The following is a 144,179-nucleotide window of genomic DNA, read 5'->3' on the forward strand; positions in this document are numbered from 1 at the left end:
GAGAGTAACCATTGATAAATACTATATCCATAAGTTGTTAGTTCAATGTTTCGACTATATCCCGATAATCATCTTCAATCAGTAATATTGAGTTACCACAGAAATTATTGATTTAACCTAAGTGTCTTTAGTTCTACTATTTACAAGACGTTATACAGACTGATGATCCTATCTTATCCGATTGTTTTTCTTAATTGTTTACAGTTGTGTCAAGCACTGATGGATAATAATATATTCGAACCGGTGAAATGTGATGATTCAAAGAAACCAATTTTTGATGACAGCAGCAGTAAATATTACAGGTAATTAGAAATTACCATTGAACAGATTACATTATCACTTACCTCTATACAGGTACCAATCAACGAACCGTCCAACCTCAGACAATCTGCAGCTCTGAACCACTCAGATATTCAGTATTGTATTGTAAAGCGTGGATGATCAGTTTTTGAGATGATGCTTGTAAAATGTTTTATCTGTGTTTGTAGTTCATTTTCAATAATAATAATAATAATAATAATAATAATAATCACGAATTTGTATAGCGCCTCTTTCCATGTACCTGTGTACAAAGTTCAGCTGCGCTGTCAAACCTGATTATTATTACCCAGCTTCTGTTACCATTCCATAGCAGTCTTACTCTCCCTGGGGAGATACAACACCGATCAGCAAATCACGATCAGGCGTCGTCAGCCGGTAGCAAGTGTGAATTAATGCCTTGCCTAAGGACACAACAGCATAGCCGGGGTTCGAACACTGGACATCTCGATTGAGAAGCCAACGTCTTAACCTTTTAGGCCACGCCACTACACATAATTATATGGTTTCTGAAATGTTCCTGGTAAAGTTCTCAACTCATGTGAAAATTAATAATTTTCAGGTTTATTGATATGATGGACAATGATGATGGTGATGATGATGATGATGTTGATTGTGAAGATGATGATGATGATGAGGAGGAAGCGAATGATTGTAGATCTAGAGGATTCTGTGAATATAATGAACCCGATCATTGTTTATCATCACAGTTCAATGACAGTAATGTGATACTGGATCAATTCAGGTACTGATTCTGTAACCTTCAAACTGTCAAACGCTCGTCTCTATTATTGTTTAGTCTCAATTTCTATTTGTAATTCGATTAACTACTAAGCATTAAGCGGTTATTTGGATAAGTACGGTAGTAGTTTACTTAATTTACTAAGTGTAAAATATATTTGGATAAGTCGTCAACATGTCATAATGATCGTCCTCCCAAGTGCAATGACTTGCGCGAAATTTAATGTAATTCCGAAAGAGTAACCAGATACTTAAATAGTAGAAAAAACAACTATCAAAATCTTCATGACGATAAGATGATTTTATTTCAATCGATTTTGACTGATCTTTTCAAGAAATGAAGATATATCTAAACCCTTAAACCAAACGGTTTGCAGTAATTCAAAATTCAAGTGTGTTTGATTTAATTTCAGATTGAATACGGAAGGAGAACCGGACGTTTTATACAGCGAGTCTATATTCACTAATCCGCTTGTTATTCCGAAAAATAAAACTCAAAGAGAAATCGTTCAAGAGATATTAGCGTTATCTGGATCGAAGTTATATAAATCACGTACGTCTGAATTACGACGCGGTAACATTTCACCGAGGAATCTCTTCCGTCGCAAATCGGTACCAAATGTGAACGACGTGAACAGCTGTTTAACGAGTAGAGATTTGTTCGGCCGAGGTAAAATAAAAGTTTGTCTGTGTGTACGTGTGTTTGAATTCCAAATAAAGATAGAATTTGAACGTTGAAAATTCACAAAATCTTTGAGGAAACTAAGACCCAAATCTCTAGATCATTATCAATATAATACGCATGTGTAAGTTGACTGGTTCAAGAGGGGTGTCAGGGAAAACATGCAAATGAGAATCCCCCACTATCCCTACTCTACCTTACATTTGATATTGGGGGTCGATACCAGTTCCCCTGCCTTGGGGCAGTTTAAAAACATGCGTAATATTGATGAACATCTAAAGATTTGGATAGATAGCTCGGGGACAGTTCTGGTGACTTCAGAGTAAAACATTGAAAATTAACTGTGGTAATCTCATATCATCATCTTCATGCTATTATCGTCTCTTCTTCGTAAATATCAAAAACCCGAAGAATTAAGACCTAGAATTCCCTCTATCTCCTCTTAATTTGAGAAATTACAATTAATCGTGAATTGATCTTTATTTCCAGTTGCTCAAGAGATTCTACGTGAAGTTGCTTTATCTCGATTGTTGACTCTCGTTGATTTACCGGTTTTAGACGGTCTTCTAGGAACTAGTAACAAACTGAAATCTCAGAATATGGCTGGAATCAGTAATCAGGGTTTGAACATTTCCAGAACGTCGATGTTGAGTCATTGGTACGTATAACAATACCGAGGAGCTCATCATTTTATTATTGAATACCGTGTTATAAGTAATCCAACACTAAGAATGAAAAATAAAGTCCGAAACTTTTCCTGGGCGTTGAATATTTGACATTTCGATTACGGTATATCCTGATAATCATCTTCAGGAATATGAAGATGACTTTTCATATTTGGATAAAGTCGAAACGTAGAGTAAAATTCGTTTTCTTTATTAGTATGGGATTTCACAGCATGAACTCGGAGTGTTTCCTCTCGTCACTGGTTTACAGTATTATTGTATTTGATTTCAGCGATGAAGATGCTTGGATCAGCTCGGCTATGGACTGTTTGGAATACATTCCGAAATCTCTGAAGATCATGGATTCGTATCTCTCTGAAACGTGTATGAAATTCAAGAAACTCGAATTGTTTCATGGAATCGCCGAATATTATTGGAATTCGTCGAATCCACTTTTACCCGATGGTTTTACCGATTTATTAGTGGCCGTTTTGAATTTATTGATGCAGCGGAAATATGAAACGGCGATTCAAGCGTTACAGATGATGATGGCTTTATTAACTATCAGTATTCGTGAAGAATTGAAATGTTTATTTTCGTTCATGCGAGCTGTGATGAAAGACTGTGTAACTATAGAATCAGGGGTGAGTTTTCATCTGTCCAGCCTGTCTACTCTTCATCTCTCTCTCCCTCTCCCTCCCCTCCCTCCCTCCCCCTCCCCATCCCTCTCCTCTCTCTCTCTCCCTCGCTCTCCTCCTCTCTCCCTCTCTCTCGCTCTCTCTCCCTCGCTCTCCTCTCTCTCTCTCGCTCTCTCTCCCTCGCTCTCCTCCTCTCTCCCTCTCTCTCGCTCTCTCTCCCTCGCTCTCCTCTCTCCCTTCCTATCTCTTCTCCACTTTCTCTGTCCTCGCTTTCTCTCCACGTCCCTCTGCTTCATATTCCTTCTTTCTCCCTGGTTGCCCACTCTCTCCCTTCACTCTCTCCTCTCTTCCTCTCCTCAATGATTTTCCCTACCGCTCAATCCCTCCCTCTCCTTATCTTGACTTATAGTTTTCTTTGAGTTTTCGAATTGAAATCAAATATCTTAATCTAAAACCTGTCGATATTTTACAGCTTTCGAACCGGATGAAACTGGAACGCACATTCACTAACGCAGTCATAAAGAATAAACTATTAGCTCACCACCAGGCGGCAGTAGTAGTTATGTTTATGGTGGATAAGCATCCCGATATCTTTGACATCCCGAAATCAATACGCGATACAGCGCTGGTCAGATTACATAACCTAAAAACGGGAAATCTACAGCCAATCATGGGTATGATTTTAACAATTATATTATCGAGTTTTATTAAATTATTTTATTCTATCAGATTCTGATTAATTGATTTACTGACATATTTTTCACTAATGAAGATAATGAATAATCATTTTTCCAACAGTTTTGCGATTTATTAAATTCCCATCTTCTGAGAAACAGTAATGAAGCCTATTCTGCAAATTATTTCAAAAAAATACAATTCAATACTATTTCTGTGAAGATTAGATTTTGATAAATCTCAAACTGTCAGATAAAAATGAACTTCGAAATATCATCATTGAGATTAATCATTAGATTCTAATTGTTTATATTTGAAATTTCATAACATTTCCATTTTCACTCATTACTGAAATGTGATATCAACATTTCTTGCAGAACAAGATGAAGCGATCATGAGTAAGTTGTAGGTTATAACTGCCACTAACTAATGATAGATAATAGAACACTAACTCAAGCTATCATATAATACATGTTCAGGTTTCGCTGTGTATGTCCCAAATATTCATGACCCTGTTCCTCAGTTCAGGATCCAGTTCCTCAGTTCAGGATCCAGTTCCTCAGTTCAGGGTAGGGTTCCTCAGTTCAGGATTCAGTTCCTCAGTTCAGGATCCAGTTCCTTAGTTCAGGACCGGGTTCCTCAGTTCAGGGCCGGGTTCCTTAGTTCAGGATCCAGTTCCTCAGTTCAGGGCCGGGTTCCTCAGTTCAGGATCCAGTTCCTCAGTTCAGGGCCGGGTTCCTCAGTTCAGGATCCAGTTCCTCAGTTCAGGACCGGGTTCCTCAGTTCAGGGCCGGGTTCCTCAGTTTAGGATCCAGTTCCTGTGTGTAAAAGCTTTGTCTTATTGTGGACTCAAGATTTGAGTGGGATTTGTCAAAAACTGTAGAAGATTTGATAGGTGACATTCTAAATTTATAGTGAAGCAAGCCTTGAAGGGTCTTGTGTAGATATTATTTTGTGTTTGAAAGTGTAATTGTTTAATCATGTATTTTGTAGAGCATACATACTGTGACCGAGTGACGTCAGAAGAGTTTCACCGACAGACGGCTCAACAAACCGAACACGCGTTGAAAGATTTACTGAATTCGATTCTCGACGATACGAATATATCGTTAAAAGAGAAGAAACATAAATTCAAACAATTCCAGAAACATCATCCGACGATTGTACAGAAATATTTCTCTGATTACGTCGATGGAAGCTGAATTCTGTCTCGTGCTTTTCTAACTTTCTGCATCTCAGTTTTACACCTGTTTTTATCTAGTCATTTAATGTATATAGCAATAAAGTGTTCTGATATATTTTTAAATGTTTGTAGTAATGATTTGGTTTTATTTTTGGCTCATCACTGCCAACTTCATCCTCGCTTGCCAGGGGTCTGGTATCACTCCCCAAACTTGCTTCCACCAGCTTTAGCGTAGTGGGTTCGAATCCCTTATAGCGTGATGATGTGCCAACCTTGTCTCTGAGGATTTAATAAAGTCTTGACTGCTAAAAAGACATAGGAAGTTGCACATCATTAAGTGACTAGACTGGTTTAGTTTTTCACGACGGTGATGATCATTGATCTTTAAAAGATCCATTTATTTGAAAGCTTGCTACCAACGATTAAGTTGCATTAAGCCTATGATACGAATCTCTCGAATTTTTCTTTAATAATCGTCGGAGTGGTCGTCATTTATTTTTCTTAATAAATTTGTCATAATTTGTGTTACGCGTATTTCCTCAATGACCGCTCCGGTCACTCGGGCCCGCCGCGCGTGTCAGCCGGCCCACCGGTCAGTAGCGGGAATGCTCCGGATAGTTGACCACTCTGGACTAATTACCCGGCTCATGTGACGCGTGTCACGCCGCGGCCTGCCCGGTCAGTGAAGTTCGTGTCACGGTTCGTCGACCATTCGAACCTAATTACCCGATCTATGCCACGCGCAGTGCCGTCGTCCCGAAATTTTCACAAAGGCAATTTCGTTCCAATGTATTATGATAAATAAAACCCGCAAATTGTATTAAATCAAATGAAATTCCGTTAAACAATAGTTAATTTGGGATTCGAGTTTAATTTGTCTATAATTGTTTTGATTACGGATCGCTAGATGGCGGTGGTGAAGCGAAGCGGCGGCTAACTCGGGTCTCCTCGATGTTTCGAGCAGTACTGAATTTTCAGTCTCAGTTCATTGCAGGAATACTAGACTACTAAAATACGACAGCTTTGTAATGGCCTATTTTCACGTTCTACTCAACGAAACGATCGCTTTGAACACGCTTACTTCGTGAAAATGTAAAAAATGAGGATCGTAAGAGATCCGTATACAAGAAATGTTCTATTCATCGATTAAGAGCCTAAGAAGAAGGAAACTTGTCGAAGAAGCGGTGTCACCGCAGTTTGAGGAAGATGTCGACTGACGGTCCGTGCTTATTTTGTGACTGCCTCCTCAGAATTTGGATTTATTAAGTCAGCAGTTACAGTATGCAGTTCACTATTTGGATATTCAGGCTGGTTTGTTTCTCTATGCTGCCAATGATTGAAGGTAAGAAATCGGTAAGCCCAGGACGGCAGCCTGATCAGTTTAAGTTTGACATTTGACATACCTTATCTCATATCAATGTGTATCTTAGATAGAATACAAACATGTCTTTTTATATCATCTACATTTTCAAATAAATACCAACAAAGGCTGGTAGGCCGTATAATTTTTGATTAAGAAGTTAATTCTATTTTCGTTTGATAAATTAATTAAAATTGTGAATGAATATTTTGATAGCGAACCTTATGAATTTCTAAATCATTTCAAAGTTTAGAAATATTTATGAAAAAGAAACAGGTGTCCTGCCTAGACTAGTTGGGGTCGATGTATATGCACTATTGAAACTTTGTTATTATGGATTGATTTGATAATATTTAGACAACAATTCATTGTAGAATTAGAAGCTTCTCGGTTATTGTCCTATTATGTAATCATTTTAACTGCTCAAGTTGTAGAATCCACAGGTATCAAAACCTAATCCGTGTTTACCTTAAATTGAGTTTATTGAAATTATGCAATGGATATTTCAATTAGGAAATGGTTTTAACTGTCAAATTGGTCTCCATTGATTGAAAACTCTCTCCGTGGTAATTCGCTAATCGCATTTAATTGGCTCAGTTTGAAATTGAACATCCAGTGAAATATGAATGGTTTTAACGTTACAGTAACAGTTTTTAGGGGTATCCATGATTTTTTTTTGCATCTAACACAAAATCGATTTTAAAACTGTTATTTTAGAGAACAGGCCTACTATTTCTTACTTGTATCCAGGGTCAGTAACCTAGTTGTTTAATTTCATCCCTAAATATGCATTGATTTGGTTTTTACTAATGAAATAATATTTCAAGACCTACTTAGAATGTCATATTTATTTGAATATAACTGGCCTACAGTTTGATCGATAGTATAAGGATTGCCTTTTATGTATTGTTTAGAAATATATCAGGAAACGCTATTATCTATTTCAGTCATATACAATAGAATGGTCTGCGCTTACAGACATCAGGCCAGACAAAATAAATCCTATTCTCATGTAGTTTTAATCTAATCAAAATGTAGCTCTACTGGCGTATCAATTTGGTTTTATATTCATCTAATTTCTTTGGAAAAATAAATTAGGCCTTCTCTCAAAAGTTGGTTTTTTATGTACCAGAATGGAAAATAACTTTTTCTCAAATTTGTACTTAAATATACAGTAATCCTGTGTCAGCCCTGTGTCGGCCCTGTGTCGGTTGTGTTATAATGACAGGTATTCTAAGTGACTTTCACGGCTTAAATCCGTCACATTGTTCCGATTCTAGGAATATCAGTACAATAACCTGAACTTGTTAACGATACCTGATTTACGTCAAATTTTTATCAATTATTTAATTGTTTTGGTAAAATCGCGAATTCTTTCAGACAGATTTGTTGAAATACTCGTACAATAGCCCATCTAGAAATGGCCAAAACCCACACCACAAATTAAAAGATTCTAAATTTATTCATTTATCGTATCGGTAATAACTTCTCAACGCTTTGAATAATTTTAACAGTTAAAAATGATCCATTAGTAAATGAAAGCATGATTTGAGTAGTGCTCAGCGGTGTGAGGAGAATGAAAGTTTTCACAGGAGATAGATGAAGAAAGAAAAATTCATTATAACGCACTTAGTAATCTCTGTGAGGATGAGAAATAACAGAAAACTTGAGAGCAAAACGAAAGAATGAGCGTTGAAGTAGTACGGACAGCAGTCAGCTGTAGTTTCATTCATACCTCTCCGAAACAAACACTATTACTACTCGAAAGTGAATTAGGCTAGAAAATTTGTTTTATGTGGGATGGACTGACATTCTGGACTGGAAAAAGTTTTTTTTATAAAAAGTCTAAGAAGAAATGGCTGTAGTCAGTCAGCCACGCACGTGAACGCGTAGTAAATGGAAGTTGGAGGATTGTCTCGAGATAAAATAACGTTTATCACATTGTAGGTGGTAACATTCATCATTGCAGTACAACAGCTAGACGAGGAAGGGTTGGGCGGGGATGACAGGGTGTCAAGGTGTTTGGTACAGGGTCAGACAGGGATGGTAGGGTGCCGGGATGTTTGGTACAGGGTTGGGCGGGGATGACAGGGTGTCAGGGTGTTTGGTACAGGGTTGGGCGGGGATGACAGGGTGTCAGGGTGTTTGGTACAGGGTCAGACAGGGATGGTAGAGTGCCGGGATGTTTGGTACAGGGTTGGGCGGGGATGACAGGGTGTCAGGGTGTTTGGTACAGGGTTGGGCGGGGATGACAGGGTGTCAGGGTGTTTGGTACAGGGTCAGACAGGGATGGTAGGGTGCCAGGATTTTTGGTACAGGGTTGGGCGGGGATGACAGGGTGTTTGGTACAGGGTTGGGCAGGTACGACAGGGTGTCAGGGTGTTTGGTACAGGGTTAGGCGGGGATGACAGGGTGCCAGGGTGTTTGGTACAGGGTCAGGCAGGGATGACAGGGTGTCAGGGTGTTTGGTACAGGGTTGGGCGGGTACGACAGGTGTTTGGTACAGGGTAGGGTGGAGACACAGGGTGTTTGGTACAGGGTCAGGCAGGGATGGTAGGGTGCAGGGATGTCTGGTACATGGGAAATTGGGCCTGGGTCAAAAACGCTTAGGCCTATGTGATCGCGGCTATTATGAATACAGGACACACAGTAATAAAATAGCTATTAGTAACTCGTGTTGAAATCAGACATCGCTGAATCATTCTATTCTCATTTATCAAACATCACTGTTTGATTACTATCCTTATCACACTACCGACAAGTCAAACCTCAACACCACCGACAAGTCAAACCGACTTTAAACAACAATTTCTCATATTTTTATCCCATGAAATTACAATTGAGACTTGCGTGGTGCACTCGGTCTACAGCTCAATTCACATCTAGTCTCGAGGGTTCGCAACTCGAGAAGTTGAGGTTGCTAAATCTCAGTCCAGTTCATTTATGAATTATAAGCAATCAGTGAAATTACGACTGGTTTTGCGAATGGAGGGAATCTCTGGAGAGAGGACGAGAGAGGGGGGTCTAGGTAATTGATCGGATATTGACAGTTGTTAATAGATTATTGGTAATAGTTTATTGAAGCGTGACAATAGATACAGCTCTACTGTAATACGCCGTAATACACCTCACGCAATGTCTACATCAAATCAGTATTTTGATAGTTAATCAATTAAAACTGTTTCCTTCAAATCTCTCAGGCTCGAAATCAGTCAATGAGTAATCGAAGATATTCATCGAATTCATTAGAAATATCACGTTATAAATCGGGATCCAGTTCCCTCTTTAACAGTTTAAAATTCACTCTACGGTTGACTAGAAAATGAACTAATTCTATAAAAGTTAAACTTTAAAACAACAACAGTTGAATCGAGTTCTGAGGTTTGATGATACAAAAACCATAATCTGATAATGTTATTGACCACGCGCTTCTTTATCAAATCCTGATTCATGAAAAATGAACGAATTCTTACATTTTCAACTAGAAAATTCTTCAGAACTCGGGGAATTTTTTGTAATGGCAGAAAGTGGCCACCCTGCTGTAGTGTTCTTTCTTTTTGAGTCCCAATTTCTATTTCCAATTCAATTTATTAAGCGTACATGTGATCAGTGAGATTAGTTGTCGATATAACGATTCTACCTGTGACGTCTCTAAATGAGTTTCTCTGTAATTAGAAAATTGCCTCTGATCATAATAACGATATCAATGGTTTACATCATTGATCGGTGTCTGACGAATAAAGTAGTTAATTTTCCAATTACGTTGTCGTCTTTTTGATGGCTTTAATTAGGAAAAGATTCAATAATTTCCTGTTGAAATGTGAGCGTAATTTTTCTAGATGTACTCGATGACTATCACAGCTCTTCTTCGAGACTCTCTCACTCCTCTCTCCTCTCTCTCCACGCTGCCGGCTACTCTTCAATCAGATGTGTGAAAACTACATTCGCTATGAAATATAATTAAGTTCGTTTTATGATGTTTTATCTTTTGAAGCGATCGGTCGCCTGTGGTGTGGATATTTCATTGATCCTCGGGGCTCACTGACTGTAATCACATCTCGCGCTGTGGGTGGCTTTTTTTTACCTGCCAAGTTTGTTACGAGAATGGCACCATTTTCTTTCAGATGTTTTGTTGCTCCCTTTGAAAAAAAATCAATTTTAGGAATTTATTTGGGTCAATGAGAAAATTGCGTTTCAATGATCTCTAAACAGTGAGTCGTTTTTTGATATTGATGCGTAGTTTTTCGTGATCTAGTAAAGGTTCATTAGAGTCGCGTATAAACTGGTTTGAAGGTCTTTCAGTGCTTTAAAACTAAGCTCCACTCTTAAAAATCAGTATCGTAAGAAAGTTTGTAGTTCTCGACCGCGCCTCATCTTTTCAATACAATATTTCTTCAATATTCAGGTTGTGAAGTGATTTCCATTTGGTTCCTGCAGCTGGAAACTGAATGGATATATAAGATTCCCTTCATCACATCTCGCTTGTTGTACTTCAGTGCTCATTTTGGGGTGTTCCTTTTTCAGTGCATATAACCACTTTGACATGTGTATTTCGGCTCGTGCGCTGGTTGCACAGCTTAGATTGAAGACTTAGTCTCGATGTTCATCTCGCTTCTATAGTCGATCTAACAACTTTAGGACTTTTGAAAGAGATGGTTAATGCAACTCGGGCCAGGTTCATTCGTTTCTTTGTAAACATTTCAAGATTTAGTCTTAGAAATTTCATCGAAAGCTCGGACATTAGAGAAGTGACTAGAGAGCATGTACTGATTTATGAGTATATAAAGCTTACCTGGTTATTCCTAGAAACTACCGAGATGCACTATTTTTTGCTGTCAGAGCGAAAGATTGTTTCTGACATTCACAACGCTTAGCGTTTACTATATGTGTACTCACTAGCACCACTATAATATACTCAGTATCATTATCTTCACTCGGTTTCTTTTCATCTTACGTATTTTTCTCTTTACAAACACAAGCATCATTATCTTTCAGAGCTGTTCACATTCTCTATGCGTATGCACTATTTCAGGGCAAACGATACGAAATCTTTACACCTCGAAAACTCGAGAAAATTATTCATCGATTTCGACGCGACGACATGAAATTAGTTTTGAAATGTTTTCACTGAAATGTCTGAAAAGTTATGAGGAATTTAATCAGTAGCAGCAGGGATGTTTGTAAAGGGGTGTAATACATGATTCTAAACGGTGTTATCTCACATATAGACCCACAACAACTTTACCAGTTTGTTACAATTTATAGCCGATGCTCATGTTGCCTTCCAGCATCATTTATCTCCGCTTCCCTAATGGTTTTTACCTGGCCCCGGAGATGTATAACAGTCCGTCATTATATAGTTATAGCCCGGAAAATGAGACATTTGTTTTGTATGTCAGCTCTATTAGTTACAGATCAAATACATGACTTTGTCTCAATAAACGAGTGTTTATTGTCATCCTGTTAGGTGATAAAACATGTCTGATAGCTCACTGCATCCAGCTCCAGCTGCTCCAGCTGCTGCTGCTGCTGCTGCTGCTGCTGCTGCTGCTGCTGCTGACCTTGTGACCAATCTTCCCCTATTTGAATCATGCAGTTGACCTGATCGGTTTCCATATAAAAACCGGTCTCTTCTGATTTACCAATATTAAAAGCACAGTTTTCTCCGAAACAAGTCAATCTTCTCTGCTCACATTTCACGGGTAATTTAACAATAGCTACCTGATCATTACTCATTGCTGGCTATTACTCTCCTCCTCTCAGTGCGAGGTCAACACACATCAAGGTTCATAGATTTTTTATTAGTTTTGTTAAGGCGTTTCCATTAGATATCACTATTTTTAGTCGGAGCTCTGAAGTTGTTGGTCTTATTTTGAAGTGTTCTAATAATGGAAAAATCTGCCGTGACACTTTACCAACATCCTCTTCAGATTTACCTCCGAGCTACTTCCATCATTAGACATTCTCTTAGAATATTCAGCTTTTTTCAGACATCTATTGGTTCTCGAGGATCTTTTTTAAATAGGTTTTGTCGTCTACGAACATCTGCTTGTCATCCCAAATATTGTCATCGCTCGGTCACTCTATTCATGAAGATTGCAATGTTTCAATTGATTTTATCGATTTTACCTCGAGAAGCAACAGAAATTGAGTAGACTTTAATTATACTTTGATTTCAGTCAACTTTTTCTACGACTATTTGATATGTTGTTATTTATAAGATATGAAGGTTCCCTTATTACTATTATTATACTTAGTTGAATGCATCACATGTATTCTAATAAGATAAATGTATTTTATGATTTCTATAAGTTTAAACAGTATTTGATAATTCATGATTCTAACTATATCATATCGGTTTGACTTTCACTGATTGTGATAGGTCGGAAGCTGGTCACCTGATATGAACAAACATGCCAAACCTTGTATTATAGGTAGAACTGGAGTCAAATTCAACTCATACAACTGTGCTAGAGTTAGTTAGACATGACATGTATAATTGTTATAAATTGAAAACAAGTTTTTTTTCTCCTTACAACCACTTGTTTTGATATCCTTGTACTGTTGAGAAAACGCAGCAGTATCTAGACCACCAGAAACAACCGCTGAAAACTATTCTACCCCCTGACTGCGATGACGACTCAACTCTGTTTTTGTATTGTCAATATCATTATTAGCTCCTATTCCGGAGTCAGTCAAATCAAATCAATCAATCAATCAATCAATCAGTATTAACTCGGTCAAAAACAATCTGATTTTAACTTGTCAAGCTGAACGTAGATTTGCGGAGCTGGCTCCCGAATAATTGATAGTTAAACGTTAAGTTGTAGATTGAAAAAGTGCACGGCCGTGAAACATAGATTTTGTGCGTGAATTGTAAACCAGGTGATCGTATTGTAATTAGCCTCATCAAGCCTGTGCTATTTGCTGCACTCGCATTCTGTGCATTTTGGGTGAAAGATTGGCACGCAAAGTACTGAGTATAACACCGAGGTGTTATCACTATAAATATGTTACATCTTATTTATTCATAACAATTAGCGCCGCTAAAGAATTTCTGATATACCTCAAGAGAAACTCCTGCTAGTGTGTTTAGTCAATAAGATACCCCCCCTCCCTCCCCACCAGCCGGGACAAGCATTATACCATCAACCAATAGTTCAACTACGTAAGTTGAATATTACGTATTTTGGGATATCAAATTCATTCAATTTTTTTCTATGTTTATAATGAATATGACTGTATGTACGTTAGCGAGTGCTGCTGCTGATTGTCCCCGATTATCAGTATTTTGTTTTGACCCTAGGCCTTACCATACATGACTGAGAAATAATGATTTCATTTATTTGATGCATAAAGACTGGGGGTCTTACTTCATTTATTTTTGAACATTTTCAATTTGCCCATGTAGGGATTAGTAGCGCTTGAAAACTCGAGTTTTTTGGCGACGTAGAAAGAATCAGTGCATTTCATCATTGTAATAATGCACCTTGTTTTCGCATAGAACTTCATAATAAACAAGCATTGAAGACGCTTTAAGAGACATTTATACAGAATGCTCCTCGTCTGATTATTACTTCATTGTTTGCTTTTCTTATTGTACACTGACAAATGGCCTATATAAATAAAATTTATTTTTACTCTCCCGGATTTTTCGAGCCGACTTTGTCGTTTTTTTCTTCCGTTTCATTGAGTGTGAAAGGGAGTGATTTTATGAGCGAGTCTCGTAGAACCGAATTCAATTCTATTCAAACTCGAAAAATAGAAAAGATTTAAACGTTATTTGGCTGGAATTCTTTACATTTATTCAATTAATATACAAATTATGATTTGAATGGATGAATGAAGATTAACTCCCAGGATCGTATTAGAAAAAACTAAAACATTGTATGAAATATATGAGCCATGAGTGTTCTGTGTATATGGTATGTTCGGGCCGCAGAAGACTAATAGACTAATGTCTGCTCGATTTATACAATTCTACATAGTCTCTTCTGGGATGTGAGCTCCTCCATTTTCAAAGTCCGGTGGTATTCCAGTTTGCCTTTAAGTTTCTAATCAAGCAAACACATGAAAAAATTGAATTAAACATCCATTTTTAATAGTGAAATCAGATATTTTCTTGTATGCTGTCGGGATAGTTCCGTTTCAATTTTTACTACAAAAAAAACCAGGACTCTAAAATACTGCCTAAATAGAGTTTTATATATCTGAATAATCTGCATTCCACATTCTACTACTGACAATTACTCTATAGGCCTACGTAATTAATCTATTGATAAAATGATAATAATTTGTTCATCTTGCACAATCACGGTGTAATGCAGTAAAGTTATTTATCATGTCAGAACACGTCGATTCTTGTGTGGGTTTTGACTCGATTGTGTCTGTGGATGTTTTTGATAATTCAGTTTCATCTGATAGGATGATATCGTCGACTGGTTGCGCAATCAATTGACTCATGTCTATCGGGTCATTCATTCTGTTGCGCCACTGCGTGTAATTACAAACTAGTAGCTGAAAAAACGAAGTCGTGTGATGAGACGTTTTGCTGACACTGGAGACTAAATGGTTGCAGACTTATTGATCACAGTTGCTCATTCAGATAATGTGTTCGCTACTTGTTCTATACCTCAATGATGTTGACTAGACTTGTGTTCAATATGTCGTATTCTCATGGCATTCGTGACTTATTCGTATGACACAGTTTTTCATTAATGATCGAAGCAACAGTTTATTTATTTCGATACTAGCAGCTCTATTCATTAACTATTCATTAACTATTGAACCGCTGGCGAAATGTAGCGGCTTCTCAAATTTTTTGCCCAGTTTTTATCAATGGTTCCCTAAAGACGTTCTGTTTTGTACATAATATTATGAATTCAAACCGTTCGGGAATTCGATGAATATGGTTACTTCCACTTCTATGAAAACTCATTTTTTTAATGAAAAGTTTCCGATGCTGTAAAGACGTGTGTTTCATGTTCGTGTGTTTCATGTTCGTGTGTTTCATGTTCGAATGCACCACACGTTATTTCTGAGAGGATTTCGATGTAGTTTCTACAGGTGTTTGTCGACATTTTATTATTCATTAAGAGTTTGATATAACAACCAGTTTCAAATCACCTGCCGGAACCAGATCCTGTGTTTCTAAACAGGGCGCTAGACAAGATGGATCCAGTTCCATGTTAACTCAGAAACTTAGGATCCAGTTCCACAGTGTTGTGAGTGAAAGTTAACTCAGAAACTTAGGATCCAGTTCCACAGTGTTGTGAGTGAAAGTTAACTCAGAAACTTAGGATCCAGTTCCACAGTGTTGTGAGTGAAAGTTAACTCAGAAACTTAGGATCCAGTTCCACAGTGTTGTGAGTGAAAGTTAACTCAGAAACTTAGGATCCAGTTCCACAGTGTTGTGAGTGAAAGTTAACTCAGAAACTTAGGATCCAGTTCCACAGTTATGAGACCAAGATCAGTGCAGGGGATTAAAAGCCTGTATCAAGTAGATTTTCAATAGGTCACTAAGGTCAGAAAAAGGGGGTTCGAACCCACTAAACCCTCTCTTGATCTGTCATTGTTATACTGCAATTACAGGACGATCATTTGACTATTTGAGGACCCAGAATTCTTGAAAATATTAAGTCATGATCAGTACATTTGATGAGGTTTTTAAGTTTTGCTGATTTGTGAATTGAGTGAATCCGCCTTCTATATCACAGTGACTGAGGGCTAAAAGTAAAAGGTTGTGCGTTGATTGATGAGGTGATATTTGTGAGGATTCTAGTGAAGTATTATGAATGTTACGGTGTATCACAAGGTGATTGTCTGTTTCCTGCCTGTTAATGACACAGTCGTGTGTTATAATTAGCGTTGAGTGAGAGACACATCCATTAACACCTCATTAACGACTCTTAAACTGAAATACACGATTCCCGACCAAACACATTTCAAACTCATTTCCTATAAATAACTGTTAAACCCTGTTATTACATGTTTTATAGATTGACGGTAGACAAATATTTTATCATTAGACTCGGCGTTGATGTCGAGACCAATTTGATGAAATAACACCTTATAACTTACACGTTAAAAATACCCAATCTGATCAAAAATTAAAAAACACATCATTTCTGACTCTTTCTAGAGGCCATCTGTACGAAACATATCTTTTAAATTTTGATTGATAGATAAATTTTCTTTTCGTTTATTTGATTTTAATCTAGATGAGCTACTTTTCATGACCGAATGTAAGGACTATTCTATCTGTATGAATTGCTGAACTACATTTTGTAATGTTTTCGACCCATTCCGTAGACAGCTCCTTGTAAAACTGCGTTCGATATTCTGAGAAAGTAGATTTGCATATAATCTGTGTTGATGAGAAAGGTAACTATGGAATTAAGGCGCGAAGCTTTGTTTTATGTTGTCATTAATGACTGCATGTAGGCGTAGGTCTGTCTACTGCTGATAAATCACTGGTCAATGAATGCTGATTCTACTCAGAGCTTCTATCATAAGTGCATTTTCTCAAATGGAGCGCAATAAGCTGAATTTCATCGCTTCGTCCTTCGGTGTATCAAACCAAACCAAAACTACTCGGCCATCTAATTGTGAATAATAGGGCTGCCTGGATTCTGCGCCCCTTCGGTCCCGACCCTGCACCCCTTCAGCCTGGTCCTGCGCCCATTTCGATCTGCAACTCGCACCTCTTGGCCTGCGACCGATATCCTTCGAGACATTCAATACTTGATCAGCATTCTTCCAATTAATGATTGTTCACACTTCGCACTAAAAATGATGGATGTCTGACTGATTGAGCGCTTCTAGGATGAAGATTGATACTTGCTTGAGTTCAGTGGTTTTAAATGATTTTTTTTATCCGAGGGCTAAAGACGATAGGAGTCTCGAGCCTAATCATCAGACATAATGACTTCACTTTATTCGCGTGTATAAGCAGTAGATAGTGTTTCTAAGATCGCCGAAGTATTTGATATTCATCTCGTATAAAATGATAGGAATCTTTAGTAGTCGAATACCAGACCAACAAACGGGACAACAACACAAGACATCCTGCATATACTGCCTATTAACACTGTCCTTATTAGGATACAGCTAATAAAACATGATCAATTAGAGTCAGAGTTTATCGACTGTTTCTGTGATAATGAGCAGCAATACACGACACACACAAACTGAACACAACATCTTCTCTACTTCTATACGCAATTTATCACTTTATATTCAGGGGAAGATTTAGGGGTTGGTTTTAGGGGTCTGGGCCTCTACTCTCATTAACGTGGCTCTTTGTGAATACAGAAATTGTTTTAAGCTGCACATTTGACACGGATCTTCTTGGAAATTGCATTTTTGCGTATGTGTATTGTAAGAATTTGCAATGCGGAAGAGGAAGCCTATCGCGGAATGTCCATCTTTTTTTTATGCGGACCCACACTTTCTTATTATCTGTCCGAGGAAATGAACTAATTCCTGATAGGATTATAGTGTGTATAGTTAGTTATATATTGTAGTAAAGTATGAAATGATGTCAAGGGTTTCAATCTTCAGGTATTCCCTATCTATTACACTAGATTAGATATACCCGCTTACTACAATACACGTATTTGTTCAAAGACTTCATAAAACTACCATTATTACATATGACCTGAAGATCTTACGAAATCGACGTGAAATTTTCTGAATTTTTCTCGTCTTACACGGCGTATCATTTTCATATAAATGCGTGGTGTTAGTTTTATTGCCCGAGAATGATTTTGAAGTTGTGTTCGGTATCTGAGAATGTAAGCGGGGAATGTAAGCTTAGATAACGGTCATTATCCGTACAGATAAGTGTTGAATGATTCGTATAAACTCTGTATACATTTATGACCACTTTCTACGTGTAGTTTTATCACCTTTATCCACGAAGAGAAAAATAACTCGTACATTTATTGATGCCTTATAAAAATTACATAAATATCGCTTGATATTTTCATCAATGAATAACATGATTTTAACGACGTAATATTTGCGTATCAATAAAGTTATTCCGTATTTGAATTTGAATATACCAACGATTGAATGAATTGAATTGACTGTGATCAGTCTAGCTGCATCCTCCCCCGGCAGGGATTCGAACCTGATGGCATCGAGATTGCCACGGCACGAAACCCTGCCATAATCGACCGTGTGCGCAGATACATGCGCAGTTCAGATGATGTGATTTTTAGCCAATCAGAAATCCCGTTTTATTTTAGCCAGGGTTTTCCCATTTATAGTTCTTCCTTGAAATTTGCCTCAACGATTATACAACGAGCAATCTGATTGGTGCTGCCAGTTTTCGTTCGGAAAGCTGCGCATGTACCTGCGCACCCGGTCTACTGATGCAGGGGTTCGTGCGGTGGCTGAGTGTAGCGATGCCATCAGGTTCGAGTCCCTGCAGAGGGAGGATGAACTAGCCGAATTGATGAGATAGTATTCCTACCCATCATCCACTCTCTCACACATTACTACTCCTTCAATTGCATTCTTGTTACAGTTTTTACGGCATTATAAAAAATACTGCATTAAAATTCAGTCCTTCACCTTGAACTTGGAAGAAACTTTTTAAAGAAGATTGAAAAGGTTTCCGTGAGCTAATATTACTATAGTCATCTTCAGTCATGGCTTAGACTTAAGACCAGTCTAAGACCAACTTAGTTCTATAGCCAATCTAACAACTAAAGATCAGTCTTAAGATTTAAGACCACTTTTGGACTTAAGTCACGACTGTGCAACTGGCCCCATGAACTGAAAATGACTGTTAGGATATTAATCGAAATGACTAGAAAATAAATAATTAATCAAAGGAAACATTTTTGTGGATCCACTTTTCTTTTCTGAGCGTCAGGATTTTCTATTTTCCGTGATCTTATGAAAGTGATTTCAATGTACAATCAGTTCATTAATGATAATACGTGAACATCTTGTAACAGGAACTGATCATAGAACTAACTCTACAGAAGTTCAATCGTAGGAAACATGTTTGAAAGTTGTTAGGTACATCAGGATTAATGGCTTATTAGCTCTAGTAACAAATGTTTACAACTAAATGTTCCCTATACAGATCTTATAGTAACGGCTACATCAGTCCTCGTATTACTAACTACAAAACCGACTCAGATCAATCTTTTCTGGCATCAGTTTTTTTTCTATAATTGATGTATATATTATTCAATTGAGGATGTATGATGATTTGAATGATTCCCTCGAGATTTGAATATAGTTGTGTCTGTCACTGTCTGCGGAATTCAATACCATACATATTACGTATCTGTAGATGTAATTGTAGTTATTTCATTCTAACATAACAACCAAAGAATTATGTCATTCCAAAGCAAGGCCAAGTAGCCAGTTCCTGTATGATTACTTGTGTTATAGTTATGATAAGAATCATATATTTCCACGTGGGCTGAAATTGCACTGAAAAACCTTCGGCCAACTCAATGCCAAGGTCGCGACATCATGAGATCCATGAATTAAGGTGTTTATTAACATGTCATTGTCGTTTAAGTCAAATCAATCTTGAGATACTAGATACAGTAAACTCTGCGCTTACCACGGAGCGGATTGCCTCTGATAATCACGGGCCTCGGACTCGGCTGATTGCCTTGGATTATCAAAATTTTTCGTATAAAGATTCATGTAAAGGCTGAATCCCATCGTTGCTCGAACTGCCCCGGTATTTGAGTAACTCTGAGAGTATTCATCGGTCCTGCGAGATCTGAGCAAAGCAAGAGTCTACTATATTTCAATTCAATATCTATATCGAAGACTTAAAATTAAAAGTTTCCTGAAACCACGACGTTTCTGAACAACCATCATTGTTTTTTCATTGTGTATCAAAAAATTTCAATTCATATTTGGGCTTTTGATTTATATAGAATAGAAATAGAATTCGAAGGGAGATTTGTTTGTTAGAAGCGTTTAAGAAATAGAATGAAAAACTGAATTATACAAACTTACAGGAGAAGTTGAAGAGTTAGTTATAGTAAGAAGCACCTGTGTTTGAGTATTGAATCTATGACATATCCCAGGTGAACAGTTTTACTGATAATCCAGATTCTTTAGGGTTATTCTATCAGGTTTTTTCTATCCACTGCTCGTGTGTTTTATTCTTAGCCGTTTCAATACTGTAAATAGCCAGGAAATATTGTCTTGATAGAAACCACTGACGAGAGTCGAGTTTTACTGAATGAAACCACTTATATTTTACGATCAGATGACTCGTCGGTCAGTGCCCGGTCAGTGCCCGGTCAAACTGTCATCATTTTTCTTTAATAATCTCTCAATCAATGATCCATGAATATTGATTTGTTATTGATGGTCATGTTATTGGATTAATATGATCAATTACATTCAATATTCTCTTCTAAGGGGTTTCTAAAAGGTGGAAACGCGTCATTTCACCGACCCTGCTCAATACAAATATCATAAAATACAATAATCATTATTTGCATAGAACATCATAAACATGTAACAATACAATTAGTTGTATAATACTCAGCCTATCCCGGGACAGTTCAAACACTTCAGATAACACTGTTAGTTCAGGCCCATACCTGACTACGGTCTTTAGAGGGAGTCCGAAAAAGTCATGACGTCTTTAAATTTTTAATTTAATTTCTTGATGAATAAATTTCGTTTATAATCTTTAATTTTAATCTTATAATCTCCGGTGATTCTAGTATGAGGCAGGATTCCTACGTTATTTCAATAGTTTCTGATGTGTTATTTCTATGTAATTGTGATATTTTCTCAGACTGATTGTCGTCACCACTCAGCGTGTCTGATCATCTGATTGTCTGTTTCGGTCGATATCTTACACTAAACCACGTTTAATCACGTCTATAATCCCTGCTATGTTATTGATTGCCATCCCTCGCCTGACTCGTCCCCTCAACCAATTCATCAATTGTTACTTTTTACTTAAAAGCATTTTGCTTCTCGGATTACATTTTTTTCTAGCCACAAACATGCAACTAAATGCTTCCATACAACAGACTTGCGGTTAATGGTTTTATAATAAAATGTTTCAACATCTTTTAGACGCTTAAGGCGCGTGTAAATCTGCCTTGCGTCTTATTGCAACCCGATTCTCTGCGACCACCATCATGATGCCGTGAGTCGCACGTGTTCTATTTTCTGCAACGAGATGAAATCGTCTCGCCAAGTCGCCGCGACTGATTTACCCTGCTCTTGCGACCAACAAGTCGCACACTCACAGATAATCGCATCTTATTCGACCTACACGGCCATTTGCGACCAGTTGCAAATGGCTGTGTCACGTTGCAAACAGTCACAAGTCGACCGACGTTTGCCGTCAGATCTTGCATTGAATCTTGCATATGAATTGCTGAAATCAAAATGAAACGATCAAATCAATTTTTGTGTTACAGCCCTCAGTAAGTAAACAGAATTTATGTATTGTGAAGTGAACTAGAAAATGAAAGGTGAAATCGAATGGGTTTTCGTCTGAAGTTTTTGCTTTGATCGACTGCTGTGTGAGGTCCATTTCTTACTTTCGGTAAAAACGATTAATTAAATCAACACGACTTTATTTCATCCGGATATTCCAGGAGAATTTTTTTCATGAAAATTTACAATTTTTTTGTTGCTGTGAACGAATGTATTATAATTATATCAGGGATGATGCGTTACTGCGTAAAACTATAGTAATGTAATTTGTGTGTAGAATGTTTGCTGATAAGAAAATCCCAGAGGAATAATTCTAACTATTAACACTTCATTATTATACACTGAAATACTAGTAACATAACAACATAGAATCATAGAGACAACAAACCAACAGCAGAACAAACGAACCATCCTCTCAGGTAGAACCGTACTCTCAGGTAGAACCCTCCTCTCACTGCACCTTCACCACCGGTAGAACCCTCCTCTCACTGCACCTGCACCACCGGTAGAACCATCCTCTCACTGCAGCTGCACCACCGGTAGAACCATCTCACTGCACCTGCACTGCTGGTAGAACTGTCCTCTCACCACACCTGCACCACCGGTAGAACCATCCCTGCACCTGCACCACCGGTAGAACCGTCCTCTCACCGCAGCTGCACCACCGGTAGAACCGTCCTCTCACCGTACCTGCACCACCGGTAGAACCGTCCTCTCACCGCACCTGCACCACTGGTAGAACCGTCCTCTCACCGCACCTGCACCACCAGTAGAACTGTCCTCTCACTGTTCCTGCACCACCGGTAGAACTGTCGTCTCAGGTAGAACCGTCCTTTCACCGCACCTGCACCATTGTGTGATCTTAAATAAATAAATATCCATGATTGAGACAATCATTTCATGCAAAAGACTGACATTGATATTGTTCTATAGTGAAACTCAGTGTAAGTCACGTTGTAGTGGCGACGAGATCATTGTGTTTATAACTTATACTTATAGTAAATTGAATTGCAAATACAAATTCAGTGACGGCAACTTTACCAAGTTTGAATGTATTACAGACTCAGTGTATGTGTGATAGCAATATTCTGACTGTTATCAGTTTGAGTTGTATAGGTTAAAAAATATCAAAGACACTGCCGATGACTTCTGTGCGGTTATTATCAATTATTCATTTGATTACATTAGTTTGTACTTAGTCAACCCTGGTTCGATACATATTGACATCATTCACTTGTAGCAGCATCTAATCTTAATATGTGGACACCTGCAGTCAGGACTCGGTGCCACCTCAGGCCTGTAACTTGGACCCCCTTCTGGCGTACATATCACCATTTTGCCAATTTGTGATCGTCCACACTTCACATGTGTTCAGTACTTTACCTGAGATATTCTTAATTCCTGAAAAACAAACTATAAACACCAGACATTAGACACTTTATCTGCACACTTTCAAAAACTGATCGTCCACACTACGTGGTTTAGATATCACTCTATCTGTGTTGTATTAATCAGATGATTTTCTCTTCTCAAACACTTACTAATAACGTTGTTTTTCAGTAAAAGTCAAGGATATGTTTTTAACTCCCACTTCACGTGTGGTTCATTATTATTTTCATTTGATCATTGCTGTAGTATTAGTAACTGGGGCTGTGTTAATGTTTGTTTTAGCTGTTTTATCTGAGATCTAAAAACGAATGCTTATTATATCCATGAATTCATGTGGAGGGAACGTAATGATTAAACTGAAGGCTATTGAAGGTTTGAGGTGGCTTTAAGTTGGGTTTAAGTCTTGTGGTGCGATCGGTTGCCACTGGCTGTAACTAGACATATGAAGGTCAATTTGAAAGTCAACAATGGTATGTGACAAGTCTATCATTCACAAGAGCAGCCAGTCGCATCACGGTCGGTTGCATCATGGTCAGTTATATCACGGTCGCGGTTGTATCACATCCCACGAGGTAGAACATTTGCAGCTTATTCCAACAGGTGTCGCTGTCAGTCATAAGGGTGCGTTATGTTAGAGGTCACTAGTGTATATAGAGAATGGCATCAGTCGTAATGCTGACCTACTTACCGGTTTTATCATTGTATTTTGATATGATTTACCTGCGAGATTTTCAATGATAAGAATGAAATACTGTTAAAGGAATCCACACTGTGTGGCCACGGTGAATCGTTATAGGAATCCACACTGTGTGGCCACGGTGAATCGTTAAAGGAATCCACACTGTGTGGGCACACATATTGTAAACACATTCATTCAGTTGTAAGAATGATAACACCCTTCGAAACCTGATTTTCTTCTAGATATTCCATTTATGAATGAGGAATGAGGAGCCCTTGCTGCACCAGATTTTTAGCCTCCATTATGAGAAATTAGGTGAATAGTGTCTCTTAATGTACTGAGATTGATGTTAGCTTCCTTTTTATTCGCCACTCGTTGGATTTTGAGAAAATACTGGAGAGATTTAAATTGAATTTGAGAAGAAATCCGGCATAGATGTCCTAATGCATACTAGCGCTACCTGGTGGATCCTCGCTTGCTACAGTCGACTGCCAAGTCATCAGCAGATATATATTTTTGTCGTCTAGTATCTGGTTGTATAGTTACTAACATTTTTTGAACCACCCCGTAGTAATGAGTTTTTGGACCACGTCGTACTAATGGGTCCACTGAAACCAATAGAACTAAAAGCTAATGGTCACATGATCTAGAAAATGATAGCCCGTTTTAGCTTATGATAAGATTAATGTATATTTTTTGTATTCAAACATATGAGTTTGTAGAGATACTGCTGTAGTTCCTACAAGGAATTGCTTGTTAATTCAAAACATATTTTTATAAGCAGGAATGTGGAATATAAAAAAAACATAAAATGTTTTTGCAATCGTAATTGTGCCATGTATGCGCGGTTTGTGTCTTATATTGATGAACTACTTTCTATGATGATTTTACCTTCAGCTCTATCTCTGTGATCTGTTGCAATATTGTCGTGTTCTCATACGAACCATCGTCACAATTCAATAACTTCTGATTGGTTTTTATGTTCTGTTATATTCACCAGAAATGACTGTGTCTGTTTAAGGCTGTATTAAACGTTAGATCTAAATATTGAATTATTTTATGTATTAACGTCGTTTGATTCATATCTCTAGTCTGTTGTGATTGCTCTATATATTTCTTATAACTGAACTTGAACTTGTTTTGAAAAAGAAATAAAAATATTCGTTCTACAAAGAGCGAATAATTCGACCTCGACGAATGTTTTCACCATTTTTCTACGACTTGCACTTTTATGAAGTCGATTTTGATAAGAGATATCGATCGGTAAGGGGAATTTATTCGCAGGGAACAATGAAATTATTTTTGTTCTTTTATCAAGTTATTTGAACTCTATACAAAAAACACATGTGCAAATCTTGTAATGAAATATTTATATTTGATGCTAAAAACATCCAATTTTGAACGCTGGGAGTTCGTTGAACGCAAACAAGTATTAGATTTATTTCACCATCGTGTGTGGTTTTTGTATCGTTATTCAGAAGCTCGAAGCTGCATTTTGTCCAGAAGAAATCCTATCTAAAATTCTACAAGTTTGTAATGAAAACACGTTTTATAGATATTTCTGGGTTCGTCATACTGGAAAGGTTAAAGACATCAGTAATTACTAATTGCAGGCTTAGAAAAGTTATGAAATTTAAAGTTTAGTGCGCGAAGCTATGGAATTTATGAAATGTGGTGTGGATGGTTTTTTCTTGTGGTTTTTATTGCGGTAGTACAAAGTGGCTGCTACCTTTTTACTGTATTATAATTTTTCGCTCATGATGTTTTGTTTGTTTATTATTTCATTCATCGTTGAAAAAAAGCATGGAAACATCTTTTACCGTTCCTCGTTTAGTAACTATGGAAATTGAAATATTTGACCATAAAAAGATATGGAAAATCAAAGGCTGCTGCAAAGAGTACTGACAGACGGTGAAACTTCTACAGAGAGGGGAGAGGGAGGGAGAGAGGAGAGAGGGAGTGAGAGAGAGAAGAGAGGGAGGGAGAGAGGAGAGAGGGAGGGAGGGAGAGAGAAGAGAGGGAAGAGAGAGGAAAGGGAGAGGAGAGAGGGAGGGAGGGAGAGAGAAGAGAGGGAAGAGGGAGAGAAGAGAGGGAAGAGGGAGGGAGAGAGGAGAGAGGGAGGGAGAGAGATGAGAGGGAAGAGGGAGGGAGGGAGGGAGGGGGAGGGAGGGAGGGAGAGGGGGAGGGAGGGAGAGGGGGAGGGAGGGAGAGGGAGAGAAACAGTATGTTTGATGGATGTTGTGGAAGTTCTGAGACAAAACTAACACAATCATTGACATCACGTCTAGAGCTGGTTAGAGAAATGTGATTGGAATATTAAATGGCTCGGTGAGGCTGATTGTTTTACCTGGTTGTCGACTTACTGTCTGCAAACTTGCACACTGATTGAACCCTCGGGAAAACTACTGGTCAGTTGCAGATGACAGGATTAACTAATGTTGTAGTTCATTTACCTGAGTTTCACTGGCAGTACTGCGGTATCTCTAGGGTGTAGTTTCTCACACCCTCATCTCTATTCATCAGTCTCGTGTCTTTTTAAGGTTTGATCACTTTGACCGATGATGAAGGAAGGTGGTTCCACGGGTCTGGACACCGATCTTCTCGTTGAGGTTGAGGACACAGATTCAACACTGATTCTCTCAGATATTGCATTAATTCGTATATAAGGGAAGGGAAGCCGGCTGTGGATGGGGACCTCACCTGTTAGGGAAGGGAAGCCCACTGTGGATGGGGACCTCACCTGTAAGGGAAGGGAAGCCCACTGTGGATGGGGACCTCACCTGTTAGGGAAGGGAAGCCCACTGTGGATGGGGACCTCACCTGTAAGGGAAGGGAAGCCCACTGTGGATGGGGACCTCACCTGTTAGGGAAGGGAAGCCCACTGTGGATGGGGACCTCACCTGTAAGGGAAGGGAAGCCCGCTGTGGATGGAGTGTGATGAAGTAATTTATGTCTCAGCAATGTGTAATTATGAACGGAAATCATATGAAGATGATTTATATCCAATGTTTCGAATCTAAAACTTGATAAAATCGTTTTATTCATCGTTGATAAATTTACAAGATCGTAAATAATGAAAAAGAGAAGTAAAGAAGAAGTGATAGAATATATCTATAAAGTGACTGATGTGTCGAATGACAGGCAATTGTCAGCAGCATTTTTCAATACATCATCGTAATTGAAATTGAAGAATAACTGTTAAACTTTGTTATAAAGTGTAGGTTGGTAAAGGCTAAGTATAGTTTTGCTGACGTTAGTGATACAGGTTGTTAGGTACTGTATAGTCAGTAGGGTATATTACCACTCCTATAGTTAAAACTGACCGACGGCGACGGCCTTTTAGTGAGTTTACTAACAAACGAGCCGTGCCGGTACGAGTCAGCGGTCAGCTGCTGTAAACAGGTCTTCAGCCCGCGTTGACCTTTCTTTAGCATATTCACCTGCTTACGGAGTAACCACTTGGTCAAACTTTCGTCAGCAGCGCCGCGGTCTCTGAGATGTTACTGCGTATTCACATCTGTCTAGATACATCTTAACATCTTAATTAACTCAAACTCTGATTCATACAGTAGATGGATTTCACTACGTAATCTTTTCATCTTCAGCAAATTTGGCAATACGAGGCCGGGGGAGGGCCGAGGGGGATGGCGGAGGGTTCTTACAGAACCTGCATCCCTCACTGAGGATACCAGGCGGAACTTTTGGGTAAAATTCAGTGAAAATCGGTAAATTCTGCATCCTGAGTGTATGATCTGAATTTTAGCTCACTTCACTCTCGATGATGACAATATGATACAGTATTAAAAGTGAAATTAACTTCTTTTTTCAGAACTGAACGACTTGTGTTTTATTTGTAAAAAAACATATCAATGATTGAAGAAAAATCAAAATGTAAAAGTTTTTCCACTAAACCTGAGATGAATGTTGTTTTATGCTTTCGGATATAATGAAGTTGGTTGTTGTATATTGCGAGAAGTAGAGATTGAAGAGATGCTGTTAAACCATTCTCCTCTTCATCCAGCTGTCCCTAAAACTAGCAGCGCTCTCACAACTGTACATGAAACGGCTTGCCGATACTAGCTCTCAGACCACCTTCAATGTAAACTGGCTATATTCACCATTCTCCAAAGTTACCTAAATTAACGGAGCTTTTACGTCAAAAACGGACCTGGATAGTGATATAATAACTGAAACAGTTGTTACTCATTCATTACTGCTGGTTACCTAGCAGTAACTAGCTGATTCATTTATACCGATACAGTTTCAAACTGATCACTTTAAATGAAATAAACTCTGTTTTTAAAATGTTTATACATCACTTTCATCAGGAAAACTAACAGTAATTGTTGAAAATATTCAGTCATAGGCTTATTCAATGCAGGTCTGATAGAACCAGACATGGCACCAATAGCGCCCTATATGACTGAACCACACCCATTGATTGACCTATCACGGACCAGCTTCCAACACACCCTCTGACTGACCAATCATAGACTAGCTTCTACCACACCCTCTGACTGACCTATCATAGACTAGCTTCTACCACACCCTCTGAATGACCAATCCAAGAACAGCTACAAACCAACAATTCAGATGAAAGACTGGTCAGTCAGTGCCCAGATATGCACACACTGTGTGGCTGGTCGTGAGTGTGACAAGCCCCAAAACTGACCAGACTATCACAGACTGACCCAACTACATTTGGATCAAAATCATTCAGATGTTCTAAAAATCGTTATCTTGTTTGCTACAGCCCTAAATTATAGATTCACTGATATTTGTACCAATTAATTGAATCAAAACCCAACAACTGAAAATCACGAAACAAAGAATGAAATATCGATTGTATTCAAATTCAATGTTTTATTTCTCTTTCAGTATTGTGTCTGCCTCGAATTGAAAGAAAGTATGTAATTGATTTACTGGCGAGTTTAAAAATAAATCACACGGTAATGGAGTCAGTGAGAGGATATTCAGATTCACCAGCTTATCAATTTAAAGGTAAATTAAATAACCAATGAATACTACTTGAAACGCACTATAATTCGCGAATAAAATAATTAAAGCGAAATCCCACAATCTGAAGAATAAAAGATTCTAAGAAATTTGTTTAAAAGTTTAAAAGTTTTTATCTTTCGAAACATTATTCTTCAATTGTAGGATTTTATTCGAAAGTTTTTTTCAAAAATTTTCTTCGATATTTATCGAAAGTTTTCATTTAACGACGATCGTGGTTTGGATGAGATTTGACCGCCGCAGTCCTGAGTCTTTGTTTCCTTTTCGTTCGACTTTCCCTGGCCTCGAATCATTGTCGTGTCAGTTTTCTAATTAAGCCGACTAATACAGCCGTCTATCCCTGAAGATACAGATCTGTAGATCGAAGAGAACGAACGCGATGTGTTTCTTTATTTCATGACTCATTTAGGACTCTGACCACAATTATCACAGCGGTAATTCGGTCCGACCTTTCCCTGTATTTGTCAGGTATCTGTAATTTATTCATATATTGATTCGCTGTGACTAATACATCGTTTGATGTCGCTGCCCAAATACAGACCTCGCTGGATTATGGAAAAGCTGGTTTTTCCATGTTTATCAATTTATCCCGAATTAAACGTCCCTACTGCACATGTCTATGATATAGAACAGTCACTGTTCAGTAGATGATGATGTTCTAGCTATGTTATATCTAATAGGAAACCCGATAAGCCGTTGTCATTGTTGTTTTAGATCTTAACTTCTTCAATATTGAGGCTTATTAAAGCGAGGCGAGTGAGAAAAGTGGTTCATTTTCGATCTCAAATTACCCCAGAAATCATATTTCAATATATATATTTTATACAGAAAATTGGATGAAAATGTATTTGCTTCTCAACTAGTAATAAAAAGAAATTTGCTTCTAAGATATTGTGCAGGAGAGGAGAGAGCAGAGAAAGAGAAGGGAGAAAGAGAGACAGGAAGAGGGGAAGGAGGGACAAAGATAGCGGTAAGGGAGAGAGGGAGAGAGAGAGAGAGAGAGAGAGAGGTGATGATAGAGTAGATTCATCAAGTGTTTGTATCAATATTATGATTATAAACGGTGGTTCTAGTTATGACCCGGTAATGGTGGTAGTTTCTAATCATAAATCTGTCTGGATTTTATGTAATTACTGATTACCTTTATACCACAAATCACAATAAACGCTACCGGTCTTTCTACTAATGTGTCCCGTTCAGCTTCCTCTATATCTATCATCACCGTTATAAATTCAGTGTAAACTGACCGGATGATGACCACCGCATCATCAACGGTCAGAATGTGAATAGAATCGCGCGGTTAACTATACTTTATAGTCTAGACAAACTACCATCAAACATTACCATCGCAACGACCTGAAAAAAACAATGTCTCGTGGCAAGTTTGGCATTAAAGAGAATGATGTTTTATTGAATAATGATAATATTGATCTCCTTTTTGACGAAGGTTTTTTCATTAATACATGTAGTAAATTATATATGAAAAGGACAATGGCCAGGAAGCTGTGCTGCTGTATAGAGTCAATTGTCCGAGAAATGAATTACAAAAAGAACGATGATAATTTATTGAGTTACCAGTTAATTTGTTCTCAGAAAAAATGTAAATGCGCTGGCATTAGAAAGGATAGCAACATCGCGATGAATTTAGTGTTAAAAACTGCGATATTTTCATTGAAATTCCGTACGTTTTTTCTCAGAAAGATGTTGGCGTTACATGAGTATTGGTGTATAGAATAGAATGATCAGTTTCTGTTCCTCATGAATCGTCGTCGTCGGTCGGTAGATCATTAAACTATCTACGGTGTAATATTTCCTCCTGAGTTGTTCTCATGTTGGGTGGAGATGACTCTGATTTTATAAGTTTTCCCCTGAGTTTCTTGTTTCTGCTGTTTGCGATGTGACTCACATCTCACCGATTGGAGACAATAGACATTGAAATAAACGCCAATTTTATCAATAATAATTTCTATATCAAAACGCCAATATTGATGACATTGTCTCGCGCGTCCAATTTACCCTTAGATAACGCGTGGTTGTTATCGATATGTAAAAACAATTTTGTAACGGCATCAAAAACTTGTCGATTGTTTTCAGTATTACAGACTGATCTCGAGTATCACTGCTGGAAATCAAAACTAATCTAATCACTGATCATTTGAGGAATGTTTCTTACTACAATAATTCGATCTGTCGACTGCAGGATTTCTGCAGGTGTCCAGTAGCAATAGTTGAGCTGTGTCAGTTCAATGACTGTCTTTATGACATCTTGGAATCTTATGAATTTACTTTGATCTCGTAAAAACAGTGTCGGTGAAGAAATGTAAGTCGGTCATCTGTGTTTATATTTCTAATTCAATTTACTAAATATCATTTCGGATAAGGGTCCACCCACGACATCAGCTAGTTTGACCACTGTTCTCATAGTGTCTTTAATCTGTATTTTATAGTGTTAAATATTCACTTGTTTAGAAGATAATTAACTAATGAATAAGTTATTGAACTCTTTACTGCCTAGTTGCTTATAGGACACATATTGAATACTTTATCCTGTGATCTATAAAATACCAGGTTTTCCACCCACTGTTAACATTACTTAATTAGTTCACACTTGAACAATTGTCGAACCTGGATTCGAGGGGCTGTTCTTAGGGGATGATCATTCTCTCTGGCTACCAAAACTACTGCTAAAACAAACCAAAGTTGTCGTGTAATTGTCTTTTTTGGGAGAGGAGGGGCTGTAAATCGGATCCAGCTCATGCCGCCCACATTCATCAGAAGGGTACATTGTAGTATTACATAATGATTCTAATTGCGGTAACTTTATACGACTTCTGTTTAAAGATATTTTCTATTACTTGTTTACTAAATGTTTACTACAAATGCTAGTGTTGTTATAGTCTTTTTAATACATCTTGCGTCTGACGAATTATAGAAAGAATCTTCGAATAACTATTCATTTTAACACCTGATTATCAGCCATTAGTAATAGATGCGTAAATGTACAGGATTCAGTTTAACAGTTGTGAATTTCAGAGACTGAAATAAGTACATTTTCAATGAGATAAAACAAGTTCTTTTTTTTAATGAGTTAACTCCGAGTCAATCCAAAACTCAGTGCCGCCACATCATATTGTATTTTTCGTTGGAATTCAGGAATTTTGTCGGTATTTGTACGATTTGGACGACACGCTGGGTCCTCACGCAGAGCCCTAACTGTTTCCATATCTTATCGTAAATATTTCTTGGTCAACAGCCGTAGGAGTTTAGGTGATGAGGTTACTGTGTAACGGGTATTTTACAGGATACAGGTAGGTCTGACCCTCCGCGTGAAAACATTCCGATCTCAACGTTTCATCTTGATTCCAGATTTCTGTAAACAGTAGAAAGAATAACTATTCAACAATTGATATCTAATAACTCTTTAAATTCCCCCTTCGTTCATCGTGTAAATATATGCGGTCTACCCCAATACAAACAAAGAAATAAAAACAAGAAGTTGCTTTGTGTAAATTGATTTAAAATATCGAATTTACAGTCGTTTTGCCTTAAGGACACAAACTGATATTGTAAGATCAGCATATTTTCTACATGATTATTATTATGCGAAATAAGACAATGAAAAAAAATACTCAGCGTTTTCTATTTCTAGTTCGGTTCATCAAATATACGTAATATAACTATAAAAATGCATGATGATAAAACGAGCGTGCGCACACACGTCCGGCCGGCCGGCGATCGAGATGAGAATAAATCCGATTAATTGATTGAATTCTATACAGACGCTTTATCCCGCCGTATATACGGATAAACTAATCTAGCAGAAAACTGATTCATTCTATCGAGAACTTATTGAGTTAGTTTTTTACACCGAATGATCCCCCTGTAATTTCCAGACAATAAATTGCCCGTTGGGTGCGCGACTACGAGTCTAGTGAACTGTGCATTACAGTTTTGTCATCTCAAGGTAATCGTCGGTTCAGGTGCTCATTATTTATGCGTGTTTTATTGCTATGAATTTAAGTGTCATCCTGTGTGTGTGTGTATTAATGGATGATAATTAGGAATGACCTCGCTCTCCTCCTCTCTCCCTCTCTCTCCCTCTCTCTCTCTCCCCCTCTCTCTCTCTCTCTCTCTCTCTCTCTCTCCCTCTCTCTCCCTCGCTCTCCTCTCTGTCTCTCTCTCCCTCGCTCTCCTCTCTGTCTCTCTCTCCCTCGCTCTCCTCTCTCTCTCCCTCGCTCTCCTCTCTCTCTCTCCCTCGCTCTCCTCCTCTCTCCCTCGCTCTCCTCCTCTCTCCCTCGCTCTCCTCCTCTCTCTCTCTCTCCCTCGCTCTCCTCCTCTCTCTCCTCTCTCTCTCTGCTCTACGCCCTGCAATCAGAAAGTGCACTCGTGTTTTGACTTCGTTTTGCAAATGAAAACATACTTTTCTAAGAATGGTTTACTTGTAAGGTTTCTATTGTCAGTCGTTAAACGATGGCTTCGTTTATGATTTCTATGAACAAGAAACCGCTGATTGTCCTTTTCTTGACTCATGAGTTTCATGCCATCTTCATCGTTCACAGGTTTCCCAAACCTACTTCAACGATCTTAGTTCGTGTTCTGCTCTTCTCTCTATGGCTATAGGTAGACGGCGGTGGAACTCGTAGAATATAACAAACACTATTGAAGGGATGGTTCTTGTATAACAATAGATCCGCCCATAGATCATTATAAAAGTTGTACTAAATCTCTTTAATTCTCGGGCAGAAAAAAAACTAGTTATAAAGGGATAGTGGTCCCTGGGTTTTATATAATACGACGTATTGTCTGATTTTTAGCTGTTCTCTCGACTGAATTTGAATTACAGCCAAAAATGTCATTATTATGAATGAAACGCTTTAATACTTCTCTATATTGTCGTTCGGTCGTTCAGTATGAGAACCCTCTCAATCACAATGCGTAGTACTGACCCAATATTTTATGAAAGAAATGCGTAAAAAAGTCCATTTATTGTTTGTCAAAATGTGTCTGGATTATTTTCACCTGGGAGACGTTTAGGTGAAATGTGAAACAGCGAAAAAAAAAACAACTGATATATTTCTTACTTTCGACTGAAATTTTCTGAGGTTGTTTTCCCCGGTCTGGTGACCTTCGCTTCATCAAAATAGGGCCTGTTCAGGAAGGTCACCCTCTTTATGGTTCCCTATGTATGCAATATTAAACATTGTACATCAAGAGAAGTTTGAGAAGTTGCCTCTTCTTCCTCATAGTCCTGAATTATTATAACCATTGATGAAACATTCTGACTCTGTGTTATAACGATATTATATAAAATTCAGACCTAAGAATGAAAAATGAGTGTGAAATGTTTCCAATATTCGACGATTCGATGAAGTAATAAAGTTGTCTTCAGGGCCCGGTTTCATAGACTGAGTATCTAAGTTATCCCTAAGGGTAAATTCTCAATCTAGGTGACAACCACCATAGTAACAATGAGAAACCATGGTTTTAACTGACAAATTTCAAAATGGTCCCAGGGACTATTTTTCTTCCACATCTATGAAACCCGGCCCAGGGGTATAAAAATGTATGACAAAATAATGATGAGTACGGATGGGTTTGAGCCCAAATCGATTAGTTCCTGGAAAGACCATTTCCTGAAGAATTGTCAAACATGGCACAGATAAAACCTGAATGAAATCTTATCAAGTAATGTTTTATTTATTTGTTGTCAATTAAACGGTCTAAAAATGCTATATATATATATACATATATATATATATATATATATATATATATATATATATATATATATATATATATATATATATATATATATATATATATATATATATATATATATATATATATATATATATATATATATATATATATATATATATATATATATATATATATATATGTGTGTGTGTCTGTTCTATTTGCAGGAACTCACAGAGAGATTCAAATGCCGAAAACGACGTTAACCGAAGTATTAAATGTTATCGAAGAAAATAAAGAGTTTACATTTTTAGCCACGATTAAACAACGGAAGAAAAATTCTGGGGTTATATTTTCTATATCTAAAGGTAGAAAAAGGTAAGAAATGTAAGAAACTATAAGGTCTTTAAACATGTGTGAATGAAATGAGAGGTGATTTGATAAATTCCACGATATCAAAATTGAGACTGTTGTTAAGAGAAAGGTCAATTGTTACTGTTTGATTCCGTTACTCGATATATATTTCATTCAATGATTGCTCTGTGTAGAAAACACAACAAATATTTACAAAGTAAACACTGAACAATCTGGCGCATATTTAAACGCTTCAAAATGTGTCAAGGTTTTAAATGTGTAAAGCTCATTAAAACCTCTAAAAAGAAACGTGCATGAAATAAAACATTAACTTCAATGATAACCGTTGAGGAAACGCGCCAAGTCCGAGTGGTAATGATTCAATAGAAAATCCCACATTCATAGAGAAAAGAAAAAAGTCCAAAAAGGTTTCGCTGAACGAGGGTAGTTCGTTCAGCTTTTCGACTTTATCCTAATAGTCATCTTTAGGAATACAGAATTAATTCATTGAGATTTAGTCACTGAAAATAATCATTAACTCGACGAAAACTTTTCAGTTTTAACTTTCTATTTGAACGTGGGATTTTTCTAAATCATCAACTGCTAACTTTCGTCCAGTGAAGTGAAAAGTCCAAGTGGTGGCAGCACCGGCTAGTAACGGCTCACGTGTGTAAATATTGCGGTAAATTTAAAATGTTTATTTCAGATATTTAGAGTTACAGAGTAGCGGGCGTAGAAATGAACTGCGATTACATTTCTGGGATAGCAAACGGGTGATAGTAGAAACATTTAGATATAAATTAGATGATCAACACTGGCATCGTTTAGCATTAAGTATAAGCGGTGGTCATCTTACTGTGTATATAGACTGTATGCGTATATATGAACGTGTAATACATCCGATCGACGTGAATTTCAAACGGAAAAAAGGATTGACGTTATGGTTAGGTCAACGCAACCAATATAATTATTATTATCAGGTACGTTCCACATCTCGAAAACGTTGCTTATGATAATTCTTAATTAGTCGAAGAATCGTTATTTTATTTCGTTCTGATTTCAGGGGATCTTACAAGATATAAAATTAGTCGCGAGACCGTACGGATTCTCGGAACAGTGCCCGGACTTGGACTCTCGTAAGTTTGAAGTTTCTCTTCAATTCAGATCAGGGCTTAGCTTTGGTTTTTCAAAATTCTATGGGTAGCTTACTGTCTCAATATCGACTGGTTGCAATTCCACTTACTCATACAATCTTACTCTCAGAATCCCCACATGTCTATAAGCAGTTGGAGTAGATCTAAATCCCATGCTTACATCATATAGAATTCTCCCTGATGGCTATAAAACGTGAAAACACTCATTCTATTGTTGTATTGACATTTATTGCTTATTTAGTTTTTATCTGTTGGTATTTACTATGTTTGCTCCTTGTCTGCTTAAAACACTTGACTTAATTCCCTTGTTTCAAGTATCTCTCTCTGCTGGCAATATACAGCAAGAACATTTAATCAAGAAGTGTTTCAACGTAAACATATTTCTCAAGTGCAACGTTTTCTACGGTTCAAAGGTTTTTATTTTCAACTGTTTCTCATTGATTATGTGTTTCAGAATGTCCGACTTGTGGTCAGTTTCATGCACTTGAAAGTAAATTCGATCAACTAGCAAAATATGTACAAGTATTAGAAGCTAATGTAAGTAAACTATTGAATATGATGTTTTCAAATAGATTAGAAAAATAAAAGGCTTCAGGATCCAGTTTCACAAACAAGTTTAAGCTATGTTTCTCTAATTGGTAATATAAGGCAACTGATAACAACTTAATCAAGAAGTTGAGTTCAAACTTTTTCATGAAACTGTGGGCCCAGCATCCTCCCCCGGCAGGGATTCGAACCTGATGGTATCGAGACCCGCCACGGTATGAAACCCTGCCACACTAGACCGAGCGCACAGCTACATGCGCAGCTTAGATGATGTCATCATTAGCCAATCAGATATCCCGTTTCATTTTAGCCCAGGTTTTCCCATTTATAGTATGAAATTTACCTCAGCGATTATGCAACAAGCAATCTGATTGGTGCCGCAAGTTTTCGTGCGGCAAAGCTGCACATGTACCTGCCCACCCGGTCTAGTGTGGAAGGGGTTCGTGCCGTGGCTCAGTGTAGCGATGCCATCAGGTTTGAATCCCTGCCGAGGGAGGATGTGGACCCAGATGAAGATAAGATACTGTTTTGCAGATTGTATCCAAAATGATGCTCATATACCAAAAGAAAAACTCAATATTGAATTTAGAAAATTTCTAAGATTTGTTTAATGAATTGTAGTTGAAATCGTTGGAAGAAAAAGTGAACTCGCGGGAACAGTGTGAATGTATGAAGGCTTGTGTCGTGAATAACACCAGATACAGAGATGGAGAATCATGGACAAATAAATGTGACAAATGTACCTGCAGAGTAAGTATTTATACAGACTAGGATGACGGGCGTGAAGCAAGGGTCCATTCAGGGGGTCTCAATATTCTCTATTATGCTGGGATTTTAAACAGGTTTCCTTATTGTATGATATTGTGGATGCTAAATGCTTTTGAACTATTGAAAATTAAGCTTCATTTTGGTGTATTCTCTCACATTGAACTCATGATAGAACATTGGTATGGAAGATTGATAACAAATCAGGGCAGCAGATTTTTGACGAGGGGCGGCTTATTTTCAAGTCACGAGATTAATCATTTTACTGATGTCTGTATCATTTCTCGTATATATTAGGGTGGAAATATTGAATGTACGTTGGACTGTCCGAAGCCTAAATGTCAGTATCCGGTGAAGATGGCCGGCCAGTGTTGTCCAGTTTGTCATCGTAAGTATACCTGTATAATGAATATAATTCAATAACATCAAATGTAGGTAACCCTGGCCTTGTATAGCCGTACTGTTTGTCTAATTACAGATAAGTATGAAATCGTAAGTTTTTTCCCGGAGAGTTGATCTGTTTTTTTTTTCCTTACAGCTAAATGTTTCCATGAAAGGCGTTATTTTGAACACGGACGAGGAGTGATGAAATTGATAAATCGTGATAACGTAAAGAGTTGTTTGAATTGCACTTGTAAGGTAAGTTTTGTTAATCGCTGACCACCTGTATCTATCTGCCGCGTTCAATCTAAGTTATTTAGAAGGTTCCAAATTCAGCCCCTTCCAGCTTACTTGATTTTCGTACAGGTCCCCTATGATGTGTCCTGCGTATTTTACTCAATTCTATTGCTATAATCCAGGGTTTGTATAATATAGCTAGGCACAGATTCTGAAAGAACAGGTTTTTCCATTCATTGAATAATTATAGAATATGCTGTAACATTGTGTCTGTCCTTGAAATGCTTTTTGCGTGAACATTCACTAAAAGTTCAAGAGATATAACAACTCAATATTGAACTTTATAAACCAGATGAGTGGAACCTGTTCACTGATCGAACCCCTTGAACTCATCCACAGTCGCGCTGAACTGTTGTTAGCAGATATGACAAAGTTGGGTGCATCTAGGGCTCGGACAAAAGGGTGCTTTGAGGATGAGCCCTGGATAGGCAAGTGCCAAGAAAAAAGGGATGTGGAAAATAATCAAGAGCCTTTGTGCGAGCGCCTGTACTTGATAATCTCTGTGTTTGTAGTAAGTGAATATGAAATAGCTCTTTGTTTTTTATGATTCAGGCCGGAAGTATGAACTGTCAAGAAGTTTCTATGGATGAAATTTGTCCAGTTTTGAATTGTTCACGATCGAATCGTTACAGAGAACCAGATGAATGCTGTGAAAAATGCATGGGTATGTTCTGAATATTGCGTAAACATTGATGAAAATCCCGCAAAGAAGAGAAAGTATTACCACTAGTAGCAAACATCATTTGATAGTCTGAATACCAGTCGTTGTTACTGGTTCCCTACAACTACCTACGGTCGTTTTTGGAACAATGGCTAGGTACTAGACTAATCATTTGAGAGCAATTCAGGGGAAAACCTAAATGGGGATGGAGGATCTAAGCCTTCTTTAAGTTTATCGTGTAAAATTCATTGCAACACTGGTGTCACTGGCAGTCGCAAAGCGTATAGGTCGACAGGTCTTCGCAAGGTGGTCGTCGCTGGTCGCGCAGAGTCACTGGCAGTTAGTTACAAGGCTGATCTATGCCCAATTTAGGTTGGAACATTATACTGTGAAATGGCAAAATAAACCTTAGATATTCTTTTGATTGTTGGTGTCTCCTAAATACATGTTAGATGTGTCCAAATTGAAAAGTTTTCGTCTGATTTTTAGGCACAGATTTCTGCAGCGAAGGCAATGATTGTCACGTTAATGCATCCTGTAATAATCTAGACACTATGTATCAGTGTAAATGTAAACAAGGATTTAAAGGAGATGGTCGTCATTGTGAGGGTATGTATATAACATATGTCATCCATTGATTTACTGTTTCCTCAACAGTAACCTATGGATTTATTTCTTAGGAAAAAACTATAGTGATTTTGATACTTTTGATCAAAATTGATTTCAATTTAGTATATGATTATTTGTTGCTTGTCGAATTCATGTCCAGTCGTTAGATCCACATTTCTGAGTTAAGATTTGCCTGAAATGTGGATTAAGGAGGTCGGTTACTCAATAGTTGGTAAAAGTTAACCATCGGATAAATATCGTTGCGATGATTCAGTTTTGATTATCGCTATATCAGTTTGCCACCGGTTAACTTTAACCAAACCTTTGAGCAGCTTGATCCAGATCATGAATTTGATGAGTATCGGTTATGATTTTCTTTTATCCGTTTAGTTAAATTTGATTCTCTGATTGTCTGTGATTCTGAGGAAACTTTTCACGATCATCATTTTCCTGATTAAATGGAGCATGTTTTTCATCATCTGTTTGTGAAGATTTTTAAAAGCATGGCTTACGTTCCACGACCGATGCGTCGTTTTTTGCTCATTTTCATTTTGTTCTAATTTTTGCTCTCTCACTCATGTTCAAAATTGTAGTCTTGGATTTAGTTGCTATAACTTTGCTTAGGAGCTTTCGCGCTATGTGACATTTTACCTAATAATCCAGATTTATAATTAAAGATGTTTATTCGACATAATTTAAAGCTTCTTAAAATACTAGAATTCATTTCTAAGAAAGAAAATGTTTAAAAGTTCTTTTAATATCGAAATTATTGGATTGTTTTGCAACCTATTAATTCTACCAGCAGCCATTTTAACGTGTTAAACTGTTTTATACACTGATAGTTGCACACACCACACAAAACACTATTAGACTAACATCAACCCGCGGCCAAAAAATCTACTTAAAAACATGTGTCATCATTGTGCATTGAAAGAGAAAAGGGGAAGCTCAATTTATGAATGATTAGAAGCAACATTGTTGGGGAAAGGTTGTCAACTCGGTAAAATGTCATTTAATGCAAGCTTGTGGGTAAATAAACGAACTAAAGACTTCTAAAGTTTCTCATTTTGAAGTTGTTTAACATTATATCCTGTAGCGACAGTGCAGGAGCACTGGGGGGGGGGGGGGGGGGGTTTGGGTGCGGTGGAGGTGGGAGGTCACATATCACATGCACGGCAGTGTTACTACTCAAAAATATCACTTGATTTTCTGGTGCAAGTTTCAATTTCACCGTCGTTCAACTTATAACCAGTCGTTCTCTAAATTTCTCGATTCCGGGCTCAAAATTTTCTCCAAAAAAAAAAAAAAAAAAAATAGAATATTGTTGTCTGGGTTTTCTATCGTGTGTCTAACGATCTAATAAATACAACAAGGTGACACGTTACCATGGTTACCCGTCCGTTCATTGCAGATGAAGATGAGTGTAGTGTGGTGGGCTCGCACCATGCACATCATTGCCAAACAAACACACAGTGCATCAACACTGTAGGCTCGTATAGTTGCCAGTGTTTGTCTGGTTTCTATCAAGTCGACGCGCTATCCTGCGAAGGTAAGAAACTGTATTGTTTCTCTCGGGCCGGATGTAGTCATGGTTTCACGTTCGTCCGTAGATTAGGATTCGGTTCCGAGTTTTGACTCTAGGGGGCGCCGAACAGTTGTACATCGACTAATTCTAACTCTAGATTCAAACGGAGAACAATGAAACCGGGTCGTGGTTTAAGATTTCGACGTATTTGAAACTATGGCTACGTTCTTGTCTTCAAAATCAATCAATCAAATTTTAGTTTATTGGGACGAATGCTGCATTGTTTTACTCACTTCCCTGTGCAGGCACACGCTAGTCGCATTGTTGTAGTACGTCAATTTGTATGTTATATATTGTTGCTTGGTCGGGAAAGAGTAAAACATTGAGTTGAGTCTAGTCTGATAATTACTATCTCTCTATAAACAATCATTCAATGTTAGGAATCTATCTCCTCAGTGTATATATCCACCTCCTATCAGTCGTAGATACTAACAATGCATGCGAATTAGTTTTTTAAACCGAAGCTGAGCTTGTGCCAATCCTTATAGAACTAACCACGAACCGTCATCATTATGTCCGTTTTTATTTCATTGCAATGATTATTTGTTGAGTTCTTTTGAGTTCTTCTCGGATTCGAATTTCTTCGGTTTTAAGTCATATTCTTTGCATCCGCGTTTGAATCGGGCTAATTACAAAATTGAATAAGAATTAAGGGTTTAAAAACTTTGCGATTTGTTGAAATCTACGCTTTGCCTATTCTAGAAGCTTGCTTTTTACTGTTACGTAGCTTAAAAGTGTTCAACGTTAACGTTTCGATCGAAGCTCATTTTCTGGCAAACCTTAGTTTATTACGTACGGCAGACGAATCATTCAGCGCGTCGCTGATTCGTCTGCGAATCGGAAGAATTACCTAAACGAAGAATTTCAAAGATTCGTACGATTGATTCGTTTTTAGATCTGGACGAATGCCAAAGTGGTCAACATACGTGTGAATCAGATACGATATGCGTTAATACAGAAGGCAGTTATACTTGTCATTGTAAACGAGGATATGTTAAAAGAGGCAACAAGTGTCAAGGTAAAGAATATCGAATTCTCTTCCGGATTGCGAACTGTTTGAGAATGTTTAAACTATAGTTTGTGTGGCTCTGTTTTGCAGCAATTTGTCACGAAGAATGTCAGAACGGTGGAAAATGTGTAGAACCAAACGTCTGTCATTGTCGACATGGATTCAAAGGAAAACTCTGTGAAATCGGTAAGTACATATACACCTGTACATCTATACATTCATACCTATAGGCAATACAAATACACATGTACATGTACATCTACACATGTATACCTAAGCATCGATACCAGCGATGCAAATATACTCCTACATGTACATGTACATGTACATACACATAAATCCTAAGACATCTATACCATAGCATTGCAAATACGGCTACACATGTACATGTACACTGCACATGTATATCTATACATGTGTACCTATACATTTATACCTAAACATGCATACTTTTAGATGTACACTACACATACGTTCACCTATACAGCCATACGTACCTATACACATACACATATCTGCACATACACATGTATATGTATATATTGATGATGATGATGATGTATAATTGATATTACAGATATAGATGAATGTAAGCTGGGTATTTCATCGTGTTATCCGAACTCACAATGTGTCAATTTACCTGGTAGTTATTACTGTCGATGTAAACTCGGATATCGCAGTAAGAAAGACGATAATAAATATGGCCGACTCTGTCGTGGTGAGTTCCGTTCAAATATTCAAACACTCCGCGCTGTTTTTGTAGGAAGCTCTAGTTTTCTATTTTGGATTTTTATTTTCAGATATAAACGAATGTGAAACGTCTCAAGACACGTGTCATTTCTCGAGTTTATGTAATAATACGGATGGTAGTTACGAATGTTTGTGTAATCCACAATCTACTTCATGTCAGAGCAGTAAGTAACAATGCCTACCTCCACCTGCTATATCATCAGATGCCATACATAATCATATTCATGACATTTACCATCAAGATTTCTTGCCTCCCACATTAGAAATTTGACAAATCACTTCTCAAGATACACTCAAGATTTATAAGCTTCCTTTTTATTTGTCATTCATTAAATTTGTGAAAATTATGGATAGATTTTAGTTGAATCAGTGAAGAAATCTGGCATGGTTGGACACTAACACACTTAGGGGATCCTCAATTGCCACAGTCGACTGCCCAGTCCTCATTCTAGCCTGTACAATACATTCTATACTGATGGGTTTTTTTTCTCATTCTATTGAAAGGTTGTATTTATCACCATAAAGAATATAGTAATGGAACAATATTTGAGAATCCGCAAACGAGTTGTGAGATTTGCCAGTGTTTGGTATGTTATTGTTATCTATTCAAAATTATTAGATCCAGTTCCAGAGTTGTAAGAGTTAACTGTCGAGTCAACTCCTAACTCTCAACTCAGGAACCAGATCCTGGTATCATCTTCTTTTGAGACTTGACACTACATGATGAAACGACATGATTTCGATGTTGTTGTTTTTTCGTAGGATGGTTTAGTAAGTTGTGATAAGATACAGTGTGACTGTAGTAAGCCGGTGTCTGTGAACAGTATCTGTTGTCCTCACTGTTCCGCTACGATATGTACGGATAATACTACAGTTTATACAAATGGTCAACGATGGCACAATTATCAGTGTGAAATCTGTGAATGTTTAGTAAGTAAAAGAAACATAATTACTACATATTACTGGCTTAAATCTTTGATAGAGATTTCAGGTAATCAAAAATCCATGTGATTACAATATAAATCTTATTTTCTAATGAGTATAAACGGTTTATTGAAACAAACATCTAAGAAGGTGATTGATCGTGGTCTCTCTATTTTTCTCGTGTTTATTTCTAGGGTGGTGAGATCGACTGTTGGGATATTAGTTGCCCTGAATTATCATGTGATAAAACGATTCACCGTGCGGGAGAGTGTTGCCCGCGTTGCGCCGATGATAATCCGTGTTCTCTAAAAACACCGATCAGAAAACGACGTAGAATTTGTCGATCGCAAGGACGTCGTTATCGCGAAGGTCAGAGGTGGAGACTCGATTCGAAATCAACCGATGATTGTACCGTCTGCCAGTGTAAAGTACGTGCGAACTCATGTTTTCTTCATCTATTTGATAAATACGCATATTTTATATTGAGGCGACGATTTTGTATCACGTATGATCACTCGAGACTTGGGTAATTAATTTCAGTTGCCTAACGAAACTATTTCAACCCAAAGTCTTACGTTATTTGATCAAAATCCAAGTCTCCTTAAAAAACCTTTCACTCTCTCCACCACTGACGGGTTGCAATCGTGGTACACTACGTGAAATTTCAAAAATCTTTCCATTTTTCTCCTGCAGAATTAAGCAGAAACTGGGCAAACAAAAAAATATTTTATGAATTGTCATATCTATATTTTAGGGTGGACATACCTGTTGTTCTTACATGCCAAAATACTGTCGTCGTACCAGCAGTAGCAGCACCAGCAGCACCAGCAGCAGTACGAATAAACCACTAAAAACAACTTCTACAACAACTGCGCATGACAGACAAACGCGATCTACGAATTCCTTAGCAGCGCAACCAGCAGTTACTCCATCTATTGGTGGAGATATCATTAATCCTGAAGGCGATCGTTTGACAAACTTAGTACAAAATATCGCCGCGAAGCAGGACGTTGAGGGTCGAAATATTGAGCGAATAAACGCGAGTTTAAAAACTACATCGGTTGATGATAACAGTGAATCGCGTACTGTAACATTCTCAACTACGATTCACGACGACAACACTGAAACTAGTACTTCAAATACAGAAAGTCATTCATACGTTGAGGACACTGATATAAGTGAACCAACGACACAACGACCAAGTGAATCTAGTGAATCTAGTGTGACTGAATCTAATATCGATTCCATAACTCAAACAACTTTAAACGTTTCTCCACGCGGAGAATCGATAACCGTGATTCGAAGTGACTCGGATCTCGCGATTCGAGGAGAATCGGATACCGTGATTCATGAAGATTTAGATTCCCCGAATCAAGGAGAATCTGAGGTGGTGATTGACAGAGAATCAGATCCTGGGATGAGAGAAAAATCAGATGGTGATGGGGTGAAAAAGAGATTGGACACTGTAAATACTGGAACAGTTAGTGATGGAAGTGGGGATTCACGAGAAGTCCCTCACTCGCGAGGGGCAGAGGTTACCCCTCGTCCTACTGACTATTCAGTTGAATTAAGAAGTAGAAATTCTCGGTATCGTAGATCGTTTAGTAAATCGATTCAATTATTATCATCTCAACGAGAACGAGATGAGAATTCAGCCAAAAATCAGCGCAAGCCATGACAAAATATCATCAGGTGACACGACGTAAATGAACCAACGGGACCAGCAGTTTAGAAGAAGTCTCCAATCTGTGTCGTCAAAGAGATTGATCAATAACACTGCTGCTTATATTCAAAAACAAGCTCATTCTCTCCTTTGAGTTTGGCTTGAATAAGAGATGAGATATATGAGGAGCTCTTTGTGTAGAATGAATTATGAATCTTGCTTGCATTTAGCTTATATGCATTTTATGGTAAAGAATAAGGATACCTATATTACGTCATCTATGCTATATCCAGACTGCTCCGCGGTTATTCTATCATCAGTGTATAACCCTTGTTGTTGCTATAGTACTTTATAAAATGCTCAGTGTATGTTATAGTATGCGCTCTTCACAAAAACATGTTTTTATTAGTTCAATGTACGGGGCCTTCCTGTCTACAGGGTCCTGGGCCTGATTGTTAGATTTGAGACCAGCCTCTGAACGTCCTAGCGCAGGAACTACAAATGCAACCACTAAGAATCATTTTTACACTTTAAGTCATGACTGTGTATCTGGGCCATGGCTAAAAGATGCGATGGCCACCAGTAGTAATTCGATCGGTTGAACTCACTCGAAGTTTGAACATTGAAAAACATGTTTTTCTGTTGACAGTGTTAATGCTATTATATCCATAATTGTTGTGATGTTGTGAAGACAATGAGATTGTATATTTTCATTGGAGATTTGATGGTTATGTTGTTGTACTGGACAGTGTGATAGCCTTTGGCCTTAAGTGATGCCTTGACCATATTGTATGTATATATAGGAATGAATCAGAGTCAGGCTTACAGGTATATAATGTATAAGATCTGATTTATATGTACAGAAATGAATGAATTGAATGCATTGTAATATCGTATATGAATTATCTGATTGTATGGATGAGTGAGTTGTCATTATGTACCTTAGATCTAAATTCTGCCTTCTGAACTTACCAATGAAAAATACAGTATATAAGTTTTGTATATTGTTAATCATCAGAATAATGGAGATTGCCCCTTCAAAATTGCTCATTCAAAATTTAGGTGTATATCTTCAAAAATTATCATGAATGCCAAGGGGCGAGGCTGCCTTATCCAAGAAATACACTTTTCTTTTGGACCACACCTTCCTATTTCTTTCATCTGTCTCAGAATGTAGTGTTTGAACTGTGGGCCCCGGCGTATTTTGTCATATTACAAATTGAACAATGAAAATATGAAAAATTGTGATGATAAACATAGTTTGAATTGAAACTCGAAAAGTCTGAACTTGTTAGGGTTTATTTGGAGTCGCGGCAGAAGTTCAGTGTATGCTGTACATTCTGTTGAGTCATAGTTAACTCTAGCCTCTTAATCTAGTATAGACTAGATTAAGAGTTTTATTTACAATTTGTGAATTTTAGAAACATAAGAGAATTAAAGTTATATTGTCTACACCCATTTCCACAGTTTTGGGTTAGTATTTGACTCGGAACTCTGGATTGAACTGGGTCTTGTTGTACGTAATGGTACATGATGATTATTCATTGTAAATATAGTGAATTGTTGTATAATAAGTCCTGAATTTTCATCTCACGGAGCTAGCTACGTAACGTTGTAAAAACCTTGCCAGTTATTTTTATTTTGTTGTGTAATGATATTTATCGGGACCACTGCACTATTGACAAGCTTGTCATAACCCCGATGCTTTTTTGTTTTCTTACCGTGCCAAATATTTTGTTATTTTGTTGCATTAATTTGCATGCGAGTCCCCGTGTTAAATGAATATGTATCTATCGCAACTTTGATTTTTTTTTATAATGCAACATTAACCCGCTTGGCCCACGTGATGGGAAGCATGTTGCGTTGCGTGCACAAGGTTCTCATCGGTGTAAAATTAATTTCATTCTTAAGTTGTTGTATTTTTCTTTCTATCAAAAACAGATGATAATATATTATAGAATTGGATGACAAAAAAGTATGAAATTTCCACCAAACATCTACCGTTCACAGCCCGCTGTTAATCTTTAGTGCACTCACTGACAGTGATGGTCACTTTTCCTGCCCAAATCTGATGCATAGTTGCCATCTACATTTTGGAGGCTCATTGAAAGTCTAATTCGCGCAAGTTTGATATTAATGGCTTCGATTACAAGTGATCTACCGAGTTGGTGGGGTCTAGAATTATACCATGTCTAGTGAGCGTACCCCGCCTATAAAATAGTACATATCACACTGGGCATTATGCATGAAATATTTAGTCACAGATATTAGCAGTAAAATAAACTAAATCGAACGTTGGCCACTTGAACAACTTACCAAGAATCTACAGTGTTTTAATTCTAGGCTGGGTATAGAGAATGGATGTTTCTATTATTCAGCTTAATTTACATTTTTGAGATTTTTTTTTCTTCATTAATTTGAGATTTATGTTGTATATTTCTTTTTTGCATTTCATGTCCTGATGTCGTCATTATTTGGCACAATGCCCGTTCGTCGATGGATATTGTTGCTATGGTGCTCTTAAAATTGCTGGTATTATAATATAATGACGACGTGTTACTATAGAAACATAGCTTCATACAATTCAATACTCGCACAATTCTCTGTATATTTTTGTAAGGTGTATCTAGTCTTTATGTATTACTCCGAGATGTAATTATAATAATAACAATAATAATAATAATAATATTAAGATTAATAGAAATGATAATGCTAATAATGAATTACTATGATAATGATATTGGTAGTAGTGATGATACTTGTAGGTTACCCCCTAATAGAACAGAAGGGAAAATATATTTGTAAATACTATGGATCTGTCAGAGTTTGATGTAACACCAGTCTATAACAATAATACGCCGATCTGAAGAACACGTATTGATATCATTGTTGTAAGGAAAGGTGTTGGTTGAGGGTACTTTATTGTGGCCAGTAAAAAAAATAGAAACACAATTTTTGTTATTTATTGTACCGGGATTGAGAGGAGGATATTTCATTTATCTGTACCATACACTAAATGAATAAATAGTACATGTTTTAGCTAAATGAGAGCAGAGATATGGACCCGTTATTGGACTCACTCCAGTAAGGGCTGTTACCCTATACTATACTGGACTGATCTACGCTCGTGTTACACCGAGTTGCCAGCTTCCCCTGAAATAATAAACCAATATTTCATGATACTGAAAATAAAGGAAAGTTGCCGAAAACATTTTGCTGAATTTCTTCCTATTTGGTTCTTCCATCTCTGAAAGTATCGCTATATTTTAATGGTCCAAATTGAAAAGTTGGTACAAAATCTCAATTAACGAATAACGATGTATTTCAATGAAATGTTCACATACAGCAAACCTCGCTGAAACTCGAAACGAGCCATGGAATAGTCGGATTAGAGGAGGCCGAAAAGTAACATAGCTTTCCTCGTCATCAGAGTTACGCGATGTTTACTGTATTTCAGTAATGATTATTGTTAGTGTTGTGAATCGATGTGTTTCTATATTGAGACTGAGATAGTTGTATTCAATGTTAATTAATGACATCATTAGTCATTGATATTATAAAAACAATGTGGTACATGCATGATAAGAGATTTTCATAATAAACCTCATGAAATCTTGATAAATATTCATCAGATATCGTTTATTTTTGGTTTATTTTGTCCGTTCTTCCAAGAATTTGAGGATTGATTCATCTGTTGATGAACCGAGAACAGTTTAGTGTGTGGTCTGGGAGATATAGGTTTGGGTCAGAGGAATGGGGGCGCCCTGGGTTCGAACACAGGTACTGGTTCTTCGAGTGATTCTGAAGCTGATAAGAGGATAATTTCTTTAACGTCGTGATCGCTATCTATCGGAATTTTGCTGAACTAAAGAATTTACGCGAACGGCGAAATAGTGTGGAAAATGTAACAGTGTGCGAATTCCAAGCGCCATCTATCGGATTCATAGAAAATTCGTCGAAAGCTTTGAATATGGTGTCCCGAGTTCGAACCCAGTAATTACTGATGCTGAGTGGCACATGTCACATTGTTGTTTTTTAGAATAAATTAATGCATTATTTATAACATCGTGTTGTTTTCATTTATAAATGAATAAGAATGAAGAGGTTGAAGATAATGAAACGGAAATATTCTCGAGGAATAGAACCTGCAGGGTCAATACGTGTGGCAGTTTTGCAGGGACTCGAACCTGATGGCATCGCTACACTCAGTCACGGCACGAACCCCTGCCATAGGCGACCATGTGCGCAGTTACATGCGCACTATCCGAACGAAAACTGGCGGCACCAATCAGATTGCTTGTTGTATAATCGTTGAGGCAAATTTCAAGGAGGAACTATAAATGGGAAAACCCGGGCTAAAATAAAACTGGATTTCTGATTTGCTAAAAATCACATCATCTGAACTGCGCATGTATCTGCGACGGTCGATTGTGGCAGGGTTTCGTGCCGTGGCAATCTCGATGCCATCAGGTTCGAATCCCTGCCGGGGGAGGAAGCAGTTTTGAGGTCAATTCATGGTGGTTGTTTATTAGTGTGTAATTGTTTCCTAGGCGGGAAGCGACTACTGAACGGAAACAGTCAGACAAGGTACGCCCCCTAGTGGCACTCGCAGTGTTTGCTTAGTTTAGATAAAATAATATAAAAATTAAAAAAATAAGATAAAAGATACATATTTCCATTTGCTCGCCCCCCTATGTCCCTGAGGTGATGGGTATTAACCATAACCCCAAAAAGCCGATAAAATCATGATATCGATAAAGTCATGCGATACGTTTTAACAATACAGTGATGCGAACATCATTCAGTGCAGTTACGCGTGACGTACGATGAAAGATTGCTCGATGCTGACAACCAGCTGTTTCACAATGGCTCATCAACCAACTGCATCACTGGCCTATTGTATCAAAATGCTGCCCTTCATTAAAACAGATATAGTCCGGTGCGATACGTATCACTATGAAATACATATTAAGTATTTTTATATTATTTGGTGTTTTGTTGTTTTCATTGCGGGCGGCAGAGAATACCTCTAACTCTGGGAAAACGTCAGAATTTCCACGACGAAAGTACCTTGACCCGGAGAAAAAATACCTCCTCGAATGGAAATACGAACAAACTGAGAGAAATGGCAGCGGTAAAGTTACATTTCGGGTGACGGTTCAAACTACGGGATATGTCGGTTTCGGGCTGTCCAGAAATGGTGGTATGAAAGGAGCGGATATTGTGATCGGTTGGGTTCACGACGGCAAAACGCAAATTTACGTAAGTTAATTTTTACTGTATTCAAATTCGTCAATCAGTCGCGAGTAGTCACTGCCTTACAACTTGTACTGATTCATATCAACCTCTCAATATTGCGAGAAATCGTGCGGAAATCTAGCCAGCTTTCCTCGCAATTGAAAAAACCTCCTAAATCTGGCCGCGAGCAGGAAAATGCAGCAGCAGGGAAAATTAGAGTTATTGTAAAATTATCTAGCAGGAAATTTGTGGGCTGGAAACTGTTCGTGAACGTTAGATACGGTCGTGGTAAACCGGGCGTCCGGTGCCCAGGCCTGTCAATATCAGTTACTCGTCTCCAGTTTCCGACATTCCATATCCTTACAGGACATGCACGGTGTTGGGAATTCAATACCTAAACTAGATAAAGTGACCAACTGGAAATTACTGAACGGTAAAGAAGAAAATGGATTTACACAACTGACGTTCAGCCGACATATCGATACTTGTGATAACGAAGGAGATCTCCCTATAGAGGTATAACATGCAGTATATAGAAAGTTCGTTTCTGATAATCAGCGATAGTTTACATGATGTAAATTTCTGAAATAGTAAATTTTACACAAAAACGGAAATATTCATAATTATTTGGTTGGTGCGATAATCACACTCAAATGTGGTGAACAGATGATAAGATAAAAACCCACTATATACAAATTTAAAGAAATCTTAAATCGAGAATTTATTAATTGAAACAACCTAAAATATAAGAACACGACGTTTCGATCTCAGGACGATGATCTCTTTTTATGGACTAAGGACTCATGGACTAAGCGGGTGTTATCGGGCTACCGCGATTCTCAACGGGTTTAGGCCCAATACCGGTATGTGGATATTTGACGGAAGATTATTTTTTCAGTCCGGTGCTCAAACAATGATATATGCATATGGCGGCGATGTTGATCCTGTAGATGTGACGAAGGTTTTCTATCACGGAGTTCAAAATCGAGGTGCAGCCTCTTCTTACCTACTAGACGATCCTCCACCGAGTATCCTACCTGAAACCGACATCAAAACATGGGATATCCCGCCCTCAAATGTATGTCCATTTACGTTCTTCTCCCCGACTTCGAACTGTCACGAAACCGTATCGCTTTACTATTTTAATTACAGACAAAGATGCCGGCGACTCGTACCACTTATTTATGCAGAATCGTCAAAATCGACCCACCTGGTGGTAAAAAGCATATTATAAAGGTATGATTTAAATCAGCGCCCTATTTTGTAGTTGACCATGCGAAGCACGTTTGAATATCAATCATCATCGCCTTTCTACAACGAATCAAAATCAGTTTTTCAAAAATCAAGATTTTTCGACTTTATTCTTAAATTCAGGTTTTTCAATTGAGTTACCGCCGGGTAAAAGATAGTACCACCAGATACATATGTTTTTAGCTCAGAACTTAACGACTTGATCAATTTTCGATTCCCTGGCCGTGAAAGCATTTTAGGGTGTATATATAAATGTATATATAAGTACATATATGTAAATACAGTAAATATTTCGCCCACGAGAATCTTTGAAAAAGGTTTACAAATCAATAAAATCAATAAATCCGAGGATTCATCGACTTACCGAGTAGATATATACCGAGTTAGGAAAGCATTGTACCATTCAGATAGATTCACATTTCTAATTTCGGGTTTTAGGTCGAGCAATTATTGAAACCGAGAACTGAACAGTATGTCCACCATATGACTTTGTGGCGATGTAAAAAAGGTGTTATAAATCACGCTCTGATTTCCAAGGAATGTTTTCACGAATACAACAAGAACATCCGTCAGAATTGTTTCCAAGGTATGGCGTTTTTCGCCATGGGTACGAGTGTAAGTATGTGAACCAACACCCCTCAAGACGTCGAAGATTGCAACAGATCGCCTGTAGCGGGGGGGGGGGGTTGACAGGTTCAAATCTAGCCAAAAGCCTAAAGAGCAATGTTGCAGCATGCGACGAAATCGCCCAGTGTGTCCGGGCCTTAAGACAACAAAGTAGAAAAGGAGATTCCATGGTCATTGTTGATATGCGTGTGAGTACTGCCCTTCAACAGTGCCCTTAACAAGAGCTCTTTATCTAAAATCTACCATTACCTGAAGTTAATTTTGTAGACGAATCTTTGGTGAAAAAAAAACCCCGCTATGGGCGTCCCATTGCGGCCTTCGTGTTGTTGACAATTCACGAACCTTATTTCCAATAGCTCGGTATGACTACAATGATATTCTTTTTCGTCCAGTCGCTTACCTTTCCCGAGGAAGCCGGGATATCACTTGGAGCTGCATCAGATCCGATGTACTTTATGATAGAGACTCATTTTAACAATCCTGAAAAACGAAATGGTAATGATTCTATCAATAAAATTGGCCATTTTCGGATGTGCTCGTCCGGATAAAGATTATACTTTCTCTTTCGATTGCAGCATTTTGAAAGTTTCTGCCAATATTCTCCCGTCTTTCTGTAACGGTTTCTGAAATATTGTACTGAGACGAATATCCTGTAGTCCGCCAGAGCACAACCAAAAAGGGCCTTTAAAATATCTTCTTCCGTCGTTCTCAGATCAGAGAAGATTTAAATAAATGTTTCAGATTTAGTTGACGATTGCACTCTCCGCATCACTTATACATCTAAACTAAGAAAGTATGACGCTGGTAGTATGCTGGTTGGTGCCACCAATTTTAGCCCGTTTGATTTCATTATTCCACCGCGACAAGAGCGTTTCCTTCTGCGTGCGTTTTGTACGGATCAATGTTTGAACGCGGTAAGCTTTTTTACGTGTATCGTCTTTTTTGAGGTCGAAATTTCTAAAAAAGCAAAAACTGACAACTATCATTTACCGGTATCTAGATTTAGATGTATAGAAAATCACACGCTAAGAATCAAGAAAAGAGTTCAAAATGTTTCCTTGAGTTTATTGTTTATTCGATGTTTCCACTTTATCCTAATATTAATCTATCTTCAGGAATACTATTAAGATGAACTAGGTCAAGGATTCAGACGTTATTCTTCGTTACTATTGTTTAATATGTCACAACACATAGTGTTTTATCAATGGTTAATCTGATTTTGGTGTTTTTATGTTGAAATTCTAAAGGCTTTCGATATTTTGGGGAATGGCACCAAAGAAATCCAAGTATTTTCCGTTAACGGCCATGCACATCTGGCTTCAAAAGGTGTGCGCCTTCGTCACTTCCGGAACGGGATAGAACTGCCGTGGATACTGAACGACATGACTTTCGATTTTAATTTTCAAAGTTTCCGACCAAAAAAGAAATTTGTGACTGTGAAGAAGGTATGACTTTCCTTCTGGTGGAAATTATCCATAGGTCATCGTTGATCGGGTTAATGTACGGGATTTGTATTTTCTGTTTAAGGGAGATGTATTAGCGAGTGAATGTTACTACAATACTCTGGATAGAAATAATGTAACACTTGTAAGTCAACGATCAAAATCATTTTCAATCGTAATTATCAGTAGACCCCGTGTCACCAGTTATCCCGCTAGATGGCGTGCGCGTCAATAGGACAACTCCCTCGATCCGACATAAAACATCAGGCAAATCGTGTAGGTTGTTAAATTCAGGTTATTTATTAGAGCTCAGTTAGGTATAGTGCAAATCGATTCATAGAATTGGAGAAAATATGGATAGATTTTGAGAAATCTGGGACTCGTCTGAATGCACACCAGCCCCCTGGTGGATCCTCGCTTACCACAGTCAGAAGTAGAGTCTCCATTGTGAAATGTGAATTGTAATCTCTACGATAGATTTTAGTCATTTGTATTAGAATTATATGCATTTCATAACTTTGCATTTTGCTTTTTTTTCAGAGTGGTTACACGAGTCAGGATGAAATGTGTGTAAATGCTGTTATGTATTTCCCCGAGCTTCCATTATCTTTGTGCTTTACAGATCCAAAACCCAAAGCTGACCCCGTTTGGGTTAACTCGAACATAATGGGGTAAATAATGCTTATTACAATCATGGCGTTATTTCACCACCCGTGATTCACCCAGGAACAGTTAATTGTCCTATAAATTTTATCTATAAATGCTAATATATTCTAATCCCGTGATTACAACAATTCGCACTCCATTATCCACATAATATTCGATGAATCGCATAAGAAAGCATGATATTAAGCCTTAGATGTATATAATACGGGGTACTTTCGGCAGAGCCGCGGTGTAGATCGGCCTTGCGACCGCCAGTGACTCGTGACGCGGTCTCTGAGACCTTGCGTATCGGCGATACCAGTCGCGTTCTACTTTCTGCGACACGCGTCTCTGCTTTGTCGCAACCGACCTACGCGGCTGCTCTTACCCTTGGTCCCCAGACTCAAAATGTCTCTTCGTATTTAGATGGTGCGGATAAACGACTGCAAATTTCTGTGGTCCATTTCAGAAAGTTAAGAACGAATCGGAACGAGTCCCTGCTGAGTCTATCAAAACGAAATAAATCTGAACTGCTGCGTACATTAAACCGAAATGATACGTGGGAAAACGGATATGATGCTTCATTTCAACGTTACATTCTAACAGCTGATCAAAAGCAATATTGTGTCTACCAAAGCAAACCCATTGTAAGATCAACAGTCAGTATATGTATAGGGAGATTGTGTGTGGGCGCGTGAGACCCCCGTGTCGATTTTCAGATATTGAAGTTGAATTCGCGCAATTTTTTTAAACTGGGCCGTTCCGAAAATATTCTATCTGTTTAAATCTCTAATATCGAATGCTTGTTCCGTTAGGTAACCACGTAGGCCTTCACGAAGCTAATCTATGTTTCAATTGCTGCCTTATCCTTTTGGTAGATTATACATCCGCTAGATCTTCTCGTCGTCTTTGAAAAATATTTTTTGTTTTGCCCGAAAACAAAAAACGTTTGAGCCAATTGATTGTATCGAATATTTTGCTACGAAACTTAAAAGATGTTTTTCATGTCATGTTTGACGTCAATGTGGCTTAGAAAAAGCTTTCTACAAATCAGCGGCGCTTATTTCAACTTCATTGTTTTTCTTTTATAGATAAAGCCCATAGAATGGAATTACAGGATAATAGAAGAATACAAACCACCGACTAGAAATGTGTGTAAGATCACATCTTCAGATGACGTCATCTTCGAAACTACACCGGAAGCTTCAAATTGGTCCAGCGCATTCCTCAGTAAAATCATTCTGATCGTCGTCGTTGTCATTGTTTTACTCGTTATTTTGTTTTTTACCAGAGAAACAATATTCAAAACGATTTGCAATATTAAGAATCGACTGTGTAACAAATCGACTGCCTATAAAAGATTGGAAAACGTTTAGTAAAATCATCTATTTGTACTTGTCGATGAATGAACATGTATCAAATCTTCAGTTTCTATCTAGTACTAAAATATGCATACATGCGTGAATGTGCATGAAAAAAAGCTTATACATTATCTATATATCTGTATGAAATTCGGCCACCAGATGAAATAAAAGATAAATATCAACGTAAACATAAATTTTTGAAATAATTTGTAAGCAATACGAACAGGCTTCCTTCTTACGCTTTTTAAAATTTCTTGGAGTACGGAACCGCATCTTAGAATTCTGCAAAACATTAAAGTGAAAAGAGTTTTGTTCATCATATTGTCAGTCCTTTCCTGCAGTCCTTCCGAAAAGAATTTAATGTGGAAAATACTCAAAATGAACGCTCAGTAGGTTGTCCCGGGTTCTAACCCCAGTGGTAACTGATTGAGTGTACCTGATAACGAATTTTAGATCGAAGCGGTCGTCCTAGGTTCGAACCCAGTAATTCTGATGCCGATTAACTGACTGATCCAGATGCTGAGTAGAGATGTCCAGAATGCATTGTAGTTGTTTTTAGAATTAATGCATTATTTATAACATCGTGTTGTTTTCATTGATAAATGAATAAAAATGAAGAGGTTGAAGATAATGAAACGGAAATATTCTCGAGGAATAGAACCTGCAGGGTCAATACGTGTGACAGTTTTGAGGTCAATTCATGGTGGTTGTTTATTAGTGTGTAATTGTTTCCTCGTCGGGAAGCGACTACTGAACGGAAACAGTCAGACAAGGTACGCCCCCTAGTGGCGCGCACGGTGCATGTCTGATGAGCCGGTGAAATCCAGTCACACGATTAGTTTTTGATGATACAGCGATGTGAACATGATTCAATGCAGTTACGCGTGACGTACGATGAAAGATTGCTCGATGCTGACAACAGCTGTTTCACAATGGTTCGTCAAAGACCCCCCACAACGTTTAAAAAACTCTGTCCTATTGCATAAAAATGCTGCCCTTCATTAAAACAGATATAGTCCGTGCGATACGTATCACTATGAAATACATATTAAGTATTTTTATATTATTTGGTGTTTTGTTGTTTTCATTGCGGGCGGCAGAGAATACTTCTAACTCTGGAAAAACGTCAGAATTTCCATTACGAAAGTACCTTGACCCGGAGAAAAAATACCTCCTCGAATGGAAATACGAACAAACTGAGAGAAATGGCAGCGGTAAAGTTACATTTCGGGTGACGGTTCAAACTACGGGATATGTCGGTTTCGGGCTGTCCAGAAATGGTGGTATGAAAGGAGCGGATATTGTGATCGGTTGGGTTCACGACGGCAAAACGCAAATTTACGTAAGTTAATTTTTACTGTATTCAAATTCGTCAATCAGTCGCGAGTAGTCACTGCCTTACAACTTGTACTGATTCATATCAACCTCTGAATATTGCGAGTATCATTAAGGGTGATTTTTGAGAGCTGTCTCCAGCCAGTTTTCTTTGCAATCAAAAAAACGTCCTAAATCTGGCCGCGAGCAGGAAAATGCAGTAGCAGGGAAATTAAAGTTATTGTAAAATTATCTAGCAGGAAATTTGCGGGCTGGATATTGTTCGTGAACGTAAGATACGGTCGTGGCAAGCCGGGTGTCGGGTGCGAGCCCAGGCCTGTCAATATCAGTTACTCGTCTCCAGTTTCCGACATTCAATATCCTTACAGGACATGCACGGTGTTGGGAATTCAATACCTAAACTAGATAAAGTGACCAACTGGAAATTACTGAACGGTAAAGAAGAAAATGGATTTACACAACTGACGTTCTGCAGACATATCGATACTTGTGATAACGAAGGAGATCTCCCTATAGAGGTATAACATGCAGTATATAGAAAGTTCGTTTCTGATAATCAGCAATAGTTTATACGATGTATTTCTGAAATAGTGAATTTTACCCAAAAACGAAGGTATTCATAATTATTCGGTTGGTTTCATGGACTAAGCGGGTGTTATCGGGCTACCGCGATTCTCAATGGGTTTAGGCCCAATATGTGGATATTTGACGGAAGATTATTTTTTCAGTCCGGTGCTCAAACAATGATATATGCATATGGCGGCGATGTTGATCCTGTAGATGTGACGAAGGTTTTTTATCACGGAGTTCAAAATCGAGGTGCAGCCTCTTCTTACCTACTAGACGATCCTCCACCGAGTATCCTACCTGAAACCGACATCAAAACATGGGATATCCCACCCTCAAATGTATGTCCATTTACGTTCTTCTCCCCGACTTCGAACTGTCACGAAAATGTATCACTTTACTATTTTAATTACAGACAAAGATACCGGCGACTCGTACCACTTATTTATGCAGTGTTGTCAAAATCAACCCACCTGGTGGTAAAAAGCATATTATAAAGGTGTAGTATAATAAATCAGCGAACAAATTATTTCTTTTTAATGCCCACTATTTGTTTTGACGATTGCACCTGAAAAATCTTATTTTCAAAATTCACTTGGGGAGAACCATCAGACAACCATTTTGGGCGCCTGTACGGTGGCATTTCGGGCCACAAACGCGGGTAAGTAAGTGACCTTAGTGGGGGCCACAGTGACTAACGAAACAGCCGTTGCACCAGTTCAAGTGGTAGTAGCTATCAGCTGTTATAACCGCTTAATGATATATCGATTAGGACGATATTTAAGATATGATTGTTAAAACGTGTATATATGATATGTTTGATACAGTTGCGTCAATCGGTAGCGTTTAGACCGTACCGTAAATATTTCATCGAGTTTGTCGCTCACGAGAATCTTTAAAAAAAGAAGGTTTCCAAATCAATATATATCGGATGATTCATCGACTTACCGCGTGGAACCGATGAGAAAATTCACATTTTTAGTTTCGCGTTTTAGGTCGAGCAATTATTGAAACCGAGAACTGAAAAGTTTGTCCACCATATGACTTTGTGGCGATGTAAAAAAGGTGCTTTTACACCTCATGATCTGATTTCCGAGTATTGTATTACCCGCCCCTCCACCATTCACAATGAATGCGTCCAAGGTATAGCGTTTTTCGCCACGGGTACACGTGTAAGTAAACCACTCACAAAACCATAAAGATCGCAACAGATCACCTATAGCCAAGAGTTGTCAAGGACGGGTCCAACTCTCCAAAAGAGCAATTTCACATATGGATAAGACAAGACGATTTCGTGGTCATTGTTGAATGAGCTCAACAAGAGACCTTCATCTAAAATCTGCCCCTAGCTGAAGTGCATTTAGTACAGACGAAAAAAGTCAGCCCTGGCTATAGGTCATCTTTCATGGTGGAGGCAGAGACCGTCAATTCACGAACCTTATTTCCAATACCTCGGTATGACTACAATGATATTCTTTTTCGTTCAGTCGATTACCTTTCCCGAGGAAGCCGGGATATCACTTGGAGCTGCATCAGATCCGATGTACTTTATGATAGAGACTCATTTTAACAATCCTGAAAAACGAAATGGTAATGATTCTATCAATAAATTGGCCATTTTCGGATGTGCTCGTCCGGATAAAGATTATACTTTCTCTTTCGATTGCAGCTTTTTTAGTTTCCGTCAATTCTCCCGTTTTTCTGTAACGGTTTCTGAAATATTCTACTGAGAAGAATATTCTGTAATCCGGAAGAGCACAATCAAAAAGGGCCTTAAAATTATCTTCATCCGTCGTTATCAGATCAGAGAAGATTTAAATAAATGTTTCAGATTTAGTTGACGATTGCACTCTCCGCATCACTTATACATCTAAACTAAGAAAGTATGACGCTGGTAGTATGCTGGTTGGTGCCACCAATTTTAGCCCGTTTGATTTCATTATTCCACCGCGACAAGAGCGTTTCCTTCTGCGTGCGTTTTGTACGGATCAATGTTTGAACGCGGTAAGCTTTTTTACGTGTATCGTCTTTTTTGTGGTAAAAAAAACTGACCACTAGAAAATCCCACGCTAAGAACCGAGATTAAAGTCCGAAAAGTTTATTCGATGTTTTGACTTTACCCTCATATAGTCATCTGTCTCAAGGAATGATGAATTTGAAATGTGTAATAAACTATATTAGGTCAAAGAAACATTTCGGTCTTTATTTTTCGTTACTATGGTGGAATTTGCTGTGTGTCACAACACATATATAGTGTTTTATCAACGGTTATGATATCGATTTTTTCTAATTTTGAATCTTATAGGCTTTCAATAATTTGGGGAATGGCACCAAAGAAATCCAAGTATTTGCCGTCAGTGGCCATGCACATCTGGCTTCAAGGGGTGTGCGCCTTCGTCACTTCCGGAACGGGATAGAACTGCCGTGGATACTGAACGACATGACTTACGACTTCAATGCTCAAAGTTTTCGACCAAAAAAGAAATTTGTGACTGTGAAGAAGGTATGACTTTCCTTCTGGTGGAAATTATCCATAGGTCATCGTTGATCGGGTTTATGTACGGGATTTGTATTTTCTGTTTAAGGGAGATGTATTAGCGAGTGAATGTTACTACAATACTCTGGATAGAAATAATGTAACACTTGTAAGTCAACGATCAAAATCATTTTCAATCGTAATTATCAGTAGACCCCGTGTCACCGGTTATCCCGCTAGATGGCGTGCGTATCAATTGGATAACTCCCTCCGATATAACGTGTAGGTTGTTAAATTCAGGTTATTTATTAGAGCTCAGTCAGGTAAAGTGCAGATCGATCATTCATAGAATTGGAGAAAATATGGATATAGATTTTGAGAAATCTGCGATTCGTCTGAATGCACACCAGTGCCCCTGGTGGATCATCGCTTACCACAGTCAGAAGTAGAGTCTCCGATGTGAAATGTGGATTGTAATCTCTGCGATAGATTTTAATGATTTGTATAAGAATTATATGTATTTCATAATTTTGCTTTTTTCAGAGTGGTTACTCGAGTCAGGATGAAATGTGTGTAAATGCTGTTATGTATTTCCCCGAGCTTCCATTATCTTTGTGCTTGACAGATCCAAACCCCAAAGCTGACCCCGTTTGGGTTGACTCGAACATAATGGGGTAAATAATGCTTATAACAATCATTATAGCTCGTTAAAATGTTAGTATATTCTAATCCCGTGATTACAACATTCGCACTCCATTATCCACATAATTTTCGATGAATCGCATAAGAAAGCATGATATTAAGCCTTAGATGTATATAATACGGGGTACTTTCGGCAGAGCCGCGGTGTCGATCGGCCTTGCGACCGCCCAGTGACTCGTGACACGGTCTCTGAGACCAGGGAGGTAACTCCCTGCTGAGAATACAACACCCAGACTAACCAGACTAACGTTGACTGCAAATAGTCTTTTCGTTTGATGGTTCGGACATTATCTTTTTCAGAAAGTTTAGAACGAATCGGAACGAGTCCCTGCTGAGTTTATCATTACGAAATGTGACTGAACTGCTGCGTATATTAAACCGAAATGATACGTGGGAAAACGGATATGATGCTTCATTTCAACGTTACATTCTAACAGCTGATCAAAATCAACATTGTGCCTACCAAGATATTGCAATTGTAAGATCAATAGTCTATATAAATGTATAGGGAGTTTGTATGGGCGTGAGACCCCCGTGTCGATTTTCAGATATTAAAGTTGAATTCGCACATCATTTTTGAAACTGGGCCGATCCGACTCTGATATCAGATATGTATATTCCGCTATAGGTTTTTAGTTAACTCCGTAGGCCTACAGGAAGCTCATTCACGTATATAACAATTGACTTTTTCCCATCTTCGAAAATAACTTTATATGAAACATGTTATAATCGGTGGCGCTTATTCAACTCCATTGGTTCTTATAGATAAAGCCCAAAAAATGGAATTACAGGATAATAAAGGAGGAATACAAACCACCGACTAGAAATGTGTGTAAGATCACATCTTCAGATGACGTCATCTTCGAAACTACACCGGAAGCTTCAAATTGGTCCAGCGCATTCCTCAGTAAAATCATTCTGATCGTCGTCGTTGTCATTGTTTTACTCGTTATTTTGTTTTTTACCAGAGAAAAAATATTCAAAACGATTTGCAATATTAAGAATCGACTGTGTAACAAATCGACTGCCTATAAAAGATTGGAAAACGTTTAGTAAAATCATCTATTTGTACTTGTCGATGAATGAACATGTATCAAATCTTCAGTTTCTATCTAGTACTAAAACATACATACATGCGTGAATGTGTATGAAAAAGATTGGAAAACGTAAACTACTTCATAGAGATTCATGTATATTTCTATTATCATCAGGTTATAACCAAGTTTAGACAAAGTCATGTATCGTATATATTTGAAGTGAATATCAATATATTGTGTGGTGGAGATAACACGGAGAATGTAGATCGTTGAGAGACATAGGTTATTCTTGACAGGCAATAATAAGAGGCGCCAGATACTGACTGTGACGGATACCGAACGAGTAAGATGGCTCCATTGTTTTATGACTCCAAACCTGAAATTTAAGAAAAAACGACACAAAGATCGTAAGGCGTCTTTACACTTAATACACGCGGATCTTGAGGTCTTTCTACTATTTTAAACTGCATTAAACTGCAGTAATTATTATCAAATATCTAGTCCCCCACCTGACTCCAGTGGGTGTGACGTAGCTGTGATGGAGCTTTCCGTTGGAAAGTAAAGCGAACATAAGATCCAGATGATGTAAACGGCAAATTAGGGATGTTTTACCTTTTCAGGCGAATGAGCGCCGGGTCCTGGTTTCATGGTGGAATCGCCAGGCATCACGTGTCTACTTGTCATACTGTGGAGTGGTTGTTTTACTTTGTAGAGATTAGGATCGACGGTGTTATAGGTTCCCGGTCCTGGCGTCTGCGTTGTGAAAAAAGTGAATGATTACTGAAGATGACCCTTATAATCAGCACCCATATTCACAGTTCCGAGGGCTGATCTTGAAAGGGGGGAGGGGGTCTGTCCCTCTTCTTTGTCTAATTGATTTGAATTGATTGATGCTCATCGATGTTCCTAAAACCCAAACTTTCCGTCAAAAAAATTGTAACCCATGACCATCATTGTTCATTTTACTACGACAATCACAAATCATACTTTTAGTCAAATCATTGTAAATGAACCGTAGAGGCATATCCGGTGCACATGGGGCGGATTTGTTGCCTCAACTCGTGACCACTGATCAGACACGCGCGGTGTCTTTGTACTACGACTATCACAGATTGTTTATATGATTATTAGATAATCACCTTCTGTAAATCCTCGTGGAAACTGCCTGTAGTTTGACGACCGGTTAATGAATAACAAGGAGCTGATTTTTTCATACTTTGCGGAGTTTTTCCAACCATTTGCGGCAAGCTGTAGTTATTGGGTGCTGAAGAAAATAGATATTTTTTTTACAATCTAAAATACCGGATGAGTTGAATTTCAGACTAGCATTTTCAGCCAATATCAGCAAGCTGTAAATGCTGTGGGTGCATTTAGGCGTATTTTGTGCAAGCATAATTTCGGATGCTGAAACCAGAGTTAAATTTTACACGACATTTCAAACTGATTTGACCTCAGATAGAACTGGATCCTCAATCTCTATCATTGAGATGAATGTTTCGGTGATAGCCTACGTACCTGGAGATTGATCTGCCTTTCTACTCTTATGTCGGCATCCGAAGCTATGAATTGGATGATTACGGTATGCCGACGGTCCCGCTTTTTCCGGGGAGTAAGCGCCTGGTCCCGGTGTCTGGAAAGCTAAACAATCTCGAGGTCGACCGTACAGTGAATATTTCGGGGTGCCATCTCGTCCGTGCCTGTTCACCAGACTATCCGGCAGATAACACGGGCCCGGGCTGCAATCATCCAGAAACTTTCCATGTTTGATACCGAACGAATAAGCGGGAGCGATGAAATATCCACTTCGCGGATCGTGGCTTTTATTTCCTAGCATTTCTGGTACTTTGTAACACGGTCCAGGACTGCTGTACTCGGCGGCAATCGGTGCCCGGCGTATTGTGTAATTATAAACCATAGTTAATATTCAGTTATGCTAAAAGTGAAATTAAATCAAATTATGCATCAAGCGTGGAACGATTTAAGACGATTTTTCAACATCTGACTTCTGACAATCCATTTGTAATCTTCTGAACTTACCCCGATATCAGGAGACAAGAAGAGAAATCTATAGCTTGCAGAGTTGCTGCAAACGCGTTGATTCAACACGGCCCTGACAACCGTCTCTGTGGTAACTAGAGACGTTCATTCCTTATTGGATCAAATGTATCCTCGTTACTATGACGTCAGAAGCTAGCTGATACATAGCAACCTTAATATCCTTTGAGCGGTGGCGGATCGAGGTCGCGAGGGGGTAATCGAGGGAGGGTGGAGGGACTTTGGAGGTGACAGTCGTGCGAGGGCGGAGAAGATTGTCTAGGATTAGAACTGCAACTGAGCTGATTGTGAATAATTGTGTACTGCAGTGCATCTGCCTAATATTCTTTTAAATTCCAATAAAGCAGATCATAGTAAGATTCCAAATTCAAGCCAAAAGTAAAATGGTCAGTGGTCTCCCACACAGGAGTCTCGTAACATCAAGCGGTTACCGAGAGGGTAGAGGATATTACTGATATCTTCCTCCACGAAATCATACTGTCACTCCTTATTGAAACAAAGCTCATTATTCCTCCATTCGACCTCTTGAGTCAGACTTCTCCTTCCCCTAAAAGTGATACTCCTTCAAACTCCAATTAAAAGACAAGAGAATCAAATTGAAGCAATTATCTAATTTACTTGTTACATCTTCTATGAAAAATTCGATAACTTCAATAAAACATTTATATCAATAACTAAAATTAATTCATTTAAATGAATTCAATATATTTAAAAAATAAAACATTTAGTTTATTTATTTAGTAAAATGGACGGATGGAGGATATCACTCAATAGACTATCACATGCACTTTCAAATTCAAAGAAAATCATCCATGTTTCAAAGCAATTTTAAAATCATTAATTTCATATAGAATTACACTGATTCAACATTAAATGCACCGAAAGAAATAAAGCTTTCCTACGCAAAATAAAATCATCAAACTAACGTTTCATAGTTTAACCCTTTCAGTGCGTCTACACCGCAGTGCAGTGTATAAATCAGTGATGGATTTTGCTAGTACACCGCATTGCGGTGTATTGATATAATTAGTAATTTGTAATTATCTCTATTGAAAAATGGCAGCAAGTGTCAAACATAGTGAAATACTAGTAACTAACGATACACCGCACTGCGGTGTAGACGCACAATAGTGGTATTCCCATTGTTCAACACACTAGGGTGGAATTTTTTTAGAATTTTCAAATTTTCTCCAGCACTATAGGGTATTAATTAGTCAGCACTGAAAGGGTTAAGCGGTGATAACAAAATCTATTTTCGTTTTAGATGTAAAGTAGCGCTAGGAGTGAGACCGGCGCAGAGTAACGTCTCTTCGTTATCGGTGAACACTCTTTTAGGAAATGACGATACGATATCATAGGACGAACAATCATCGGCTCTAAAAATATACACAATCAAATATAAACATTTCACACAGTAGGAATAAAAAATAAAAGCTTGAAAAGTTTCTCTTGAGCTTTTTTCTTTATATCTTACTTAATTTTCCAATGGAAAGCTCCAATCGAGCTAATAGTTACTATTGGCTCACGGAAACATTTCAGAATGGATTTTTAAATTATATTATTATTACAAGTTGAACTCAAGAGTGTTTCATCAATGGTCAACTTAAAAATAATAGATAAATATTTAAACAATGTACCTATTATTATCGATATAATTCCTGATGTCTTGAATTGTCTCGTGGAATTTCATTTTTAATACAAATGTTTCATCTCCCGTTTCTGATTTGATACGTAACGTGGTCACATCTCGCGCCGATACGGGACGATCATCTTCATTCACATTCAATCTGAAAATACAGCATCGTATACGCCATCTATTAGCATTCAAATGAACTACCAGTTGTAAATTGCCCGAGTAACCATATGGGTTTATACTGCGCCAACTACAAGAATGAATATCAATGGCTACCTTTGTTTCATATCAACTACAGCTTTAGTTTGCAGTAATTTCACGGATCCCGGTGCATCAGGACCACCCTATTGAGATTACAAACATCAGAATTATCGTATTGTCAAATATCAGATCGATGATATCTCATGAATTCATACGTTGATATTTGATACTTACAGACAGTGTATTTGAGATTGAACCTCGGATATCAATTATTTTCCCATTTTTGATCACCGATGAAGGTAGTTTAGTGAGAAACTGTTCTCTTGATAATAGTCGCGCTAAAACAAAGTTAAAGAAGAAACAATGTTATAGATAACAGATTTACCGGTAGAAAATAATCGAAAGGGGGTTCAAAACAAAAAGTACCCCAAAACCACCCCTGCACATTACAATAATGATCTATTACCTGGTAAGGTGCTGGTTGTCTCTATCTCTGATTTACTGTCTTTTAGATTCGTAGGAATCAGATTCGATGGTTGAGTTTTTCCTCCTAATATTTGCCCCTCTCCGCAGAACACATCGACACCACGTTTATCTTTAAAATGCACATTCCTCAGATCAGTGACCTGTTTAATAATCAGAACATAAATCATTCTAACAAACTACACCATCCAGTTTACAAACTTATTTCAACTCAACTTGTAACTCTTCGCTATTACCGTGAACTGGGTACCTACGAACTGCGGCGTTTTAATTTACCTTAAACGGGATACCATCGGGATACAGTGTTTGTAATTCCGACGGAAAATATCCGTCCTGTAAATCTTTAATGCATTGATAAGTAAATGGATCTGTGAACGGTCGAAACGGCCCATTAAACATTAATATTCCATTTGCGTACAGAATTAAACTGATAGGATCGGTCGCCTGCAAACATGAGAGAGAAAACATGACAAAATCAAACGCAATAGTTGAAAATCGCACACATTGTTTTAAACAACGAGCATATCTTGCTGACAAGGGACTTACAATTATCAGTTCAAGTTTGATTCAAGTTTGATTGTAGAACTAGATGCAGTAAGCAATCTATTTCAAATATTCTTTTGTAGTTTTCTTTTTATTCATTGTTTGTTTTCATAGGCGCTTTATTCACTTTTCTATGAAAACCAATAAATACTTTACCTTTAACCTGGCTCCATCTGTCGTATGTTGTATTTTAGATTCACCATCTCCAGCGAGAACATTCAGATCTTTTATATTCTCAATCACCAGATCATAATCTACATTAAACTCATCATCTTGAGGCAACGAGGTTCCTGAAACAAATATCAGAAGTTGTTACATTGTGACAATGTAACAAATACGTAGCTGATTATTATGAGTAAATACCTGGTCTCCATAGTTCTTCCTGATCAGAATCAGAATCATTTTTGTCACTATCTTCACCGACCCAGACCATTCCATAATCAGCCAAAAATATCTAAACACAATGTTCTATCATAGAGCACAAAGTTAAAACTTCATTTATATCAATATCGGAATAATTACCTCCATATCTTGTACTTGTTTTTGTAATCTGTGTCTCTCTTTTTCCAGCTCCTGAATGTGTTCAATTTCTCCTCCATCAGATTCTAAACACATATACCGGTACATAACATTCTCGATTACAATACACACAAGTTATAAATCAGTTTATCGAGATTACAATAGACTCTGGGACAGATAATGTTTATCCAAGGCAGCCTACTGAATGAAGTGAAGTAGGTTTGTTTTCCAACTTTTGTAAGCAGGGCTCATGATAATCAGAGGAAGTAGTTGAGTCCGGGGGTACGTGATTATCTGAAGCTATTGGCTCTCCGTCTACTGTATTCTATTGATGATTATCAAAACTCAAAAAGATTAAGAATCATTACCTCTTTCTCTGATCAAGATTTTCATCTTATCTTCCGCTGCCTTAATCTTCCTATCCTGAAAAATCAATTCCATTCGAAAAAATATTTCCCCGCACTCAAAAATCAATACTTAGGATTTAAACACTCAGTACCAGATTCTTCTTACTTTATCATGGATCTCTTTATCTTGAAACTGAATTTTTAATTCAAGTTGAGCGATTCTTGACATCATTGAGGACATCAGATCCATATCAGTCGGAACTAAAAACAAGCAAATCATTTCTATTTTTTATTCAGTGGTCGAAAAAAGACATGATTCTGCATTAAACGAGGCTTTTCGAATGTCGAAAAAGTACTTTTCGAGTTGTATAGGTGATTTTAGTTTCTCTGATGATGGAGTTTAGAAGTAAACCTGAAACTGTTGGAAAATAAACATTTCTACATATCTACTGTCGGTTTTTTATATGTTAACTTTACACTGAGATTTATATCAGTTAACTACAGTCAATAGTATAGGTATCAAGGCTTTGCTTCGCTTGGGCCAAACAAACACAAAAAACTTCTTATTCTCACACATTTCATATTTGTAATAAGCGCTTGATAAAGTTGTGTATATAGTCTCTATGTTTGTTTTCTAGGGAGTTGTTTGATGAGTATTTAGAACGCTTAGAATGCTTACTGTCGCTATTCTGTCGTGTTGGAGGTTTACTGGTTGATGATTGTAATTGTTTTCGTCGACCACCGCTGACCGGATCAGTCGCTAATCTCCTCACTGTTCGTGATTTATCTGCCATTTCTGCAGTGACTTCATCTAAAAGTTGCCGATCTTCATCTTCTATTTCAATCTGCGATCGAATTATATCTGAAAATGTAGAACATGAAATGATTGATTGGAAATGAAATTCTATTTCTGTATTAAATATCAGTTTTATCACCTCGTACCAGTAATATCAGGAGATCTAAATGGTGCTGGTCTTCTGAAATATTTATAAATATCAAAATTACTCAAGAGTCTGTTTCCTCTTCAGGGTGATTTAACAACGAAATGATTGATGATCTACAAACCTTCCTCCTGCTCCTGTCCCCGGTGTTAACAGATTCTTACGCAATTTACTCAGATTTGAATATGGAGAACTCATTTTCAGTTGTCTATGCTAGTTGAGGAGTAGTTAGTATGGCTGGATTTCGCGTTGCATATAATCATAGTTCATGTTTTCTAAAAATAGTGAAAATGAACATAAACAGTTGCATAATGAGAGGTTATTCATTAGATTATAGTAAGTTACCTAATCGTTGGTGGTAAGCTTTTATAACTACTGGATGAGCTTATACCAACTGAATTTGGAAATCTTGTAATGTTTACAGTACAGGATCAATAAAAAAGATTTGAATTGGTCACAGTACATACGAGGTCTTCGATCAAGAAGGTATTCTACGACAAAAACTAACTGACACTTGAACTCATTTAGGTCTGTCTGCAGAGTTTCCAGAACCTGTCATGTCAGGGCCCAAGACCTGACATGACAGGTGGGACCTCAGGTGACAGGTCGATTTGCTAAAATGAAAATCGTAATGACTGAACCGATGATAGACGATTAGAAGATATGATAGGCGCGGATTTAAAACAAATGATAGCCGATAAGAAACAAAAAGAACATATCTTAGTGCTTTCTGAATATATTATTCAAAAACAAAAAACAAACTATGATGTGTTATGAATTCATTTAAGAATTTATGTTTGCCTTGTAAAGATGCAATGATTGTGAATTATTTGATTTCAATAATTTTGAAGCGAGACCTCACACGGCAGCTCGCGCCATTTTGCAGAGCTTCTCGGGACCTGTGGTGACAGGTCTGCACTAAAACTGATGAAATTGAAAAAACTTTACTTTTTATAACCTTTATATAGTAAAGAGTATAATATAAATTGCTAACCATAGATAGAGTTAATCTTAAGTTACTATAAAACAATAATTTTGAAGCGAGACCTGACACGGCAGCTCGCGCCATTTTGCAGAGCTTCTCGAGACCTGTGGTGACAGGTCTGCATTAAAACTGATGAAATGAAGGAAAACATTAATTTTTATGGTCTCTTTATAGTAAAGAGTATAATATAAATTGCTAACCATGGATAGAATTAATCTTAAGTTACTATAAAACAATAATTATGAAGCGAGACCTGACACGGCAGCTCGCGCCATTTTGCAGAGCTTCTCGGGACCTGTGGTGACAGGTCTGCTTGAAAACTGATGAAATGGAAAAAACTTTACTTTTTATGGTATCTTTATAGTAATGAATATAAAATAGATTGCTAACCATGGATATAGTTAATCTTAAGTTACTATAAAACATTAATTATGAAGCGAGACCTCACACGGCAGCTCGCGCCATTTTGCAGAGCTTCTCGAGACCTGTGGTGACAGGTCTGCTTGAAAACTTACTTTTTATGGTATCTTTATAGTAATGAATATAATATAGATTGCTAACCATGGATATAGTTAATCTTAAGTTACTACAAAACAATAATTTTGAAGCGAGACCTCACACGGCAGCTCGCGCCATTTTGCAGAGCTTCTCGAGACCTGTGGTGACAGGTCTGCTTGAAAACTGATGAAATGGAAAAAACTTTACTTTTTATAACCTTTATATAGTTATAAGTATAATATAAATTGCTAACCATAGATAGAGTTAATCTTAAGTTACTATAAAACAATAATTTTGAAGCAAGACCTGACACGGCAGCTCGCGCCATTTTGCAGAGCTTCTCGAGACCTGTGGTGACAGGTCTGCATTAAAACTGATGAAATGAAGGAAAACATTAATTTTTATGGTCTCTTTATAGTAAAGAGTATAATATAAATTGCTAACCATGGATAGAATTAATCTTAAGTTACTATAAAACAATAATTATGAAGCGAGACCTGACACGGCAGCTCGCGCCATTTTGCAGAGCTTCTCGGGACCTGTGGTGACAGGTCTGCTTGAAAACTGATGAAATGGAAAAAACTTTACTTTTTATGGTATCTTTATAGTAATGAATATAAAATAGATTGCTAACCATGGATATAGTTAATCTTAAGTTACTATAAAACATTAATTATGAAGCGAGACCTCACACGGCAGCTCGCGCCATTTTGCAGAGCTTCTCGAGACCTGTGGTGACAGGTCTGCTTGAAAACTTACTTTTTATGGTATCTTTATAGTAATGAATATAATATAGATTGCTAACCATGGATATAGTTAATCTTAAGTTACTACAAAACAATAATTTTGAAGCGAGACCTCACACGGCAGCTCGCGCCATTTTGCAGAGCTTCTCGAGACCTGTGGTGACAGGTCTGCTTGAAAACTGATGAAATGGAAAAAACTTTACTTTTTATAACCTTTATATAGTTATAAGTATAATATAAATTGCTAACCATAGATAGAGTTAATCTTAAGTTACTATAAAACAATAATTTTGAAGCGAGACCTGACACGGCAGCTCGCGCCATTTTGCAGAGCTTCTCGAGACCTGTGGTGACAGGTCTGCATTAAAACTGATGAAATGAAGGGAAACATTAATTTTTATGGTCTCTTTATAGTAAAGAGTATAATATAAATTGCTAACCATGGATAGAATTAATCTTAAGTTACTATAAAACAATAATTATGAAGCGAGACCTCACACGGCAACGCGCGCCATTTTGCAGAGCTTCTCGAGACCTGTGGTGACAGGTCTGCTTGAAAACTGATGAAATGGAAAAAACTTTACTTTTTATGGTATCTTTATAGTAATGAATATAAAATAGATTGCTAACCATGGATATAGTTAATCTTAAGTTACTAAAAAACATTAATTATGAAGCGAGACCTCACACGGCAGCTCGCGCCATTTTGCCGAGCTTCTCGAGACCTGTGGTGACAGGTCTGCATTAAAACTGATAAAATGAAGGAAAACATTGATTTTTATGGTCTCTTTATAGTAAAGAGTATAATATAAATTGCTAACCATAGATAGAATTAATCTTAAGTTACTATAAAACAATAATTTTGAAGCGAGACCTGACACGGCAGCTCGCGCCATTTTGCAGAGCTTCTCGGGACCTGTGGTGACAGGTCTGCACTAAAACTGATGAAATTGAAAAAACTTTACTTTTTATAACCTTTATATAGTAAAGAGTATAATATAAATTGCTAACCATGGATATAGTTAACTTTAAGTTACTATAAAACAATAATTTTGAAGCGAGACCTGACACGGCAACGCGCGCCATTTTGCAGAGCTTCGGGACCTGTGGTGACAGGTCTGCACTAAAACTGATGAAATTGAAAAAACTTTACTTTTTATAACCTTTATATAGTAAAGAGTATAATATAAATTGCTAACCATAGATAGAGTTAATCTTAAGTTACTATAAAACAATAATTTTGAAGCGAGACCTCACACGGCAGCTCGCGCCATTTTGCAGAGCTTCTCGAGACCTGTGGTGACAGGTCTGCTTGAAAACTGATGAAATGGAAAAAACTTTACTTTTTATGGTATCTTTATAGTAATGAATATAATATAGATTGCTAACCATGGATATAGTTAATCTTAAGTTACTACAAAACAATAATTATGAAGCGAGACCTCACACGGCAGCTCGCGCCATTTTACAGAGCTTCTCGGGACCTGTGGTGACAGGTCTGCATTAAAACTGATATAAGAAAAAAACTTCATGCTTTAAATTGATGAGTTGATTTAAAATCAGTCTCAATAAAATCAGTCTCTATATTGCATTCGGCTCTTTTACATGTACATCATAAAGACAATGAATATATATAGTGAGACTTCAGGACTTCAGGACAGTGAGGAGTGTTGCCGAACTGTGATAGTGAGCAGATAATTTTCAGTGTCTTATTGCGGAAACGAAATATCAAGACCTCGATTCATCTAGCGAAAATATTCTCTTATAATGTGCTCTTATTTCTACATTAATTAATTCATCTTTGCCTGAAACTTATTTTTTACCTTTAATACAGAAATAAGTCATAGTTTACACATAAATATTTTCTTCTTATAAATCAACCTTTCAAATGAATTATTTGTCAGAACATTTTCCTTATCGTTATTGTTGAATCATTTTCGATATTAACGACGGGTCAGAATATTCATTCAACTCAAAATGTTCTTCCATTCGTCTAACACATGCCTAGATATTTCGCCGTTCCGTCAAATATTGTCATGAGTTTGGGTTTTTTCGGGACCTGACATGACAGGTCAGACCTGTCATGTCAGGTCTTAAGACCTGACATGACAGGTTCTGGAAACTCTGCAGACAGACATCAATCCTTGAACTAAAAGATTGAAACTATGGGACCACATCGGGACTGAACTATAATATACGGTACGTTCGGTAGTTCCGACCACATTCGACTTAAAAACCGAAGTTCGCTAAGCTATTTACCCTTTGCGTGTTTATTCCAGACCCGGTGTCAGATCCGTGTTTTAGTGAGTGTCCGGTGTCAGATCCGTGTTTTTAGTGAGTGCTTAATGGCGTCACTTCCGTAAACAATGTCGCAGCTGTAATTATTATTTTAATGAGGAGATTGAAGTAAATATTCGAGAATAATCTCGATTAACGATCTATTTATAGAATATTTTGAAATGTCCACCGCGTGACACGAGTGCCGTCGTTTAAATACGTAATTTACGTCTCGGAAACAACAACGAGAGAAAGAGGTGAGTTTTTTCCACTCGCTCGACCAGTCGACGACGGGTGAGAAAAAATTGTCGGATCCGATAGCTGGATAGGGTTCACCAGACTAATCTCACTCCAGACTCAGAGTCGTCAAAGATTGAAATATTTGAAATGAGAAAAGAAAGAATAATTCATTAAAATCGTTGAAATTTGGGCACAACACCCAACAGTAAACAATGGTTTTTCTTAATTCATTGATCATGTGTTTATTAAGAATGAATATGGTGGGAATAGAATTTCGAAATTTCTAGGCCCAAGAATTTAGAAATATTTCGAAATCTATTCTTAGAGGTTTGCGCCACAAAGAAGATTGCAATGCTGTTGGTGCTAATTTTAGTTTTAATTGGCAAAGCTTTTGCAAACAATGACTATTTATAGAAAGGCCTTGTCTGAATCAATTCTTTCTAAATTGAGATTAGTAAGAACCATTTTTTCATGAATTTCTCGAAAAATGCACATTTTCTCTCTATATAAAATGTAATCGATTTCATTGCGAGATATTTACAATTCTGATCTACAACGTGTAGGCTAGTTGATTGAGAGAAGACTAACTGATTATTGGATATGTCTTTTACACCAGAACGCGGTAAACCTGATGCGTGCATTTATATTTTGTCTCCTCCTGGAAAAACGGGAGAAATTATTTTCATATAATTTCGGAAGAGTATCCAGATAGTTAAATAATAATAAAATGCAACTATCACAATCTTTATGATGATAATGAGTTTATATAACGTTTGAACATGTAATTAAACTCATTATCATCATGAAGATTGTGATAGTTGCGTTTTTATTATCATTTAGAAATTATTTTCATTGAATTATTTTGTATTTGTAGAAATGAAGAATATGGATGATGATAACGGGAATGTTGAGGATAATTCACGAGCAGCAGAATCAGATGAGTTGTCATCGTCAAATGATTCAACGTCTTATAAACAACAACAACAAGAGAGGAGTTCAGTAATGGACCGCAGTTCAGCAGCTAACCATTTACATTTCAATGTAGCTGGTAAGATTCTAGGACAATTGCCCCCCGGATATCCGATCGTGAAACTAAACCACAGTTACTGACTAGGAAAATCCAAGAAACGTGAGGGAATTTTGGATTCCCTGATCTGTTTCACTAGCTGAATATTTGTTGTTTAATTACAGCATCACCTCCGAAGTTTGTCTCATTCGATGACGTCATGCGGACAGCTGATGGAATATCAAACATGGCTTTAGCTCATGAGATCGCTGTCGATAATGAATTCAAACTGGAAAAATTTGATCCTCCAGAAAACAGGTAGAATATACTGTTTATTTACTCGGTCTATCGGAGTATGAATGATCATGTATTTAGAAGATGATCAACTATTTCAGTATGGAGAAACAAGTGAAAGATATAATGCATAAAGCATTCTGGGATTCATTGGAAGAGAAATTGAAAGAGGATCCACCCGATTATTCTCATGGTCTCATGTTATTAGCAGAAATCAAAGAGGTATTAATCGAAAATAGATAATGCTTTTAATACAGTCAGACTTGTTTAAGTCTTCACATTAGGCCATCCCAAAATAATTGTCTGTTTGTCGTAACACCGACTCAAATTTTCAGGATGAGTTGGTAGGTCGGTATCTTTTTGCAAAATTTCAGGGCAAAAAAAATAATCACCTTTTTTATATGGAAACAATATCAAAAATAAAATTTATTTCAATGAATCCCCAAAAAAGATTTTCACTCGGTAGCCTACCTTTGAAGTCGGGTTAAGACAAACAGACATTATTTTATGATGGCCTCTCTATTTCTATTTCAATTTGTCATTTGGATTAGTCATCAACATAATGATTGTCACAACTACGTTACCTTAAGTAAAATTCAAAGGAGATCAGATTTGGTCTCTCCTGATACCTCTGAGTAAATCAATACTCAGCTTAGATTTTACTAAGTGTAAGTCGTCAATTGGATAAATCATCAACAAAATGATTTCATGATTCTATATGCGATTTTTTTTTAGGCGTTGATGTCAATATTACTTCCTCAACACAACCGCCTACAAGCACATATCAACGAAGTCCTCGATTTAGAACTCATCGAACAAAAAGTTGAATACGAAGTTCTAGATTTTCATTACTACGCCGATTTCGTGATTTCGATAATGTCTCGAATGTGCGCTCCGGTTAGGGATGAAAATATTGCTGATTTACGAGAAATTACTGAAATTGTTCCATTATTCAGGTAAACGAATGATTCATAACTACAATTCCTCGAAAACTCCTTTAACCCTTTCAGTGCTGGCTAATTAATACCCTATAGTGCTGAAGATAATTTGAAAATTCTGAAAAATTCCACCCTAGTGTGTTGAATAACGGGAATACCACTATAGTGCGTCTACACCGCGACGCGGTGTATCGTTAGTTACTAATATTTCACTATGTTTGACAGGTGCTGCCATCTTTCAAGAGAGATAATTAGTAATTACTAATAAAATCAATACACCGCAGTGCGGTGTACTAGCAAAATCCATTACTGACTCGTACATCGCACTGCGGTGAAGACGCACTCAAAGGGTTAAATATCAAGAATTATCTTCATGCACCTCAAATCGCTGATATTAAATCCCACACTAAGAAAGAAACAATTTTTAGTTGATGATTTATTTTAACATAATCCCAATATTTTCCCAGTAAAATCTAATAGAAAATAATCATCATTTATTGATTGGATTGTGTTTTATATATGTATGTAGGGAGATATTTTCTGTGATCGATTTAATGAAGATGGACATGGCGAATTTCACTATACAACAAATGAGACCTTACATTCAACAGCATTCCGTGGAGTATGAGAGGAAAAAGTTTCAGGAGTTTCTTAAACAACAACAAGGTCAGTAATTAATAAAGTTCTTCAAGTTTGACTGATTTTGAGGATTATGTATGCACATGTAGGAAACTTTTTGCCCGCCTCCTTCTGGGGCCTATACTCAGGACGCTGGGGCCGTGAGACTTCTTTTAGACTCATAAGAGCCTCGTAATCTTTTAGAGCCCCATCATTTAACAAACACTTCATATGAAAAAGAGCAGTTTAACTCAGAATAAATCAGAAAAGGGAACTATCTGTAAAGGATGAGGAACTAGTCTAAATGAATGATATAAAAATTTTGTAGAAAATGATATGGATGGATTGGTATTCACTAAAGACTGGTTACAGAAAACATACGATAAAGTTGAGATGACATCGCAGAATGCATTGTTGGAAGCATCAGCTCCTGTTCCCATGGTAACTCCGGCTTCAATACTGAATGAAGCGTATCTGGAATTGCTCGCATGGGACGAAAGGCGTACGTTCCCAGAGGTAAAGAAAAATTACCAGAACCAATTTTTACAAACTCAAAAGAGTTGAATCTCTTTGAAAATGAACTAATTTTAACTGACAGAGATAATTCTGGAACTGGAGTCAGTCTTAAGATTGATTTCACTTTGGAAGAATGATAATTACGTAATGAATAACTCAAACAGTAGTTGTAAATGACGGTGTTTTTCAGACGATGGTCATGGATGAAGGCAGGATTTTAGATTTAAAAGATAAAACTCAACAGTTAACGATGGTTTCTGCGATACTATTGGTTACGTATAATATGGCCGGTGCTGGCATTGCTGGAATCACTGGATTTAAAACTAAACTTAAAAACGAAATCAATATTTTGTTGGATGAAGTTCCAGAATAGTAAGTACCAGTATAAAGACATTACTGCGATCATCTCTATTTTTGATTGCAAATTTGTTTAATAGTCGTCATGTGTATAAGTCATCAACAACATGAGTCGTGTTTGACTGAATATAAGGTTTAATTAGTTTCAATGATTGAGTTATATTTGTGAATATTGCAGTGAATTAGAATCTAAGATCGAGGGTGTTGGGGACCATGTGATCCGTCAAGTCAATGAATGTCTTCACAAACATGGTTTTCAAGAAATGGACGCTTCAAAACAAAAATCATTAAAAGGACAAATCAAAGATGTATTAGATAAAAATCATCCAGTTAGACGACTACTATGTAAGTACAGTTCTCAATAATAACATCCCTTCAAACCATCATACCTTAACCATCGAGGATCATCTCAGAGTGCAGGCTCGGAGGGGTACAGAGTACAGGCTCGGAGGGGTACAGAGTGCAGGCTCAGAGAGGTACAGAGTACAGGCTCAGAGGGGTACAGAGTACAGGCTCAGAGGGGTACAGAGTGCAGGCTCAGAGGGGTACAGAGTACAGGCTCGGAGGGGTACAGAGTGCAGGCTCGGAGGGGTACAGAGTACAGGCTCGGAGGGGTACAGAGTACAGGCTCGGAGGGGTACACAGTGCAGGCTCAGAGGGGTACACAGTGCAGGCTCGGAGGGGTACACAGTGCAGGCTCGGAGGGGTACAGAGTACAGGCTCGGAGGGGTACAGAGTACAGGCTCGGAGGGGTACAGAGTACAGGCTCGGAGGGGTACAGAGTACAGGCTCGGAGGGGTACACAGTGCAGGCTCGGAGGGGTACACAGTGCAGGCTCGGAGGGGTACACAGTGCAGGCTCGGAGGGGTACACAGTGCAGGCTCGGAGGGGTACAGAGTACAGGCTCGGAGGGGTACAGAGTACAGGCTCGGAGGGGTACAGAGTACAGGCTCGGAGGGGTACACAGTGCAGGCTCGGAGGGGTACAGAGTACAGGCTCGGAGGGGTACACAGTGCAGGCTCGGAGGGGTACACAGTGCAGGCTCGGAGGGGTACACAGTGCAGGCTCGGAGGGGTACAGAGTACAGGCTCGGAGGGGTACAAGAGTACAGGCTCGGAGGGGTACAGAGTACAGGCTCAGAGGGGTACACAGTGCAGGCTCGGAGGGGTACACAGTGCAGGCCTTGAGGGGTACACAGTGCAGGTAGTATTAATCAATTTTTCTATAATATTTATACTCTGTTTCAGATTCACGTGTGATTGATTTCATTCGTCAAGTTTTAACGACGTGTAAATCTGAACCGATGAAAATTCCACCGGGTTTATCGGCTGTCGAACCGGAATTAAGCGCCGTCTGCGGTCATTTCTGTCGTTTGATGTCGCACAATCGCTCGGTATTCGGACTGTATTACGCAGATATCATGGCTACAATTACCAAACGAAACGTCGATCTATCTCCGAGAAATTAGAAGAATATTCCTTCTTCGGTCGAAGTGTGAACTGTTCGTATCCTATCAATGATGGATTTGTTGTTCTTCTTATAATAAGAAGAGAGATGATATGATTACAGGTGAAATTTATAATATTTAATGAGTATTGGAATAATCACTGCAGGTGTAGGTTGTTCTACGGGTGTCAGTTAAACTACGGTCAAATAAGCTTAGTTCAGATCGCATGTTAACTGGATTACCACCGGACCTCGGTTCGCTGCCCAAATTTTAGATCCTTGGAAACATAGATTCATGGCTCATTTTAATCAAAATGATGTTCTCTCACCCGACTAGACAACGGTCCTAACAGTGGCAGATAATCAAGAGTTTACTTAAATCCTGGTTATACAGATTTATGAAGGCGAATCATAACGAATATCGGGAATTGGCGGATGAAGCAGGAATGAACTAACAGAGCTATAAATCTAACTGATAACTGCTGAACTGGAGTTGAAAGTTAGTCTTCTAGTTGTGTGAATATTTTAGACGACGCAATATGTTGTAACTGCAGTCAGTTTATCCTATCTAACGAGAATGGTAAATATTCCATAGACACGAGATAAGTAAGCTTATCAATCATATTATTATGGGTAACTTGATAATTGTACAGTTTTTGAGGCCATTTGCACAGATCATATGCGTGGAGGGTGTTAAAAGAATTGACTACATATCCCTATGTACATATTACTTAATAATGAGTGCAAGGTAAAGTGGTTGTAAAATCTGCTTTATTCCCCATATGTACTTAATGAACCCAGCCTCGGACCTCACTTTGTTTTTGAGGTCATTCTCGTTTGTGCTGCTGTATATTGATCTATTGTTTGATATTGTGATACATCATGGGAATTACCAGCAGGTTTACCAGTTCAAAAAATAGTTAACGGTTCATATGCAAATATGACTGCAAAACTACATTATTGTTCTCTCTCTCTCTCCCTCTCTCTCTCCCTCCCTCCCTCCCTCCCTCTCCCTCTCCCTCCCTCCCTCCCTCCCTCCCTCCCTCCCTCCCTCCCTCCCTCCCTCCCTCCCTCCCTCCCTCCCTCCCTCCCTCTCTCGATTCATTTTGAACAACGTTTCGGCTAAACACTATTACACATTCACATTGTGCATGTATTCGTAATATCAGAATGATGTTTTTGATGGCGTAAACAAAACTCTTCAAATTTTCATATTTTCAAGCTGAATAATCATCGAAAACTCTTCGAATTCTTGATTGATTGAATATTATGAACCCTGAATAACTAGTAATACAGTTAGAGATTGACTATGTTCGGTGATTCTCATCCACATAATAAACAGCTGCTGAATCAATACCTGTCTGCTTTATAGACCAGTTTCAGGTCACCACGCATACATCTAGTGACATTGAATGTTGTTATTCACCATTCTGTCAACTTGGTATGCGGCTAAAAAACGAAAATGATTCCATTTCTGGTCACAGTCATTACTGAAAAACAACCTACACATGGATAGTTGTGATATATCAATATCTATCTCCCATTTATAGAATATTTTTTGGCTTTTAATGTTTCTAATTGTTAAATGTTTCATGAATGGAATTATTGTGATATTTTTACTACGAGTATTTTAAAAGATCCCATCACAGACATTAGATAATATTTATAATAAAAGCTGATTGAAATGTGTAAAATACCTCTACCATTTTGTGTCTTTGTATAATTATAAATCAAAAACATTATCGTTCGCCTTGCACACCTGATAAGGTACATGGGATTGCAAGCACTTCTTATGTGAGATCATGTTTAAAAACATGTTAGTTTTATGTAATTTATGTGTAAAACCTGCTTTAGATTAGTAGCTGGACCCAGTTCTGCAGTTCTGTGTTAAGACTTGACTCAAAGAGTTAACTCATCGAAAATGAACTAATCTTAACTCAGGAGTTTACTCTAGCTCGCAACTGTGGAACCGGGTTCATATCGTTAAGAAAGAAGCTCCTAATTGGAGGCTGGTTAGAATATACAAGGCCCTACACCAAGCTGCTTATAGCATTTCAGAATCATCTTCAATGTTCTTACTTGTGTTAGCACTTAATACATCAGCAGCTATCTTAAAAACCAATGACTATATAGTTTAACATGAAAAGATTAAATTACAAAATTTATGAGAATATTCGAAATAGTTGACCAATATTGAGTAAGTAGTGATGTAATGTAGATGATATATAGAATACTTGTCGAATTTTACTTGGCGACATATTTTGATTTCTAAAGAAGAGGTGTTATTATATAGTTAACTTCAAATATAAGATCACTTCATCTATGCAAGTGTTGTGCAGTATATAGAAAAAAATAATATAATAATTTTACATCATCAAATTTTAATTCTTCAACAAAAAAAACATAATAATTTAGTAATAAGTAGACTAATGCATGTATTCTAACTAGAAGATCTCAATCGCTACTCGGTGTAGAATCATTACCTATCTATCTGTGTTTTCTGTGTGTTTCGAATGTAACAATGGAATCGGTTAGAATTTATACACGTTGTTAGGCGTAAACTCTCCGATAGAAACAAGTATCCGAAATGACTAATCCAGGACTTCTTAAAGATCCGCTCTGATTAAAGAGGATTGACTAAAGTAGTGAGTTTCTATCTTTTACGAGTTTAAACATGTTGCGACTCATTCGCCATCTATCGGATTTCGTTACAGTCACAACAAAGCAGCGCTGTATATTTGTGTCTAGAGCTTCGTATTGTGATAAACTTCGCCAAATTAATATAATTTCTCATTGTTTGAATTATTGTATTTATTGTATACTATGATGTAGTGTTTATTATGTATAGAATTTACACTAAATGTCAATTATAAGTGCATTTTGCCTCATATGGTGAAATTGAGGGCTGACCCGAGTTGACATGACTGATCCTTGAACTATAGGCCTACTGTCTTGTAAATAGTTTATCAACCCGTGTGTGATATTTTGTAGATATGTGAATAAATTATCGTTAACGGCTAACTGTTCCTTTTTGGTATTTTTCTCTTGGCTTTTAATTTAGTGATGAAAAATCAAGCTGTTTTTGAACTTATCGCGTCGAGGGATCCCCGGGATATCCCACCCAGGTCCAGCTGGTAGTGCGCACTTCTATCCTCAGGCAATACAAACCATGGTTGGTCACCACGGTTAAATGGTCACAACACTGATCAGACAAAGACCCTACTGTATTTCGACACGTTTGGTGCATTGCCATTGGTGTAGTGGTTAGTACGGCTGGCTCACATGTGGTCGTTCCGAGGTTCGAGACCTGACCGAAGCCGTCGAGCCAGTATTGTTAATCTTTGCAGCGAAGATTTTTCTCTTTTTCGTTGAGCTTTTTTCCTTTTGGTGAAGAAGAGCACACTCACTTCTCTTTTTGGGAAGGCTGCAATCATCAAAAACGTCGGACGCTGCTATTAAAATTTTAAAGCTGAACTCATATATCAGCTGATTTTGAATTCTTGTACAAAATATCAGAAAGTTGTTTACTATAATTTTTGCAGCGATCGATTGAAAAGTACGTAGAATTGTGACACAGTCATTATTGTTTATAGCATGCGGTAACTGGGTCATTGCAGACCGAGTCAACTGGAGGTTAGTTGCAGTATTTTAATCGACACCGGGCATCAATATCTAAATCGTACAAAGGGCACAGAGGCACTCGGGATTTGCTAAAGGTGAAAATCGGGGCAAAATTTTCAACAACTGACATTTTCGATCGATGAGAACCGGTTTTGAATAAGTTTATTTTATTTATATATACATATTTTAATTTTTGACAAATTTGATCGATAAGTTCAAACGTAGGTCTCATCTATAAATGATTAGCAAATTACTATCTAATTCCCATTGTGTTTAGTAGGTGTGTATATTTTTAGTTCCGACGCACGTGAAGGGTTTATTATAATGGTTAGAATTTTTTAACTATCAATAAACAAATATAAAGCAGATAGTTTTTTTGCTTGTTAACAACACTGCAGTCTCGCCATGCGCGCTATAACCTACTAAAAAAGATCTATCTATATTGGATGAACAAAACAACAAAATTGTTTTTTATCAATGCTATTATAGATGCTAAATTGGGGGAAGATGGGATACACCGGAACAGTAGGTTATTATGACGTGGCATACGCCCTGCACTCCCTTTTAGTCATAAAAAGACATGTTTAATTTGCGTGCGAGCGTAAACCTTGATATTTTTAGAACAGCTTGTACCGCCTCGGTCATGTCCAGGTCACGAAGCATCGCGTACTTTTTTGCGTAGGCGAGAGATGTTCCGTACTTTTAATTATGTACGTGCTTATGATAAACATAATTTATGTATGAAGGATGAGATACTGTGGATGAATATATGCGTTTTTATTTTGAAATATTTTATCAACAATAACCGAATTTTGATTGCGTAATATTGCTAGGAATTTTTATTCGTCTAGCAGTACTGAAAATCGATAGTGCGCTTCGCTGTTGCGCTATGCGTCAACACTACCATCGCATTCTCCAACGCGTTATTTGTTAAATACGTGAGCAGCCACGCACTCGAAAACTTGTAATTCGAACATTTTCACCTTTCTGAAATATTAAATAGTCTTAGCGCGAGGCTGAGTTATGGGAAAATCGTGAAAATTACGCAAAACCTACTAGCAGACTTCTCCACTTATCAGCCAATCACGAGCGAGTATTATTGTTCTAGGTCAAGGCATTGATCGAAAATATGTCAGCGGTAGATATTGTGAAAAACAAGTCGCGCTTACCACCGCACGAGTAAAACCGGCAGGCTCCACTTATTCGATTCATTATTTTAAACGTAAAAGCTGAACCAGGACGTACATTACAGTGAACAGTTAGAAAACTGAAAATACTGAGTGGGAGATACAATAACACATGAGATACAGCAACTATTGTGGCTTAAATCAGCTGATTGTCCCGAACTAGTAGTACCACATTACCGCGCACACGCTGGGCTTGACGCCGAAAATTTGGCGCATGGCATCTCACTTCCAGGAAAGTTGGATGAATTTGTGATTTTGAATTTTTGTGAACTTATCGTTATTTAGAAGATGGAACCGGTTGCGACGATCGCCAATAACTCAGCTACTGGGAAAACCACCAGATCAAACTGTCTGGATATCGAGTCTTTAGGTATGTTATATAAATCAATCAATATGTCGAAAATCGCAAAAATAACAATTCACAAAATTTCCGCTATATAAGGTTCAGTTTCGTTTCACTTTTTTATCTTAGTAATAATTGGTTTTTGTTTATAATTTTGTGTTCTCGGAATTGATGTAATTTTGTCCACAGTAGTTCCTCTCACATCCTTATGTATTATTTATGCTCAAACAGGGATAGAACCTTCACGATTTTTGTGCAAATACTGAACTTTTTAACCATTCAGTTATTCCACTGGTCAAAGAACTTTTTTGTTTCAAATTTTTTTAAATAAAATGAATTATTTTTATCATTTAAAATGGACGCTACAAAAAGTTTTAGAGGCAATGGCTAAATGAAATCTAATAGATTTAGCATCTAATTTAATAAATGAATCTTTGAATTGTGGATATTTTATAGATAAATTCATAAAATCAATAATAAGGTAGTGTTAAATGATTTGATAAAGTCGAAACTTCTTTTTTTTCTAGAAATTCAGCTCTTAATTGGTGTACATTAAAAGTACCCCTCACTCAAACCGTCAGTCAACCAAATTTCATTCATCTTTTCCTCGTAAATTTTCCTTCAGCAAAAAAATGTGGGTGACCTACCTCTTCCGAATGATTGGGTCCGGGTGGGTGATTTGATGTTTTATAGAATCGCTATTGTCCCCGGGTTGTAAGTACATTAGAACCGGGTTCATGAACAGTGTGTCTCCTCAAACTACTAAATATAATCCAGTTTCTGGATAAAGGGAATCAAAAGATGAAGATGTCGTTGCCAAAAATAGGCCAGTTTGTCTTTAACCTACTTAATGAAAGTTACACTGACCCGAGGTCACAGGCTGCTGGTGGGCAGTGAATTTACTATAAACAGCATCTTGAATGAATTAGTGAGGTTTCTTTATGAATGGATTTGAGCAGTGGTCATTCAGTGCAAAATTCATTCATAAAAATATCCATCTGCGCAGCAGAAAATGACAGATTAAAATGAGATTTGAAGCTGATGACATATCGATATTCTGTATTATTGATTTTGATCTACTTTCTGTCAAAATGCACTATTTTATGAAATGTCTATCAGATATAGTCTGAGAAAGGAAGAATATGTTTGTGGATTAGGTAAAAAGATATATCCAGGAACTAGGGCTGCTGCTGCTGCTGCTGGCGCTGCTGCTAGTGTTTTGATGAGAGTGAATCCTTGTATCCTGTTAAGCTGTAACTGTTTCCTGGAAATAAAGTCTGTGACGAATAATTGGGTCAATAAGACTCTTTCAGGAGAGAAAAAACATCATCGTTCTCAGTGAGGTCATAGCCTGGTTACTGGCACTGTTATTAGTCATTCACACTCAACACATTCCATTTTATTACAACCTGATTTTGGTGAAGAGAGTATCAAGTGCACATTGAGCTCTTTCATTTTATCGGAACATTTTTTTTTAAATCAACAAAACATTATTTCAGTGCAGAAATGAATATATTAAGCGTTAATTCATATGTCTGACAAGAAGGAAGATCCAACAAGTTGACAGAGATAGTAAGGTTGGAGCTCTTGACTACTATCTCACTTCATGGATAGGCCCACCATCTTTGACATTAACCAAGCTTTTCCACTGCTCCCCTGTTAAAAAAGTCTTTCAGTAATAGTTATAGAAATAGAATTCAAATCAGTAGCTAATTTATTTGTGAATTGATAATACGCAAATATATAAGATTTACGTGTACATTCTATTTAGTAAATCACTTTGAAGTTGGAAAAATTTATTAAGATGCTTGTGATCTTTTCCCACAGATGAAAATCATTGAATATTCTTTTATTTCCTTGTGATTATAAACTGCGAAAGCATTGTGATAAGTTCGCTGATTTTAATTGGAGAGAAGTTCAACATTGAAGAAAAAGTTTGCTATAATTGGCAGCAACGGGTCATACAGAGTTAGATTTAATAATGAAAAAAAAATGCACGATGAAAAGTACATATGAGTTGATGACCTATGGGGAACTATATCAGAGATATATCAGATGTGTCTGGTTTATTGAAATAAAGACAAGTTCACCTCGATATTCTATTATTTGATGATAAAAAGTCTAGTAAGTTTATGAAGTGTATATATGCACAGTACAAGTGCTCGGAGATATCGGGTTAGACTAACCGCCTGGTCACATAGAGTTCATGACTGTATTACTGACAGTGGTCAGAGGTGATGTATACCTTCATAAAAAAGTACACACACTTACAGTGAGTCGGGTGGGCGCATGAAAAGAGAGTTCAGATATTTCTGAGAACTGGTTATTGTAAACACATGAAACAGAATCTATATAAGGTAATTTGTTTATGCGGCGAAACTAAATTAACCATTCAGCGGTCGATGAATCCTTCTTTTATTAAATCGCAGGGGCTTAAAAAAGGTTAAAATGCCACTTAAAAAAGACTCATTTATAAATGAATTATGAATTTATTGAAGATAAACATGAAAATGTCCTGTTTTCTCAGTAGAATCCTTGTGTGCTTGGAAACCATACCCTTCTTTTTTTCTCCTATTTTTCATGATAATACACTCTCACTTATAGACACTAAATACAAATACTTGATAAAGTTGGTCGATGATGAAATTTTGTCTTACTTCCCGGCGGTTTGTCTGAGTAGTCACTCTCCTGACTGGTATATTATTACTGGGTCAATTGGTGAATCAGAATTCAACTGGGGAATATAGGTGTCTCGGGATTAGAATAAATAGAACCTGAGGCAGGTGTTCAAATGGTTCTAAAATCAGTCCGTAAATGCTGGAGTAGTTTTTCTGTCATTAAAGCTGTCTAAAACTGTCCAAAAACCAGATACTCGCAACTGGGCTAGTGAACTAGACGATATATAAACAGTAAAATTGGCTATCGCTCAAATGACCAACTAACCTGACTGGTCAGTAAAGGTCAGTGACGGCTGTTTCGTCTATTAACCCAGTCTACAGATAAACATCTATAGATATTACAACAACTCTATTTGACCTTAGTTCATTCTGCACTGGACTGTAAAGTACATAGTAGTTACACACGTATATATAGCGCCGAGGTTTAATAGTACATCTATTCACAGTACCATCAGTGACCCCTGATAGAGAGAGGAGTCATGCCCTCTTTATTTATATCATTCTCAAATAAAACCGGTTGCTGTTTATTTGGTTTAAAGCCGCGCCCCTCTTCATTTCTCAAACTGGAAATTTTGTATTTTTGAAAATGAATTAGGTTTTCTAGTTGTTTTTTAAAGTCCTTCAATTACTTGATGATTTAGTTCTCATTTCTGTCTCTTTCTCCTTGGAAATCCTCCATTATAAGCAATGAAGGTGTGGGGGAGGGTGGAGGAGGAGGGGAGGTTCAGAACGTGTCTCCTCTAATGCTGATCATTAGAAATTGGATAATTATGCTGTGACATACTGCCACAGTTCTGTTGGCTAGTTTAATTATCAATGGGTCAGTGCTGTTAGATTTAATGGTCAAGAGGTCAATGATATGTTGTACTGGCTTGAATGACCACAGACCATATTTCCGCAATTTTGCTCCAAATAAGTATGAGTTCGTAGTAATAACTAGTTCAATAGATCTGGGTAGAATTTGAAAATAATTTTTGAATTAAAAAAGAAATTTATCAGTGCAGTTTCAAAGAAAAAAGATCAAATGAATCTTCAGTCGTAGATAGAGTTGTATTCAAGACCTTGTTCCACAGTCCTTGGTTTTAAATTTGACTTTAAATGTTTTAAAGATAATAAAATCTTCACCAAAAACCGTGGAACTGAGTCCCGAACGAGTTTTATTGCGGTTAATTCAAATGCGTCTGTGGTACCTTGAGAGAAGACAAATACACTGTTGAATATATTGCCAGTATGTTATATTTCTCGGGCATTAGGGCACTCAGTTGTGGGTCTGGTTGCCAGTCGACCACTCGCCCACATTATCTGATAGTTGAATGAGTTCACATCACAAGAGACCTCCTCCGATAAATAGTATGTTTCAACTCTAGCAAAGTTCATCCGTTTGTGTATATCAGTTTCCAAGGTAACGACCAGTGTAAAAACTGGTTAGATTGAATATAGATAGATAGAGCTTGAGATCGAAGCTTTAGCGCGATCGATATACAGTGACTCAACCGAAAGGCAACTTGGAGGTCATGGCTTCCATTTCTGTCAATGAGATTATTATTTATAGCAGTAATAACCCAGTATAACTACAGATCACCTAAATCTCTTCTATTTAGACTCGGTAGTTACAGAGTTCATCTTTAAGTCTTATAGAATGACCCGGTGAAGGTTGTTTCTGCTTATGTAACGCTATGTTTTTGTTTGTTTGTGCCTTGCATTAAAGGAAGCATTGATTTTCAGGGCCATATTTTAGCTGAACCTTGTTGTTTCTAAATGAGAGAGAGAATGTGTGGGAGAGAGGGAGAGAGTGAGTGACCCGGTGAAATTATTGTATATTATGATCTAGATATTGGATAGTGATATTCAATGTTTGAAACATGATCTACATTTTGAAATATGACAGTCAGATGTTATCACTGTTACCTTCAAGGTCTCACCTGAAGTTACTGTAAAAGTCAGTTCAGCTTTAATGCTGCATTCTGCATGAGTCGCAGTACGCATTGACTCTTCTGAACCAGTAAATACCCAATCACTTCTTGGAAAGGTTGTATTCAATAGTAGCAGCAGCAGCAGCAGCAGCATCCAACAGCAGAGCTGCATTCTTGCTGTCTCAATACAGTTATTTTCCCATCGCTATATAGGCCTACTTTAATCAATTATTGAATTAAATAAGTCATTTTCATTCCAAACAGATTTAAGCTTTGTTCATCATACTTTGTCATCTTCATCATCATTGTTTTAACCAATTTTCTAAAACTCAAATTCTACGAGGAGGAACTGTTGTGCTCATTTCTAGACAAATTGCAAGTGCACAAACCATTACAGAGAGTTGAACTAATTTTGACTCCAAAATTATTTTTATCCTGCAATGTGGCAGATGTAAAAGCCCCTCTACTACGATGATAATCCATAGTTTAATCATTCATTCGGTATGAATTATTTAACTCCTCACTTGCCCGATTGACTTCTCTGTGACCTCACCGCGAGGGAACTGTTGTTTTCTATAGTAGTATATTTTTATGTTTGTCAACCCACACACACACTCTGCTGTGTCGTGATGTGGCAATGAACGCGTCTCTGAGGAGTGATTGCGAGGTGACTGGGTCAAAAAACATGTTTTCTCTCATTTGTTCTAAAAGAAACTCAGAATGTTTATTTCTGCCGATGATTAAATGAACAGTTTATTAACGATGATGTGTGAATTGTGTAGGCGGCGGGGGGGGGGGGGGATATCTTTCCTTATCTATAAAAAGTCAAAGTCATCAGGGAATTCAAATTTGGGGAGCGATAGGGAGTTCTTGGTGTTACACTTATCACAGTGATGAAAAAAATTTATACAAAATGTCAGCTATATTAGTGCGTGGACTGTTCATACATATGTTAATTATTCAGTAAACATCTGGTTACGAGAATTGAGTTTCTAATAGTGCAACTGATTTTTAATCATCTGTCGTTCGGATGACAAATGATCATCATAATATACCAACTTACTGCACATTTATTTGGTTATAGAAGAAAAGTTGATGAAAGTAATTGGAACAGAAGTAAACTAGTGTAATTGTCATTGATTAGCTTATTAATGAAGTTATGATCAAAAGTCGAAGGAAGTCTCATGTGCAGCCGGAAGGTATATCGCTGTCATGCATGGTTTTGTTTTAGTATTTGTTGGTCGTGTTCGGGTAATGAAGTTAATAATAATGAAACAGTAGGTTGGTCTAGTGTTGTTATACACATCCTGTCCTGAACTATCTATATTAATTAGTTAAATATGATTATTTTTGTATAATACGCCATCAGCTATATCAGCAATTAGTTCTAATGGGATTTCATATCTCTTTTCATCTATCTATTGATGAAACTTCTTCTCTTGTACTCTAGTAATGGTTGATCAGAGACATTCTCATTCTCTTCCCTTCACCGTCAATTATCTTAAAACTTACATGTTTCGTATACAGTTTGTTTAATGGATTGTGTTCGGTTTCGATGTGTTTTTTAACGCAGATTATCGTCACAATCCCGAGTCTCGCGCCGAAGTCTGGTGAAATCGCCGTCGGCGTTTTGAAGCAAATCGATGAAAATTGCGAGTACGAAACTTAGAAATTCTCGCGACAAAAGCGCTACTTGACAAAGCGACAAATTGTAGATCTCTGAATTGTTACTTCATTCACCAGTTTTTCAGTAAAGTTCACGTTAACTAATCGACAATCCACGAAAACATGAGTCTGGGATCATAGTAATTTAGCAATAGCTTCATCGTGTACATTGTGCCTTTAGGCGTTGGGTCCTTAGTTTAGTTTATAAGGTTGTTATAGATGAGAAAAAGGAGGTGATTTTATCATCATTGATTGACATCGGTATCAATTATTCGTGATGTCATTACATAACGGATAAGCTGATTGGTCAGACAAACTTCACGCGACTTGTTTCTTCCCAATTTTAAAGTTTGGTCGACTTTTCTCGGAGCGTCATTTCGAGTTTATCTCTCTTTCTCTCTCTCTCTCTGAACGTGCGGATTTCTTGAAGAATTTTGTTTCTTGATCATTTGAAATCATGTTTGGAGAAAATGATATCATCGAGGAATACATACTATCATTACCTGAGTTTGATATTAGGAATCAACTTTCTAACGCGATGGAAATTTGTTCATACGATGGCTATTCATTAACCAAAAAAGTGATTGGTAAATATTCTATCAATGTCGTTGGAATGAATTGAGAATTTTTTAGTTGTAAATAGAATTTTTGATAGAATTGAAGATGCAGTTCTCCAGCTGGGGCCGGTTCCATAGTCAAGACTGAAGACCAAAAGTGGTCTTAAATCTTTAGACTGGTCCTAAGTTGTTAGATTAGCTATAGAACGAAGTTGGTCTAAGAACGGTTTCAAGTCTAAGCCCTAACTATGGAACTGGCCCCAGATTTGACTCTAGAGATGAAATAAGTTCATTTTGAGGATGAAATCTTGTAATATGTGGAACTGGCTCCTTTCCGTGACTGTATTAATGGTTTAGTCATTTTGTAATAGACTATCATTCTCTTGTTGCTCTGATTGAAAAGTCAGTTTGTTTTTTCTGTTGTTTGTACAGAGTTTGATGGTGATACAGTACTGTGTAGAGTATGCGGAGATAAAGCAAGTGGATTTCATTATGGCGTTCACGCTTGTGAAGGATGTAAGGTATGAACATACTTTTTCACCGACGGTATTTATGAAATATTCATGAGAATCACCTCGATTTTGACATAATTTTAGCATATAAATCATTATTACGTACTCGATGTACCCAGATTTATAAACTGTCATTTTATATGTATATTTTATTCATGTATTTTAATCAGGAATTAGGCCTTATTATTATCAATGTCATATCAACTTTATAATTCTTGAAATCGATTTGTTTCGAACATTTTTTAATTTCAAATTATGACAGTAGAACTTGATCCCGGTTTAGATTTGAATCTCGTGGTAAAATTGGTTCATTTCCAATGTTTCTACCCTATTAAACTTTTAACCGTGGAACTGGATCCTTACAATTTAACATTGAATCCTTTTTTATGAGAAAATAAGGAATGATTTTGTATGTTGACTTAAATTCGTGTGATCAGTGAAATGATTTTTTGAAGTTTGATTTTTATACTTGTTCTTGATTAATTGCAGGGATTTTTTCGGAGGAGCATCCAACAGAAAATACAATATCGGCCGTGTCTGAAAAATCAGCAGTGCAACATAATGAGAGTCAATAGAAATAGGTGTCAATATTGCAGGTATGTGTCTGAGCACCTCGCGCATTCCTCGTGTGTTCCTCATTCATCTTCAGATTAACCTATTTATAAAACACATATGTAGGTGAATGCTTTGTTTATATGTCAGCCGGTGAACGGCGAACATAACTAAAAAAAAAAACCCAGTAGACTTATTTCCTGGAACTTTGAATCCAGGTCTATCAACATTAGAAAAAAAACAGACATTAAAGAGTAGTTCTAGAAGAATATGCACTGAAAACTAGATACTGAATTCTCTGTAACCTATCTACTGCTTATGATTATTATTATGTCAGTTAATCTTGCATTTTTAGATTGAAGAAGTGTGTTGCTGTTGGCATGTCTCGAGATGGTAAGTTCCTCATTTTTTATTTTTAGTATTCTTGCTTGTTTCTTGAATAGATTCTACTAGAAGTCATCAATCATCAGGTTCTTAAATTAAGCAGAACAAGCATCACAAGTAAACGTTATAGATATTAAATATAGTTGTTATTATAAATGACGTGGGTAATACTGTTTGAAAATATACCGTTCGAATTAACTCAGGGACATTGTTATCTAAAAATACCAACAAATAAAATCACGCGATTGATGAAATATCTCGTTTATTTTCTTACAGTTTCAGAATTTTGCACCAATCCCATCATCGCAGTGACAGTAAACGATGAACTTTCTAAATTATATGACCTTTCGTAACAGTTCGTTCGTAGTTTTAGAAATAATATTAATTTCTGTCATTGTGATGATAGGCTTCAGTAAAAAACCTGACATTGTAAGAATTTTGGGATTTTGATCTTATCAATAAACTGAGGTAACCCTCGGTCTAGACGATCAAAGCTTGAATTCTCGTTCTTTATTTATAGCTGTTAGATTTGGACGAGTTCCCAAAAAAGAAAAGGCCAAGATTTTGGAACAGATGCAGAAAGTGAATATGAATTCGCAGTTTAATTATCTGGGCGCGATTTTACAGAACGAAACTCACGTCATTCAACAGACGATTAAAGCTCATCTTCAAACGTGCGAATTTACGCAAGATCGATTCGAAAGATTTCAGAAAAAATCCTGGCAAAAACCGGAATTCATCGACTGTTCGGCTCAAAGGGTGAGTTATCAGTTTTACATTCGAAAACCCGCGAATAGAAGTAGAACAGCAGCTAGCATACATAGTTCTAACATCAGAGGCAGATTTAGAAAAAAAGATTAACACCCTCAACCCGCTAAGCGCCACACAGGGCATTATAAGCAAGTTCGATGTTTCTTTTTCCCAATGGGGAGAGACCAGAGAAGAACCTTTGACCAAGAAACTCTGTCACCACCAGGGTTTGAACCCATAAACCCTGGATTGACGAGATCAGTTACTGGCGGCTTAACCCACTCAGCCACTGCTCCGCTCCAGAGGCGGATCTAGCAAGAAGAGGTCTTAGATTAAAGGAAGGCCATTCTTCGGATAAAGCAGCCATGGTAAAGGTGTGGTTCCACGAGAATACTTCTGCACATCTTCACATCATTCTCGTATTCTGCCGCTGCTCTTCTGATTACCGGGTTTATTATTCTATTGCTATTAGTCTAATACAATCTATTCACAGTGAAAATCGCTGGAACCAGTTTGTGGTTTTAACGGTGAAACTGGATCCAATCGTGAACCTTTCCCGCTAATCCTTCATATAAATTCATTTTCGATATTGTTATTTTCTTCAATCATACGAATATCCGGGATCACAGCGCGAATACATGGAAATACATTTTTTACCCGAGTCATCGACCTTGGAACACTAACCCAATAACAGTCCCTTCGAGCTAACCTATATTTGTCTTGAATGGTATAAATATACAGATGGCGTCATAAACCATTTGCGGGGAGCATATCGCGATGTAATATCGGTATACTGAATCGTTTCAGCCTTAGTAGAATTACGATCACAGACCACATAGAAACATTCACCTCTATGAACTTGTTATTCTATGGTGTTATAGATCTATGAATTATTGATACTTTGTCATTTAAAATACGTCGTTTAAATATACGTTTTGAGGGATGCCCTCATTGTATGTCAGTGCGGAGAACCAGTTATTGTTAGTTCTGTAGATCTAGTTCATGTAATCTATTTTTGTGTCTAGCTTATGTAATGTTGATCTGAATTTTTTCATCCCTTTATGACATATTTTTCGATAATAGAAATGTAAATATCTCTGCATACAATGCAGGTAGCTTTTGACATTTTCAAAACTAGCACACGTTATGCTAGAATTTGGCGATTACCCAATGCATTATTAAAACGCGCTAATTTTTTTGCGGCTTTTTATTTGTACTGTAATAAATTAGCTTTGAAAATTAACAGACTCATCCGTGTCTAGACATGTGATCAAATATAATCAAATTATGCATGTATACAAACCATGCTACTTTCTGCTGTTATTAAAGAACAATATTCTAATGTATTTTCTAGGCATGTCCACTAAACCCGACCCCAGGTGTCGAACAAGTTGGTCAGAAATGGGAAGATTTCTCCGATAATTTCACCCCAGCTATTCAACGCGTGGTCGATTTCGCTAAAGGAATACCAGGATTTCAGGTTCTCAATCAGGAAGACCAGGTCGTGTTATTAAAGGTAAACATATATCATCATTCAGTATTGTACCGGACGAATTGAAAAACCATGTCGTTTCAAACTGAGCGAATAAAAAGAAACCGTAAAAACCAGACATAAGTCAGTCTATCATTCCATCCAGGCATCTGTTAATATAGCAGATTTAAGTACATAAAAATCTCAGCATATCCCCGCTGAACTACATACACCTGTCACTTTTGAGCTGTTGACAAATTGTTTCGTGGCGACTTTTTCAGGCTGGAACTTTTGAAGTGCTCCTCTTGAGGTTGGCTTGTCTTTTTGATGCGCAGACAAATACCATGTTATTTACCAATGGAAAACTGTATAAAAGACCTTCAACTGTAAGTAACTCGAATGTCAGAGGATTAAAATCGTTAAAATAGAAAATTAAAAGACACAATCTTTCGAATTCTCTCTAGATAAAGTGATGTCAGATTTTAATTCAATTACCTATTTTCCACGTTAAAGTGTGGTTTGATCTGCAGTTATTACTGCTGAATTCAGCTCTGTTTAATTCGTTAAGTTCGGTCGATGTGAAAGCATAATTTTCCATATGAAAATGATGTATAATTTGTGTTAATTGCAGGTAAGCGGAAACGCCGGATTTTTACAGGAATCAATGTTTGATTTCGCTGAACGACTGAACGAACTGAAATTAACTGATGAAGAAATCGCATTATTCTCAGCGATCGTTATCATTGCTGCTGGTAATTATTAACTATTCATCTATTGAATTCCTTCAGTCGCATCTTATTTGTCGACTGAAACATTAGGAGATTTTGTGATTATTTAATCCCACACTTAGAATGACAGGGGGTTACTGGGGTGACTAGTAACCCCCCATTTGGCTGATAGTGCCCTTTTTCTGTGATGTACTTATTTGATTTAAACCCCTTTATTTCTTCGCCTTGAAACCATGAAAGGGCACTTCCACATATACATAGGGCACCTCTTTCACCAGGCCTTTTCATTGACGCAAAAGGGCAGTTTCCATGCATAAGATCGAACCAAAAAGCGCCCTTTTTATGTCAAATAACCCCCACTCTCAAAATCCTGCCTACGGGCCTGATTGAGATGAGCTTCCTTGAGTTTGTAGTTTATTGAACTCAATGAAAGGAAACATTTTGGACTTTTGTATCATCGTCACAAACTCTTGTCTGTTTCATTTATGGTTGTATTGCTGATTATTTTTATAGATCGTCCCGGTCTGAGAAATTTAGAACATGTCGAACGTATTCAAGCTAAATTAACACAAGGCCTGCAACAAATGATGCTGATCAATCATCCAGATGATGCTGGTAAGAGTTCAGAATATTTCATAATTCAGATCAATTGAATCAGTGCAAGTATTGTTGCTCATTATTTGGTTGTTGTTGTTGTTTTTATAGCTTTGTTTGGAAAGTTGTTGATGAAAATCCCAGATCTACGCACATTGAATACTCTTCATTCTGAGAAATTATTAGGTAAGTAATGACAAATGTTAAATCACACGAGATCCATTATTTGAACAACTACTTGATCTAATCCTGATCGAATCCAGTCTTACAAGCATCACATATACTTGTACAACTTGTTCTTTATTTGAATGAATTTGATGATTTTTTCAGGAATGAAAATGGCCCCACCCCATCATCTAAAATCGAGTAATCTGACGACGGTGATTGATAAAGATGAAAATAATGGTGATGACAAAAGGTAAAATACTTTGTAACTTCTTAATGTAAATATAACTCGACCCGGTGCAACATGTTTCTAGGTTTGGAAAATCTTTAGAAATGAATTCAATACCTTGTTAAACAATTATTAATAAACCCTAACCTGAAGAACTTGGTCCTGATGAATCTAAAAGATCTGGTTTATTTATTGCAAGTTGAATTATTTTTTTCAGTTCACCCGTTACAGAGGACGAATATGTTTCTAAGGACAATAATGCGAACGGTTTTATCCCGAACGTACCGCAATACATTCCTCATAATTCAAATGGTGCTGAAAATGGTTCGATGACCTGTGGTCAGTTACGGATCCGATGCCCGGTGTCCGAAATCCATGACAAACAAGAAGAGAATACCGAGAGCTCGATTGAAAGAAAACCGGTTTCGCCTTCGCAAAATAGAATAACGACTGTCGCACAGCTCAATAACGATTCACAGTTGTTACAATATCATTTAGAGAAAGCAAAGAAAGAGTTGATGATGTCCGAACAGAAGAACGGAAGATCGAATAAAAATAGTCATCAAATCATGGAGAAAATGATGACGACTTCGTCCACGCAACATATCAACGGGTCGATTCATTATAGCAGCGACGAGAAGTGTCGTAAACGTCCAGCAGATGGCAGCAGCGGTAATCCGTTTGAATCGTTGGTAAAGATCGCTCGTCATTCACGGGAATCCCCGGAATTAGTACCGTCTCCTCCGCCTTATAAATCGACACCGGTAACTAACGGCGATTATATCAATCATCACCATCATTTCAATAATTACTCGACGGGTCGGGCGCGAGCGAGTTCCTTCGGGGAACGATCCAGTTTGTGTAGCGGAACTTTATCGACTCGCAGCTCGCCGGCTTTGAACGAAGAATTCCAACTGAGTCCGAACCATTCGCCGCAAAACGATCAGTCGAGATACGCGTGTTCGACGAGAGACGATCAATCGTCGTGGCCGAAAGAAACAAATGATTTCAGGCGATGGGCGACGGAAATGTTTCAGAAAGCGTTCTATAACCAGAGACACTTCGACGTCGAACGACAAGAGGCGCTGAACTTTACACGCGCGACCGAAAACAAAACATCGAATAGCAGCGAATTAGAGAATATTCAACAGCGATACAGATCGGTGATGTTTCATCTGCAGTCACCGGTGAAAAATACAGAAACCGTCGTCAATAAAGGATTGATTCACGCTAACGCCGTATCAAACCTTAAAGATAAACTATTGCGTAAAGGCGTCGATATCAATTCGAAATCAAACTCTATTCACGATGATAGATTCAGCACAATGAGACGCATTCTTACGAACGGGTTTGCAGCAAATCCGGCCCCTACTGCATCGACAGCGGGGTATTCCCCGGGAGTCACTGCAGGGTACACTCCGGGAGTCACTGCGGGGTATTCCCCGGGAGTCACCGCAGGGTACACTCCGGGAGTCACCGCAGGGTATTCTTCGGGAGTCACTGCGGGGTATTCCCCGGGAGTCACTACTGCAGGGTACACGCCTGGTAGCGTTATTCTACCTAATCATAACTTCCGAACAGCGATGAACAATGTTTACACCTCTGACGCTCGTCCATCGTCTTATATTCATCCTTCCGTTTACGGTCAATATAATCTGACAAAAATTCATCAACAGCAGATACCAAAACAACCAGTAGTTAGTCCGCTTCCCGGTCCAGTGAAAGAGTCCACTCGAATCTCACTATCACCTGAACGAAATCATTCACCAAGCAATACTAGGTAAGATTCAAGATTTTTTTACTAGATTATTATTATTATTATACAAGCGACTGGCGCATAGTAAATTGAATTGGAAATACGAATTGAGACTCAAAATTGAGATGACTTCGGTAATGTGACGACTTATCAAATGACTGATTAAGTTTCATTATTAACAGGTTATAAATTATATTTATTCATGTATATTTTCAGGACTCCGAGTCCAGTTGTCGCCGATAGCAAAAAGTTTACTACTACAGAAGAACCTTTGAATCTCACTAAAAAGGAAACTACGCCATCAACTGAAATCATTACTGAAATAAAGACAGAGCTTGAAGAGGAAAATGCAAAGTAGAGATTATTTAGATAGTAACTTTTTAGAAAACTGAAATATCATTGTACATTTGATGTATGAAGTTGACTATCGTAGATGATCAGAGGTTGGAATAGTCGTGGATTGAATACACCCATCTTTAAAGAAACCATATATGATTGGCTGAAACATAAGTAATAGCCTGTTATTACGAGATCGATAAAGAATTGTGCCGTTAAACAGTAAAACTTTGAAGGTTCGTACTCATTCACGATGCCTGGGGCTTCAACTTCTAAAACTAAATAGTTGTCATCATTAACTCCCTGTTTTCTGTCTACTGCTAGTCATATATGTTATATATATATTATATATAAATGTATCTATTTAATGATTACAATTTGTACATGAATAATAATAGTTGTTACATTTTACATACGACAGAACCACTTGAAATATACTGAGTAGTATAATTTTCTCTATTGCACCTTTGTACATTTATTTCATGGGTATATTCATAGGTATGAAATTATACCCTTTGTCAACAAAACCATCTTTGAACCTTGAATTTTGAAAAAATCGTAGAAATTCCTAACAAACAGTTCTGTTGATCTGTTGCATTAGGCAAGTTTCGATTGAACGTTTTGCGGTTTAGTAATAGCAATCCGGATTACTAACTCTCTACCCCCGCTTCTATCGGGTTTACAGATTACAAACTCTCTACCGGCCGCTTCTATCGGGTTTACAGATTATGCTATTCTGGAATAGTTAGAGTGTATTTTGGTTGAAACAGAGGCATCAGATGAGAATTCGGGAGTCAGTAGAGACCAATTAACACCTGCCTAACACTTGAAGAAATGTATTGAATTGATTGATGTTTATGTGATGTTTTTATTAATTGTGGTCTCAAACACATAATTCTAGTTAAACATTGTCTATGACTTCTGTCCATGAATTTTGTTCTATGTCTTTCTATAATTGTCTCGGAAAACCAAAATGTGCTACTTCAAATGTGTCATAAAATATGTACATTTATAAAACTTTTTTCTGGTGAATGCTCAGCCTTCTCGGAATTTTTAACTCCAGTAAATGTAGCGAATAAGTATGAAATAATGATGTGTTACTCGTCAATGTACTGCGGTGAAATAATTTGTTGCTATGGTTATAATTGTTGTGATTAAATTAAAGTAGTTTATCATAAATTGCTCATACCGGTAAGATTGATCCCATTGATCCCACGAGAAAGAGATAAACAGTCTGAGGCCAGTTGTTCAAAAGATGTTTAATAAAGTAAACCAGCAGTGGATAACCGATATAGTGACAATTGAAACTGCCTTGTTATAAGATGGTCAATTTTAACCACCTTTTGAGCAACTGCTCTTTGTGTATTGAATTATATTTCAAGTTTGTTTATTAAAATTTATTATGAATATAGAACGCTAGGATAAGTTGTTACGATCGCTATGAAGGTTCAATACTTAATTAGTATTTTACATTAATCATACTCGCTGATGTGATGTAGTCTGGTATTAGTAGTATATATAAGTCTGTATGGTTCTGATCAGATTTGTACATGACATCGATTTACAATGCTCCCGCAAAATTCTTGTTATGATTATTTCTTTCCTTTTTCGGTAGTTTTAGATCGATGAAACCTTCTCGAGTTGAAGAAAGAAATCTGTGACATTTTCATCTTTAGATTGATATTATTGTGTACGATATTTGTGTATTTATTCATTTGGAATCTTTTTCCGATTAGTAATTTATAATTTAATTAGCAGATACTCAATAGAATCTCGGGAAACATTACGTTTGTATTGTCTTCCGGGATTTAATGAATATTTCTTAAACCATTTTAAATGGTAAAACTGTAAGTGAAACTTACATCGAACTAGATAGAATGTTCTAATTGTGTAAAACTTCATGAAAAAGAAAATTCGAAGAAACTAATAATTTATTGGATCTAGTTCCTAGATCTAGTTTGGATCTAGTTGTTTTGGATTGAGATATAACGTAACCAGGAACCGGGGAACTGGATCCCGATTTTCTGATTTTAAGGACACAAATGCTCTCCGAAATATTGTGTAAAATGATTTTAATAATCTATTAGAAAATGTAGTAAAAATTATTCACAAAATGATATAAAAAGATGTGCCATTACCCGTCAAAGTAACCCGTCTATATGTTATATAACTGTGAGGCAAATGAAGGTCATTTATATTGTTATTGATTATTTATTGTAAAACGAATTGTACCCAGATTTCTCTTCAATGTGCTATTAGATATCATGTAATATTTATAAATATTTTGGGCGGTTTGAATCACGTCTCTGTTCGTTCACCTATTGAAAATTATTATTATTATTATTATTATTATTATTATTATTATAAACAATATTCGGTATTTAACATTATTCTGATTATTTATTTGTTCAGTTTCAATTTTTTGAGCATTTTACACGAATAAAGATGCTATAAAATTGAAATTTAATCTTGTATATTTTTGTGCTATTGGAGTGTTATCGTCATTAGTGGAAATAGAGGCCCCGTGCAGAAAGATCAAATATTCCAATCTTGTGAAAGTGGAAAAATTCTTTCATCTAAGTAACATCGGTGTACTCTGCTTGATGCGTTGCCAATATTCGACCAGTTTCATTGATTTAGGGTAAAAAGACCAAAAATCGAAAAAAAGTAAAATCGAACCGTTTCTTAAAGAAACCAAATTCTTAAGATGGACTTTCCGAAATTCACATGACGCCAAACAGACATTGTATCCTCGATGAAATGAGCTTCATAAAAGAGAGCAGGTTCGCGGTGTCCTCGGGCTCTGCCTCTCCACCAGAACATCAATAATTCAGTAGAACTCTACAAGATTACATCACAATACCAGTTGTAACTTTGATGTAGATGACATTACAAATATTACGGTGTATTTATTTTGAATCTGTTGCTCTTCGTTGGTTTAAACTTTTCTCTGATCAATTCAACAGAAATATATACATTGTATATTGATTATAAAATACGCATCAAAATCATAACGCCAATTTCATCTATTCTCTGGAGCGATAGCCACGAAAACATCCTTTATACAACTTATAATTGTGTCACATCGTCGAATTCCTCGCCCATATAATTGCGAAATGGATTTGAATCCTGAGGCAATGCCTGTTCTATCGGCAAATATTCCTTAAATATGTAGCTGTAAAGCCGAGTGATAACCGACGAGTTCGCGGCATCATTGGTGTAACTCTTTTACCGGAGTTATGGATAGAATGGAAATAATATTGTTGATTGGTATCGGTGACAAGTTCGTGTTCGTACCTGATATGACATGTACACTACGTCGGTTTATTCAAAACCCTATGATTTACCTTTCGATCAGAGTTCGAACAAGCACTTTGAGACCAAAAGTTAAATTGAATTGATGTGTATCGGATTCAAACCCAAAACCTTGAGAACTTGAAGGACGGCTGTGTTCCGGTATGGAGAGCCCAAAAGGCCTCATATTGTTCAATCACTGCGGGCATGTCGATGTAGGCCGTCTTTTTGACCGAACGGCTCCGATTTCAAAACAATGAACATAGTATAGTTAAAATTCGATGCGAGAAAGGATAACTTTTCTCGTCGATATTATGAATAATCGGTGCCTCTTCCAGTTAGCAGAGCCTTGTCAGCCCTTGCTGAAATCAAATATAATCAAATATTGAATGAATTACACCGAGTGCCCCGTTACATTCATATTAAAAAAAACCGATTATTGTATGATTTTTTTTTTGGGAGGGGGGGAGGAAATAAAGATGATTGATAAACTTGAGGCGTTTCGTGTTTGCCGTGCACCGGGCAACAACTATATACTGAACTGTAGTTCTCGAATAGTTCTATCTTCTCTGAAAGTTTCAGAGACTTTGACCGTTTTGTATTTTACTTATTAATTTCCAAACAATATTATTGATATTTTGGGGTCTTTGGGCGTCAATTAGACCCCAAGGAGCCCTTGCACCGGGCAACAACTATATACTGGGCTGTAGCTCTTGTTTAGATCTATCTTCTCTGAAAGTTTCAGAGACTTTGAACATTTTGTATTTTACTTATTTATTTCTAAACATTATTATTGATATTTTGGGGTCTTTGGGCGTCAATTAGAACCCCAAGGAGCCCTTGCACCGGGCAACAACTATATACTGGGCTGTGCAAATGATAGATGAATTGATGAAATAAGTTGTATATTCCCAATCTAATTTTAACGTAAAATATCTTTTTATTCAATAACAGTGCAAAAAATACACATTAAAAACCACTAAAAAATGTATAATAAATTTGAATCGAGTGATGAAATAAATTTGAATCCAGTGCTCACTTCAGGACGGTGCCTTTGGTGCCCGGCCCTGGCGGATTGAAAAATGTGCAATTGGCAATTTGCAACATACAAGCATGTCCCTCAGTTCTTCCATACAAAACGGACATTATCAAATCTCAGGGCGAAATACAAAATTGAAAATTTCAGTCACGGTCTGACAGTCAGTGGCAAGCGAGGATCCACCAAAAAACTCTAGCAACTAAAGTCTATTTATTTTTGATTGTCCACGATTTTTTTAGCAACTCTAGCTGGCATGTCCCTCCAGGAATTCCATACCATTACCATATGCCGAGTGTATAGAGGTGACGTCGTGTCAGTGTTTTATCATGCGGTAACTTCGAAATGTTCAGAGATATTTCTATAGATCACTATATTTCAATGGTACCTGCCCGGTCTTTATGCTGGATGTATACAGGGGTGACGTCACGATCGACCCGCATGTGTATCAGCGCGGAACGTTACACAAACTGCAATATAAAACCATTCAAAGGTAAGAGACAACAGCGCAGCTGCCGATTGGTCAATATTGAAATACGCCACCGGTCGACAGTTAGTAGAATCGCTAGGCCAGTCATTCACCTCAGGCTCTTCACACCGTGTAGACACTATGCTGACGTGGATTCTCCTCCTGGCGTTCTTCTTCGCGATTACGCTGCGCTCTACAAGCTGGTTCCTTCATGAGGAACGACGTCTTTATGTTTTACGTGATACTGTTCGTCTCTGTGCTGTCCTGTGCTGTTCTGTGTTTATTAATCCGTTCTATTTTTCAGCGATTAACCCGTTTAATTTTTCAGGGCCGATTTCTCTGTCGATTTTCAACGTTCTATGGAACAAAACTAATGTCCGAAAGCATCGGCTCTCCGTCCGGTCACGTGCAGAGGATACCAGAAAAAGAGTCAGTCAGGAAATGCTGCCCTCTACATGCCCTCGCATGGAACACGAAAACCAAGACGACAACTGCTTCACTTCAACATCTCACTGCAGAGTGTGCTGAGTGATGTCAATGACGGGCATATCTGTTGGATTACACAGGGTTAAAATGGAGTGGTTATACTGGACTGTCACGCTACTAGTATTCATTGTGTCCTTGTGACCGCTCGGATGAGGGATGATTCTACTGTCACGCTCTTTGTTTCTGGTATTCTGAGTCGGCTGAGGGATGATTCTACTGACGCGCTCTTTGATTTCTAGTTTGAGTGCTAGTTTTCATTGTGTCCTTGTGACAACCTCGGTCAGAGATGAAGTCTCTTGTCGGCTTGTGAGTGCTAGTTTCATTGTGTCCTTGTGACAACCTCGGGCAGTGGATGAAGTCTCTTGTCACGCTTTTGAGTGCTAGTTGAGATCTTGAATCTCGATTCGGTCAATCTGGTTGTACTGCGCTGTTTTAGTGTTGTGCAATCTGATAGGTTTGTCAGTTACTGACGTCGCTCAGCACATCCTGTAGTTAGATGGTGATTTTGAAGCGGTTGTCGTCTTGGTTTTTCGCGTTCTGTGTGAGGGCATGTAGAGGGCAGCGAATCCCTGGCTGACTCTTTTTCTGGCATCCTCCGCACATGACCGGCGAAGGAGAACCGACGCTTTCGGACATTTGTTTTGTTCCGTACAGGTTTTCATCTCTGTTCTTTCTTTTCATTTCAGGACTCCCCAGAAGACGACGATGAAGAAGACAAAAGATGACTAAGAAAGAATCTACAACAAGAAGATACTGAACTCGGCAATCTTGAGAAAGTTAAGTTGATACACATGTCAATTACAATTAATCAAAGAATTGTGTGACTTCAGAAATGTCTTTTTTTTACTATTTCAGGTAAACTTAATCTGAACAGGCCCATCACCATGATTAAGAAGATGACAGAGACACCATAGGACGATAAAAAAAGGATGCTCTGCAATTTTAAGAAAGTTCAGTTGATACACATGTCAATTACAATTAATCAAAGAATTGTCTGACTACAGAAATGTCTTTTTTTACTATTTCAGGTAAACTTAATCTGAACAGGCCCATCACCATAATTAAAAAGATGACGGAGACACCATAGGACGATGAAAAAAGGATGCTTGGCAATCTTAAGAAAGTTAAGTTGATACACATGTCAATTACAATTAATCAAAGAATTGTCTGTCTACAGAAATGTATTTTTTTACTATTTCAGGTAAACTTAATCTGAACAGGCCCATCACCATGATTAAGCAGATGACGAAGACACCATAGGACGATGAAAAAAGGATGCTCGGCAATTTTAAGAAAGTTAAGTTGATACACATGTCAATTACAATTAATCAAAGAATTGTATGACTACGGAAATGTCATTTTTTACTATTTCAGTACTGATGCGGAGGAAAAAAATTGACGTCCAGATGAGAAGTTGTGGAGCCAGCAGCAGCGAGTTACCGCCCAACGATGGATTTCTTCTCAACAAGATGGTGGATTACTACAAACATTATGATTCAGGAGCAGCAGTAGCGGATCTTATAAGCAATCGAGGAGCAGCGTGGACAATAGCGCATCTTAAAAACACTGATCCAGGAGCAGCAGAGACAATAGTGTATCTTATAAACACTTGAGGTGTAGCTAGTGAATCCTATAAACACTCGAGGAGCAGCTAGTGCCTCTTATAAACACTTGATGAGCAGCTAGTGCAACTTATAAACACTAAGGAGCAACAGAGACAATAATGGACTTCAAAGCATACGTAGTAAAGTAATGATCTATTTTTACACTTCACACTTGTACAAACTGGTCTAGTCAGAAATGTAGTTCACGAAATTTACCACATTACAGTCTACTTGTTGGTAGTGGTAAAACAGAGTATGAATTATTTAATGAAATTGAAGTTAGGATAATTAGGGTTCTGTGGTCTTAGAAGGAACTATCTATGTTTCAATATTTCAATAAAATCCCATCCAAATGCTTTTTATTGATTGGGTGAACTGTTGTCGAGAGGACTAATGAATTTGTAAACAGTCATTCTGTTTTGTGATCTGATTTAAGTTCCTTCTTAGTCTCATAAAATCTAGCTGCATGATTTTGATCTTTGCTCCCAGATAGATTAGTTAAGTTAGGTTGGTGACGCTGTTTAAATGATCGCGTCCACTGACTAGTTTCGACTCAGGTCGGTTGAGTTGCGCCTTAACAGAGATATATCAACATGATATTGTGAACTTAAGTTCAGATAATTAATTTTTAATACTTAGTTGAGCATAGCTTTGAATGATTTGTGATGATAATGACATACAAACCTGGATGAATTGATCTTTTAGTCTTCTATCAACCAACCTTAGAAATAGTGGTTCATTTTATATTGCCTTAGTGTGAAATAATGTGCTTAGCCTGAACCTTAAGTAGTCAGGATTTTAAAGAGTTGTATGTGCGAAAATATGTCGACATGAAATTTTAGACTTTTAGACACAATAAAAAAGTTGATATACGTAATATTCTCGTTTTTTGGATTTTAATGATATTTTAAAAATAATGACTTGGCCAAAAAGTGTGGGGTCCCGCCTACAGTTCTGTACATACTGGCTATGCTTTTTTAACAGTTGTTTGAAAACCCAATTTCTTCGATTGGAAATCATTTAATTTAATTTTATCTTGGATGACTGACCAATCCGGTGCGCCTTAAAAGTTGTACCAAAATTTTTTAGAGCAGATGTATAACGTTAACCGCTTTGAGTTCATAACATTCTTTCTGTTGTTCTGCGTCAAAATGAGTACAGAACTGTAAAATGTACTATTCACATGGCTTTGATTTTTCAAAGGCCCATATTAGGGAAGTTGTATAACATGACGGATTTGACCAATGAGTTGACTATTTCGATTTTCAAGCGAATTTCATTATGTTTGAAAACCTTGAAAGCTAAGACGAGGCAAAGTTTGCAAAATTAGTTTTCTTCAAATAAATTAATGATTTAATGATATTGACTTTTATCACTTGGGGTGACACTTTCTCATATTTGGGAATTTTGAATATTGGTCAGTGTGGTCGATTTATGAATTTACAATGGTATAATGAATTTACAATGACACTAAACGTTTAGTCTGACACTAAACGCGGTATATCGTTCTCATATTCGAGAAGTTTGAATTGGTCAGTGGTGGTCAGTGATGGTCAATTTATGAACTTATTAAAGAAATTTGTGGTTTGAATAGAACAGCGATCAGTGATTGGCTGACTTGGCCAACTTGTCACACCCTGCGCAATTTAAAATGACTTGATGTATTATGGCTGCTGACTAGCTTTATCTCCCGATAGCCGTCATCGTAAAGCAATTCTGTTGTAAATTAGTAGAAATAAAAAGCGATAAAGATCTTAATAGATCCGCGAAGAGTGGATGTATTAGGATCGTAGCTATATCGGCATGATGGAATGACCAGAGGATCTTGTAATGGAAATCGAAACCCTATGACTGTGACTGCGAAGTTCTCGTTTTCAATCAGAACACAACAAACATACGACATTTGATATCAGCAAACCAATAACTGATCGTGCAGTGCATATGGAACATCGGTATTCGAAAAACGCCTAATGAAAAACACCGAATCGGAAAACGCATAACGCCTAATTCATAGTAACATCCAAGAAATTGACCTAAATCCCTACGTGAACTATGTACGCAACGCTACATAGTTCACGTCGGAGTGCGTGGAGCGCCGCCCATTCCATCTTCGTTTCTACTGTCTTTGGTTACACAGGCTTATCTGTGTTATCATTTCATATTAAGACAGAGTATTATGATTATAAAAGACATCATATTTTTTATATGGAACATAAAGTTTATTATTTTTTGTTCAAGGAAGTTCAGGGGCTGGACATTATTTAGTCTCTCATTGGTTCGGTAGGTTCACATTAGCGTGGTTGTGAACAGTTTTGGAGGATAATTTTGAGAAAGGCTATTTTATCAGTCTTTGTGTGCGTTGTACCTACGAGCGTAGGTTGTACCATAGTTATGCATTCCGGTTTCAAAATTCAAGAAAGCCGGTTTATAACCGCGGCGTTTGTTTTCGCGTTATCATAGAAGTGTAAACTGTTTCAGTTTACACTTCTATGGCGTTATGTAATAATTGCTTGCACGGCGGACATTCTATCATCATCCTATAATGAAGTTTATTAGAGTAGTAGTCTCGTTTCGTGAAGCGTAAAACACATGTATTTTCAAACTTTTCCGTTGATGAGTTGGATTGTGAGTCTCAGTAGATGGTGCAATTACGAAATTAGGTCATTTTCTAGGAATTAGGCGTTATGCGTTTTCCGATTCGGTGTATTTCATTAGGCGTTTTTCGAGTACCGTATGGAACATTGAAATAAAAGTCAATTTGTAAATTCTTTTGTCCATATCTCCGTGGTCTGCCGTTCAATGTCCATTTCTACGCCCGATTCCCGACTTTAATAGTAATTGGTTATAATTTGTCAGTGTCTCTTTGTGTTGATATTCTATTGCCGTGTCTGTCCTGTGTAATTTCGTCATAATACGGATGAAATAAATTTTGAATTGAATTGATTAAATTGGTCCGTACTGGAATCCGAATCCTAATCCGGAGTGAGCCCTGTGTATTGAATTTAATTAAAAGCAACAACAGCAAATACAAGCCAAGGAAGCCATCGTAGTTATAATCATGGTCTGCGAAAAATGTGAGTACTTTCAATGGATCTAAGAGTATTTTAAGTATTTTAAATGCATATATGGATAGGGGAGTTTATCAACTACAAATAGTAGCCTACTACCACAGAGTCTCCGATCATGAAAATAAGCCAGTCCACCGCGCACTGACGACAGGCACTGCTGCACTGCCACTAACTAGAGTGACAGAGGTTACTGACTTATATGTTGATGTTGTATATTTGAATTTTTAAGGTCAGAATAAGCTTGGTAAAGTAATAACACCGGACACGTGGAAATCAGGTGCTAGAAACACAACAGGTACTCCAATTATCATTACATCAGGCTTCCTCTGGATTGGGAGGCATCTTGGTCCAACAACAGCCTTGCTCGGGCTATTCTGTTATTAGACTGGCAATAATTGATGAATTGTTTTATAATTATAGAAGGTGGAGGTCGAAAGGTTGGTGAAAATAAGGCTTTAACTTCGAAGAAGAACAGGTAAAAACTATAGAATTAAAACATTGCAGGAAAATTTTACTTATTTATTTTTGTCGTATAATCTCAACCTATGTTTTACTGATTTCAGATTTTCACCTTACGAATCATTCGCAAAATGCAGAATTTGTAAAACGTCAGTTCATCAGAAAGGATCTCATTACTGTCAGGCATGCGCTTATAAGAAAGGTACGATTAAAAATTTAATAACCAACTCAGTGGGATAAGGCTTGTGATGCTGTTGCATTCACTAGTGCTGACTGAAACGCGGGTTCGAATCCTACTGGCTGCTTGCAACATGCGGGTAACAGTTCAAAAGCCTTGATCCTGTTGTGAGGTCAACGAACAATAGTCTTGGGAAACCAAAACCCGAAGAGAAACTCATAATTTAGAGCCAAATGAAACAAAACAAACTGAAAGACACTTGTGTGAAAAAAAAAACAATAGAAATGAAGAAATATTTAATTTTTACAAAAATTACAACAATAACAAAAATACTGATTAATACTGAATGTGGATATTGATGTTTTACAGGTATCTGCGCTATGTGCGGCAAGAAAGTATTAGAAACAAAAAACTATCGTCAATCATCAACATGAAAAAAAAAAAACATAAACAAGAGAAACATCATAAACAAGAGATCAGTTCAGTTGCTGCTCAGTTCAACAGTTGGATTAAGTTAACTATCAGTTAATGATGCAGTTTTGAAACTGGTTAACGCTAACTAACTCTAGAATCCTGGGGCCAGTTGCTCAAAAGTTGGTTAGATTTAACCAGTGGATAGTTGACATAGTGACAATCAAAAGTTCATTGTTACTATGGTATTTATCCGCTGGTTATCTTTAACCAACTTTTGAGCAACCGGCCCCTGTTCAACAGTTGTGAGTTAAGATTTAACTCGGAGTTAGCCTAAGTCCCACTGGTGAGTTAACTCGAACTCGCAACTGTTGAACGAATTGTAGGGAAATGAGTTTAAACCCTGGATTCAAATATGGAACTAGATCCACAATAATTGTATTCATTGTACAGTAATTATTTTATATATATATATATATATATATATAATATATATATTATTTTATCTCTTAATTGGAAATATTACTTGTAAATAAATGTATATATAACATATAAACATTGATTGTTGAGACTTTAAATGCATTTCGTCGCCAGTTGATCAATTTCGGAATTCCTCTCCAAACTCACGAAACAGTTGAACAGATTATGAGGATCTACAAGAAAAAATGATTGGCAATTATTTTCTAGGTGGTATTATTACCAAACGCCCCCCCCCCCCCACATTTGCAGCCTAGATCCTGCATCACTTCAGTCATTTCATCCATACTCCACATGTGTTCAGGGCTTCACCAGAGACATTTGTGAACACTTCACTGAAGAATATGAAAGGGCCACAGAAAACTAGATTACAAACCTTCAATGAATTGTTGCTGTTGTTGAGACGACTCAAAAACCGAATGAAATTTTGTCGAATTGAACCTAATCATCATTTTCTCATTACAACTTTCGCAAAAGTTATCTCTGTATTTCGAGATCAGTTCTTTAAGCCAGACGGAATCAGAGCCGTGCAAATAGTCAAACTCGTCCATATCGTGATTGATATAACACAGAGACATCAGTACAATCGGATGGATTTTAAAATAATTTGTTTGAAGTTTCATTAAGGATGCAGGAGGTATTAAACGTCGATGTATTGAGACATCTTTCTTGTAGATAGAAGGGAGTCGGGTTGAGGACGTCTTCCATGTCTGCGTTGAGGCGTCGGTTTTCATTATCTTTTTTCTATGGGATGGTATTCAACCGAACAGACACAGGATTTGAAGAAAGTAAAAATGAAATTTTAATTTGAAAAAGTGAAAGCTCTACGACCTTGAGATGTGTAGATAATCCTAAAAAGCCGGATTTTGACAGGTAGGAATATGGTTCTGAATTGAGGTGGCAGCACAGTCCAGTGTGGTACGTACATTTGGCGGTCCGGGCATTGCTACAAAATAAAACTGAATTATTTGTCACCTAAATACGTTTACAGGTAAATATTCGGGGAATTATCGCTATAGTATTGAGATATGATATAACCTGATGAATTATCATTTGTCAATTTGTAGCAAATCCGATGAATTCATACATTATTTTCCACTGTACGCATACTTTGTTCAAAAAAATACCGTTGGTGGCAGCACATTACGGTATTGATTATTAAGAGCTAATTAGTCGGTATTTTGTCTTACAGAATCAAGGAAGATTTACAACTATGGTAAACGTAACGAAAGGAGTTTTAGTGGAATGTGATCCAGCAATGAAACAATTTCTGTTACATTTAGACGAAGTAAATGCACTTGGAAGGAAATTCATAATTGTTGATTTAGACGATACTCATCTATTTGTATCGGCAGAAATCGTCCCCACACTACAAGAACGTATTGACGATTTGATGGATAGTTTGTCTTTCCCACTATCTGAAAAATAGAACTGCCATCATCATCGGGACTCAGCTGCGCACTCAGTCAAAACTGGGATTCTGTTAATTTTTTAATGTGTAATTTTTGTAAATAAAATATTAATTTGATAGAATAACTTGTTTTATTTCGTCTGCGAGGAGGCGCTGTAGCAAACATGGGAATCAAAAGAGTGGGAAGAAGAGATGCTACCCAAATGAGCTCCGCCACCGGGGCCTGGCAGTCCAGGATGATATCCGCCGTATAGTATCGCCCTCTATATTCGATTGATCGAGTTATGGATTATTTATTTCCTGGTTCTGGCTTTACATTTCGCCGTCACGAAAATGGTCAAATTTTCTACTTGAAAGGTTGGATTAGGCCGAAAGAGGAGTAAGCAACTGGCCTGAGGTAATTACAACGTTACGGCCTATTGAATTCGGCTATTTAAGGTTTAATTCACGTATTCGAGGCTGATTTGTAACTGCTCATTTATTTTTAGAGCCGCTTTATGGCTGGCTGTGCCGTGTGTAGTGTGTATTTATTAGTTGAAGTATGTGTTATGTGTATCGGTGAATCGGAAAGATCTAATACACACTTTCTAACATCAATCCAAAGATTAAAATGCAGATATAGTTCGAATATGTTTTACCCCATTTAATGGTTTAATTATGATTTATTATCAGTTTGTGAAAAGCTCTTATTATTTTATTGGACCTACATTCCTGCCTTAAAAACTGATTGGTTTTATTCCTTCCAGTTAGTCTTTGGAATGAATAACTGCACTTACTATTCATTGACTGGAAATCTATGATAGTTTGTCACGTATGAATGCACTGTCGGCTTTGTTGTTTGAAGTAGAATAAACCTGAAGTTTTACAATTGTTACTCATTATCCCGAGATTAACCTGTTCTGATCTCCAATTGGGACTCAAATAAATGTTTTTAATCGTCACACTGGTTAAATAGAGATACGTTACTCAGTGGTCTTCTGCGTGGCATATTAGCCCTATACTCAACACATTTTATATGTTTCTACCCTGGTTATTCATGAATGCCAATACCTACCCGGTCTTCTCCGAGTGCCTATCCTGAATTCACCCTCCATATTCCCAATAAAACCCTCTCTATTCCCAATACTTATTCAATCAATCCCTAATACTGCTCTTATCTGTATTGCGAATACAGCCTCTTATTTTACCGATACCTCTAGATCTCTCTCTCTCTCTCTGTATTCCCAATACATCCATCCCCGGCAATACTGTATTACCAATAATGCCCTCACCGCACCAAATACAGTCTGTATCCAAAATACAGGCCCTCGGAGGAAAGTACAAAGTAAATGTAAAATGAAGATGTAACTGTTTATTGTGAATCACCATCTAAAATGATAAATACTTAAATTTTATACATGACATTTTTGACTCCCTTGAAACTGATCAGGATTTGAAGCACGTTATCTATCCCCCGGTGTGTCATTAATCACAGTTTCTGAAACATTTCAGAATCTTTGAAGATTTTTCTTCTACAGTTTATATTAATTTGCTCTGCAGAGATGGAGAATAGGTGGTTCACTAGTGGTTCAGTAGCGGTTCACTAGAGCAATCTAATGTCATGTTCCTCTATTCATTGATTTATAGCATTGCTAACATATAAAATCAATTAGTCTGATTTAGATGTTTATAAATCTCAACTATTAGAAATCAATGTTGTCAAAGTCCGTTAGTACATTTACATCTTAGATTCAATATGATTGTGGTTTTAGAGTTCCTTGGTTTGTCATAAATGAATAAAAAGATCTGTCACTCCAATGAATATATGCATACACCGTTCAGGAATGAGTTTAACATTTTTCACTCCCTTATTCATTTTAATATTGGCCCAAACCTAAATCAGTTTTAGCAAGGCCCAACCTTTCTCATGAATACCTTTATAGATTGAAATGATTCATCAGTTTTTACAAACCTAGAAATTCATCCCACATTAGAACGATTCTTATAATTTCATACTGCATATTTAAACAACCCATCGGTTATAACAAATGAATTTTTTGGTGCCCTGAAGTTCATTGAGGTTTCACTGCGCTACATGTAGATATTCAATAAATCTAAACAGTCATGATTCTCACCTCCTTTGATTTACAGAATTTTCTGAATATCTGTATTCATGTATTTATAGGGCTTAGTTCGCTGAGATGGCTAAACAATACGAATTCAACTGGATTATCAGCCCTCTGGACAGTTTAAAGACTGGATCTATTCTTGATCGTTGGGATGAGGTAAATATGAGTCTAACAGATTTATTCCTAAATGTCAAATTATTGTTTTTTATTTTATCAGAAAATCTGTCTCTCTGTTCCGCTGAATGGGTGATTATTGGTTTCGTCGTTTTTAGATCCATATTTCCTATGAATATTTCAGGAGTCAAATGCAGTGGAATGGAATTGTAATGTGAAAGTTGATGAATATGGCTTCTTCATTTACTGGAAAAGTGAAGGCAGGGTGAGTACAGTCCCCGCAGTGCACAACGCCGCTGTCAATAGCGGTCTGGACTGTGAAAAAGTTGCATCATTTATTAATCATATTATCACGTCTTTCATCTATTCATCTATAGAAATTGAACTAATGATAGAAACATGTATTAATAATAAGCTATTTCTATATATTGAATACAGTCAGAGCGACATACATTGCTAGAAATAACGTGAACTCATGAAACTCGAGGAGCTCGGACTGAAGATTAATGATCTCATTTGAAACTAAAGATAAATCTTCATTTTCGAGAAAAATCTGAAACGTTTTCTATTAATTGCTCAGCTTTCGATTCTAATTTATCTAATTAAAAGCCACACGCGAAAACATCATTTGAACAATCCTTGCCATTCGTACTGCATTACAACCTTCTTATGACAGCCTTTTATCTCCCTATGATAACTCCTGTCTATATCTGAAAGCTCCTGTCTATATCTGACAGCTCCTGTCTACCTATAACAACTCCAGTCTATATCTGACAGTTCATATTTGTCTATGACAACTTCTTTCTGTATCTCTTGACAGTTCATATGTTTCTAGGATATCTCCGAGTCTATCTTTGACAGCTTCTGTCTCTCACTGACAGCTCTTCTTGTCTCGTCCTTACTGTCTATGTTTTATACGAATTCATTAAAATGAACACTTAATAATCAGTGAATAATTGTAAGTATTAGACTATTATGCAGTCTCATGAGACTCGTAGTCATAGTTTGTTTGACAAATGAAAACTACTTAACGGATAATTGAATATATTATGTAGTGTTTATAAAGCTTCAGGGTTACGGGAACTGATTGTAATAAATCTCTATAAATAATCCAGTCATTGATTTGTTATTGAATTAACATTAAGAGTTTGAGGAATGTGGGAATGTGCAGAACGTGGGCCTGCTTGATCATGGGCCCTTGAGAGCTTGGGCTCGCTGGAGCGTGGGCCTGTGGGAGTGTGGGCCCGTGAGAGCTTGGGCTCGCTGGAGCATGGGCCCGTGAGAGCTTGGGCATGCTTGAGCGTGGGCCCGTGAGAGCTTGGGCTTGCTGGAGCGTGGGCCCATGAGAGCTTGGGCTCGCTGGAGCGTGGGCATGCTTGAGCGTGGGCCCGTGAGAGCTTGGGCTCGCTGGAGCGTGGGCCTGTGGGAGCTTGGGCTCGCTGGAGCGTGGGCCCGTGAGAGCTTGGTGCAAATGCACTACTAACACGACGCACAGACATACATTTAAAATCAATTGAAGTTCATTTGAATTAGCAGCAACAGTAGCAGCAGCAGCAGCAGACGCAGTCGTCTCAGTAATGTCTGCTGGTTGGTATTACACCTATAACAGTGTACTCTTAATTCGGAATTCATTATTGAAAGAAATAAAATGAGCAAATAGAAGATATTCATTCATTCATTCAGATTTCGAATAAAAGAACAATATCAGATATCACTCCTTGTGGATCAGATATCTACTTTCTGTTTTCAAACAAATTCCAATACGAGCTCTGCAGGGGTATATCCAGACTGGTACTCTACAGTCAATGAGATATTGAGTGCCTTTTTGCCGCGGCCGGCAGAGGCTGCCATTCATCTATAACCCCCAGATACGAATGTTGGTTGAGCGTGGAGAGTGAATGTTTTTGCTGGTACTATGGTCAGAAGTCGGACCAGGGACTGGTTCAATAAGTTCAAATTCAATAACTGATTCGTGTTTCCCCCTATTGTTTCTGTCTTACATTGTTCTATATCTTAGATTGACAAAATTATACCTCTATGGCATGTGAAGACTAGAAATGAATAGATTGAAAAGGTTATGCACAGGCTAATTGGTCATGTTAGTAATAGACCGAGCTGAATATCAGAGGCTAACGTAGTCTGCAATGACATTCTGACGAATCTCATGGGTTTTGATGAAGCATTAAAAACTATCTATGAATACTGATGATCAGAGAGGAGATGAGGGGGAGAAGAGAGGAGGGGAGGGAGAGGAAAGGAGAGGGGGAGGGAGAGGAGAATGGGGGAGGGAAAGGAGAAGAAGGGAAGGGAGAGGAGAGGCTATAGAGAGAGGATGATTGAGAGTAGGGAAGAGAGAGTTACAGGGAGAGATGATATAGTCAGCACCACATACACACACACATGTACATTACTGCACTATCAGTAGCTTTACTATTATATATCTCATAGTTTCGGCTGTAAATTGACCTGACATGTGCAAATTTCTTTTCTTCGCCAAATAAATCAGTATTGAAAATCAATATTCAATTATCGAGTCAATCGGTATTGACTGATTTGATGATATTGATGAGATTTCAATTATCTCATGGTTCAATTCATATTCTATATACTGAATTTCTTCTCTCTCCCTCCCTCCCTCCCTCCCTCCCTCCCTCCCTCCCTCCCTCCCTCCCTCCCTCCCTCCCTCCCTCCCTCCCTCCCTCCCTCCCTCTCTTTCCCTTTCCCTCCCTCCAATATTTACCGTACACCTGTAATCGGTATTAAACTGTTTGTTTTGTATTGATGTCTGGCATTTTTTGTACGAAGGACACTTTATTTGTACTGTGGTTACCATGGCGATACAAGGTTTCCGATAAATGACCAAGTTACGTCTCTACGATGACGAAGCAGCGTCAGTTTTTATCGGTGCATCATCTTTATAAGATTCATATCGTTTTACAAAGCGTCGCGTCTCAAAGCGTCTATAGGAATTTAGATTTCACAATCATTAAAAAAACGCGAAAATCCACGAAATGCACGTTACATGAAACGAATATGAATTAGAGCTATAGTTATTCGCAGGACACTGTGTTTTACGGCTTCAAATTCCCTAGCAACAACAGTTTTACTATTTTCTGATTAGATGTTTAATTTATATCGCCTACTTTTATTTTCCCTCATTTTCTCTGATTCAATAAAAATTGAACAGATGTCGAGGCTCATAAGATTTCTTGCAAATTTACAGATTTTCAGCAGTCTTGTTGATGAGACCTGAGCGCTATCATTTGAATGACGAATGGATCATGTCTGTATGAACAGTTACATAAATTACAAAATTAGAATAAAATGAAATTACAACCATTACGCCACGCCACACCCCACCATGCCATACCACACCACACACACGACATTACAGCAATGGGATTAATGAATATATTTGTTTTTTGTAGGAAGGACAAGTTTTAGAATGTTCTCAAGTAAATGATGTACGAGCTGGTGCTGGACCTAAGGTAATATCCTCATAGATATCATAATTGACTCGAATTGTAAACCGATAGAATTTTACTAGAGAAGCTCTGCTAGACATACAGCCTTACAGGGGCCATAGAAAATTGGAAGGTGGGGGTCCAAAAGAAAAAGATAAAGCCTAGTTGAAGGCCATTAACGATTGTCGTTTTTTACGAATAACTTTTGATGGAATGCATCAGAAAAGATGCCATTTCCCAATGAGACGATTAGTGTCAAATTAACAGGTTTGAATCTCTGTCTTGCAACTTCAATAGAAAAACTCCATCTACAATCAACTGATGGAGTTAGAAAGTAGCAATAACTATTCTATTAATGTTTCTTCTTGATCATATATTGAATTAAAGAATCGTAACCAGTGTGGTTTATATAGAATGTTATACACACACCACAGGTATTACTGTTGATAACACCAGGGAAATTATTCAACCCAAACACAATAAATGAAAATATTATTGCGATAACATTCTATCTACACCCCCGCATTAATCTGTTATAAAGGTAGCAGCTTTAGAGTATTCGACTTATACATACAACATGTCAGTCAGCAAGCCAACCTGCCATGCCATTCAGTTAACCTGCCTTCCAGTTAGCCTGTCATCCAGTCAACCTGGATCCCCGTTCCACAGTTCTAGAGTTAAAACTTTGAAAATGAACTGATGTTAACTCAGAGTTAACTCTAACTCACAACTGTGGAACCAGGCCCTGCCTTCCAGTTAGTCAGTCATTCAGTTAGTCGTCATCCAATCAGTCTGTCATCCAGCTAGCCTGTCATCCAGTCAGTCTGTCATCCAGTCAACCTGCCATATCATCCAGTTAGTCTGTCATCCAGTTAGCCTGTCATCCAGTCAGTCTGTCATCCAGCTAGCCTGTCATCCAGTCAGTCTGTCATCCAGTCAACCTGCCATATCATCCAGTTAGTCTGTCATCCAGTTAGCCTGTCATCCAGTCAGTCTGTCATCCAGCTAGCCTGTCATCCAGTCAGTCTGTCATCCAGTCAACCTGCCATATCATCTAGTTAGTCTGTCATCCAGTTAGCCTGTCATCCAGTCAGTCTGTCATCCAGTCAGCCTGCCATATCATCCAGTTAGTCTGTCATCCAGTCAGTCTGTCATCCAGTCAACCTGCCATATCATTCAGTCAGCCTGCAATCTAGTCAGCCTGTCATCCAGTCATCCTGGAACCATTACGTGAAAAATCCAGTCAGTCTGTCATCCAGTCAACCTGCCATATCATTCAGTCAGCCTGCAATCTAGTCAGCCTGTCATCCAGTCATCCTGGAACCATTACGTGAAAAATCCAGTCAGTCTGTCATCCAGTCAACCTGCCATATCATTCAGTCAGCCTGCAATCTAGTCAGCCTGTCATCCAGTCATCCTGGAACCATTACGTGAAAAATTCTTCGGATTTTGTCATGAGAAGTGTGAAAAATGGCAAAGTGTAATATGTGAAAAAATGGGGTTCATAAATCTGAACCCATGAATGCTGTTTATTCTTATTCCAAAACAATCATGAATTATCAAGGTGCGCTGCTGTCAGTTGTTTATGGCATAATCCTCACGCTTTTTCTTAATAAAATCTTAACATCCAATAATTGTCAATTCCCGGTGCTCTGTATATAAAAATCTAACCCGCAAGATCCAGTTGCTATGGTTACAAATGTGTATAGCGGTGGACACACAGATTGTAACGGAACAATCACGTGCGTGTGTGCGTGCATGTGTGCGTTACGATTGATTTAAATTTGAAATTTTTAAATTGTGAAATCCAATTGTTTATCCGTGCATGCGATTGAATAAATCAGACTCATCTCACTGGGGTCTGTACTGCTGAAAAAAAAAAAATCCGTTTCATTAGAAATCATTGAATATTCATTAATTAATTAATTATATTCAATAATCAGATGAGTTGTTGAAGCTTGTTCTCGTAGAAGAGAATGACAGGAGTCATAGTCATTCTTCAATCCGTAAAAATCCCAAATCAAAATCCCAAACTAAGAAAAATAAAGTCCGAAATGATTCCTTGAGCTAGCAGTTTATTCAACGTTTTGAGCGTATTTTTATATGGTCATCTGCAGGAATACTTTTACAGAATTCTAATATTGCAGTAATAAAGCATTCCCGAGAATGATATAAGCTGAAGAATGAGATTCTCATTTTCAGCGCAATTTCTTTTCTGGTGTTTGAAATGATGTTGCCGGTTTTTCAGACTGTCACTAAAGTGATAAAATCTGTCTGTCTGCGTTCAACGAGTGAATAATTCTAAAAATGATTTCTTCGTTATTGGAAACAGATTTCTATTGATAAATTATAGGATACGTGGTAACATTTGACATATAGAATCGCTGTAGCTGTTATCTGTGTAAACTGCGCGACCCACTGACTATATGAACACATGATGAATCGATCGGAAATTTACTTTCCAGTTCATCGGTGGATCCACACCCGAAAAATGACAACTGCATGAAATATTTCGCTTCGAAGATTCTTATCAATATATTTTCATATTCTACCAGTCAGTACTGCTAATTTACACTGGTCAGTACTGGATTTGTACACTGGTCAGTACTGGGTATGTACACTGGTCAGTACTGGTAATGTACACTGATCAGTACTGGGTTTGTACACTGGTCAGTACTGGGTATGTACACTGGTCGGTACAGGGTATGTACACTGGTCATTACTGGTAATGTACACTGGTCAGTACTGGGTATGTACACTGGTCAGTACGGGGTATGTACACTGGTCAGTACAGGGTTTGTACACTGGTCAGTACTGGTAATGTACACTGGTCAGTACAGGGTATATACACTGGTCAGTACGGGGTATGTACATTGGTCAATACTATACTGGTCAGCACTGGTAATGTACACTGGTCAGCACTGGTAATGTACACTGGTCAGTACTGGGTATGTATACTGGTCAGTACTGGGTATGTTCACTGGTCAGTGCTCGGTATGTACACTGGTCAGTACTTGGTATGTACACTGGTCAGTACTGGGTATGTACACTGGTCAGTGCTCGGTATGTACACTGGTCAGTACTGGGTATGTACACTGGTCAGTACTGGGTATGTACACTGGTCAGTACTGGGTATGTATACTGGTCAGTACTGGGTATGTTCACTGGTCAGTGCTCGGTATGTACACTGGTCAGTACTGGGTATGTACACTGGTCAGTACTCGGTATGTACACTGGTCAGTACTGGGTATATACACTGGTCAGTACGGGGTATATACACTGGTCAGTACTGGGTATGTACACTGGTCAGTGCTCGGTATGTACACTGGTCAGTACTGGGTATGTACACTGGTCAGTGCTCGGTATGTACACTGGTCAGTACTGGGTATGTACACTGGTCAGTGCTCGGTATGTACACTGGTCAGTACTGGGTATGTACACTGGTCAGTACTCGGTATGTACACTGGTCAGTACTGGGTATATACACTGGTCAGTACGGGGTATATACACTGGTCAGTACGGGGTATGTATACTGATCAGTACTGGGTATAATGTGCTCATCTTGTGGTCAGTGCTGGGTAAGGCTACTGCGGTCAGTGCTGGGTGCACTGGTATGTACACCGAACAGTAGGGGGGTCGCCAGTACTGGGTGGTCAGCGTTAACAGCAGTCTCCATCCGTCAGTAACCTCAGAAGCTTATCAGAACATATCAGGAGAGAGTTACTAGTTGTACTGTGTTAGTGAATCAATAGTTGACAACCTATCAGCATTACACAGAGCTAACTGCAGCTAACTGCGCTGTCTCTGGGGTAAATTCCTGACACCGTGACATCACACAGTATTACTGTATCGATCAGCGTATACTGACCACAACTCACTGACAACCATTCCTTTTATCGTGTCCTATGAGTCAGTGTGTATTTCATCTTCAGTTGATTCGATTAAAACGTTTTAAATATGTTACGAGTTTGTGTTTAATATCCGCTGTAAGTTTGTGAGCGCTGGGTTTTAGATTGAACCGGACACGCAGTCGACTGACACCGACCGTGCTGCTCAAAGCTCAGTCGTAATTGACCTATTGATTTTCTCTGATCTATACGGTTATAATTGAAACGGTCGCGTAATCGCTCGAACAAACTCAATCCTGTAATCCTGTAATTCTTCTACCAGTAACGAATCTGTTTCGATACTGTTTTAATCACTAGAAACTCGTAGCTAGATTTCTTTCACATTATTCCTACAAATTGATGTCATTAATGAAAATCCCGGCGTTTAAGTCATCATTGATAAACTGTAGTAGTTCTGCCGGGATGACTTGCGACCATTAGTACAACAGAAAGGGGTACTTAAGTGGCGCTGTTCCAGCCAAAGAAATTCTCCAAACCCTGTCGATCTAATGTAGTAGTTGACCTAAACGCTGGTTTGCGACTGATCACGTTCATTGCTAGGTGACATTTCTCAGTTCACTATTGAATCTCTTACGTCGAGCGTGAACCTGATTGTCAACCTGATTGTCAACTGATCCGAGGAATTCCCATTTCTTTTGAACTCCACCTTCCATTCTTCCTAGATTCACCCTTCAAAGTCAGTAGCCAAAATTCTCAATGTTAGATTTCATGCAAGAAATGTAATTGTTTATTTGTGTACAGGATCCGAAGGTCGTAGCGGATATTGAGTCGAGACCTGGAACTGGTGCTTTAGATACTCGGACAATCACAGTTTGTAGCGGTTTAGATCTAGTCAATATTAATTATACTAGATTTATAGCTCAGAATGCTGAAACTGCAAAGGTATCAAATTTCATTCGTTTATTCATTCATTTAAAACTGTTGATTGATTAATGATTTTAATGCGTTTGAAATTGAACCGTTTTAGGTTTGGATCGATGGTTTAAGGAAGATTACTCATAACTTTAAAGCCAACAATGTCTGTCCCATGACACAATTAAAAAAACAGTACGTATCACCTATTACAGGGAGAGTGAAAGAGACAGAGAATAGAGGGAGAGGGAGAGGGAGGGAGGGAGGGAGAGTGGGAGGGAGGGAGGGAGGGAGGGAGGGAGAGAGGGAGAGAGGGAGAGAGGGAGAGAGAGGTATAGAGTGGGAGATGCAGAGGGATTGAGGATTAAGCTTGGAGTTCCTCATACATCTCGCTTTCCTCTAAAACTGATGCCTGGTTTTGTCGACATTTATGAATATGAAATCGACGTCTAATGAACTTTTAACGTGCGAATAAAGTTTGTTCATTGATTTGTGAAACCTGTCGTGTTGAAGTAATTGAAGCGTATTCTAGTTGGCGGCAAGTTGTTGGTTTTTTTGTCGATGTAGACTAAAGCTTCAGGGTTTAATGATAACGTTCTACGTCGCTAACATCATTTCATAGTAATCTACGATCTACTCAAACTGACGACGTTTTGATGATACTTTTTTTTCAGTTGGATGAAACTATGTTGTCAAGTGAATCTGAATGGAAAGATACCCGTGCGGAGGTACGTTCATTGAGTTTTATTTGTCACTAGCGCGAGGCGGCGTTAATAGCATTGAATAGCATCGAATATTTATGAAGGGCAGTCAAAACATTGTTCAATAGTTAGATACGTTGAAAGCAATCTTTTTTCAAAATCTCGGGGGAGGACCCTCAAACCTGCCCATTAAGCCAATGGTCCACGTTTTGAGGGTTTTACTGGACCGGCGTGGTGAAATGGCATAACCAGGATCAGTCTTTTTGGTTGGTCTAAATTTATTGGATGTTTAAATGTAATGTACCAATTAAGTACAGGTGTTGTCCCTTGTTGGTCCATTCTAAATTGTAAAGTATGAATGTTCTAGATAATGCTGGTATAATGAATTATTGGTATGAATGTAAGGTTGCGATGGTGAGACAGTGTTCTACTGTTATCCATCTTAGTCGTCCGGTCCTCTGTATATCAGTGATATGTTCAGTGATGTAATTGTAAGATTTCAGCCTGCAGCTATCAGCTCACTAACACTCTACTCCTGCTGATATTTGTCCAATATGAATTATCCCTCTTTCTCACTTCAGATTCCTCGCTGCCTCTTCTGTAAACATTGCTTCATAAATCAACCCTAAATATTGAACATCGACTGAAACATAGCTGTTTTCTATTGTCTATACCGATTCTGATGGAAACATAAACTTTAAATTTCTATTGTTTATATTTATTTACAAAATATAAACATAACCCTGGAACTGTACCTTACAAACTGAAATGCCTGGAAATTCTAGCCCTCCGCCCACAGTTAACACGCGTAACAATCGAACAATTCAAAAATTCAGTTTATTCTTAAATTTCTGGGACTACGTAATTTTTATCGAATTGTTATTTCTGTTAATTTTTAGCGTTTCTCGTACGTTCGCGTCTGGAAGAACGGAAAAGATGATCATGCAATGTTTGAAAGACCTCGGTTTACCGAGTGGAAAGGTATAACGTTTCTCTCATCTCTCTTATTGCGATATTGGATTTCACTTTCTTAAAATCAATAGAACTTTCTATGTTAAGCAGCAAACGATAGCTTCATTTGAATAGACCTTCGTGTTACCATCCGTATACCGTAAATATTGCCCCAACATCGTGTATTATATGCTGGTACTATAAACAACAGTATTCAATATTCTTGCGTCCATCTGAAGGCTTTAAGTCCCAAAATGGCCTCAGATCGTAAGACAAGTCTTAAGTTGTTCAATTTACTTTTGAACACTGATAGTCTTAGATCTTGAATGTATGGCTAGCCCTGGGCTGAGTTATGGCTTAAGTATTAAGTCTTATGGCTTAAGTGGCTTAAAATGGTTGTATGGTTGGTCGTAGGATCAAAAATGACTTTAGACCGGTCCTCAATTTGAGACTATATTACTGGTTGATTATTGAATTCAACTCGCTGGTTCTCCTGGTTCTCTTGGTTCTCTTTCATTCTATCTATCCGAAAGATACAAACATATTCTTATAATTTTGATCGATTTCTCTCTTAAGATAGAATTAGATAAATAAGAGATTGTTGACACGTGAATTGATAGAAATGTATGTTGAGTAGAGTAGATGTGTTCGACAGTGCTGTGATGCGTACACCTCACTGCTCTCTCTTAACATCTTACAATAAATCCAATATCCAACGTCAGCTTCTCTGTCAGTGTTAACTTGATAATATTGATGTCTATCACTGATTCTTCTCTTTGATCTTTTCGCGTGTCGTTTTTTGTGTAATGAAACCATAACATGATAGTGTGCCAATACAGTCTCCAATACAGCCTCCAATACAGTCTCCAATACAGCCTCCAATACAGCCTCCAATACAGCCTCCAATACAGTCTCCAATACAGCCTCCAATACAGTCTCCAATACAGCCTCCAATACAGTCTCCAATACAGCCTCCAATACAGCCTCCAATACAGTCTCCAATACAGCCTCCAATACAGCCTCCAATACAGTCTCCAATACAGCCTCCAATACAGCCTCCAATACAGCCTCCAATACAGTCTCCAATACAGTCTCCAATATGCTGCAAAGTTTGTTATGATCAACTGCATGATTCTGAATGTCTCGTACAATTAACTGATATTGAATTGATCAGGAACTTGTATTGCAGTTCTGCAGTTATGATATTTGGAGATGAACTAATTCAAACTGTATTGAGTCAGATGTATGTAACTGGATTCTGGTTGGGGGATGCAAGTTCTCTGATCGTGATGATAATTTTCTAGATGCAGGGTATTTAGACTTGCCGTGTTAAGTTACTGCTCAGATCTGTAATGATATTACGAGTACTCTTCGTCAATTAGACCCAAATCTCTTGATTGTGATCAGTTTTCCAACTCTCCTGATTGTGATCAGGTCTCCAACTCTCCTGATTGTGATCAGGTCTCCAACTCTCCTGATGATGATAAGTAGTAAGTTTATAATCACTAAAGAGCTTGCGATGTTTTCAATTTCAGAACGACGAAATCGAACCGACCAGTTTTACATTTGAAAAGTTTTACGAGCTTTATCATAAAATCTGTCCGCGCACTGATATAGAGGAGTTATTCAAAGAGATGTAAGTATCTTTCACTGAGACTTAGACGTTTAATTCACTTCACAATTATCTATAAAGTCAATTTACAGCGGATTGTGTGAATTCTGCTGCTGCTGCTGCTGCTAATCTCAAACAATCGATCAGATTTAATCACAATTCGTCACTCACTCTCATACCATACATCAATAAAACAGTTTTTGCGGCAATAGATTTCTGATAATCAACCATCAAAAACGTGACTTGTTTTTTTTTAAATTTTAGATCGAGGAATAAGTCATTTGTAACAGTGCCGACTTTGATAGACTTTTTTAATGAGGTAATTATCTAGACCTGTTTGACCTGTACTCTAGTGTCGTCTCAGTCTCTCCTGTCGGCTGTGGCACTCTCTACCTGTACTCTAGTGCTACCATCTACCTGTACTCTAGTGCTACCATCTACCTGTACTCTAGTGCTACCATCTACCTGTACTCTAGTGCTACCATCTACCTGTACTCTAGTGCTACCATCTACCTGTACTCTAGTGCTACCATCTACCTGTACTCTAGCGCTACCATCTACCTGTACTCTAGCGCTACCATCTACCTGTACTCTAGTGCAACCGTCTACCTGTACTCTAGTGCTACCATCTACCTGTACTCTAGTGCTACCATCTACCTGTACTCTAGCGCTACCATCTACCTGTACTCTAGTGCTACCATCTACCTGTACTCTAGCGCTACCGTCTACCTGTACTCTAGTGCAACCGTCTACCTGTACTCTAGCGCTACCGTCTACCTGTACTCTAGTGCTACCATCTACCTGTACTCTAGTGCTACCATCTACCTGTACTCTAGCGCTACCATCTACCTGTACTCTAGCGCTACCATCTACCTGTACTCTAGCGCTACCGTCTACCTGTACTCTAGCGCAACCGTCTACCTGTACTCTAGCGCTACCATCTACCTGTACTCTAGTGCTACCATCTACCTGTACTCTAGTGCTACCATCTACCTGTACTCTAGTGCTACCATCTACCTGTACTCTAGCGCTACCATCTACCTGTACTCTAGCGCTACCATCTACCTGTACTCTAGCGCTACCATCTACCTGTACTCTAGCGCTACCATCTACCTGTACTCTAGTGCTACCGTCTACCTGTACTCTAGTGCTACCGTCTACCTGTACTCTAGTGCTACCGTCTACCTGTACTCTAGCGCTACCATCTACCTGTACTCTAGTGCTACCGTCTACCTGTACTCTAGCGCTACCATCTACCTGTACTCTAGCGCTACCATCTACCTGTACTCTAGCGCTACCATCTATCTGTACTCTAGTGCTACCATCTACCTGTACTCTAGCGCTACCATCTACCTGTACTCTAGTGCTACCATCTACCCGTACTCTAGTGCTACCATCTACCCGTACTCTAGCGCTACCGTCTACCTGTACTCTAGTGCTACCATCTACCTGTACTCTAGTGCTACCATCTACCTGTACTCTAGCGCTACCGTCTACCTGTACTCTAGGGCTACCATCTACCTGTACTCTAGTGCTACCATCTATCTACCTGTACTCTAGCGCTACCATCTACCTGTACTCTAGTGCTACCATCTACCTGTACTCTAGCGCTACCGTCTACCTGTTCTCTAGCGCTACCATCTACCTGTACTCTAGTGCTAACATCTACCTGTACTCTAGTGCTACCATCTACCTGTACTCTAGTGCTAACATCTACCTGTACTCTAGCGCTACCATCTACCTGTACTCTAGCGCTACCATCTACCTGTACTCTAGCGCTACCATCTACCTGTACTCTAGCGCTACCATCTACCTGTACTCTAGTGCTACCATCTACCTGTACTCTAGCGCTACCATCTACCTGTACTCTAGCGCTACCGTCTACCCGTACTCTAGTGCTACCATCTACCTGTACTCTAGTGCTACCGTCTACCTGTACTCTAGTGCTAACATCTACCTGTACTCTAGCGCTACCATCTACCTGTACTCTAGCGCTACCATCTACCTGTACTCTAGTGCTACCATCTACCTGTACTCTAGCGCTACCATCTACCTGTACTCTAGCGCTACCATCTACCTGTACTCTAGTGCTACCGTCTACCTGTACTCTAGTGCTAACATCTACCTGTACTCTAGCGCTACCATCTACCTGTACTCTAGCGCTACCGTCTACCCGTACTCTAGTGCTACCATCTACCTGTACTCTAGCGCTACCATCTACCTGTACTCTAGTGCTACCATCTACCCGTACTCTAGTGCTACCATCTACCCGTACTCTAGCGCTACCGTCTACCTGTACTCTAGTGCTACCATCTACCTGTACTCTAGCGCTACCATCTACCTGTACTCTAGTGCTACCGTCTACCTGTACTCTAGTGCTAACATCTACCTGTACTCTAGCGCTACCATCTACCTGTACTCTAGCGCTACCATCTACCTGTACTCTAGTGCTACCATCTACCTGTACTCTAGCGCTACCATCTACCTGTACTCTAGCGCTACCATCTACCTGTACTCTAGTGCTACCGTCTACCTGTACTCTAGTGCTACCATCTATCTGTACTCTAGTGCTACCATCTACCTGTACTCTAGCGCTACCATCTACCTGTACTCTAGTACAGTCCATTTTTATACATTACTTAAAAGCTACAATCTTTTATTTTGTTACCATGGTAACAAGAGTAGGAAGAAGTATTCCAGTTTACTACATAGCGTTACAATGGGAGATCGCTATTTTAGTGGTTACCCTATCGGATTGGTAACCCTATTGTAGTGGTAACCCTATCCCAGTGGTGACCGTACCGGCGTGGTAACAAAGACCAGGAAACCACTTCTCAATCTAAGAATTCTATTGACCTCAACTTTGTTCCACAATTATCTGATGAATTTCACTCATAAGTTTAAGTAACTTCATCTCTGGAGTGAAATATCAACTGTGACACTAGAACCAACAGAGAGAGGTGGGAGAGAGGCGGGAGAGAGAGAGAGAGGCGGGAGAGAGGCGGGTGGGAAAGAGGTGGGAGAAAGGCGGGTGAGAGACAGAGAGAGGTGGGAGAGAGGCGGAGAGAGACTGAGAGAGGCGGGAGAGAGACAGAGAGAGGTGGGAGAGAGGCGGGTGAGAGACAGAGAGAGGTGGGAGAGAGGCGGAGAGAGACTGAGAGAGGCGGGAGAGAGACAGAGAGGTGGGAGAGAGGCGGGTGAGAGACAGAGAGAGGTGGGAGAGAGAGACTGAGAGAGGCGGGAGAGAGACAGAGAGGTGGGAGAGAGGTGGGAGAGAGACAGAGAGAGACTGAGAGAGGCGGGAAAGAGACAGAGAGGTGGGAGAGAGACAGAGAGAGACTGAGAGAGGCGGGAGAGAGACTGAGAGAGGCGGGAGAGAGACAGAGAGGTGGGAGAGAGGTGGGAGAGAGACAGAGAGAGGTGGGAGAGAGAGACTGAGAGGTGGGAGAGAGACTGAGAGAGGTGAGAGAGAGGCGGGAGAGAGACAGAGAGGTGGGAGAGAGGCGGGTGGGAGAGAGACTGAGAGAGAGAGAGAGAGGTGGGAGAGAGACAGAGAGAGACAGAGAGGTGGGAGAGAGGTGGGAGAGAGACAGAGAGAGGTGGGAGAGAGAGACTGAGAGGCGGGTGAGAGACAGAGAGAGGTGGGAGAGAGAGACTGAGAGGTGGGAGAGAGACAGAGAGGTGGGAGAGAGGTGGGAGAGAGACTGAGAGGTGGGAGAGAGACTGAGAGGTGGGAGAGAGACTGAGAGAGGTGAGAGAGAGGCGGGAGAGAGACAGAGAGGTGGGAGAGAGGCGGGTGGGAGAGAGACTGAGAGAGAGAGAGAGAGAGACTGAGAGGTGGGAGAGAGACTGAGAGAGGTGAGAGAGAGGCGGGAGAGAGACAGAGAGGTGGGAGAGAGGCGGGTGGGAGAGAGACTGAGAGAGAGAGAGAGAGGTGGGAGAGAGACAGAGAGAGACAGAGAGGTGGGAGAGAGGTGGGAGAGAGACAGAGAGAGGTGGGAGAGAGAGACTGAGAGGTGGGAGAGAGACTGAGAGAGGTGAGAGAGAGGCGGGAGAGAGACAGAGAGGTGGGTGGGAGAGAGGCGGGTGGGAGAGAGGCGGGTGGGAAGTAGAATAACTGTAAACTGAATCCTGATTTGATTTACGCTGATTCATTGTTTGTCTTTAAATTTAAAGCGACAACGAGACCCGAGATTGAATGAAATTCTGTTTCCATTTTACGAAGAAAAACGAGTTTTACAAATCATCAATACGTATGAAACTGATCCGGATTACGCCCAGAAAGGTATCTATCCTACAAACACCTTCATAACCAGATATATAGAAATTTAAAAGATTAAGAAGGAAATTTATCAAGAGTAAAATATAAATTATAAAACACAACATTGACGATGGTCTCTTTAAAGGGAAACATTGTGTCGTCTAAGTTTGATTTTAATTCTTGATAAACAAATTGCGTTTTTCATCTTTGAAGTTTGTATATTGTGGATTTTAATCTAGGAATGAATCTAATCTATCTATATATATATAAATACAGGTTGGTTAAGTGTGGATGGATTTTGTCGGTATTTGATGTCGGATGAAAACGCTCCAGTCTTCCTCGACCGGTTAGATGTCTATCAGGATATGGATCAGCCATTATCACATTATTATATCAACTCTTCACATAATACGTATCTAGTCGGTCGTCAGTTCGGTGGTAAATCATCTGTAGAAATGTACAGACAGGTTTTACTAGCAGGATGTAGGTAAGTCTTATCTCATTAACCAGACTGGCCAGTCTGTTGAGTGGTCAGTTTGAACTATGGTCAGCTGAGTGGTCAGTTGAAACTTGAAGTTCAGCTAGTGGTCAGTTTGAACTATATGGTCAGTTGAATGATCAGTTTAAACTTTAAGGTCAGCTGAGTGGTCAGTTTGAATTATCTGGTCAGTTTAAACTTTAAGGTCAGCTGACTGGTCAGTTTTAACTATGTGGTCAGCTGAATGGTCATTTGGAACTTTTAAGGTCAGCTGAGTGGTCAGTTTGAACTATGTGGTGGTCAGCTGAGTGGTCAGTTAAAACTATGTGGTCAGTCAGCTATTAAATCTGTATTTTCAGATGCGTTGAGTTAGATTGTTGGGATGGAAAGCTTGATGACCAAGAACCTATAATAACTCATGGAAAGGCTATGTGTACAGATATTTTGTTTAGAGTAAGTGAAATTCATATTGAGGGTTTAAATGATTCGGTTTATCTGTTACAAATGCGTATGATTTAATTTGTAGGATGTAATATATGCCATAAGAGATACAGCCTTCGTCACATCAGATAGTCCTATCATTTTATCATTCGAGAATCATTGTAGGTAAGTGTGTATAAAGAGTCGGATCATATCCCTGAATGGGTAGAATTCATTTAAGTTATTGTAGTTGGGATGAGCAAATTGAAAATACAAATTGGGGCTCCTTTAAAATGGAGATAAAGTCAGTAATGTTATGACGACATAATCAAGTTTGATAACATCGATTGTGAACTGATAAATGATCTATTTTCTCTAGTAAACCACAGCAGTATAAAATAGCGCAATATTGTGAACAAGTACTCGGTGATTTATTACTGAAAGAATCAATAGAAACTGTTTCTGTAAGTATGATATATTTCACTATTCTATCGATATCTAATTTCAATGATTTAACGGTGTCTTCAATTATATATTACGTTTATTCAGCCCTGTTTCATATATATTTCTACTAATCTTGCACTTGCTTCCAACGATTTTCTATCATTTGATTTGACTGTGGAATTTTGTTCTGATATTCGGTATAATTTTCTACCGCCGCTGCTGTTGTCTCCCGCTGGTAAATGTTGCTTTGTTTTAATCATCGAAGCTCCCCTCGATAATACAACAAATCTTTCAAAATTATGTTTCAGACCCCATTCTGCCCTTCATCTTGGTGCAGTAGCGCGGTATATTGAGTTTTTACTCTGTTGTATTTAACGTACACTGATATTAGTGTAGTTACTGTCACTATGAGTTGCTATTGTTTATACGTTACACTTGACTATATTTCGAGGCACTGAATGAATCCAGTTGATTATCAAAGGCAGCATCATCCGTAATCTGTGCCGATTGATTAATGATTGATTGTTGATTGTAAACTGCACCATTGTTTGAATCACCCTCGAAAACGTATCTTAACAACTGAGCAAAATTGGTTGAATGATTCCGACCCTGCTTCCACTTTGAATTTAGCGTTGAAACAAGCTAATTTCCAATGAGCTCATGAGTCATATTTCAAACCTGGTCGCAATGATTTGTAATCCTTTGATAGCGTAATGAATTCGGTTTCTGGTTTAAGAGAATGATTTTTGATGTTGTTTTTTGTTTTTCAGTTGGAACCAGGAGTACCTCTTCCTTCACCTAATCAATTAAAGAGGAAAATATTAATTAAAAATAAGAGATTAAAACCTGAAGTTGAAAAACGTACGTATCACCAGTAGTTAGCGTTCTATTCAAAGTTTATTCGATGAAATCAAATCTGATTTTAATTGGTTTCAGGACAAATGGAGATGTTTTTAGAAGGTCAGGAAGTAGAGAATGAAGATGAGAATACAGGTACAGATGATTCAGATCCAGCTGTAGTAGTCGATGGTGAAGATGGACCGTTGAATGGTATGAAGTTCTGTTTCTAGTTTCAAACACCGAAGTTTAAGTTTTTAGGGTGTATTTTTAGGTAGTTCTCATGGCGATGCACATAATCTTGATTACAACTTGATGAAACCGGTATCATTCAAACAGTCAAACTTGTTGTCATTTTAGAGTTTGTCCCGTTACTGAAGTTGTTTCTATTATGAGTCTCAATTTGTATTTTCAATTCAATTTACAAAGTGTAAATCGTCATTTGGATAAGTCATCAATAAAATGATTATCACAAAAATGACTTCAACCAGTTTGACTGTACTACAGTAGGCCGCGCTTGTCAAGGAGCTAATTGACTCAGATTATCACTAATCCTACTGTCACAATATTTGGAATTTTGCTTCCCCAATTTACGTGATGATGATGATTCATCCTTGCTCCGACTGTGTGAGAATTCACTTGCCAGAGCCGGACAAGCGCTAAGTCTACCGTTCAAACTATAGTTCTCCATTTTGACTCATTTGGTTCGTGTTTAAACTAAAACTCACGTTTGTAATTACTATTAACTATTTACCTCAGCTGGTTTACTAAAAACTTAAAACTGAGATCTTTAAACTGACTGAACGCACACACACACTAAAATCTTTGTTAATCTGCTGAGAATTTAGCTTCATTTTCTATTCGTTTCATTATGTGGTTATTGTTTTATGATTTCTTGCTAACGGTCGTTTTGGTTTTTTTCATAACATGCACCTATCATTCGCTAACTGCACCCGGTAATTTTTCCACAGTATTCCGACATCACGAATCTTGCGCTGGTGAACAACAGTCGTTTTCTATTTGGTCCGCAGATGTCGATCCGACGATTCCGCTTCAGGACGAGGATAATAATCCGCACCCGGAGAAAGACGACAGCAGCGACTCGACTGATCCGACCACGCAGGAAATCGCTAAGAAAATGAGTATGAAACTGGCAGCAGCTAAAGAAATAAAAAACGGCATTGATAAAGATGATCTCCTCGAGGCTATGGTAAACAATATTTATGATCTTTTGCGTTTGGTTAAATGGACTAATTTTTGCTTAAACCCTATCAGTGAACTCAAGTATCAACCATTTGAGGTATAGCTGCACCCATTTCCACAGTTCTGAGTTAGTTTCAACTCAGAGTTAGAATTAGTTCATTTCACTTATCTCTCGTGGAATTGGGTCCTTATTCATGACCTTCAACTACTGGTCATTTGCTGATGAAAAAAGTTAGGCTTATTGATTGAATAGCTCTTCAAACACAAGACAGTAGAGTTACTCTTGTAGAGTAGAGTAGATTCAAACCTTCAGTAGCTCTACTTCATTACAGTTCAACTGTTCCACATTCTACGAGGGTTCAACTGAAATGACATCATTCAGATATATGAACTCAGAATGATTTGATACTAACTCTGGTCTCTGAGATGAATGAATAGAACTAAGTCTCACATGTTGTGTAGATAATGATTATATTTTCAGATTAACACATCTTCGATGTTATCAGCAGATGAAGAAGCAGCTCTTATGTCTACATATCGATATACGGGAGCCACGACAAATATCCATCCTTATTTATCATCTCTAGTCAACTATGCTCAACCCGTGAAATTCCAAGGTTTTGATGTTGCTGAAGGTCAGTCTCCTAGGGCTTTAGTTGTCGAATTACTCCGGAGTTAGACCTTAAAAACCCTAACTGTATGGAACAAGTCATAATTCTAGACCAGAACTCTAATCAGACCTGACTACGGCTTCTAGTTGAGAGTAGTTTCTACTGCCCAAGAGGTTAACACTCCCATAAAATCATAAAATCATGTTTCCAGTTTATTTTCGATTAAACTACTATTTTGGATATCAAAATAACTGTCAATTTTTGTGAAAACTACTATAGTAAAGATATCAGGTAGTCTGGGCTGCGTGTTATTAATGAGTGAACTGGAAACATCAAACAACTTATTGCCTTTATGTAACTTTCAATGCAGAACTCAGTTGTTTCACTGATACTAATCTATAGATCGGGTATATTTCATTTGCAGAACGTAATATTCATTATAACATGTCGTCATTCTCTGAATCAACCGGTTTGGGTTATATGAAAACTCAAGCGATCGAATTTGTCAAGTATCCAACCATAACATTGATATAATCAGTAATAGCAGCATGTTGTATTCTGCACGCATCGATGTTGTATTTTAACTCATTTGGTTTTGAATTGAATCAATTTGATTTGATTCTAAGTCGGTCTGGTGTTTGCATGTATTTTCATTGAATATTCACTCCTCAAGTTTTACGCGGAAATTTCTCGGAAATCCGTTTTAAGTTTCGTCTATTTGTTTTCAGCACGATATTTTTGCTTTTTAAAACAGTCGAGATAAAGTGAAATTTCTCGTGAAACCTTTCTCCGTCAGATCCGGCGGATATCGAGAGCGATACTTATCTCGATTGTTAATTTTGTGCACGTTTTTCATCTATGTTTTGCATGATTATTCGGTGAATGTTTTTTATTATTTGCGCATGTTTTTCCAGCGGTGAATTGTCATTTTCACATGTCATCGTTCAATGAATCGACTGCACTCGGTTTATTGAAAAACTCTTCCGTAGATTTCGCGGCGTATCCTTCTCTGTTTATATTCACTTCACTCTCGCAATTATTCGCAAACGCTTTAATAGGGAACGTTCATTGAGTATACAAAAAATAAAGTCGAATCGAATTCAGACAGTCATAGCTTGTGTTTTTGGAGGATAACTTCCTTTGTTATGTGTACACATACAATTACGATTATCCGGGGAAAAAACCAAAAAATTAAATCATTTGATGTTACTCATAAAACATACACATCATATAGCAGTGCACGACGAGTCAGATCAGATTGATTTCAGAGATAACGGTTTAACTCTGCTGTTTGTTGAAATGTCATTCTGACCTTGAATATCATTTTGAAACTAAAACCAGAAAAATTTCCATGATCCAAAAAGATCAGACTCGAGTGGAATCTACTGTAAACGACAGTAAGACCATCGTATATTGAAGTTATTGATAGCTTCATCACTAGAAATATTACTATAAGTCAATCATAAAGAACACTAAACTTTATGCAAATAGCTACCTAGCTACAATACATAGATCTACCTACTGGTAGCTACAATACGTAGATCAATCACGCTTTTCACTTTTTGGTCAAAGCTACAACTTGTAGTTCTCAACGTACTTAATGAACGCTTCCCTTTTTATTCATCGCTTTATTTTCATAAACTTCGTCAAATGTTATTTTGTTTATTGTATGTGGAATGAACTGCATGTTATCGTATTCAATATCGCACGAGAACAAAAGCATGTCTAGAACACAAGCATGTATACAGTATTCAATCATTATATCATACAAACCTTAACCGTAATAAAAACAGTTATAACAAACGTCAGATGAGCAGAATTTATCCTAAAGGCGGTCGTGTTGACTCCAGTAACTATATGCCTCAGGTGAGTTCATCTGAAATCAATCCCTCGACAAAGTGTCTGTTTTGTAGATCAATGAAGGTGTTTATATCGGTTCGTTAATCTATTATAGATTTTCTGGAACGCTGGTTGTCAGATGGTCGCGTTGAACTTCCAAACTCCAGATATCGCCATGCAGCTAAATCAGGGCAAATTTGAATATAATGGTAATTGTGGGTACGTATTGAATATATACCACTCGGCCTGTGGAACCCAGGAACCCAGTTTCACAGTTATCTGATATAATTTGTAGTAGAATATTTACGCGTCAGATTTAAGGTTTGATATGTTATTGTTATTCTGTTTTAGGTATTTGTTAAAACCGGATTTTATGAGACGTCCAGATCGTACGTTTGATCCATTCTCAGAAAGTCCAGTAGATGGCGTTATTGCTGGAACGTGCTCAGTTCAGGTTAGTTATTGCCTCTCGAATGTCCATGAAGCGTCACTAATTCTTATGGCTATTTATGTGTGGTGTTTTATTGGCTCATCTTAACAACGGTATCCGACTGACTGTGCCGGTATCCGACTGACGGTGCCGGTATCAGACTGGCTGTGCCGGTATCCGACTGACTGTGCCGGTATCCGACTGACGGTGCCGGTATCCGACCTGACTGTGCCGGTATCCGACTGATTTGTTGTCGTATTTTCAGGTGATCTCTGGTCAGTTTTTATCCGATAAGAAAATCGGGACATACGTCGAGGTAGATATGTACGGGTTACCTACGGATACAATCAGGAAGGAATTCCGAACTCGAGTCGTGCCGAATAACGGTTTAAACCCGGTTTACAACGAAGAAGCTTTTGTATTTAGAAAGGTAAAAAATCTTTCATTATGTTTGTATCTAATTGTTCTCTTCTTTTACTACGTGGGGGGTGAAAATATTATAAAATCCGAGACCAAAGTTTCGACTATTTCCTAATTTTCATCTTCAGGAATACTGACAGTATTCCTGAAGATGGTTACAAAATTATGAGATACAGTTTGAAAACACAATTTTAAATTTGACGATCAGCTTCTTTCAGCTTCAGTTCATGATAGTTTGGTTTCATGCTGTATATAAAATGAGAAGGGTTGAAACATACATAGTTAACGAACAGCCACCGAGCTGATTCATTAGTGTTTGCGTGTATTCTACGTACGTGAAACAGTAGACTCAGAGTTCCGCTAAATCTGTAATATATCTGCGTATTTGTAGGTAGTATTACCCGATCTTGCTGTATTACGAATAGCTGTTTATGAAGAAACAGGTAAACTAATCGGTCAACGTATATTACCATTAGACGGGTTACAAGCAGGTAAATATCTTGTGCTTTACCAATAGTCTCTACATGTATGAGTGTATATGTCACTGATTATTTTGTGTGTAGGTTATAGACATATATCGCTACGGACAGAAGGCAATTTTCCACTTTCTCTTCCAACGGTCTTCTGTCGAATTATACTGAAAACTTACGTTCCGGACGGCTTCGAGGGTAAGTCATTCAGATGCTTCAATCACTGGCCGATCCAGGGTTCACTCATCTCAATCATCTGATCCAGGGTTCACTCCCAAACATAGTACCAACAGAAACATAACATCCTCTATTTATTCTCCATTCCTCTGAACTAACACTTACAGCAGCTTTCTGGGCCCAGTTCCACAGTCGTGAGTTAAGATTTGACTTTGATTTGACTGAGTTAAAACATTGAAAATGAACTAATTTTAACTCAGAGTCACGATTGTCGAACTAGATCCTGGGGTGTAGTTAACTTAGGTTATATTGTAATCTATTCTGAAAGATGGCACAAAGCAGCCATGGAAAAAAGGCACTCGTGGTTGTGCCCACAATACAGTCTCAATCCACACCTGTTATGTCACATTTCTACTTGACATTTCAGGAAGAAAAGGAAATAAGAACATTCCAGACACAAAACTTTATATTACCACTTAAATGTGTAATCATTAACATACAGTTGTAACCAGCAGTATTTAGATGAGGCAGCAAGCGTTGTATTTAGTCGCTGACAATTCACCAAGCAAACTCATTTACTAACTTCATTACGGTCACAATCCATCTTTGTCAATATCTGACGTTTGTCTTCTATGATTTGTAGATTTTGTGGATGCGATAACTGCACCGATAACAGCGGAAAAACGCGCGAAACAGATGCAGGAGATGGGAATCGATATCGATGACGTTCCGCAGGTTATAACCGGTAAAGAGAAGAAAGTCGATAAAAAACAGGCGCAAAAACAGAACAGTACAGTCGGTCAAAACGCAGTAGCAGCGGTTAATAATACATCGACTACTATTACTACAACTCCTAATGCCAAGAAAGATGAAAAGAAAGGTGAATTTCCAGTCAAATTTAGTATGTAATGTAGAAATCGCGGGGCTTTGATTGATTATTAGTTTGTCCTTGTTTTGTAGAAGAAGAACTGTTCGATCCTATAACGCCTGAGTTACTGAAAACTGAAAAGACGTTCGTTAAACTGCTCAAGAAACAACAGAAAGATTTAGAAATGTTGAAAAAACGTCACAATAAAGAGAAGATCTGTATGCAGAAACAGCACTGCATGATCGTAGATAAACTCAGCGCGCTGCACGACAAAGAGAAAGATATACAGGAAAAAACACTGATGAAAGCAATCAAAAAGAAAGGGTAATATTGCGTAATATGGCTTCACTAAGTACAGTACGTGTATCCCCCTCCCCTCCTCCCTGTGTGTGCAACTTTAAAGCCGGGCGTAAGTCGGCCTTGCGACTCACTGCAACGCAATTCACTGCGACCGCCAGCGACGATCGCCTCGCAACGACCAACCGACCTACGCTACCTTGCGACTGCCAGCGACGGGTTGCGACTGCCAGCGACGCCAGTCGCAATGAGTCGCACATGTTCTATTTTCTGCGACGCGACGCGACCGTCGCAACCGATCTACGAGCTCTTGCGACTGGGAGCAACTAGTCGCACAGAGTCGCTGACAATCGCGTCGCACCCGACTTGCGTCCCCACTTGTGACGCAACGCGACGATCGCGTCGCGTCGCAAGGTCGACCTACACCCGGCTTAAGCAGTGGAACTCGCTTAAGTCATCATTGTTATAATCCATCATTATATAAATGACTAATATTGAATGGGAAATATTAATTGGCATTAGAAATAGAGATGTGACGACTTGACTTAATATATGTACTGGTATGGAGAAATCGACTTAACTTGCTAGACACAGGGAGAAATTGCCAATATGTTCACCTATGAATGCCTGCGTACTTTATGAATGAATGAATGAATGAATGAATGAATGAATGAATGAATGAATGAATGAATGAATGAATGAATGTCCTCGTAGACAATTTTACAATTAGCAGTAAATTATGAACGATGAAATGAATTTCATAATTTGTTTGAATATTTTCCAGCGAACGTTCGTGTAACGAGATCAAATCAGAAACCGAAGAGAAAGTGCAAACATTAGTGAATCAACATCGAGAAAAAGTGAAAGAGATCGTGTCTGATCAAACTAATGAGTGGTCGGGTTTAGTGAATAGACACATGACCGAAGAGCATTCGATGCGTAAAGAACAGACGAGTCAACAAGCTGATTTACTCAAACAACTCATGAAAGATGCACAGACGAATCAGCTGAAAGAGTTGGATCTAAGACAGGACAAGTAAGGCTAAACAAAAATGATACCTTGTTTCTCCGCAGCGACCGGGTCATTTTTGTAAAATATGATAAAATTTGTAAACAGTTCATTTCTATAGCGGCCGGGTCTGGTATGGTTAAATTGATCACGATTTTAAAAAAAGTAATGTATAGGGTAGATAGACGGCCGGCCGGGTCAACATTTAAGCTCAGCAAAGCGGAGAAACAAGGTATCAATTTTTTTTAGCCTAAGACTGATTTCACATATAAATCAGGCTTTTCACAGCGGTCACACTAGATATTGTTTTAATTGATGTTTTAGGGAGATGAAAGATTTGAAAGCTCAACAAGCGAAACAGTCGATTGAGGCCAGTAAAACCGTTATGAATGATAAATCAATTAAAAATAAAGCTGAAAGAGACAGGTTAGTTTCAATGGGAGTGATATTTGTAAATCTGAAAAAGTGTCGACCCGAAGAGAGTCATCGCTTGGCATTTAATACCAGCCAGAGACATCTTTGTCCTATAGCCGATCTTATAATCTAAGACCACTAATCATGACTGTGGAACTGAGCCCTGTTCATTTTTAATCAGTTTGGGGTCAGTTATGAGGTATGCACTTATCTATGAGGATGACCATAGATTCGCCCTATGAACGTATTGTATGCATAGTTTTGCTTGTGATACATGCATAATAAAACCCTATACTCTGTAACGGAACCGGCTTGAACTGGATTGTGATGTCAGTTTTTTCACTGCAGACGGATACGAGAATTAAACGAGAATAATACGAAGAAATTTATCGAAGAAAGAAAACGTCACATAAAGAAACACGCGCGACAAGAGGAACAATTAAATAAAGTTCACGCTGAACAAACTGAAACATTACACAAATCTATCGAACAGGTAAATTATAACATCCGCTTTATGCAGAGAATTCAATTAAATACTCGAGACTCATAAAACTGAGACAGCCCAAACTGAATGCATTAGTAGTTAGTCTAAGCAGGTATCAATCTGCTACCATGAACCATCACACTGAACCATCACACTGTCCCATTGAAGTTCTGATCACAAGTGTGGACGATCATAAATTGGGGTGATAAAGTATAGAATGTCTGAGAGGTGTAGGTTCTAGGCTGAGAGGGTGCACAGAGCAGGCTGAGAGGGTGCAGGAGAGTCCAGGCTGAGAGATTGCAGAGTGCAGGCTGAGAGGGTGCACAGAGCAGGCTGAGAGGGGTGCAGGAGAGTGCAGGCTGAGAGGGTGCACAGAGCAGGCTGAGAGGGTGCAGGAGAGTCCAGGCTGAGAGATTGCAAGACTGCAGGCTGAGAGGGTGCAGAGTGCAGGCTGAGAGGGGTTCAGAGTGCAGGCTTAGAGGGTGAAGAGTGCAGGCTGAGAGGGGTGCAGGAGCGTGCAGGCTGAGAGGGGTGCAGGAGAGTGCAGGCTGAGAGGGTGCAGAGTGCAGACTGAGAGGGTGCAGAGTGCAGGCTGAGAGGGGTTCAGAGTGCAGGCTTAGAGGGGTAGAGGGGTGCAGTGTTGTAGGTTCCAGGCTGAGAGTAGTGCAGTGGTGCTGGTTCCAGGCTGGGTTCATGCTGCAGATTGATAACTATGTTACTACTGTGAATTATTGTTTTAAGCATGTTTAGTACAGATCACTTTGTTTGTAGTAGTTACATGTATAAATAGAAGGGACCTTTTTGTATTGCTTGTTTTTAGGGAACATTAGATTTAAGTGTTGAATGTTGAGGTGAGATTAGAAAAAAATGAATTATTTACTACTAACAATTTAATGATAGTTTTACGTGAGATTCGATATAAATATCTCCTCAATCTAACAACGAACTAACTGTGTATTTATGTGTAGCCATTTTACCTTCCTCGCGCACAGTACCCAAAATCAGACGCAGGTACAATTTGTGAAATCAATAGAAATTAGAAAAAAGTTGAAAAAATTACGAAATCCTGAAGTAATCGACTTCATACCTATACCTATATTAACATCAGATCCTAAATACCTGTACATGTACACATATCGTATAGTGTACATGTATATAGCAGCACATTTTATTGTTTTTAACCACATTATATTATGAAACCTTCATCACCGATTTCATTGATTTAAATACTAACATCTGTTTGTGTTTTTCGTGATCGTGAATTCACCTGTGAAATCAGTCCTGTATAAATGAGGGGGGGGGGGTGAGGAAACTAAAACGTGATCTTCTACTAATTGTTTATGATTTGTATTATTTTAGGAACAGGAAATGGTTTATCTTTGTCACGAAGAAGCGAAACTTGCAGCGAAGCCGGAAACTGTTATATAAAACATAAAATATATAGTAATGATTATTCCTTTTACATCCGATTGTCAAACCAAATACCGAATCATCAAATACTCTGTCATCATACAGTAGACTGTGCGCTTACCACGGAGCAGATTGCCTCAGACTCTGTTTGCTACAGAGCTGATTGCCTCAGATTATCACGTACCCGGACTCTGTTTGCCCGATGACCCATTGTCTGCTCCGACTGCTCCGGAATTCAATTGCCACCTCAAAGATCCACGAGATCCGAGGCAAATGCGTAGTCTACTGTAAGTTTCATTTCATGTTATAGGGGGAGGAGGTATATCATCTAGGATTGTTGTGACCGGTTTTGAAAAGGGTCCAATTATGATAATATTGTTTGGTTTGTCAGGTTCGAATGTATTTTAACCAGAAAATATTGATAATAATGTATATAGAAATATATAGCTATAATTGTACAGTCTAAAAATAGTTTGTAGTTTTTAATTAATGATTAGATAATTATGTTGTTAATTACGAAGAGAGAAATTGTTTGTTTAAAGTAAGCTCTGTACAGCTAACAGGATATCATTATCTAATGTCTAATGCAGGATGATGAACTATTCATGAAACTTTTGTAGCTCATTCATTCATTCATTCATTCATTATTATAAGTTCCAAAATTTTGTCAGTGTTGTGTTTTGTTTTATTTAAGAATTTATTTAATGTTGATTTTTCGCGAAAGACGATCTTACATTTCCCTGAAAATGTACGATGATTTAGAATGATTTCCATTCTATATCGTACGTTACTAATTTCAGAGGAATGTAATTTTTCGCTGCAAAGAATTGGTTTTTTTTTTTTTCATAAAAGCGCGTTATTGATAGCGAATGTGGTTTGGTATGATGATTATTTTATATTTTGTAAGATTTTAATTTTGGTTTTGTGGAAGCCACCACCGCGGAAAATCCTCGTGTTAGAGGATGTACAGGTAGTTCAACTGGTTTGCCAGTAGATGGCACAACGAGCACGATGAAGTGGACACTGCTAAAATATCAAACTACTAAAAATAAAAGAGTGCTTTCTTTTTGAACAGGTGCTGTAATGTATTATACGATACATGATTATTGTTCATTTGTCTTCTTATGTTTATGTTTTTAGTCCGGTTTCTTTTGCCAACTATCTCGCGTATTGTCGTGTCTGACACCGAGGTGTGAACGTCAGAGTCTCGACCGGACAATTATCAAAAGCACTCGAGTTCGACTTGACGTATATCACAATGTCGACCATCTCGGAACTAGGCCCGCGCTACGCCTACCGGGTGCTCTACAAATGGTTCACTATATTATCAGACCGCAGTGGTCCACACTAACTTACATTTGGAAGTTCACCTCAAGGTGGTACAGTGAAACTCGCTTACCGGTAATTCGTCATTTGGATAAGTCGTCACATATTACTTAGTCATCTTCTCTATGTTTAGTCTCAATTCGTATTTCCAATTAAATTGACTAAGCTTAAGTCGTTATTTGGATAAGTCATCATCATGACGACTTAGGCCTAAGCGAATTTCACCGTATAAGAGTAAAAAGAGATATGATTTGGTCTCTTCAGACGCCTCTTTGAGTAAATCAATACTCAACGTATGTAAAACCTGTTTGTTGTCATACAATTAGACATATCTCTTATGTAATGATTTCAGTTCATTTGATACATATCAGAGATCTTCATTTTTTCTTGGATATTTCATTTTTTGCATCTCAGTATTTTGGTTGCTATAATGACTCACCTTGTACAACAATGAGCTGATCTCAATACGTATAATATAAAGGGCTATCGCATGAACCGTGTACGTTCAAGACTGAATTTATCAACAAAAAAAAAACATCTTTGAATTTGTACAGATTTTAAGCATATACTTTATATATATTCTGATAGAATTTGATAGTAGCTTGAAGCCTTTATTAATGAATCTAAATGTAAACAGTTACAATCTCATTATTTTCATAACCGTGTTGGAAGTTAAAGCTAAGTTGAATACAACAGTCTGAATAAGTCTAACATATTCATGACTTATTTCAAATGTAGCAAATATCATGGTACCTGAAAACCTGTTAGTTTTAACTGATATTTTTTGTGGAACCTCATTACAACGAACTTCAGGGCGCCAGAAAATCTGTTGTTAAAACCAATAGTTCGTTATATCCGGTTTGTATATCATTACAATAGATGAACTCTCCAGAATAACTGAGGTTATAAGTTTTATGTGAGGTTCCACTGTATCATTTGGATCCACAGTTTGTATCGATGGATCTGTAAAATTTTGGAAGAAATTCACTGAATCAGGAATCACTCATTGTTATTAGTCGATTCTATGATGTTTTATATGATTCAATGTTGGAGTACAATCAGTTGATTTGTTAATCTGTTTACGATCCTCGTATCTTCCATTTTTATATTTAGTTCATTAAACGAAGCATACATTATGCAAACTACAACATTTAATTTACAAACATGATTACGATATTTACTGCCTTGTTTCTCATCTATAATTGTATTGTGCTTTTCTATCGCAGAAATGATACATGCTTATATTGTATATAGTTGGGTTAGTAGCAATCATGTTATTGTTATTATATATAGAAGATTATTATTATTCTGTTGTGAATGAGTTTTGGTTGATGATTAAACGCTACTGACCCGATTCTTATTCTAGTCATAATTTCTGGAAAATTCAGCTTATTTAGAGAGTATTTGGAGATGTTTGATAGACCAGCCGCAGTGAAGGGACAGTACGGGTCAAAGCTGGTCAGTGGAGAGTCCGTAGCCGGACAGCGAGGAACCATAGATGTCAGAGAGGTCCCCAGCTGGTCCGAATGGGTCAATTAGGATCCATAGCTGGTTATTATGGGTCGGTATCTGGTCGTTGGTCAATGAGGGTCTATAGCTGGACAGTATAGATCAGGGCGAGACCATTGCTGGTCAGTATCTGATCGTCCCGAGTTGGACAGTGGTCAGTATAGGTCAATAGCGGCGGGTCAAGGTCGAAACAGCACTCCAAATATTATTACTGCGTTAAGTGAACACTATTTCAAACAGTTTCCAAATAATAATCATGATTGAGTGAATACAGGTTCTGGTTTATTCATATTTATAGAGGTTTAGATTAATGCAAGCTAAGCTCTAATAAATTCTTATTTGTGTAACTGATTTGACGTTTACAATATGATGCTTTAACATAAAAACGGCCAGCTTTAAAACCTATGTGTACCGTAAACTACTGAAGTATTGGGAAGAGATTTATAATGGAAGCCGATAGTTAACTGTATATCAGATTCAATTCAGCTTTAGTGTCTTTAGAAGTGGCAGTTTTTAATATGACATTCTAGAGAATTTAAAGCCCTTTCGACTCGTACGTATAAACTGTGTAATCTAGCGTGATGACGTGTTATCACCTCTCCCTGTCTTTGTCTTTATTCATTGTATATTTGATCATAGAGTTGAAAATAAATCTTTCATTCTTGATGTTTCTTAAAAAAGGAAATTTATTTGTTGATCTCACGGAGGAG

At 38.0% G+C, this 144,179-nt stretch overlaps 9 protein-coding genes across 15 annotated transcripts in view; 7 read left to right on the forward strand and 2 right to left on the reverse strand.

Moving 5' to 3' along the window:
* LOC141909573 (DEP domain-containing protein 7-like) overlaps positions 1-5,005 on the forward strand; it is a 6,285-nt gene extending 1,280 nt beyond the window's left edge. Inside the window, exons 3-10 of one of the 2 annotated variants that reach the window (XM_074800035.1) lie at positions 205-302; positions 881-1,063; positions 1,473-1,729; positions 2,231-2,399; positions 2,699-3,050; positions 3,517-3,718; positions 4,097-4,117; positions 4,713-5,005. In XM_074800035.1, the coding sequence (XP_074656136.1) occupies positions 205-302; positions 881-1,063; positions 1,473-1,729; positions 2,231-2,399; positions 2,699-3,050; positions 3,517-3,718; positions 4,097-4,117; positions 4,713-4,921 (1,491 nt within the window). In that variant the 3' untranslated portion in view covers positions 4,922-5,005. The remainder of the gene's footprint in view (positions 1-204; positions 303-880; positions 1,064-1,472; positions 1,730-2,230; positions 2,400-2,698; positions 3,051-3,516; positions 3,719-4,096; positions 4,118-4,712) is intronic. The other variant, XM_074800044.1, reaches the window with a different exon arrangement.
* Positions 5,006-5,828: 823 nt separating this feature from the next.
* LOC141914839 (protein kinase C-binding protein NELL2a-like) lies at positions 5,829-46,223 on the forward strand. The gene is made up of 20 exons (XM_074806158.1): positions 5,829-6,244; positions 28,659-28,781; positions 34,721-34,871; positions 35,554-35,827; positions 35,911-35,983; positions 36,456-36,538; positions 37,169-37,297; positions 37,610-37,700; positions 37,851-37,951; positions 38,543-38,654; positions 39,141-39,260; positions 40,672-40,809; positions 41,741-41,863; positions 41,945-42,040; positions 42,432-42,572; positions 42,655-42,768; positions 43,109-43,191; positions 43,367-43,534; positions 43,723-43,956; positions 44,283-46,223. The coding sequence occupies exons 1-20, from the start codon at positions 6,184-6,186 to the stop codon at positions 45,204-45,206; spliced, it is 3,339 nt and encodes a 1,112-aa protein (XP_074662259.1). The 5' UTR covers positions 5,829-6,183; the 3' UTR covers positions 45,207-46,223.
* Positions 46,224-50,396: 4,173 nt separating this feature from the next.
* Positions 50,397-58,559, forward strand: LOC141915303 (uncharacterized). Its single transcript, XM_074806790.1, has 11 exons — positions 50,397-50,453; positions 50,796-50,945; positions 51,328-51,507; positions 51,582-51,665; positions 52,119-52,295; positions 53,835-53,894; positions 54,290-54,319; positions 56,906-57,100; positions 57,462-57,611; positions 57,822-58,001; positions 58,488-58,559. The coding sequence occupies exons 1-11, from the start codon at positions 50,397-50,399 to the stop codon at positions 58,557-58,559; spliced, it is 1,335 nt and encodes a 444-aa protein (XP_074662891.1).
* Positions 58,560-62,108: 3,549 nt separating this feature from the next.
* On the reverse strand, positions 62,109-63,790 carry LOC141914961 (ciliary microtubule associated protein 1A-like). Its single transcript, XM_074806314.1, has 4 exons — positions 63,391-63,790; positions 63,015-63,139; positions 62,488-62,628; positions 62,109-62,251 (listed from the first exon to the last, which is right to left on the reverse strand). The coding sequence occupies exons 1-4, from the start codon at positions 63,788-63,790 to the stop codon at positions 62,159-62,161; spliced, it is 759 nt and encodes a 252-aa protein (XP_074662415.1). The 3' UTR covers positions 62,109-62,158.
* A 773-nt stretch (positions 63,791-64,563) lies between these two features.
* On the reverse strand, positions 64,564-69,088 carry LOC141912327 (UBX domain-containing protein 11-like). Of its 2 annotated transcripts, none has more exons than XM_074803588.1 (15): positions 69,065-69,088; positions 68,722-68,872; positions 68,599-68,633; positions 68,336-68,518; positions 67,823-67,917; positions 67,678-67,732; positions 67,313-67,395; positions 67,154-67,244; positions 66,947-67,080; positions 66,524-66,691; positions 66,231-66,390; positions 65,999-66,102; positions 65,840-65,907; positions 65,568-65,717; positions 64,564-65,306 (listed from the first exon to the last, which is right to left on the reverse strand). In XM_074803588.1, the coding sequence occupies exons 2-15, from the start codon at positions 68,793-68,795 to the stop codon at positions 65,180-65,182; spliced, it is 1,527 nt and encodes a 508-aa protein (XP_074659689.1). In that variant the 5' UTR covers positions 68,796-68,872; positions 69,065-69,088; the 3' UTR covers positions 64,564-65,179. The 2 variants fall into 2 exon arrangements, with proteins under 2 accessions (XP_074659689.1, XP_074659681.1); XM_074803580.1 differs by lacking the exon at positions 69,065-69,088 and adding an exon at positions 68,943-69,044.
* A 4,105-nt stretch (positions 69,089-73,193) lies between these two features.
* On the forward strand, positions 73,194-79,513 carry LOC141907987 (T-complex protein 11-like protein 1). 2 transcript variants are annotated; one of them, XM_074797751.1, is made up of 10 exons: positions 73,194-73,360; positions 74,218-74,391; positions 74,535-74,667; positions 74,745-74,865; positions 75,379-75,599; positions 76,111-76,247; positions 76,528-76,715; positions 76,906-77,087; positions 77,251-77,417; positions 78,320-79,513. In XM_074797751.1, exons 2-10 carry the CDS (start codon positions 74,220-74,222, stop codon positions 78,538-78,540), a joined length of 1,542 nt encoding a protein of 513 aa, XP_074653852.1. In that variant the 5' UTR covers positions 73,194-73,360; positions 74,218-74,219; the 3' UTR covers positions 78,541-79,513. The 2 variants fall into 2 exon arrangements, with proteins under 2 accessions (XP_074653852.1, XP_074653843.1); XM_074797742.1 differs by lacking the exon at positions 73,194-73,360 and adding an exon at positions 73,894-73,965.
* A 3,806-nt stretch (positions 79,514-83,319) lies between these two features.
* On the forward strand, positions 83,320-100,273 carry LOC141908209 (uncharacterized). 2 transcript variants are annotated; one of them, XM_074798130.1, is made up of 13 exons: positions 83,320-83,696; positions 90,915-91,003; positions 91,484-91,590; positions 91,902-91,939; positions 92,451-92,689; positions 94,035-94,196; positions 94,433-94,537; positions 94,783-94,903; positions 95,393-95,494; positions 95,585-95,659; positions 95,804-95,891; positions 96,085-97,647; positions 97,840-100,273. In XM_074798130.1, exons 1-13 carry the CDS (start codon positions 83,615-83,617, stop codon positions 97,979-97,981), a joined length of 2,913 nt encoding a protein of 970 aa, XP_074654231.1. In that variant the 5' UTR covers positions 83,320-83,614; the 3' UTR covers positions 97,982-100,273. The 2 variants fall into 2 exon arrangements, with proteins under 2 accessions (XP_074654231.1, XP_074654240.1); XM_074798139.1 differs by lacking the exon at positions 83,320-83,696 and adding an exon at positions 90,457-90,512.
* Positions 100,274-107,847: 7,574 nt separating this feature from the next.
* On the forward strand, positions 107,848-109,414 carry LOC141912230 (cysteine-rich PDZ-binding protein-like). Its single transcript, XM_074803451.1, has 5 exons — positions 107,848-107,922; positions 108,146-108,211; positions 108,337-108,391; positions 108,480-108,577; positions 108,923-109,414. Exons 1-5 carry the CDS (start codon positions 107,907-107,909, stop codon positions 108,985-108,987), a joined length of 300 nt encoding a protein of 99 aa, XP_074659552.1. The 5' UTR covers positions 107,848-107,906; the 3' UTR covers positions 108,988-109,414.
* A 1,724-nt stretch (positions 109,415-111,138) lies between these two features.
* LOC141899595 (1-phosphatidylinositol 4,5-bisphosphate phosphodiesterase beta-4-like) lies at positions 111,139-144,101 on the forward strand. Of its 3 annotated transcripts, XM_074785998.1 has the most exons (33): positions 111,139-111,249; positions 113,017-113,116; positions 113,259-113,339; positions 116,503-116,562; positions 121,188-121,328; positions 121,414-121,493; positions 121,973-122,026; positions 122,899-122,980; positions 124,486-124,586; positions 124,827-124,881; positions 128,739-128,847; positions 129,100-129,310; positions 129,661-129,754; positions 129,828-129,907; positions 130,101-130,185; positions 130,936-131,026; positions 131,102-131,215; positions 131,974-132,212; positions 132,687-132,840; positions 133,731-133,815; positions 134,610-134,682; positions 134,771-134,874; positions 135,007-135,109; positions 135,351-135,515; positions 135,897-135,996; positions 136,069-136,173; positions 136,796-137,032; positions 137,113-137,344; positions 138,102-138,353; positions 138,651-138,752; positions 139,089-139,233; positions 140,045-140,075; positions 140,584-144,101. In XM_074785998.1, the coding sequence occupies exons 2-32, from the start codon at positions 113,033-113,035 to the stop codon at positions 140,072-140,074; spliced, it is 3,648 nt and encodes a 1,215-aa protein (XP_074642099.1). In that variant the 5' UTR covers positions 111,139-111,249; positions 113,017-113,032; the 3' UTR covers position 140,075; positions 140,584-144,101. The 3 variants fall into 3 exon arrangements, with proteins under 3 accessions (XP_074642099.1, XP_074642088.1, XP_074642108.1); XM_074785987.1 differs by lacking the exon at positions 140,045-140,075; XM_074786007.1 differs by lacking the exon at positions 140,045-140,075 and having other exon boundaries at positions 132,034-132,212.
* Positions 144,102-144,179: the final 78 nt, after the last annotated feature.

This window comes from Tubulanus polymorphus, chromosome 1, assembly GCF_964204645.1.
Source record: "Tubulanus polymorphus chromosome 1, tnTubPoly1.2, whole genome shotgun sequence".
NCBI classification, from domain to species: domain Eukaryota; kingdom Metazoa; phylum Nemertea; class Palaeonemertea; order Tubulaniformes; family Tubulanidae; genus Tubulanus; species Tubulanus polymorphus.

What these genes read in the sequence shown, in the direction of transcription:
- LOC141907987 (XM_074797742.1), top strand. Translation starts at nt 73,944, where the DNA reads ATGTCTTTTACACCAGAACGCG. An exon ending in TTTGATCCTCCAGAAAACAG is followed by an intron (nt 74,668 to 74,744) that starts GTAGAATATACT and finishes CAACTATTTCAG; the next exon opens with TATGGAGAAACAAGTGAAAG. An exon ending in GTTTCTTAAACAACAACAAG is followed by an intron (nt 76,248 to 76,527) that starts GTCAGTAATTAA and finishes AAAATTTTGTAG; the next exon opens with AAAATGATATGGATGGATTG.
- LOC141912327 (XM_074803588.1), bottom strand. Translation starts at nt 68,795, where the DNA reads ATGAGTTCTCCATATTCAAATCTGAGTAAATTGCGTAAGAATCTGTTA. An exon ending in ATAAAGAGATCCATGATAAA is followed by an intron (nt 67,733 to 67,822) that starts GTAAGAAGAATC and finishes TTGATTTTTCAG; the next exon opens with GATAGGAAGATTAAGGCAGC. An exon ending in AATTATATCGATAATAATAG is followed by an intron (nt 65,307 to 65,567) that starts GTACATTGTTTA and finishes GTATATTTTTAG; the next exon opens with AGCCGATGATTGTTCGTCCT.
- LOC141915303 (XM_074806790.1), top strand. Translation starts at nt 50,397, where the DNA reads ATGAAAGGAGCGGATATTGTGATCGGTTGGGTTCACGACGGCAAAACG. An exon ending in GGGATATCCCGCCCTCAAAT is followed by an intron (nt 51,508 to 51,581) that starts GTATGTCCATTT and finishes TTTTAATTACAG; the next exon opens with ACAAAGATGCCGGCGACTCG. An exon ending in TTTTCGCCATGGGTACGAGT is followed by an intron (nt 52,296 to 53,834) that starts GTAAGTATGTGA and finishes TTTCTGTTTAAG; the next exon opens with GGAGATGTATTAGCGAGTGA.
- LOC141912230 (XM_074803451.1), top strand. An exon ending in TTAACTTCGAAGAAGAACAG is followed by an intron (nt 108,392 to 108,479) that starts GTAAAAACTATA and finishes TACTGATTTCAG; the next exon opens with ATTTTCACCTTACGAATCAT. An exon ending in GGCATGCGCTTATAAGAAAG is followed by an intron (nt 108,578 to 108,922) that starts GTACGATTAAAA and finishes GATGTTTTACAG; the next exon opens with GTATCTGCGCTATGTGCGGC.
- LOC141914961 (XM_074806314.1), bottom strand. Translation starts at nt 63,790, where the DNA reads ATGGTTTATAATTACACAATACGCCGGGCACCGATTGCCGCCGAGTAC. An exon ending in AAAGGCAGATCAATCTCCAG is followed by an intron (nt 63,140 to 63,390) that starts GTACGTAGGCTA and finishes TATTTTCTTCAG; the next exon opens with CACCCAATAACTACAGCTTG. An exon ending in TCCACGAGGATTTACAGAAG is followed by an intron (nt 62,629 to 63,014) that starts GTGATTATCTAA and finishes TTCACAACGCAG; the next exon opens with ACGCCAGGACCGGGAACCTA.
- LOC141908209 (XM_074798130.1), top strand. Translation starts at nt 83,615, where the DNA reads ATGGAACCGGTTGCGACGATCGCCAATAACTCAGCTACTGGGAAAACC. An exon ending in ACCAGGTCGTGTTATTAAAG is followed by an intron (nt 94,197 to 94,432) that starts GTAAACATATAT and finishes CGACTTTTTCAG; the next exon opens with GCTGGAACTTTTGAAGTGCT. An exon ending in TGTATAAAAGACCTTCAACT is followed by an intron (nt 94,538 to 94,782) that starts GTAAGTAACTCG and finishes TGTTAATTGCAG; the next exon opens with GTAAGCGGAAACGCCGGATT.
- LOC141914839 (XM_074806158.1), top strand. Translation starts at nt 6,184, where the DNA reads ATGCAGTTCACTATTTGGATATTCAGGCTGGTTTGTTTCTCTATGCTG. An exon ending in ATATGGCCGACTCTGTCGTG is followed by an intron (nt 42,573 to 42,654) that starts GTGAGTTCCGTT and finishes TTTTATTTTCAG; the next exon opens with ATATAAACGAATGTGAAACG. An exon ending in GTGAAATCTGTGAATGTTTA is followed by an intron (nt 43,535 to 43,722) that starts GTAAGTAAAAGA and finishes GTTTATTTCTAG; the next exon opens with GGTGGTGAGATCGACTGTTG.
- LOC141899595 (XM_074785987.1), top strand. Translation starts at nt 113,033, where the DNA reads ATGGCTAAACAATACGAATTCAACTGGATTATCAGCCCTCTGGACAGT. An exon ending in TGAAGATGGACCGTTGAATG is followed by an intron (nt 131,216 to 131,973) that starts GTATGAAGTTCT and finishes ATTTTTCCACAG; the next exon opens with TATTCCGACATCACGAATCT. An exon ending in TCTTCCGTAGATTTCGCGGC is followed by an intron (nt 133,816 to 134,609) that starts GTATCCTTCTCT and finishes TAATAAAAACAG; the next exon opens with TTATAACAAACGTCAGATGA.